A 105321-nucleotide genomic window follows, 5' to 3' on the forward strand; every position below is an offset into this window, starting at 1 on the left:
AGGAACCTGGAAGCTACGTGAGCTAGATGCATGAGTTGGCAAGGAAAGAGATAAATAATACAGAAGAGGATTGAGGAGAGCAAGTTTGTTATGAGATTCCCTCTGACTGTTATCTTTCTCTTTCCCTCTACAATATCTGATTTCCCCATATCCTTATGACTATCCTTTAATTTCTTTATCTTATTTGATCATGTAGTTTGTCATTTTTTCCCTTGATTACGATTGTATTGAGTAACTGAATCTATAAAGGAAAATACTACGATCATTTCAATTATTTTCCTTTCAGTATATGATAAAAACACAGCTCTTTTCCCTCCTACTTTTCTTACTTACTATTTGTTTAAGGAGTTGTTCACTATGCTGCATTTTGTTATCTATATAAGATCTAATTAGGTGCCATCTAATGAGTCTATAGCACCACTTTTAACATCATTGATGATATTTCAACAGATTTTAACACCGTTGCACCTTCAGGAACTAATATTTTAAAATAGACTAAATTTTGGTACTAATGCCATGGTTTTGAAATCTAAGGAACCAAAACCAAAATGAGCTCAAATTTTAGAGATCAAAAATTATATTAACCTTTTAAAAAACAAAATAAAAAATTATTTTAATCTCATATTCTATTTCTTAAGAATTAAAAAATCCTTGTATATTGGCCAAGAAACACTTTTTTTCAACAAAAAAAACTCTAGATTTTAAAAAATAATTTATCCCAATTTCAAGATTAATATTAATTTATGATTGATTTTTCCCCCAATATTTCATAGATGAATAATGGAAAGCATCAAGGATTTAGGTGATTTTATGCGAACAAATTAAAAATGCAATAGAATATGAAGAGCGGCCCTCGAATTGACTTTGATAACTTCAATAAAAAAAGACTTTGATAAATTTTCAATCTCGTAAAGGCTTCTGCTTTGCTTTTGGGCTCGGGTTTGTCAAGAAGACCCAAATTGCATAATGCCAATAAGTTTTTTGAGTAGAAAGGAATTTTATTATATAACAACTATTTACATCAGATACAAAAAAAGATGCCAATACATAGTCAAGGCAAGATCAGCCTAAGCATATCTAGTTAGGAAATCTTTCGCTTGTATAGTATGATTGCTTAGTGCTATGATCCCGTTCACTAATCTGTAAGGATTAGTACTTTCTCCTTCAAAAATCCTATGATTTCTTACATTCCAAAGTTTCCAGCACATTAAGCCAAAAACTAACGTCCAAGAAGTGTTATTATGGCTGATGCTAAGATTCTGGTCAAACCATTCATTGAGGGGTTGATTTGAGAGGTGTGACTGAATTTAAGGTGGCACGATGAGCTTCCAGCACGTATTGGCCAACTTATACTTTCTTAGGACATGGTTCAGGTCCTCGTTCTCTCTTTTCTACAGATGCTACAAGTGTCTGAATCTGCCACGCGCCGACGAACTCTAACTTCATTGGTTTGTAATTTGTTACTCATAGCCAACTATAGAAAGGTTCTAACTCTTTAGAGTCCAGGCCATTTCCAAGCAAGCTTCTAATGGCTGCTTTCATCATCCCAGTCATCTTCTATGATCAATTTGTAAGCAGACTTAGTAGTAAATTCCATGTTACTGGCAAGGCTCCATCCACACTTGTCTGCCTGTGCACGAGGTATAGGTGGGTGTATAGCAACGATTTGATCAAGGACATGCTAAGTCAAGGCGTTAGCAAACTCCCATTTCCAGTTTCTATTATTTATTACAAAATGGAGCATTGGCTTCTTTAAGTTGACTTCATCTATAAGGGGCAATAGTCAGATGTTTCAATAGACCTAGGTCCCTTACCCACGTGTCAGACCAGAATCTAATGCTCTTACCATCTCTAATTTTCCAAGTTAGGCCCAAATTAAGCTCTTCCTAGATTGGTTTTAGACTTCTCCATAGATGAGAACCATTAATTACTTTGAGGTCTTACTTATTAAAGGGAATGGTCTTGCTTATTAGAGGGAATCTATTCATATTTATGTTTGATGACTTGGACCTAAAATAAGCATGGTTGCATGGCAATTGTATATGCTAATTTGAGGAGAAAGGCTGAATTTTGGCCCACCACATTTTTAAGGTCACACCTCCTATTTTCCTCCATGTAAAGTCTCTAATAGTCATAGAGATCCTTTGACAGGTAGACTAGGCCAATTTGGTTGATTGCATTGCATAAATCGAGACAGTTGAGACTACAAATTAAGCAAGGGTCATCCTTCCAGCCAGAGAGAGTGTTTTTGCTTTCTATCCTTTATTTCCCTAGGTTATCAGTCCTTTTATATCCCAATCTGCTACATATATCTATACCATCCAGTCGAGTAACATTTTTGGAAAAAAAGTTTCTTGTTTCTACCTCACTAACTTTCTGTCTTGAGGCTACAGAAGTCAGCAAGCATTCTATTGATTAGTGCAATTTGGTCTATCACTGTGGAGTTGAATAGTATTAAGTCATCAGCAAAGAAAAGGTGGGATTAGGGGGGCCTCTTCTACCTATTTTGATTGGCTGCCAATTTTTGTTCTTAACTTCAACCTGAATAGCTTGAGATAGTCGTTCCATGCACAACACAAAAATGTATAGGATAGAGGGTCGCCTTGCCTAATGCCTCGCTATGGGTGGAAAGGCGAGGCCGACTTCCCATTCCAGAGGACTTGCATGGTTGAAGACTTCACACATCTCATAATAACATTAATTAAATTGGCTAGCAATCTTGCTTTAAAGAGTGTGTCTTTAAGAAAGTCCCAGTTGACCCTATCAAAAGCCTTCTCTAAGTCCATCTTGACAGCCATCCATCCCAATTTGCCAGTCTTCCGTCTCATTGAATATATGGCCTTTTGTGCAATAATAATATTGTTAACTATACTCTGTCTTGGAATAAAGCTTGCCTGGTAGGGTAGGCAGAGCACCGACATGACATGCAAGCTTAGTCTATTAGCTATAATTTTAGTGATGACCTTCTAGACTATTGTACATAAATTTATCGGCTGAAATTCCTTCAAGGTTTATGGATGTTCTATTTTTGGGATTAAGGCGATGAGGGTTCGATTGAAAGCAGGATCAATATCTCCCCCTTGGAATATATTCCTTACTTCTTTAAAAAGAGTCTCTGACAAATTCCCTCTGGGACTGGAAGAATAGGGCATGTAATCCGTCCACTCCTGATGACTTAAGAGGCAACATGTCAAATAAAGCCATCTTAGTTTCTTCTTTAGTGACTAGGCCATCGAGGGAATTTATCAAGTGATCGGGAATTTGAGGAAACAAACCTTTATACTGGTAAGATGGGAGTGAACATTACTCATTTGCGTACAGAGATTGGAAGAAATTTGTCGCCATCTCCTGGAGCTTACTTTGATCTGCCTCCCAGTTGCCGTCAGGTGCTTTCAACGCAAGGATAATTTCTTTTCCTTCGCACAATCGCCCTTGTATGGTAAAATTTTGTGTTACGATTGCCATTCTGTATCCACTGGGATCACAAATTTTTGAGCCAGATCATTTCTTCCCTCAAGCATTTATTCTCATATTTAATTCACAACTCCCTTTCTAGATGGAGATAGTAAGAGGAGAAGGGCCTTCATTCCAAGGCACGCTACACACCAAGCAGTCAATGCTGTAGTTTACCTTTGCATCTCCCAACCAACCCAAAAGTTTCTTTGTTCTAGATATGAGCTTCCTTTTCAAATCCTCAATCTTATAAACCAGGCTCCCATTTTGGGTCTATTTGGGAAACCAGTTTTGAAAAGTCTTGGTGAACCACCAAGCAGCGATAAATTTAAAAGGGGCTTGCTCTTTTCCTTTTTCCTTCTTAGGTTTAATAAGCAGAGGTCGATGGTCGCTTTGCAACCTGGGTAGGTGCATTGTGAGTGTAAAACCCTTATCCTCAAAACATTATAAACTCGTCGTAAAATCACTACTATGGTAGGAAAGGAAAGCTATTACAATAAACTACCATAGTAGAAAGAAATTGTGCAATTTTTGAAATTAACATTCAAACTCGAGTCAAACCCAAACTCTGTTGCATGCAACTAGAAATCATTCATTAACATCCACTGAGCATCTGGCTCGAGTAACAAAAGACATCAACATTAGCCCATCCAATTGGTTTCCAACAAAATAAAACAAAGTTTCACAAGACACTAGAAATGGCCTCTGGCCAACCCAAAATAAGGAGATAACACTCCCTCCAGTTTACAATAAGGCCGGGTAATCAAAATATTTCAAAGAGGGTCCTAATTGTGGCAATATATACTAGCCATATGTATACAAGGGCTAGAGGCCTAAAGCTAATCAAGCTCAAGCCTCTGCGTCTCTTCCCGATAGCACACGCCTAGAATCTTCACCTGAAAACATTGTAAACCACGGGGTGAGACAAACGTCCCAGTAACCAATCTTTCCAATTCAAGGTACTACTAAATAGATGCTCGTGAGGTGTCAAGTGGGGCAGTTCACAAGTAATATGATAAATGATAGCCACACAAGTCATGCAAGTGCAATGATGCAATCCCAACAACCATATCCCTCACTTTGGGGGATTTTCAAGAGCCGAACCGGCCTATCCCTCACTATGGGGACATAAGGAGCCATAAAAGGCCTATCCCTCACTCTGGGGGACGTAGGGAGCCAAAAGGCCTATCCCTCACTATGGGGGACGTAAAGAGCTAACCATCATGCATTAATGGAGGCCTTACCACGTGGTAGTAACAATCAAAACTCTCACCAATTCCCAATTCATGCATCATGCTCAAACCGTAATCAAAGAGTAAATGATCATTTCACAATTAACTTTTTCAGTGGCCTATCTTTCACAAGTTCCAGATTCAATCAATATCAATTTAAACCCCACAAGATGGTTTTCCTTTTTAATATACAACATACACTTTGAACACAGTTGTTACTCGGAGCACAAAACATAAATCTACTCACAATACCACAAAAGCATGTACAAGGATTGGAAAGTGGTTACCTCTCGCCTGAGCAAGGAATAACAAACCGACAATACGGCCTCGTGCACCAATAAGACTCACAACCGGTCTACACAAGCACACAAACACACAACCATCATGTATTAGCTTTCAACTAATAATGTGGCCAAAACAACAATTGGGGACACAAAATTCCTATCTCCAACCAAAACTCCACCCAACTCAAAAGGGTGTAACCATCAAGGCAACACTCCAAGGTCATAAAATCCATTTAAAACCTTAATTCCTTTCTAAACATCAATTAAAACTCATAACCTTAAGGACCCACCATAGGAATTCAACACCCAAACATCCCATTTGAACAATTGAAGTCTTAACAACATTCTAAACCAATTAAACATCCAATTTAACCCTCCTTAACATAACCCAAATCACAAAACTCAAAATCAACCTCCACATTATCATCCTCAATCACAAACCTCCCATTTTTATATACCCTAATTTCAAAACTCAAAGTTTTTCAAATCCAAGAAAACTACACTGATTAAATACTTAGACTAACCCAAAACAATCAATTAAACTCAAAACAATCGGTCAAAAACCTCAATTCCATAACAACCTAGAAAACTCTAGGGTTTCACCATAAATCCTCAGAAATTCCAAGAAAGAAAGTAGACTAGAGGTTAAAATCACTTACTTGAGGTAATGGATCCTTAGAAATGCTCCCTCCAAGCCAAAAGTTCGAAACCCTAGCAGAGCCTCTCTCTCTTCTTTCAGATTTTCTAATTTTCGCACATCTGACCCCTCCAGCGACTATATAGATTCGACCCCTTTCTCCGCGGCGAACTAATCCCGAGAGGGATTACTCGCCTGAAAACCTGACTTCGCCGTGGCGAAAGCTTCCCAAGAGGAAACTCTTGCTCGCCCAGAAAACCTTCGCCGCGGCATGCCCTAACTTCGCCGCGGCGAGACCTTCCGGAGAGGGAAACCTCACTCACCTGAACAACTTCACCGTGACATCCCTATGACTTCGCCGCGGCCAAACCTTCCCGAAAAGACACTTCCCCCTGGAACTCCCGGTTCGTCGCGACGAACATACCCTGAGAGGGTCTGTTCACCTATTCCTCCAACATACCTCAATTCCAACCCAAACACCAAGATCAACATTAAATCACTAATCTATCCTCAAAATCAACCAAAAGAGGTTATTAAAACCTGATAAAACTCAGGATGTTACAGTGAGTGTGCACGATTAGGATGAAATCCAACAATTATTAACTAGTGCTCTATCTAGTCTCGCTAGAAAATTCCCGCATTGCTATGTGTCTTTGGGCCCCTTGAAGCCAAGATCTAGCAATCTATTATTATGGATAAAATTTTGGAAATACTTATAGCCTGAGTGAGACCCTCACGCTCCTCCCTCCCAATCTTCTAAGGAAAGGGTGGCGTTAAAGTCCCCAACTAGTAACCATGCTTTATCATCATCAATCCTTAAAGAAGAAAGATCCTCCCATAGTTTGCTTTTTAAGGATGAACATGGGCTCATACTGCAGTAAAAAAGGCCTTGGATCCCCCAGCAACATTACTGATGGTCATATGAATAAATTGTTTGTGATTTTCTAGGACTTGCAATTGGACCTGATTATTCCATATCAACCAGATACTGCTACAGTATCCTTTAACCTCAACTCAGTGTGAATGTGTAACAACCCCCGTAACAAGTACACAATTACTTAATTTCAAAACAATAATTAATTCTTTAATGACCAATATAATCAAAAAGAGTTAACAAAAAATATTTAAGTAATAACTATGGTAAAAAGAATAAATGATACAATGAAAAACTACCATAATTATAAAAGACTCCACTAATTACTTTAAAAAGTCAACCATGGTTAAAAAAAAAATTAATCAAGTAGAAGTCTACCATGGTTATTAACAATTCGCATCTCTAACAAAGCAGTAATCACTATTTCATAATAGCCAAAATGATTAATATAACAAAAAATAACCAACACTTGATTTTGATGTATATGACAAATCCATCAACAATACTTTGAAATCACCAAATACAACAAAAACTAGTCATAAATGGATTAGGGCATTTGAAGCCCATCAGAATAATAACCACTACATCCTATAACAATTGCAACCAAAATAAAAGTCACATGTATGTCTAAAAGGTCTCTACCGAACAACACAAATCTAAAATGCAGTAAAAAAATTAAAAATATGTTAAGTGTAACAAAAAGGCCTTAAAGTTTGACAATATACATCAATCAAAGCATGTATAATAAAACAGAGGCTATAAAGAGCAGAAAAGGAAACTCAAGCCTTAAAAAACTTCCCTTTGGGACTAAGACCTAAACTCTGGCCTGAAAAATAATAAATAACCACGGGATAAATCAAATTGACCCAGTAGCCATAATTCCAATTCAACAAGTATACATGGAGTGATTACAAGATAGTTAAGTGGGCAAAGTATAATTTTGAATAACATATAGGGTAAACATCTTTACAGAAAACAATTTATAATAATTCAAAAAGTAACTTGCATACATAAAACTTCATCAACCATCCTTATAACCTCCTTGTAACCTCTGATAGAACCCATGGACCAATTACAAATGACAAGATTCGTCTCTTTAACAAGACTGCACCAAGTTCTCCAATAATCAGGTATAACTTGGCCAAAAGTTACAGAGCTCATATCAGACCATGGGTCTTTTTTCCTTGGAATACAAAAAAAGTGTCATGTCCCTTGGGCTGACCCTTGACCCGGCCAAATAAAAAGGTGATACTAAAGGCCCTAAGAATGTTAAAACCAGCCACTGGGCACCAAATGGCAGCTATACCACATGGTATGAAGTAACCAAACCTCCTACAATCGTACTCTATCAAAACTCGATACATTTCCATGAGTATTTCAACAATTAAATTTCACACAATTCAATATCCATAAGTTATTTTCATATTCAATACTCAATTTTGTTCAATGTCAATAATACAATCTCAAGATAAAACAATTCATGTCCACTTAACTAATAAATTTATCAAAACATAAATTTCATATTTTTATTCCACACTTTTTAGATATAAAACACTATAACATATAATAATAATATTTATAATATCAATATATGCTTATAATCACATTAACAAGCACACAAGATAAATTAAAAAGTGGTTATCTCAAGTTCTTGACACAATAACTAAAATGGGAGGATTTAAAACTCAAGAGCCCAAATCAAGCTCACTCTACAATAATAAATTTATAAACATGTAGTAATAAAAAAAACTAATTAGTATGACATTAAATAGTTTATTAATTAAATCCCCATAATTGACTCACTTAAAAATATCTTTAGGAAAAAATAATTATTCCTCCATTCCTCCAATCATCCCTCCAAATAATAATTTATAAAACTTCCCAACTCTATTCCACTCATTGACGTTATTAATAAGAGTAATTCCTTCAAATCATCCAAAAGCCCCCAAAATTGTTCACTTTGATTCTTAGGGGGGGAAAAAAACCATACATCAATACGCCTCAAATCATCATTACAATCCTATCCCCTTCTTCCATTAATCATCCCTTCCTCATTAGAATCATTAAAGTATAACATTTTTTCCAATTTATTCAAAACATGCAACTTCTACTAATTAAATTTTCTCCAAAAATCATCAACATTTTCATTCCAACAAAATTCTCAAAATCCCAGGCATTTAATATTCAATATGATCCCCAATGAACTAAACTAAATGATCAATTTTGAAATTAATATCACCATTATCACAAATCACAATTTTCCAACCAAACCCTAACTTGCTTTTCCTCAAATCAACCATCTAGATAAAAATAAAGGTCATGAGACTCATATTCTAACCCCATAGGCTCCATTAATATCGTAATAATAAGCCAGAAGCCTAAAAAAAAAATCTATCAAGCCCTAACAAACTTTATGTTTTAGTCAAAAACTTGAAAAGTAAAAAGAAGGTAAATAGGAAGAGGTAGGATGAAAATAGCTGCTTAGATATCTCAGATGAGACTAAGCAAGATCTCTTTTCATGCTTCCTCACAAACAAGGTGCCTCCATGAAAAATAAGAATACAGTGCGCTAGAGAGAAGGGAAAAAAAGAGGGAAAGGTTGCGCTGTAGCAAGGAAGAAGAAAAATGAATTTGAATAGACCACCCCACCCATTAACTAGATGGGTGGCGCATGCCCTCCTCCAAATTTTTTTTTGAAAAAACAAATGATGAGAGGGTCACAGGAAACGGAATTACTCCCTGCCCTCTCCAATAACAGTGGGTGGCTATGTGCCACCCACTTTTATTATTTTATAATATATATTTTATTTAATTATTTATTTTAATTTAATAATATTTCTTTTTTACAATAATAATATTTTTTTCCTCAACATAACTTGATTTATTTCCTTTTCCTCCTAAAATTATATCGTTTGTAATTAAGTCATTAAGAATAAATTTTATTCTGTATAAACTCCTTACTCAAATAGTAACATAATTCTAATTACTATTAATTAATTAAAAATATGACTTAAAATTTTAAAATAAATTAGAATGTTATAGAATGTGGGTAGCCAATTTTTTTGATCACTCTATATGCTTTAACTCCCGAGATTCTTGGCTTAACCAAAGCAATAATGTTATGTGTATAAACCCAAAGGAGGGATTTTAAAACTCTATGAAAACTGTTGGAGGCTGATCCTTGGTAATTTCAAACAAAGATTGATTTATTCATCTAAAGGGAGATTAGTGTTCCATCTCGGACCTCTTTGAGGCTGTTTCATTGTCAAACCCTGCTTCTACAGCTTCAATGAAGGTAAGTTCTTTGTCAGAAGTGAGGCAAGCACCAAATGCCTCTACAAGTGCCTTCGTAATCTCCTCAGAGGGTGTATCGATATCATCTTTGTTTTTGGGCCGAACGTTTTTTATTTTGACATTTGACTGTAACTTGAACTGAGGTTTATTGGGCTTTTATCAAGGGGCTTTGGCAGCTTATTCTCTTTTCCATTTCTTGGATTGGGTTTGGCTGCATTAATGTAGGCCCATTGCTCAAGCTAGTGGCTTTGTCAACTAGCTTTAAAGATTTTCTAACATCTTCAACTGTCACAACCATATGTGTGGCCTCATCTAGGGTCGTGGGGATTCGGGTCTCCCTATAGGCGGGTGAATAAAAGATGGTCTCCTTTTCCATTTTCCTTTGATAAATCTTCTTAGGCTCGTGCCCATGACAGATTTTGTTTCTTTTGACTTGCCTTCCCTTACTTTCCTTTGCACATCCGTATTGTTGTTAGAGGGATAAACGGTTGCTCTATCAACGAGGTCTCCTGTTGTAGGGTTACTTTCTTGATGCTACTTTGTGTTCTCTGAGAAGGCTAGGATATCATATTTGTTCCCTCTCTTATCACCATTGTGGCTAGAGTTCCCCTGCTTCTTCTTCGTACCTTTTCCACACCATTGCATAGATGGTACTTTCATCCACTCCCCAAAGAGCTACTCTTCACACTCTCTTAGTTCATGTGCTTTGGCCGCTACCTAAGGAATGTTCTGTTCAGTTCTCACCTGGACATTCTCTACTATGCTTGTAGAACCCGCCTTTACATTATGGTGCTATGCTTTCCTTAGGCAAGTGTAATATCCTTTAAAAAAAAATTCAAAAAAAAAGTAATTGAAAAATAATATAATATAATATAATATAATATAATATAATAATATTTTATTATATTTTTAAAAAAAACAAAAGTCCAACTTTCCACCGATATTTCGGTGGAAAGTTGGAGAGGGGGTGGAAAATTGAGAGGGGGCGGTGGAAAAACGTGGGGGTTGGGGTTGAAATTCCCCTCCCCCAATAATTGTGTGGGGGTGTTAAATACCCCCCCACAATCCATTCCCCCCCCACGACAGGCGCAAGAAGGAGCGAGAGAGAGAGAGAGAGAGGAAGTGTGTGTGAGCGAGAGAAACATACCGGTGAAGCAGAGGGCAAGCTTTGAAGATATTTTAGGTACATGAAATTATCTCTTTTCATCAAACTTTCTTCATAAATATTTCATATATATTTTATGCTTCCTAATAGTAGTATTATCATAGTGATTAGAGAGAATTTTGAGACTTATATATAATATAAGTATTGAGTTTTGACAAAAGATGACCATAGAAATTTAGAAGTAAATGAGTTGTTAATTTTAATCAGTTTAGATTTCTCTATTTGCTAGTTTTAGTATTTAAATTAATTTATTTAGTGGAAAATCTGTTATGTATGAGATATACCATATTTTTACCGATTAAATTTAAGTTAAATAATTTATTTGGATTGTTTGATATATTATTAAGATTTTAATCGGTTTAGTTTTATTTATTGGGTGACTGGAGGTTTTAAAATAATTATTGTAGCTAAAAAGTCTATTATTTATGAAAAAATATATATATGGTAGTTGTACCATTAAAGTTTTAATTAGATTATTTAGTTATAAATATTTGAAGTATTATTAAATTTTTGAGAGTTTGATTTTGAATTTTTAAACTTAAAAAGAGAGTTTTTAGAATTTATAACATAATAATTTTATATTTGGAAATTGTTGAAAATCCTTTTTATTAAGATAAATAATTTGGAGGTGGTAAATAAATAATTTAGGGTTGTTAGAAATTTAAATAATATAGAGAAGTTTAATTAATTAATTTATATTAATATGTGGTTATATTAATTGTGTAGATTAATTATTGGTTGAGCAAATGATTGACCTTGTGGTAATCCTAAGTATTGCTTTGGCGAGAGGTAACCACTTTCCACTTGTTATATGTGCTAATATGTTGTTTGTGAGTATTTTGCTATTTTTAGAATAATATTTGATATTTGGAACTTGAGTAGATATGTTATATCTTTTGAGCTATAAAAATTGTTTTGTGGGATTTTTGGAATTGTGATTGAGAAGTTTGGAAAAGATATATAATTTATATCTTATGGATTATACTGAGAAAAGATTGAGACATTTTTCATCATATTGTGAATGGTTGGTTGTTATTTGGATTTTGGATTGAGTCCTATCCTACCACGCGGTAAGGCCACCATTGGTGCACATTGGTTGGCTTCTTCTTTCGTCCCCCATAGTGAGGGATAGGCCTTTGTGGCTTCTTATTCGTCCCCCAGAGTGAGGGATAGGCCCATATGTTTGATTGATCCCCCAGAGTGAGGGATAGACTTATGTGGCTTGTGTGTTGGCCCCCCATAGTGAGGGTCTGGATGATTGAAATTATATGTATATGGATATATCTATAGTTCTCGAGAATTTATAACTGTCCCACTTGACACCTCACGAGCACGTGTTAGTATGTATGATGAGTTGGAAAGTTGGTTACTGAGGCATTTGTCTCACCCCGTGGTTTAACATTTTCAGGCGATAGTTCAGGTGGTGGCCCATCAGGGAAGGCTCCGGAGGCATAGTGTGCTGTTATAGCTTGTATAGCCTCCCTGCTTTTGTTCTATGTGTTGACTTGTTATATATTGCCACATAGGGCTCATCTACTATCATAATGTAAAATAATACTTTTAATTACTACTATCTGGTATGATAGGGCCGTGAGGAGGCCCGAGACATTTTAGACTTTGCGTATTACACTCATTTGATAGTGTTGACTTTTGACTAATGGGCTCTATGACTTATGTTAAAATGTTTTATCAGTTCGTGTGTTTGAAAGTGTAAGTTTGGTTTGGGCTAACGGTTGAATGATATTTCTGGACTTTGAAAGTCCAAGGCCCAAGTGAACGATTGATGTGGCTCGTAATATAAGTTTATTTCTTTTAATCATGATAGCGATTTTAAAATTTTAAGATTTCTTCTTTTCTATCATGGTTAATCATTCAGATAAATTGTTGGATTTAATCTAAAATGATTTTGAAAGAGCGGTTGTCACAGCAAGCATCTGCTAGATGCCCATAATAGCCACAATGGTAGCAGATTGTGGGTAGACCTTCGTATTCGGTGAACTGGGTAAGTCCATCTAGTTTAATCATGGAGACCAAAGGTTTAGTAAGATCAATCTTCACTATCGACCTTACAAACCTTGCTTTTTCCCCTCCTTCGGTATTATAATCAATTTTCAAGACTTGCCCAATAATATTGTCTATAGCTCTTAGCACACTCTTATGGTAGTAGTGATATGGGAGGCCAGGAAGGCGCACCCAACCAAAGACTTGCTTAATTTCCAGATGAATGGGTGAGAAAGAGGGATCCTAGGGATGAACAGTAAGATAATGCCCTTGTACCACCCATGGCCCCCCTAGTAAGGCATTTTGGTAGTCTAGTTCACTCGAGAGCTTAACCATATAGCAACCTCCTTCGAGCTCCATGAGGTTAAAGAAACCAGCAGGTTTCCACAAGTTAAGGATCTTGGTATAAAGCACATCCTACTTGACGTATCTCCCTAGGATTTTGACGACCACCGCATATTGCATGCATCGGTTCATATATTCCTTGATGCGTTGAGAGAAGGATATGGAAGGGATAAGCCCTTCCATTGTAATCATAACATCATCTCTGTCTATTAAAAGGTCTGCATCTTCATCACCATATCCTGTATTATTGTATCGATCAGAGCTGAGGAGTTTGTCTTTGAAGAAAACCCCTGTTGTACCTGGTGGGTGATGGGTGCCACCTTACTACTGATCCTTTTCCATATTTGTATGGTGTTCTAAGCTTTTCCACAAGTCATTATGATCTTTATTAGCAAAAAGTTGTCTCTGGACTTCTTTTACGGCATCTTCTTTCTTTTCGAACACTACGTTATCTTCAGTATCTATTTTTGTGTCATCTTCGCTTTTGTCTCTTAACTTTTTTGGTATTGTAGGCGTCTGTTGTGTTTGGTGTTCTTTCAGCCTTGCAGGTGAGCACCACATCAAGTTGCTCCTTCATCGCTGTTACCGTCACTCACCACCCATACCCCACTGGATGTGGTGATATGGGACGTATTATACCTCCGCTGCAGTGGGGAGCGAAGGAGGCGCTCTCATAATGTTTCGCCGCAATAGGCAGCAAGGACTCAATGCACGAAAGCAGAGAGAGAGAGAGAGGGAGAGATTTCTATATGGGGTCAGTGTCTTTCTTGAGTCTTGCAGTTTCAATTTCTTTACAATGCCAGTAAGTTTAAACACCACTATGGCATATTGCATGCTAAGTCCCAACAGCCGACATGATGATGTCCTTTAAGTTTATTCTCATTTTGATTTTGATTTTTTAAGTTTCAAATTATAGGTTTTGTTCTTTTAAGGGGCAACATGGTCTTAGTTTTTATTGGATTATGAGAACCAATGTTATAAATAAAAATAAACTTGTAGGACCAAAACTTATGATTTGAAACTTGATAGATCAAAACCAAAATAAAAGCAAACTTTAATGACCAAAATTTGTATTAACCCTTTTATTTAAAAAAATGATTTTCCTGATTTATTATATCAAAGAAAATATCTACTATTATTCATATCAATTACAAGTTCTCTAATCCTATTTTTGAAACATTAATATTTAATGGTGACATGAAACATAAAAGGACATGTAGCCATTTGTGATTGGAGAACTTGAGATCAATTTTAAGATTAATAAGTTTCTTATATCTATTATGCCATATATCTTTTTTTTTATTCATGTAAATCTATAATTAAATGTTAATAACTCAAAAATAAGACACGGTGACGTAAATGAAAATTTTGATATAATAAATATAAGTAATTTGATGCATCTCAATACGCGAAAAGCTGTCCTCGAATTGGCTTCTTCTTCTTCTTCTTCTTTTTTTCAAACACGATTTGGGTTAGCTTTGACAAATTTTCATTCTTGCAAAGGCTTCGGCTTTTCTTTTGGACTTGGGTTTGTTCGCAAGACCCAAATTGCACAAAGTGAGTCTTTCGCAATGAGATGCAGCCCGACAAACAACATTAGCAAGGTGAGATCCCTTTTTAAAAAATAATAATAATAATAAACACCACTACGACAAATTGCATCCTGAGCCCTAGCGGCCAATCTGAGATGGCTTTAAGAAAATGAGAAATAATGTGAAAATCCTATTTGAGACATTATCGGACATTAAATCTGAAGAGGTGTTCATACCTGATACCCGATAGTGTCTTAAACAATATTGCTTTCAATAGAAAGATAGCTGTGCTTACCAAACAAAAAAACAAAAAACAAAATTTTAAAATTCCTAATTGGTTTTTTTGGCTTAAAAAGAAATTCATTAAGAGTCTAGAAATTCTGATATTTCAATCAAGTTTAGTTAGAATTTTTCCTAGATAAAATTTGAAAAACCTGTGTATTTAATTATAGATAATCTTCCTAATTGTATATGTGCTCCAACACACAAATCAAGCTATGCACAAATGGACAGATTCTGGACAACATCTAAATTGTACAGGTCAATTAAGGAAAGGAAAAAACTTTAATCGAGCACTCGGCTTAGGGCCAGCAATTTTTTTTTTTCCCAAGACAGTCTAAAATTATTTTTCGGTCAAGGGATCGAATATTCTTGATATTTTGGCAGAGAAATATTGTGTATGTTTTGAAAGCTCAGTTATGAATTTGTCCGAGAAGGGGTAACTTAATAGCATGAAATCTTTCTAGAAAGCAAGAGTTCCGTTTATAATTTTAAACACATTAGTACCCAACCCTTTAAATGGCGAGAGAGAGAGAGAGAGATTCCTGTTGCTTTGAGGAATTAGTTCTTCTTCTTTAGCCGGAGATCTGTTGGCAAATCTTTATTTCATTAAATACATTAAATTGTTGGGTCCTGTTTAGTATGAAACATTGAAAATGAGATATGAGAATTAGAATTATGATTGAAAAAATTCATTAAAAAGTTCTTTAGCATAAATAATTACTTGTTACATAAGATTAAGTAAGTCTATAGAAGTAGAATTGGGAAATATCACTTCTCCCATGGTATCTATCAATTTCATATGTATGGGTTTGTCTAATCTCATATAATAAACAATCTTTCATGCTAAACACTATTTTCTTAATTTCAATCTCAATATCTCATTTTCAATAATTCATACCAAACAGTATCCTATAGTCATATAAATTGAAGATAAGCTAGCACTTTTGTGATACAGTGACACAAAGGGTGCCTTACGATATTGTGCTTCTCACGAGTTTAAATCGGCACTGCAAGCATTAGCTTGCTAAACCAAAATCAAATATAAATTGAAGCTACTAAACTATAAAGCGTACGTTAGCAGGATACATCCTATATATATATATATATATATATTCTTTCACTTAAATTTAAATATGTATGAGTTGAGTCATGCAAACTCAATCTGAGCACAAGTAGGGAAAGAGAAAGAAAAGAAAGGACGATATCATTGTTCATTGTGGAATAATGGGCCACCTTTTGTGGGCGTGAAAGAATCCACATGATCTCCAGAGACATAAACTCGTGGAGAATCTGTTTTACTCATTGAAAGTGACTTGTTTATGTTTTAATCACGTATCTGAACAATGATTCGGCAGTCTCATTTATTTAATCCCCTTGCTTTTTCTCCAACATCCCAAGTGTTTACCACATTTATATTTATTCCAATTCGACAAAAAGTCTCTTGTAATGCAAATATATCTGCATCCTTATAAAATATTTATTGATTTCCTCAGATCACGTCCCAGAACTAAAGTGAATCATTAAATATTTAAACTTGAACATGCATTAACCCTTTTAATGCTCTCATCTTGGTTCCTTCTTGCCCCACTCAATATCTCTTTTTCCCTACAAACTCCCACCTGAAGATTGATCATCGGGGGAATTTTTTATTTGTTGGAAACTATAAAGATGATTTTAAGTGTTGTTTTGTTTTTATGTATTAACCTTTTTTGTGCTAAAAATATATATTTAATCCTCGCACATTACTAAAGTTAATAACAAACTATCAATTCAAAGGACTTCGATTTTAAGTTATTGTATTTATAGTAAATCTAATTGGGAGCCGTCTACCATCTACCATGTATTCGTAAAGAGATTAATTATTTGCAATGGATAGAATACACGTGATTATATTTTACTAAAATTCTGCATATACTGAGACTTGAACTCAACACCTCATTTAAGCAGTACTAAGCTGCTTACCACTTAGACCAACCCCAGTTGGTGTGTGTGTGAGTGTATATATATATGAGCTCTTTGGTTTTGAATTTTATTTTCTGAGCTGAGTATATTTTTTGGTTTCGCAGTAGCCGTCAAGGGGGATGATCGTTGCTGCAGTGGCGGTTGATTTTGGCGGTCGCGGCAAGTATCTCACAATGGAAAAAAAAGATAAACATGTTTTTTAAAGAGCATACATCTATATGAAATAAAAATCACTCAAGTATACATTTTGTCATTTTATTTGATATCTAAAGTTTAAAAAATATATTTTTAGTTATTTAATTTTAAAATTATTATTTTTAATTGATAATTTTTATAATAGTTACAGTTGTTTTAAAAATTAAACTTAATATATTAACATTTAATTTTTTTTGTTAATATTCAAGATTTCAATAAAATTATTTTTTTGTTAACGACTTTAGAATAAAAGAATGACAAATAAAATTTTCAAAATTTAAAGACCAAATTAAAATTTATGTACAGTTAAAAACCTAAAAATATATTTTAGTTAATAAAAATTATATTCAAAGTTGTATATACATTTTGAATGTGTTTTATAAATTCACTTCAATTTTCCTTTGTTTTTTAATGTCTGCTTTATTAAATAACTCTTTGAACGTACATATCAATCAACGTCCTTTTTTTGGGTCATCCATATCAATCGACGTCTTACCAGCTACTGTAACATCACACGATATCAATATCTAAATTCAAAACCATCTCCCATGCATGATGCGTAAAATGGCATCTGTAGGGAACGAATTGTGAATTAGATTTGCTGTGTTCAGATTGGTTTTTTAAGATGATTTTAAAAAATTCAATATAAATATATAAGAAAAATTTTATCTCAACTTCATGAAATCACTTTTTTTAAAATGTTTGTGAGGGTTAACAAAAACCCTTTTAGTGGCATTTGTGGAAAAAATAATTCGCAGAGCCTGATATTTTGATAATTCTGTCCATTGTTTATAACATTAGGTTCAAAAAGCTGTTTTATCTCACGGCAATTTCCTTTTTCTCTGTGAACAACTTCGTACGAAATAAAGCATGTCGAAATGATCCCCTCTGGCTGCCTCTTTCTTTTCTTTGTTTCCTTCCCCCGTGGCTCATGATACTTCTCGTACCATTTTTTTTAATAAAAGACTGAACATCATAGATTCACCAAAAAAATTGTCTTCTCTCATCAACCGCCTCCTCTCACCTAATAAGTGGAGGTTGATCAAGGATACATACTTCTCATATCATTACATAGCACTAGCAGCTAACAAGAATTAAAAAAAAAAAAACACTCGTATTTTTTTAAGGACATAAATAAAACAAAGATTTCATTGGACAATAAACCTTTGTAGCCATTCTCCACTTTTGCACCGATTTGCTACTTCAGGTGCATGTGAATTGGTTTAGAAGGCCTTCGGGGAAAAACCGGATTAAAAGACCTCCCTCCCTCTCAGTAAATACGAATCTATATTCTTGTTTGTGCCTCTATCCATCAATATCTATCTATAATGAACGTAACTTTTCACTTAGCTCACACCAACTTGTATTTTTTCACAAAGGAAGAGATGTAATATAGAAAAATAAATGCATTATTTTGTTTGTCTGATAATGAGACACGTTAGTATGAAACTAGATTCTGAGTCACTGCTCACCTTGACACGAGTTACACTCTTTATTGCTTATATATATAGTGTTGTTCTTATAATAACACATTTATTTTTTTGCCAGCTTATAACAACACATTTATAAAATTTATATTAGCAGTATTATAAAAATGCAATCGAGACTAGCTAGTTTAGCAATAAAGATGAGATATGGCGTGGGCAAAAATTAGTGTTCAAACTATCCTTATATGACAAAGAAAAAAAATATTATTATATATATAATATCAATATATATAAGCATTATAAATTACTTTCTCCAATTCAATTAATTTAAACTAGAATGTGAACTCTTTTTTTTTTTTTATAAAGTTTAATTAGAGCGATCCGAGTCATAATATTTACAATCTATTATAACTTAGTGGGGGCGATGCACCTTTTATAGTGAGCTCACATTCTTACTATCCAAATTAGTCAGTTGTCAAAGATGTTGGATATCAGAAATTACCCCCCCAAAAAAAAAAGTTAAACGTAAAGAAAGCTAGTCTAGACATTTAGCTCATGACGTGGGAAAAATTGACAATTACTCCTCTCGAGTTCTCAACGTGGAACTTAATTAAGGAGTTAATATTGATTTTATACGTATGACTTATTTTATATATTTATTAATTTTTTTTGAAATAACCTCATTAATATTTCTCCAATAATAACTAAGTAAGAGAGGAACAAAATGAATTAAGAAAGATAGTTAGGATATTTTAAAAATAATGCATTATATTAACTAATCTAATTAATATTTTTAATCTATTCAAATTAGTTAATTATGTCCTTAAGGACTAAAGAAGTACTATTTTCGGTCTTTTTCATAAGATTTTACTAATTATTTTTTAAATTAAAAAAATAGTTAAGGCTAGTTGTTTATTAAAAATTTTAGAGTAAAATACTTTAAGTCCAAATTGTTTGAAACATACACTTAAATCCAAATCATTAACTTCGTTAAGAATATTATAAAAAGATATTTTTTTTTAATTAAAATACTTTATATATACTAATTTACTCTTCATGATACTAAATTCTCAAATTTTAGCTAGAAGTTTTGAAGAATTAAAAGATTTTTGCTTTTCCTTAATTTTATTTTTTTTATTTTATTGAAAATAGTTATTTGTTTAATGTTTTTATCATACTGGGATAGAAAATTAAATAATTTAGTTAATGTAGACATAAAAACTTTGAATGGAAATTTAACTAATTCTTTAAGTAAATATATAATTGACTAAATAAGTTATACATGTTTCCAACAAAATTTTTGTTTAAAAAATTTAAAATTATTTTTATAATATCTCAAACTTAGATAACTTATATTATATGGTAAAAATATGTATTCATTTTATTTTTTAGTTATTTAAAGAGACCTGAATAAACAAGTTTCATTATACGTGACGAAGAATTAAAATTATAAGATTTTATAATATAATCAAAATTAACAAATTTTATTACATTTCAAAAATTTTGAAACTATATGTATTAAAAATATTTTTTCATAGCATCAAAAATTATTTTTTTTGCATATATAAATATTTAAATAATTTTTATATTAAGGAGGAGTATTTTGATTACAACAAAATTTTAAAAGTCAAATTTAATTTTCAACTTACAGTTAAATGAATGAAAATGAAACCTTAAATATATAAAGAAGTTTTGTGTAACATATATTTTAATTTTAAAAAGGATTTGTATATATTTAAAATAGATGAGAGGTTTTTATAATTTAAATAAAATAAAAAATTCGTTGGTATATTTCACTCAAAATTAAAAAAACATTATTATAGATAGATGAGAATATCTTAAATTTTATAAAAAGAATTTATATTATAAACCGGAGTGGAGGAATATTTTTTAACACATATTCACAAAGTTTATGTCATTGCCTCTTGAATGATTTGCACAGCACTTGGCGAAGTCGTCTTTTGCGCGGAAAAGCGTGAGACTGGTAGCATTACTGTCTTCTCTTTCCACCGCTTTGCTCTTTGGCTTATCGCACAATTCTCCATGAACTTGAATTTCTTGTATCGGACATAGAAAATGGAGAATCCGTTTGACTTCGACTTTACCACCGGTTATCCTGAGCAGTCACCAATGGTTCCATCATTGCAACCAACCGGTTTCCAGGAGGAATTCACGTCACAGTCTCACTACGTGGCTCCTGTAAGCTGGGCATCCTCAATTGGACCGGAGCAATTAGCACAGTCCATTTCTTCTTCATCGGCGGTAGATGCTCCGTCGTCACTGATGGTGAAGGTTCAGAGAGTGGAAGCCCGATTGGACGAGGACGAGCAGGATTCTAAAAAACTTCGCGCTAAAATCTTTTGCCATCCTTTGTATCCTAAACTTCTGGATGCTTACATCGATTGCCAAAAGGTTCAAGTCACGTGAATAAGAACAGTTTTTTTTTTCCAGCCGATTTTCGCTGTTTTTCTCGCTCTTTTCAAACCTTGACCGTTTCCCTTGAAAACGCGAAATATGTCGAAGTTATGAAGTGTTTGTGATGTTTCTGATTTGAAAAGCAAAGAGAAGAATGTCATTTGTATCCTGTTGTTTTCCCGTTTGTCATTGTAAGTTTGTAACCGAAGCACATTTTGTGAAGCTGAAGCGTTGTTTCCGGAATCGGTTGCTTCATTCCGTTTTGTTGTGGTTTTCGGCTATGAGTTTTATTTTGTTTTACGCTGAAACTCCTTAATTCTTGCATTTTTAAAATTTCCACACCTAATTTTCCCGCGCCTTCTGGTATTGTCATCTGCGCGTAATCTGAAAGCTGTGTTTTGATAAGGTCATCGCGTTGTTTGTTTGGGTTGACAGAGCTGAGATGAAAAGTTCTTTTCGTATTTAGTTTTGTTTTGATTGATTTCAGGTCCATTTCAAGTTAATTTTTCTTTCTACGTTTGCTCTCTTAAATCTTAATTCCAGGTTGGAGCACCGCCGGAGATGGTAAAACTGTTCGACGAACTCGGACTAGAGAATGGCGATCTATGTCAGAGATCTACTTACTTGGGTGCCGACCCCGAGCTGGATGAATTCATGGTCTCTTTCTCGGAATACTCACGCTTATTTAGAATTCAAGAGTTTCAAACCCTAATAGTAGTCTTTCAGTTTTTATTTTTTTTTCTTTCACTCGTCTTTCTTTCAAATGGTGATTTTCTTTGGTTAATTTGAAGGAAACGTATTGCGATTTATTGGTGAAGCACAAATCGGATCTCTCGAAGCCTTTTGATGAAGCAACCGCGTTTCTTAACGACATGGAAATGCAGCTTAACTCTCTCTGCAACGGCCCTCCCCGGAACTGCAATTCTGGTTTTTCTCTCTGCTCCATAGCCTCTTCTCTTGCTTGCTAGTTAGTGTTTGGTGATTTTCATTTATACATCCGATGCCCCTGGAAAACTACTCCTGTTTTATCTGATTTCTGAGATCGAAATGATAGCTTAATTAGAAATTGTTAGTTTAGGTTTAGATTTCAGAGTTCTCGGTTCAGAAGCATTCATAAAGTTATGCGGAAAGCTTTCATAAAATAATAAAATAATGCGAAATTAAAGTCCGCATGTTTTGCTGGTCTTACTTCCTTGACGTTTTGATCAGTCTTTCTGCACTATCTTGAGGACAGTGGATTCTGTACTTTGCTGAGCGAGGAGTAGTCTTCATCAGATGTGTGCATGGCATACATACATTTGTTATGTGTGCATGGTCCATGAAATCTCCGGAAAGGCTACAAATTTCTGAATACGGCAGAAACCATATAGAAGCTCTAGTCCAATGAGAAGAAACCTGTACTGTGTCATATTTTTTTGCCTCACAATCTGTGCGTCATTTTGTAAGTCGTAGCTTTATTCATTGTTCAGTGATTCTTCTTTTGACGCTATGGTTACCACAGATGGTGAATGATGCACTATAAATAGCAGCCATCACATGAAAAACTAGGCATTCATCAACTTTTTTTTTAATTTTTAATTTTTTAAAATATCCTTTGACTAATTAAATCTGAATTACTATTATATTGAAAGTATATTGACCTTTGAGTTCGGTAGGGGTATTGTTTTAGAGAACTGACATCATGTGAGAGAAGACATTAATTCCAGGTTGTAGAAGACATTTTACATATATAGAGTCATTTTTAATTCTATTGATCGATCCACTCCCAACGAAGGTCAATAATTTTCATATATTTAGTTATGGATTATTGATTATTACTGTCGTTTATCAGACTAGATAACGAAGCCTTCTAGACATAATAATATGAATGTGGATTTTATAAAGTGCATGAGGGGTTTCGTTTAGATTAGTTTTTTAACCTTTACATGTCTGGAATGAAGTCATTGACGTGGAGAGTTGTTCACTTTTATTTTAAAAACATTCAGATGCAACAGTTAGCCTTCAACATTTTTAAAAAAATAAAAATAAACGTTGAATTGATGAGCCCAGAAGCTCCATCTTTGATCTTGTTTGTCGACATATACTTCCTCTTCTTCTTAATATAAGACTTTGTTTGATTTTTATTTTGATTCTAAATATAAGACTCCAATATATTTTGTCTCTCATATTTATATTTTTTTTTTAAAGTAGCCTTTCTAACAATGATAGTTTTAGTCAATACACTTGATTAGTAAGGATATTTTAGAAAAGATAACATCTATTTATGACAAATAACTAAATCAACTTATTTTTTTTAGTCTCTTTAAATTAGCTAATCGGTTCTTATAATTAGGATCGGAGATAGTACTAAGATTCTTGATAGGAACTAATCCTTTGATGTGAATAAAATATACATCTGTGACAGAGTGAAGTACACTGACTGCTGTTCCAAGTAGTGTGGCTGCACGTGTTGGGTGTACTGATCTCACATCTTCCATTGAAATCTAGTTTATAGTTGTTTAATCAAACTACTTCGACTTTTGAGGCTATCTGCTATCCAGATAATTCATAAATAACCGATGTGTAATGCTCATGCTTTTGTTTCTGTCGGGTTTTGCAGCATAATTTAAGCAATACCTTATTACCTTTACTTGATCAAATGAACAAGTACAAGGCTGCATTTATAATATAATTGTTCATAGACTATTTTGGCTTTCGGTTCCAGATAAGGCTGCTTCATTGAGGGAATTTTGGTTATGTATTTGATGGAAAATAGCATATTTGAACGTGGAAAAGAGAGTTCTTTCAGGATTGTCCATTTCGGAGATGCACTTAAACCGGACCTTGTAGCCTTTTACAAACGACTTTATGCGCTTTTTCCAGTTGATTGCATGCTTGTGTTTTTTTGTCTTCTGAACAAAGGGGGAAAACTGATATCACAAGTTGGTTACAACTATACTTTAGAATATAAAATTAAAGGTCTGACTATTAGGAAGAAACCTTTTTTTCCCAAGAGCCGGATGCCTCTCTTCAGATTTTCTGTTAAATCATTGCTGTTAGAAATTAATCTTAAATTTTATTACAATGAATTAGATATTATAATCGATTTAAGAATCATAAGTCTGAAGATAATTATATATTTGAATATACTGAGGGCAAACAATCTCTGGCCTTTTCCTCCTGTGTAATTTTATTGGTGATTGCTTGATATAGTTAATTTCCTGCTTTGAATCTTTGGTGCTGAATTGTTGGATTGTCATGGATAAGGAACTGAGGGAAAACAATGACCCTATTTTTTTTGTCATGGGACAAAAAATCTGAGGCGCAAATATGACTTGTTTGTTATGTCAATTGACAGTTTGGCGAAGGCACGAGCATATAGTTAATCTGATGAAGTGATGGTGTTTAAATAGAATTTAATAACAAGCCTGACTTGTGAAATTGTGATTCTGCGTAGTTAGTCGCGTAAAATTTCTTTTGAAGTTGCAATGAGTGATAACATAGTTCTGGATGTGTAATTATACGTCAAGATTCGTGCGGAACAGTTGTACCACTTTCCGTGGTTAGATTTCATGCCATTGCTCGTGCTCTCGAGTTTCGAATAAAAATAGTGGACAATCAGTTCTCTCTGTCTTTTATTGGATTGCAAAGTATTCTCATTTAATTACTATAGCTTGTAATACTGAAGATACATGCACGTGAGAATTATGAGTATGTCTTTATTTTTTTAAGGCTAGATTATATTAACTTCCTAAGCTTTATATGTCATGTATAAGTAGCCCTCCTAATATTTAAAACTTTATAATTTTCATTACTTATCACATACATTTTGAATATGAGGGTCTGCATAGAGTCTAAGATGTAAGGGTTTATATGTATATAAAAATGAAGTTTAGGAGAGTATATAATTAATTGTTGGGAGGTTATCTGTGCAGCCTTGAAAACTTAATGATGTTGAGGTTTAAGTTTATTTGGGGTTATTTGTACATGATTTAAAGTTAGTCTTGTGGAATTTAACATCTTTTAATTTTTTTTTCCTATCTCCCCCTTTTAGCTGTGGTTTGCCCCGCTTGAACCCTATGAATAGAGATATGTACCCGCGTATTTTATTTCAGTTCCTTCGAAATCTCCATGTGGTTAATAATATAACTGCCAGTTGGGTTGTTCTTCTCATGCAGCTATAGTCATTTATGTGCGTTACGATGGACTAGTGATTTTAAAATTTCTTCAGATTGATTTCGTATTTAGCTGTTCCTTTCTTCTTGGCCTGGACATTTTGCTGTTTGAAAGTCAGGCTGATCGTATGAATATGCATCACGAGCTCGTCTGTTTATTTGGCACTGGATATTGGATGTTCTTTCATCTAGGATCATCCCGTATTTTCTGCGTGCATACAATCATATCATCAAAATATCAACAGCTATAAAATATGAAATTTTCAACAAGTCCCATAATGAACAATAAATAAAACTTTATGATTTAGGATTGACTATGTTAATATATAGGGGTAACATGCCACTATATATTAACATATTTAGTAGCTGAGGGGAGGGCATTGCCACATTGTGCAGCGGGGGTGGGTTTCCTATCCCTATTACGTCGAAAAGTGGAGGCCTATTAGATCCATTCTGGGAATCGTCTGACAGAATGGACTCCCGCACTTGACGTTTCAATGCAGCTTCTCGTGGAGTTAGCTTTCAGACCGTCAGATCCCTGCTCAACCCTTTTTCTCTGGCATCTGACATCCTGAGCTGTCCATCATATTTTTCCTAGAAAAAGAACGTACCCATGTAGCACATATATTTAAAAGTCGTGGGGTCACCCATAAATTTGGCAAAGCAGTCTGTTTCTGTTTCTTTTTGGATCGATCGATGCAGTTTACTTCTGAAATATAGCTTCTTTTTTCCCTTTTTGACCGGTCCTTTTTTTTTAAAAAAAAAGAAGCTTTGAAACATATTTATGTGAAACCAAAAGACAGCCAAGATTTAGGTCTCGTTTAAAATCATCATCATAAACACTTTTTACATAAATTGAGTTTCTTCAATCATTATTAAAAAACTGCTTATACTTTTATTTGTAAATAGGGACCTTTATTCGTAAATAGGAATCCGGTTGGAGTTGTTTTTATCAGCAATAATATTTAATTTTAAGGCGCCACAGAACAGTTTTTCTGTGGCTTATCGAAATCTTGAATATTTGAGTCTGCGATCGAGATGAATATATATATATATATATATCTATATTTGTTAGCATGAAACTTCTGTGCACAACAATTATACGAATAACATGCATAAAATGTTTTGTAATTATTACGATATCGGGGCACACGACTCTACGTACACATGATTGAAATTTCTGGGGATGAATTATTCGTCCAAGGTATTGGGCAAAGATACTATTTTGGAGTATGCTTTCATAGGGATAGCCCTAGCAGGCTTACACCCAGGGGGCCCCGTCGAGGGGTCATCTGAATCTGATGCATTTATTTGATATCGTCGGAAATCGGAATGAGGAAGCTCTTAGAAATCGTACAGAAACTGATTTGAGTTGACAGGGGCGTGTTGCGGGTTGGAGACTCAACCCGACAAATGACAATACCCAGAAGACGGAACGCTCAATAATGCCGGGTTTTGACCGTCGTGGCCTACCTTCCCGGACAAATCTCCTGAGTCCTGACTGTGATTCGACACGACAGACTTTTGTTCGCTCTTTCTCCGCACTTTCTCCCTCCTCCTCCTCCTCGCTCATTATATCTGATCACGTCGTCCTGTAGTGCAGTGTTCCGTCACATCCTTGTAATTGTGGCCCAAAATATCTGCCCTGCTTGCCCTATGGGGGGTTGCTACTCCTTCCTGGCTCGCATGTGCCTGACTGGTTTTTTACTTTTTACTGTTCTTGCTCCCTTCCGTTCTTCGATCTTTGCTATGTTATATGGTTGCAATGTTGCATGGACCTTGTTATTTTCTTCCCCGTTTCGGCAGTTTTTGCAAGACTTTATGATGACTATTTTAGGGTAAACTAGGTCGACTGTTATATATCCAGATGCGCGCGCGTTTTGCATGAGTAGTTAGGATTAATTTTCATTACAAATAATTCTTTATACATTTTATATGCAATATATTTCACATTTAAAAATATGTGAGTAGATTCATTTGCTAGTGGTTAAATTAGTAGTAAAAATTTGTATAGCATAATTTATTGATTTATTATTCTCTGATTACAATTTGACATGCAATGAGTATATTTTAACCAACTAGTTTGCCAAGTTTTACAGTTCGTTTTGGTTCAACTTTTCCCCCCTATTGCACAAGAAACTAACACACATACATAATTAATGTTTATTATATCATTATGTAATAGTAGTTACTTTTTAACATTTGTTTATTTTTATAATTTTAGTCGAGGATATTATATTACAGATACTTTTCATCTATGAATTTGAGAGAATAAAAAGTACAGAAGCATAATGAAGCAAGTGCTTGCATTGTACCTTTCATTAACAGATATGTACACACATATATATTAGAAGATAAACTGCCATTTATACATATACGTTTTATGAGTCAAATATATGGTTACGACGCTTCCAGGCCGCTGGCCATGTTACTCTCACTGTTCTGCCCATTCTCTAGGTAAACTCATGACACGTAGAATTTCGTTTGGGAATAGATTCTTTTCAGCGTACTGCAACGTGAATTATCTCAGTTCTTTGTGTGTTGTTCTTTGTGCTTCTTTTCTTATCACCGAAATTTCCAAAGTGATTTGTTTAAATTTCATAGGAAACTGAGACCAAAATTATTTGCCGTATGTAAGACGTGGGTGTATCATTTCTTGTCTTATGGTGCTAAATAGTCCATGCATTAGTGGGGACATCTATGCCTCTGAATGCATTAGATATATGGATATATGGACAGGTGACGGAATTTAATGAACTATAACATGAATCGCCTCCTGTGATAATTTTGTTTTTTCGTTTGATAGATGAAGGTACTGGATCATCCGATGATGACACCAGTAGGGAAGAGAAAGAAGAAAACGAGTCTAAGAGGATCATTGAAGATCGAGAGTTGAAGGATAAACTCCTTCGTAGATATAGCGGATATATTATTGGTCTCAAGCATGAATTTTCCAAAAAGAAGAAGAAAGAGAAGCTACCCAAAGAAGCGAGGCAAATATTGCTTGCATGGTGGAATATTCACTTCAAATGGCCATACCCGACGGTAAGCAACTTGCTCCTGCAAGCTTCACGTTAGCTTCTTAAGAATCATAGTTCGGGGGACAAATTCTGTACTTACCCTGCAATCTAACATGGCTCTTGATGGACCAGGAAGCGGATAAGGTTGCATTAGCTGAATGGACGGGTCTGGATCAAAAGCAGATAAACAATTGGTTTATAAACCAGAGGAAGCGCCACTGGAAGCCAGCGGAGGAAATGCAAGCAGCAGTTTTGGATGGCCTATATGGACCTTTTTCCACGAGTGATTGAGGTCGTATCTTGTATATATGGTCTGTGTTGTAACTGATCGACCTGATGAATTTCCTGTCCATTACTTCTCTTGTAGCTGTGCGTATATTATAGCTCCCGCTGCTAGCTGGCATCGTAATAATTGCTATTGACGTTAGATTGACTTTGAATGGCTTGTATGATTATATTCCTGCATCAGGCACTGCAAATAGCAATTGCTGCTATTAATCAGAATGGATTTCAACCTTCGTATATGCTTATATTTTGAGTTGGTCATATCTTTTCAGATTCTCTTGATTTCTAGGTTTGAAATTATGATGAAGCCACACGCACCGTGTCGTCACAAGAATTGTGTACGCTTAAATATATAGGATTGCAGGGGGCTGCACCGGCACCAGTTGTGGCCTTGTGTGTTGGGCCTGTTTAGGGTTTGGGATGTCAGCTGCCCATCATTTTTTTCAAAAAAAAATATTCAAATGTTTCTCTCTGTTTTTTTTTTTCAATTACATTCTATGTAAAATGATAAATTTTTGATATTTTATGAACGAAAAAAATTTCAATTTTCAATTTTTTATGTTTTTTTTTTAAATTGTATCTAAATGAGAAAGAAACTGCGTCAATTTTGAATTATTTTTCTTGAAAAATTATAAAAAGATAAAAAAATTAAATCATATTTTATTTTTTAAGATGTCACAATTTCACTTATTTTATATAGGATCTAATAATAAAAAGAAATAAAAAATTATTTAGGAAGTAAGAAAAAAAATTGAGGAGCAGGCCATTAATGCCCCAAATCTATTTTAACAGGATGACAATTGCAAAACACAGTGCTTCTGACAAAAAGGATGACGACACGGTTAGCAATTTAGAGGTGCTAATAAAGGGCAGGCTTTTAACTTCTAGGAATGAAACCTAACCCAAATCTAACAAGCGTTGGTTTGCTATGAGGGAAATGGAAAGGAGGGAAGAAAAAAAAATTTTAATAAGCCCGAATTACAAAATTGAAAAAATAGGATTAAAAGTTTTTAGTTGATTTTTATTACTCTTTTATCTTGCATCTTTTTTTAATTAAAATTTTAAAACTAGACTTCTCCAGTTTTTTGCATTAAGCTCGTTAAAATTTCCTTCTCTTCTCTTTTCCTTCATTTGGCTCATACCAAACATAGGATAAAGACTTCCATTTTTAATGTACCTACTCTTGAAGTTACTCTAGATCTATATATTGAAGGACTTGTTTAGAATGGCTTGTAAGCAGTTTTTTAATCATAATTTCGGGAATACAAAATAACTATGTGAGATAAATTTTGTCACAACTTACATGAAACATACTTATAAATGATTTCAAATGCTAATCCAAAAAGGACCAAAAGCAAAAAGTTTGACTATTATGATCGAAACTAAACTAATATTGCCCCCCGTCGGATATCATATTGATTCAACTTGAATTATCTAAAAGATACCTTATACATGTTCCATAAAAAATACTTAGTTCAAATCTTTATATCTATTATGTTAAATTCTTCAATTACACATAGCCTTGTGTCCTGACTTTTTTTTCATATGGGTTTATAACTAAATGATATTAAATGTTGATATTTTAAAAATAGTACATATACATGGTCATGTATGATTAGAGAACTTAACATAATGAATACAAAAAAAATTGATATAAGCATTTTTGATATTCTATCAAAATGATCGACAATCAAATATACAAATGCCTTTTCTTACACCAAGAAGCTTATCATTTTCAAGAGTAACTGGAGTTACATTTATTATAATGATCGAGTGGTGCCAAGAGATAGAGAACCTGAAAAATATCGTAAATATTCATTGTGATAATTCATTCATTCTTTGATTCAAGAACTGTGAAATATATACAGCATATTATAAGCAGAAAGTTGCAACAAAGAGAGACTGTACATAGAAGCAGAAGGTTGCGACAAAGAGAGAATACAGTAAGAGGACACGGAGTCAGAGCTATCCACAATTCTAGAAGAAAAAAATGACAAGAGAGGAGCCATAAGAATGAGCAAGTGTTTGTATTAGTAGTGGCAAATTGACTTTTATTTCATCTGACTTTTATAAATGTGAGTTGAAATAAAAGTCAGCTAGTGTAATGTGCTTTATATTTAGATTGATATTTATAAAAAGTCAATTTAGAAAGTTAAAACTTGTTTGAATAAATAATAAAAAATTAAGTTTAGATATAAATTGACTGAAAATGATATGAGTTTTTATATAAGACTCAGTTAACTAATTTTAAAAAGATTAAGGGTATACATAAATATTTTTGAAAGATCATGTAACATATAATATAATTAAGTAATTTATTTAGGTTTTTTAAAATGTTCAAATAATATCATTAAAATATTTATCATTAAATTTTATAATTTTATTTTTAAAAAAACTAAATTTAATTAGATAATATTATTATATTTATTAAAATATAAATAATAAATAATATAAGTTAAAAGAATAATTTTTTTGACCTGGTAAGTTAAAAGAATAATAAATAATATAACTATGTTTGTAAATGTTGGTATAAAAAAAATAAATGTGTTGGTCACTTCTTTCCCACCTGCATAGGGACGCGCCGGTAAAAAGCACAAATGCTACTAAAAAATTACCGGGTCCCACTCACCACGATGCTCCTAACGACGAAAGCAGGAAAACTATGCGTTAGAGAAAAGGCAGTCCGAAACAATCTCTTCTCTTCAAATAGTTTCCTGACCCGCGTTTTACGCTTTCGAAAGCACATTTTACAGTCTAAATAGTAATCCAAACATAGTCTGAAAAAGCACAAGAGATGCTACTAAAAAAGAATTACAGAATACCGCTAAGTATGAGACTTGCGATTTGCTTGGCGACAGGGTAGCAATATGGTTTAGGCTTTTTCCTTCAACACCAGCCAAGGAGCACTTATAATTACGGTTTTGTATAGGAAATTCAATAAACTAAAAGAGCATGTGAGGGTATCTGGGGGTTTGCAGAGTTTGAGATTTTTTATTTGCCCAACAAAGTACTTTTCAATCATCTTATTAATGGGGAAAATTGGTCTGTCCATATATATTAAAAATAATATTTGGAGGTCGTTCGATGATTTTACAACATACTGTGTTTTAGGACAAAGATGGAGTCCAAATTTTGACTCCAATCATAACCCGCTTCTCCACGTGGTAGCTTGGACGAGGGTTTTTCAGATTTCCCCACGGTTATGATGAACATTTTATCTCTAAATTGGAGGATTGCATTGGCAGGATATTGAGAGTAGATAAAGATGAATACACTTACAAACTACACAACAACAAAAACGAAACTTGAAAGGGGACATTATTAATTTCAGGACGTGTAGAAATTGATCTAAAGAAACTTGTGCTAATAGTCATAAGGACAAATTAGGAATGTTTATGGAATGAGACAGGACAAGAATAACCATGTGGATAGTCTTTTTGTCTTGTATCTCGTCTCATCCAATTTCGTTCGGGACGGGACATAGTCGAGACGGGACAGTGATATCCTATATAAGTTTTTTCTTTTAATTTTTAAAATTTTTTTATTTCAAAACCAAATATGCACAGGGTATAAAAATTCATGATAAAAGTTATGTAACAGAAATTGATTAAAAAAATCAGCAATGATAGAAAAGTAGTGGAGAAAAATGTTCCATTTTAAAAGACAAAAAACATATAAATTTAAAATATCCACTAAAACAAGGTTATATGATTCATACGAGAAAAACGTGTAAACAATATAATCATAAAAAATATAATATTATGACAATGACAAGTATAATAAATTTATAAAATTTTAAGAAAAGAGAGAGATAATATATTAGGATGGGACACCTTTATTCCATGCTTCGTCCCATCTCAAAAAATCTCAAAATGAATAGAACTAGGTTGGACATAATTGAATATCCTCACGACAAATGATATGTATTATGCAGAATACAATGAATTAGGCCTACTTGGCTTCTAATTGCGATTGATATGGACATCATAATGAAATTTTCCCATTAAGTTCCAATATAGAAGGATATATAAAGAAGGGTAAATTTCATTTAAGGACTGCAGTACAGAATTAATTTCAAAGAGGCTCCAAAACTTTCTGAAATTTCGCTACAGGACCAAGGGGGCAAACTGATATTAATTCTACAAAGAAAATGATGATATTGCCCCTCATAATACTTATTACAGGATGACATGTAAATGGACTAATTACAGTTGTAAATAAAAGTATGTATGTTGCAAATTATCTAATCCCACTTGCGAATGAGCTCTCCCACATCTATTTACTCACAGATACCCTCTTCAGGTGAAGAGATGACAAGTAAATAGACTAATTCCAGTTGTAAATAAATGTATATATGTTGCAAATTGTCTAGTCCTACTTGCAAATAGTCTCTCTCACCCTTGTTCACTCACAGATACCTTCTTCAGGTGGTAAAGTGACTAATTCCAGTTGTAATTATATATATGTATGTTGCAAATTGTCTAGTTATGCTTACAAATGGGCTCTCCCACTTTTATTATGAGGGGCAATAGCGTCATTTTCTTTGTGGAATTAATATCAATTTGCCTCTTTGGTCTTACAGTGAAGTTTCAAAAAGTTTTGGGGGGTTTTTTGAAATTAATTCTGTACTGCGGTTCTTAAACGAAATTTTCCCTATCAAGAATTAGGAGTGTTTGTATTAATTTTTTAAAAGTGATTTTATGGTACACAAAAAAAACATGTGTGAGAAATTTTATCTCAACTTGCGTGAAAGTACTTTTTTATAAAATAAAAACACTTTTTTTAAAATGATTGTAGGGGATTGACAAGCTGTCATAAGCACAGTATTAGTCAAAATAGACAACATCAAACACATCATCACAAAAAATTATCCCACCTAGTGAAGATGAATAGTTTGGTCCATGGATGATCTTCGATAAAATGGGAAAAGCTCAATCATTAAGAAGAGAGCAAGGGGAGGAAAAGAAAGGACTATAAACGTAATATTTTAAAATTTTATAAAGCGAATTCTCTTTATTTTTATATTTTCGTGTAATTATACAATTACATTAATCTTAAAACTTGCAAATATCAACTATAATCCATTTTTAATAGTTATTTTATTAATATAAAGATAATAAAACAATAAAAAAAATAAGAAATTAGATTTAGAATAATGTTTCTACCAAAATACAAAGATATATTTAAATTGGGATTAATCTAATTTTTTGTCTCTCAAGTTTATTCTCATTTTGATTTTTGATTCACGTTTTTATTGAATTTTAAAGACTAATATTTTATATGAAAATAAATTTTAGGGATCAAAACCCATAGTTTGAATCTTCAAGGATTGAGACTAAAATGAGAACAAACTTAAAGAAGTAAAATTATACAAGCCTTTTAAGTTGCACAAAAATGATAATTTTTTCTTATTAAACTAAAAACAAAAACTGCAATTTTTTTTAAAATCGAGCTAGCCCGCTAGTGAGTTGCAGGTTGAAATGATTTGCATTAAAATGGGTTTACATTTTGCCAATCCAACCTATTACTTTTGATGAGTTGAGCTTGACTACTTCCAACGCTAGTTGTAACTTAACATTTAATTGAAAAATCAAATTTGAGTTTTGTATTAAAATGAAAAAATTGTGATAAAAAATTTGAAAAATACGATATTAATGTAAATATAGACTTGATAATACAAATATATATTAATAGTAATATAATATTATAATTAAATGGTTTAATTCTAAACATAATTAGATAAATTTGTTTATTATTTAATAAACACGAAAAAGTGGTTAGATCAAATGTAAAAATTTAGTTGGAAGCAATTTAATATAATTTGCAAGTCAAATAAATATCATTATGTGTTTGGATACGTATATTAGGTTTTTTTCCCCTTTTTCTGTAGATGATGCAGACAACTATACAACTCACTGGGAAAAAAAGATATTTTCTTGTTACATAAAATATAAACCAATTCAAAGAAGTTAACTAGGGTAGAAAAAATTTGGACTAGATTGTTTAAAACCCAACTATGATTATAAAGAGTTTAGCTTATAGTAAAAGTTAATCATGATAGAAAAGATTTAATCACGACACAAATGCTATCATAGTTAAAAGAGGCTATTTCTTAAATACTATATTTTTTAGAAAACCATGCTTTCTCAAACCTATGAACATCACAAAGGACTCGAGGCTCTCAAAAACACCTACAAGCCCAACAACAAAAACAATAACACGCAGGGCACATTAATTGGTCACAACCTATTCAGTCATTAGACTTAGGGCACAGGACACAAAAAGACTAAGCATAACCCATAAGTCATACACCTGCTCAATCCACATAATCACAAACACAATAACAAATATCAACACATAGAAGTCTTCCAAAATAAGTTGATTGTGGATCCACAAGAGAGAGTCACATGCAACAATATCTTATGGCCTTCGGTCATTCTAACAAGTATCTACCAGATATAGTTATCCAACAATCAAACAAAAAGTACATCTATGTTACAAGCATGGGCTCTGTGATAGCAATATACCTATCAATACAATCTCAAGCCATAAAGGCCTACTAGGCTATGCATACATATGCATCTTGCTACTTTCTTTCATGTCAAGTTGAACTAGAAGGCCCTCCTGAAAGCAATGAAGAACAAGAAGTGAGACATTAAGTCCTAGTAATAGATAATCAATTCACAAAATATACATATAGGATAGTAAGTCCGTGAAGCAGTGCCATACATAAAATATATCAAGTTATAAATATGCAAACACATATGTAATATTTGCGCAATAGTTATACCTCCAATCCATCGTTCTCCTTCTTATGACTCCTTAATATGGACCCAAACCATCTGTACTAAGTAATCTGGCCAATACTCACATCGGTTCAACAGGTCCCTCCTCACTCTTTGGTCTGACCAGGGCCAAATAAGTGTCTATCTAAAAGCTCAACTCAAATCCGAGACAAGGAAAAGAGAGAACTATAAGGGTTTGACAAGGGTCTACATTATAATCAGTAGTGTGAGCATGCCATGTGGACTTGTAGAATAATTATCCTCCACATAACATACCACAATCTCCACATATGAACCCCATACATGAATACAATACAATAATCTTAACAATACAATAATCAACATAATATGGAGCATAAATGATATCATTCACCACTTATAATCCCCTAAAAAACATGATGCAATTCTATGCCAACACAAGTCCATACAGTAGTGTAAGTATACGTGCTACTTCACTAAGGTTTGAGATACAAAAAAAGCACATATTTATTCAAAACACATTTTCATAAAGTAGTTATATAGTAAGGTTAAAAAAAATCTTTCAATCCACAACAAATATATAATGTAAATTAGCCCCATTTACCTCAACTCCAACTTTCATACTTAGCTTCAACACAAGGCACTACTTCACAAGTTAGGACGCACGCTGATTTGTATTACCATGTAGGTTATAGTCAAGACACCCGCAACAATTAAACACAAAACTTAATGGCTTCAAGTCTTATATTCCATCACAACTCCTATAATCAAACTTTCTACCTCAACCAAAATTCACAATTCAAAGTTATAGTCATTAATCCCTTCACCCAATTAATTCACTAGACTCATTAATCAACCTTAACAACATCTATTCAATCAATCTTCAAGTCACACACTTAGAATCTTCACTTTCAACATACCCAATATTGAAAAAAATGATCAATATTAACAATCTAAACCGATTAAAACTCTTATCTATCCTAAATAAACAAAACCCAATTAATAAAACACTATTTTAATTACCATATTACCAAAACTCAACAAATCTCACTTCCAAAATCAAACCATAACCTCCAAATCCCATATAAATCAAAATCCAACAAAACTAAGCTGATTAAACCTCGTACCTAACCCAAATAACTCTAAGAAATATAAAAGATTTGGTTAAAAACTCAGAAATTTTGAAATCCTCAAGAACCTTAAAAATCCTAACTTTCAAATATAAGAAAATCCAAAAAAAAAAAAAGGTAGAAAACAAGTTAGAATCACTTACCTAAAGGTTTAGAAGTTTAAAAACACTTTCCAAGGGCTGAAAATGTAAACCCTAATAGAGCTCCCCTGTTTATTCTCCCTCCTCCTTCTGTTTTTTTGTGTTTCTAATGCTGGTTTTTATTAGCGTTTTCATGCATTTGTCACGATGAACAACATAGAGGTGCCAATATTTTGAAATTCAGGCACATTTCCTGTGGTGAACTTAACCCTTCGTTATGAAGAATTACACAAAAGCGATTAAGTCTCCTTCGTGATGTTTGCCATGTATGTCACTACGGTGGTAAAATACATTGAGAGCTCTATAATGCTGCCTTAAAACAACCTCTACCTGACCCTCTTTTACTCAACCAACCTCAAATGACCATCAACGCACATCAAGTTCATATTACCAACTAAATCGTTGATTAAAAACTAGAATGTTACAGCGTGCACATCATTAATGAGTACTATCTATGGGAAATTTCAAAAGCACAACGAAAGAGAAATATTTATTCCATCTCTATAGTCCACAGACCATTTTGTATTGACTCTTTAGGACGAATGTACTTTGAAGAACAAGCTTGTCTTTGACAAACCTTAACTAACTAGTTTAAAAATAAAAAATAAGTTATAATTCAGTTAAAATGTTTTTTTAGCTGGGTCAAATAATTATTATGAAAATGATCCAAATCTAACATGTATCTCACTAGGTCAAATTTCTTAATACTGATCAAAAGCTAATTCTCCATCTTCTTCAATTAATCCATTATCTTTTTCAAGCCTACTCCCACACCCTGAACTGACCCTAGGAACGTCATTTGAAGAAACTCAACAAGAGGAGCAAGCTCCTCTTCCTCCACTTGATTCACAAGACCCTAATGAACAAATGAACTTTCAGTACTCAGTCAAATCCATACTCACAATTCTTAAATCCTTGTTCACAACTACCTGACCTTGTAAAGATGTGTCCTATTGAATTTGAAAGTTATCTTAACAAGAATACAAAATATGAAAATAAATGCTGAAGATTCAACGGAAAAAAGAAAAGTGGTGTTTTAATATATCTCATGATCAAGAGCCCATTTACAAATCAAACTGATAATGCTCAACTACCAACAGTTGCCAACACTCAAGAACAATAACACTTCATATCCTATCTAGATAATTGTGCAAAAAGCAGAGTAATTTGATTTACATACGTCTTTTATCTTATGTGTGCCTTAAGCTTTTCTAAAAAGTTGCGTATGAGTCATCTTTACTTAAAGTCTTGTCACTTTAAGTCATGTCACTTTATTTAGATTTATGTCATGTCTTACTTTAGTTTGTAATTTATGTTAAGTCAGCTTAAACTTTTATAAAAAAAATGTGTATGAGCTGGTGTTTTGTTTCTTTCTTAACCTAAAATCCATAAATTCAGGTGTGGTCATTGTAACATGCAAGTTGAAAGTCCAAGTTGAATGAAATTAGTTGTGTATTACCTATGAATTCTCTACATACCTCTTTTTCTTCTTGAAAGCTTGATCTTATAATATTTTATCTCTACCTCTAAAGATTCAAATATGCTTTTTACTTGCCTCTTATAGACAATCATGTGCCAAAAAAAAAATCTAACCACAATTGATAGGGAGCAATCTTCCTATTCACATGATTTGAGTGTAATTCTAATGCTATGATATTGATGTCCTAACATGGTCCTTGTAGTTGAGAATTCTAATAATGTCATTACTTGTTAAGATCTCATGACATATGGAATTGAATTTCAATGATTTTGGTAGGAGACTCTCCTCCTTGTGGAAATTAAATGGTTTACATGTAGTAAAGACCCAAATAAGAGTTTTAACAACAATTTTATAAACAGGTCCTTATGTGTAATTTTTTTATTCTGGTTATTTTTTTAATAATTTTTTTATATTTTACATATGTTGAAACAAAATATCTTTCATATTTGTATCTTGTATTATATAAATTAAGGAGATGTTTAGCAATGTATAAAAATGTTTTTAAAATTTTTTTTTATAAAATAAAATAAATTTCTTCACATATTTACTTTGTATACTATAAAAATATTTTTTAAAATTATAATTTAATTTCTATTTAAATATTTATTAAAAGTAAAAAGTTACTTATAAGTTATAAGCTATTTTAAGAGGATGTTTGGGTAAGAATAAAACTATAATTTTAAAAGTACTTTTACAGCATACGAAATAAATATGTGAAGAAATTTGTTTCAATTTACAATCCAAACACTGTCTAGAACTCAAATAGGGTTATCAAACTTCCCCTTATTTATCTTTTCGCTGCTGCATCCCGCCGCCTTCCTCTTGCGCTGAGCACAAACCTCGCCGTTCTCCCTCAAGCAGGCGGCTCGCCGTTTCTCCTCCTCCCCTGTCCACTGTGGCGACGCTCTCCTCACTCGATCTGAAAGCTCGCTTTCCTCATTGGCGTTCTCACCGTCCGTGCTCCGTTGACTTCATTCCTTTCCCACCGCCCCCCAATTCCTCCTGTAGTCCTCCATATTCGACTCATCGCGCTCAGTCTTAGTCCGTTGTTCCACCTTCACCATTAAAGGTCCCCATTTCCGTTCAATGAGGAATCCCCTCCACTCAGTGAAGAATATCATGGTGCAAGTGAGTAATCCCCTCCATTTCTACTATTTGAGCTTTGTTTTTTTTTTTTCTTCTTCCTGCCCAAAAGACTGAAGAGGACACAATGTTTTTGCATTGATTTGATAGTTAGAAATTAAATTTGATCCCTCATACCTTCAAATCATTTCTATTATATTTTTTATTAAATTTGCAACCCATCTTGCTCCTACTCAATCTAAACTCTTTGTTTCTAAGGGTTTATCTGGGAGCTCTAGTTTATATCTAACTAATTCTTTCAATTCTGCAATCTATAAATAACTTATATTTAGAGATTTTTAGAACAATTTTTGATGCAAACTACTTCCTAAATAAAAGTCTTTTATCTTATCACATGATGCTCTCTCTTACGTAAATCTTTTTTAGTTCTATTGTTTTTATTTTTCAAAACCCTTCAAATCACATCTATGCCTTATTTAGTTCAATGATCACCATCTGAAATTTTTTTTGCTTGTTGCAATACTTATCCATCAACTCCTTTTAGAGATAAAGATATCATATGGTAGAATATCACTGCATAAATTCAATTTGGTTTTATGAGATGCATGTTTTATTTTTAATTACTTTTTTCTATAATTATATAGCATGACTCATAAGTTTGATTCTTGAATAGTTTGCATGGTTTTAGATGCCAAAGTCAAATTTGAAAGACCAAGTCACAACCGAGTCAAAATTATAAGGATTGAGTTGTATCGAGTTAAAGTATAAGAATTGAGTTATAAACGTGTCAAAACTACAAGGACCAAACAATTAAGAGCTTGCTTGGAGCTCCATTCAAAAAGTACTTTTAAGCAGGTTTACGTAAGTCGAGACAAAACTCTCTTAACATATTTACTTTATATTTCGTAAATCACGTTTGAAAAGTTATTTATAAGTCATTCTAAACAAGTTCTAATTTTCCTTGAATATTAACATATATATGAAGTACTATGACCTTATGCCTTGCTTGGTACCATGAAAGAGTTTTTCATGGGAATGGAAATGAAAATAGAATTGTAAGTGAAAATGGAGGTAAAAAGGTGTTTGATATGATTATGAAAGTATGACATACAACTTAAGATGTTAATTTTAAATATGAAATGACTACTATACTCTTATAAAAATCCTAGCTTTCCCTTAGAGTAGCCACAACTACTATGCAACAACTATCAAACATTAGCGGCCTTTATGGAAACTACCAGTGGCCACTATGGAAACTATAAGCGACCACCATCAACTTTTAGAAACTACCCTATATTTTCGTAGCAATTTTAACTCAAATCAAAAGTCTATGTACAAATAACGAGGCATCAAAAACCATAAACAAGAACCCCATTCTTTTATTGTCATAAGAACCATAGATTGAACTGAAAACAAGAACCACATTTGTTCACTACGCAAAAATGGGGAAAAAATACCAAAGCAGAGATTGAACCGAAAAAAACGAAATAGAAGGCAGTCACAGGGATGTGTTCAAAAACAAAAACAAGAATTAGAAATCAAAACTACCATCCCTATTAGAAGTCGTTCCAAGCATCATTGAAAAAAGCAAGTATCATTGATCTTGTAATTCCTCGGACACATTCCTCTCAGTTCTTAGGGGCTCAAGATGCTTGATAGTGGGTCGGATCTTATAATGAGTGGCATTGATACTAGTATTTGTCTTGAGAAGTAGAGTATCAATTAAATTGACCTGGGTATTGTCCCTTTCAAGTTGATGGGGGGATGGTGATAGTCATATGGGCGTTAATGGCACCCTATGTAGTAGGTGATAGGTGACAATGGGGGTTGATGACATCGCCATCTTTTGCCATCGCTTTAGCTTTCCTTTCATTACAAGAGGGGGAATGGGAGGTTGTGAGTGAGAGGGCGAGGAGAGAGACAAAGCAGGGTTAGGAGGGCTAACTTGTAGGGTATAATGCTCATGAAGTCTCACTTCCATGGGTCTACTCCATGAACTCAATTCTTTCATTTTTTTTATGGATGCGAGTTCTACATGAAAGTGGGTTCGAACACATCAAACAACCTAATTTTTGAATTCCACTTCCACTTCCAACTCCAGAGACTTGGATCTAGTATGCTAGATAGGGCACTATGTTACATAGTTAGGCTCTTCTTACAATCACCTTCCTGTCTTCATAAAGCATTGTATCCTAATTTTTGACAAGAAGTCGTTTTGTGATCTTGAGGCTTTTTGTGTGTGGTTAAATGCTTGCCTCTTTTTTTAAAAGCAAGTGTTGACAATCTTAAAATGATATGTTAAAGAGTCAATATACTATCTATTTTTATTAAGCTTCCTAAAACAAAAACCATCACGAGCATCCACATATCATCATCTCGTTTTCGACCTGGCTATTAATGTTGTCACCTATGAAAGTATTTGATATCCTTGTAGAATGCCTTGCACCAAGCCTAATATTTTTCTTATGTGCTAATGCCTTTATCCACACCATATTTTAATGGCAAAACACCAAACTATGCATTGATATGACTCTCATTTGACATTGTCCTTTGAGTCATACAGTGCATTGTTTATTTTACAACAATCTAGCATTAGTGCAACAATGTGTTTGATTCCTGTTATGCAGGGTTTGCGTTGGCTATCAAGAATCTAACAGAAACCTCTTTTGTCATTAAGCTTGGGATTGGGTATGAAACATAGATGGAGTTTAATAAGGTAAATAATTATTTTAAAACGTTATACAAGTTTTGGGGTTTGTTAAACAGACACATGATATATCACAAGGCACCAAATCACAAAATATGAATTATATGTTTGGTACTAATTTAAGTTGAATGAATATTATCAAATGGCCACTCCCTAAATTTAAATTATCATTCAAACATGTTATTCTCTAAAATTAGATGTGAGCCTTGTGTGTTACACAAGGTTATTGCTTATGCCTTATGATTAGTATGTTTTCATGTAAATATATTGATGATTTATTTTCTAAAGTCAAATTCATATTGATATTAAATGTCCTAATAAAATTACTATCCTAACAAGTTGTTTGCATTTGTTTAAACAAACTCTAGAATTTAATAGCATAGACAATATTTCAAAGCTATCCACTTGATAGGTTATAAGAATAGTTATATTGGAAGAAAATTTTAAATTTATTATTTTTGTGCAAGTTGGCTTTCATTAGTGGTTAAGTATTGTGGTAATTCAGAATCTCTTGTTATTGGCATTAGGGTAAGCCCAAATATAAAGGTAAACAAGGTGGAGGATCCACAAAATCAGGAAATTCAAAAAATCATAAATGCTATGATATCCTAATCCCAAATCATAAATGCTATGATTTCCTAATCCCTTATAATCTGGGTTACAAATAAAACAGAATCATTTAAGTAAACTAGGTCTAGATTAAAGCTTCTTGGGCTTAGGATTGAGGCCCAATATGCTAACCAACACTCCCCCTCAAGCTGGTGAGTAGATATCCAGCATCACCAGCTTGTCTACTAGCTCATCAAATCGCTTTCTGTCAAGTGGTTTGGTGAGAAGATCAGCCACTTGTTGCTCTGTCTTTACATAAGTGAGGTTGACAATGCCTCCTTGAATTTTTTCCCTGATGAAATGCCTATCGATTTCAATGTGTTTTGTCCTGTCATGCTGAACAGGATTAGTTGCAATTTCCATTGCTGATTGACTATCACACCATGCTTGAATTGGAGTTTGCAACTTCAATTTAAGCTCCTTTAAGAGCAATATCAGCCAAATTCCTTCACATATACCAAGTGCCAAGGCCCTGTACTCAAATTCAGCACTACTACGGGAGACTACTGGTTGTTTTTTGCTCTTCCAAGTGACCAAATTACCCCATAGGAAGGTGAAATACCCTGTAGTGGACCTTCGTTCATTCACAGATCATTCACAGATCGACCCCAATCTGCATCAGTATATAATTCCAATCCTCTTAAACTATGTTTCTCAAAAAATATCCCTTTTCCAGGATTCATCTTCAAGTACCTTAGAATTCCATATACAGCTTCCATGTGTTCCTCTTGTGGGTTGCTTGAAAATTGACTTACAACCCCAACTGGATATGCAATGTCAGGCCTTGTGTGGGTGAGGTAAATTAATTTTCCCACAAGTCGCTGGTACCTTTCTTTGTTCACAGAGACACCATCCTTCTTGAATTCTAAGTTTGTTGCTGTATCCATAGGTGTTCCGGATGGGCTTGCACCTAGCATACCTGTTTCCCTTAGAAGATCTAAGGTATATTTGCGTTGTGAGACAGCAATACCTTTCTTGGATCTAGCCACTTCCATTCCAAGAAAGTATCTTAGACTTCCCAAATCCTTTACCTCAAATTCTTGTGCTAGAGACTTCTTTAGGTCTGATATTCCTTCATAATCATTGCCTGTCACAATTATATCATCCACATACACAATCAAGACTGTCATTTTCCTACCAGCATGTTTAACAAATAATGTATGATCAGTTTGACATTGTGTAAAACCATATTTCACCACACAATTTGTGAACCTGTCAAACCAGGCCCTTGGAGATTGTTTTAAGCCATATAATGACTTATAAAGTCTACACACGACATTAGGCACATTTGGCTTTCTCACTCCTTCTGGAACAGTCATATATACTTCTTCCTTTAGATCACCATTGAGGAAAGCGTTTTTAACATCTAATTGATGTAATGGCCAATCTAGATTTGCTGCAATAGAGAGTAGTACCTTGATGGTATTTAGTTTTGCAACCGGTGAGAATGTCTCTTCATAATCTATACCTTGAGTTTGGGTGAATCCCCTAGCTACCAACCTGGCTTTATATTTGTTTATGCTTCCATCTGGATTGTACTTTATAGTAAACACCCATTTTGAGCTAACCACAGACTTTCCCTCAGGTAACTTGGTCAGCTTCCAGGTTCTGTTTTTCTCTATTGCTTGGAGTTCATCATTTATGGCTTCCTCCCATCTAGGTTGCACAATGGCTTCTTTATAGGTGGCTGGCAGTTTTTCACTATCTACACTAGCCACAAAAGCTTTATAAGTAGATGACAAGTTGCTATAGGAGACAAACCTCTGAATGGGATGTTGAGTACATGATCGTACTCCTTTCCTGATTGCAATTGGCCAGCTTAGATCATCAGAAACTGGTTCAGATTCAGACTCTTGGTTTTGCTCTTGATTGTTAGGGGTTATATTATCTCCTCCTTGCTGCTGGTGTATTTCTGCATCTTGTGAATCTGCTTCTGGTTCCCTTACCTCACCATTATTAACAGCTTCTGTCATTATATTATCTGTTTCAGCATCAATTGTACTGACTTCAGGTCTGATTTCAGATTCAGATTGCATCCCAGGGTGCGTTTCAGCTTCAGGTTGATTGTGTGTCACAGGTTCTGGTTCAAGTAAGGTTGGTATGTGTGTTTGAGACAGAGGTTTGTGAGATTGGGCTCCTAAAAGGTCCAGTTCCCCTAGATGCTCCCCCTGAATTGGACTTTTAGGGTAGTAAGAGGTATCTTCAGCGAAGGTTACATCCATAGAGACAAACAGTTTCTTGAGTGTGGGTGAGTAACATTTATAGCCTTTTTGGGTTGAGGAGTAACCAAGGAAAATGCATTTAAAGGACTGAGGATCAAGTTTGCCTCCATGATAGTTGTGAACATAGGCCACGCAACCAAAAACTTTTTGAGGGATAGTGGATAGCAGGTGGGTGTTTGGATAGGTTTGAGATAGGATGTGAATTGGAGAGTGGAATTTTAGGGTCTTAGAAGGCAGTCTATTTGCAAGGTAGGTGGCTGTGAGAATAGCTTCTCCCCAAAAAATGTGTGGGACACTGTGAGTGATCATAAGGGCTCTAGCAATCTCAAGTAGTTGTCGATTTTTGCGTTCTGCAGTGCCATTCTGTTGTGGTGTGTAGACACAACTAGTTTGATGTATAATTCCCTGTTCATTTAAGTATTGCATGAATTGAGAACTAAGATACTCTCTCCCATTGTCACTCCGAAGGATTTTGATAGATGTGTTGAATTGGGTCTTAACCATTTGGTGAAATTGTTTAAAGGTGGTAAACAGATCAGATTTTTCCTTTAATAGATACACCCAGGTTGTGCGTGTGTGGTCATCTATGAATGTGACAAACCATTTTGCCCTAGAAGGTGTTAAAACTTTTGAAGGTCCCCAAATATCACTGTGTATCAAGGAGAAGGGATGTGAGGGTTTATATGGTTGAGGTGAGTAGGAGTTCCTTGTGTGTTTAGCAATCTGACAAGTGTCACAATGAAGGAGTACATCCTTTTTATTCAGAATATTTGGAAACAACTTCAACATATAATCAAGACTTGGATGTCCTAATCTACAATGCAGTAACATCAAATCTTTATTAGAAATAGAACTACTTGCAGAAAGCATGATCCTCCTCTTGCACTCTGGTTGTCCATCAAGATAATATAACCCTTCACTCTCCAAAGCATTGCCAATCATCCTCCTTGATCCCAGTTCCTGAAAAGTACAATTAGTGGCAGACATGTTAACAGTGCAGATTCTAGTCTTAGTAACCTTTGTCACAGATAATAGATTGCATTTAAGGCCAGGTGCATAAAGAACATCATAGAGAGTTATTTCAGGGGTAACATGTACTGTTCCAATTCCAAGAGCCTTGGTATGATTCCCATCTGCAATTTTAATGTTTATTCCAGTACAGGGTTTAATTTCACTGAATAGGGATAAATTGTCTGTCATGTGGTCTGTAGCTCCTGAATCCACAATCCAGGAGTTAGGTTTTGATGCTGTAACCTTCATTGCTTGGACATATTTACCTGCTTGGGCCAAATTACCCATAGTTACTGTGCGTTCAGGCAAAATGCTACCTTGGCTGCATTTTTCAAGCACCTTCCTTAAGTGATCAACCTCTGCAGCACTCAGGAAACTTGATTCTTTATCATTACGATCATCTGGGTTTGTAGCATAGCCCTTTGCATCTGGTCGTGAGTTTCCCCTACCATTTGGAGGCTTCCCATGCAATTTCCAGCATATTTCTCGTGTATGACCACTCCTGTTACAGTGATCACACCATCCTTTGCTTGACCGCTTACCACGACCTCCTGTATTCGAGTTCTTTGCAACCAAAGCAGAAGATTCAGGGTTAGAAAAAACTCCTTGGGTTAGGGATTTTCTACTTTCCTCGAATTTCACCATGTTTAGGGCTTCACGTAGTGATGGTAGAGGGCGAGTTCCCATGACTCTCCCACGGACGTCCTCGAATTTTGGATGCAGACCAAGTAGGAACTCGTATGTGCGCTCTCTGTCCAGCAACTTTTTGTACAGCATTCGATCAGCTGCACATGACCACTCCTGAGTGTCATACAGATCGATTTGCTGCCAGATTTTCTGTAATGTTGAGTAGTATACCACCACCTTTTGATCACCCTGCTTCAAGTCTTTGATCATGCCTTTCAATTGGAATAAGGCTGCAGTGTTTTCTATTGAAGAATAGGTCTCCCTGGCTGAGTCCCATATCTCCTTTGCTGTAGTTGCCAGCAAATATTCTTCGCTAATATCCAGATTCATTGAATTGATGAGCCAGGCCATTACCATGGAGTTTTCTGCGTACTAGGTTTCAAACTTGGGGTCATTTGCAGCAGGTTGAATAGCAGCTCCAGTCAGATACTTTTCCTTCCTTTTTCCTCTAATGAACATTAATACGCTTTGAAACCATTGTAAGTAGTTATCTCCATTTAGTTTATGCCCTACAATTGAAGTAGGAGTAGCATCGACAGGAGCTCCAAGGTTTGAGCTGCCATTGGTTCTGCTCAAAGATGCATCAAGTTGTTCTGTTTCATGCGATTCTAGATCAGTGGTTTTACTGCCACCATGGTGGGCACCATATGTGCCAAACTGAAGTGTATTTCGAGCCATAGCTCTGATACCATGTGGTAATTCAGAATCTCTTGTTATTGGCATTGGGGTAAGCCCAAATATAAAGGTAAACAAGGTGGAGGATCCACAAAATCAGGAAATTCAAAAAATCATAAATGCTATGATATCCTAATCCCAAATCATAAATGCTATGATTTCCTAATCCCTTATAATCTGGGATACAAATAAAACAGAATCATTTAAGTAAACTAGGTCTAGATTAAAGCTTCTTGGGCTTAGGATTGAGGCCCAATATGCTAACCAACAAGTATAGTGAACAAAAAACAAGTTCGGACTGGCCGGTTCAACCGGTAAACCGGTGAACTGGTCATTGGATCGGTTCAGTTTGAATACTAAACCGGGAGGGAGTTAAACCGGTAGAGAACTGGTTTGAATCGGTAATAAATTGGTTTGAATGATTAGATTGTTATTAGTTCTATTTTTTTTCATGCAGCTCCTAATATATCAGCCTCTAGATTTAAATGAATTTTAATGATAATTTTGGTATCAATGATTATTAATTTTAATTAATGATGAATTATAAAAATCAAAATTTTTAATGTTGTTATATTTTGTTATTGTTGCAATCAAATTATTGTCATATTTTCTTATATTTTGTTATTAGTGATTGTTAATGTTGTTATATTTTGTTATTTTTAATTAAATTATATTATTTTAATATGACCGGCTGGACCTCGAGTTGACTCTGATCTGACCAACTAACCCTTGAATCACTATTTCAACCGGTTTAGTGTCCGGTCCGGTTTTTTGTTCCTTGGTTAAGTATTAGCAACTTGTCATTGAATTTTCTTCTAGTGAAGGAAACCAAATTGTATTTACTTCTATATTTTATTAGAAAACTGTCATCAAGTTTCGTTCTAGTGGAGGAAGCTAGGTTTGATTTTGCTTTTATATCTTATTTGGAAATTATCATCAAGTTTTCTTCTAATAGAGGAAGCCAAATTTGATTTTGCTTCTGGTAGCCAGTTGTTATCAAGATTACTTCATAAAGAAGTAAATCTTGATCTATATATGAGACTATGAGAGTAGGAAGCATGTGTAGAAGAAGACTTTGTATGAAATGAAAATTTGAGTTCTCGAAATCTCTCTCTCTCTTTCTAGATTCTCTCAATCCCTCCCTGAATTCTATTCTATTCTCTTTCCCTTGATTCTGTTCCTCCCTCTTTGTTTCTCCGTCTCCCTTCTCTGTTTTTGCACCTCCCTCCTATCCTCTGTTATTTCTATCTCTTTTCCCTTAAATCATCTCTTGTGTTGCATCGGTTTGGTATCAAAACCATGCTCTACATGCTCCTAGGCTGCTTCTATTGCCAGAAATTCTAGAAACACTCACCTAAAAACACTCAACTTTGTTTTTGCATTTGTTAGAGCCAAAACCCTTAGATCCCGATGCCAAACCTCAAAATTGATATCACCATCGCTGTTTCACAAGGGGGCTAACTCCAAATGGAAGAATCATCCATTCAAGGCATTATTTAGGGTAAAGTTGAAGCCTTTTGCTCTTGAATCTAGATGATGACTCAAATATTTAAAGAGCTAAAGACATGATAGATAGTATGGTTGAGAAAATCATAAATAGAAAAAGAAAGCAAAAAGTTTTAGAAAGACTAAGGAATATAATGAAGTCAATTATAGAAAGGAGCAATCATCTATCCATGATTAACCTAGAATTACGTCTCTTACGACTGGTCATGCTCTTGGAATCGATGGCTATGGGCCTAGTAGACTACATCCTCATGATTTTATAGATTTTAGTCAGTTTGAGGATATGGATGACACTTTGTATGATCAAGACCTAGGAGAGCATCATTATAGGTCATATGAACCAACTTTTAGGAATGGTTAAGGAAACTTTGGAAGGTCATTGAAAAACGCCCTTGAATTTGATGGGAGACTAAATCCTAATGCCTTCCTAGATTGGCTGCTAGGCATGAAAGACTATTTTGAGTGGTATGACATGAATAATGCTTAAAGGGTCTAATTTAAAAAGATGAAGTTAGTGGGATCCAAAAGGATATAGTGGCTGAATGTGAAATGAAATGTGGAGTGATTGGATCTACCCCCTATCACGATGTGGAATGAAATGAAGGCAAAGCTAAAAGAAAAGCATATCCTAGTTCATTAGAGGAATCAATTATCTGACAAGTTTCTTAGTCAACAGTATAAATATGAGGAGTATTACTATTATGAATATGAGTTTGCTAATCATGGCCAATGTGAGTATGACAATAAAGATCATTATCTAAATCGCCCTCAGAATGCTTATCTTTCTCAAAATGCACATGTAGATCGCCGTTACGAGTATGCCCACCATCATTATGATGAGTATACTAATTATTATTATCAATATGAGCAAGAAGTTGATGAGTAAAGCGATGACGACTCATGGAAAGAACAACTCATAGCTATGATAAGTCGTTTTCAACAAAGGTGAAATCAAGAATATGATGATTGGAATTGTCGAGGGGGTGCCTTAAAGAATGTCCTTTAACACCCAACGAAAACCATTGACAATACAACAACAGAGCAAGGATCAAATCAAAAATAGATGAAAAGGCATCAGAAGAGTCAACAGAGGTAGAAGCCCCTTTCTCACATCCAGAAGTAATACCTTATGTGGAGCCCATTTCAAACATTGATATCCTACTGGCGCCTTCCTTACAACAGGCTCTCATGAACGCTTCAGTAGTTGAGGCGAATAAGGACTCTAATCATCTTGTCACTCACAAGAAAGATTCTCCAAGCAATAATCAGGTAGTTCCAATTACACCAGTAGAAGTGTCACCATCCCACATTGTGAGCATCAAGGATCAACTTTAGCATGCATCCTGTCTAATACAAGCTGTATTACCTAGGGTGGTCCCATCATCTAACGAGCCTCTCTATGAGTATCTTGTTTATTAGAAAAGCTTTCCGAATATTCTCAATAATCAAGCTAATCTTTCTCTCTGTGGTTTTGTCTTTTGGTAACTAGTAGCTAACAAGTTAACCAGCATAAATGTTATTGAGAAGCAAGAGAAGGCTAAATTTGAAGAAATCTTTATGGAATATAAAGGCAAGAATCTTGAATTGAATCAAGATTTTCAATTAATGACCAAGGATCATGATTCACAATTTGTAGCGAGTCCTCGTGTTGGAAATATTGACAATCAAGTGTTCAAATTCATCATATTTCTATTGCACATTATACTCCTATTCTTCAAGTTCATTAGAATCAAGTTGCACATTATCCTGAAGTTGTTATGAAAGAGCATGTTTTCCTATTTGATGATAACTTCTACAACTACCTCGTTTATTAGAAAGGTTTTGCAAATCAGCACAATTAGAATGCTCACTCTTTGCAGTTCTCATTTTCCACCACCCAGTCTGCTAGAAAAGATTCTCGGATTAGATGTTGCATAGAGGAATTCCAAGCATTGTGTTCCATTGGAGTTATATGATATTACTTTCCGGAAGAGTGTTTCTTCAAGCGGGGGAGAAATGATAGAATATAAGGATACCCATATTAGAAGAAAATTTTGAATTTATTATTTCTATGCAAGTTGGCTTTTTTAGTGGTTAAGTAGTAGCAAGTTGTCAATAAATTTTCTTTTAGTAAAGAAAACCAAATTTTACTTTGCTTCTATATTTTATTAGGAAGTTATTATCAAGTTTCCTTTTAGTGGAGGAAGCCAAGTTTGATTTTGTTTCTATATTTTATGATAAAGTTGTCATCAAGTTTTCTTTTAGTAGAGGAAGCGAAGTTTTATTTTGCTTGTAGTGGTAAGTTGTTATCAAGATTACTTCATAAAGAAGGAAATCTTGATCTATAAATAGAAATAGAAAATATATGTAGAAGAAGACTTTGGGTGGAATGAAAATTTGAGTTTATGAAATCTCTCTCTCTCTTCAGATTCTCTTAGTCCCTCTCGAAATTCTATTCTATTCTCCCTCAACTTCTATTCTCTTCCCCTTGATTTTATTCCTCCCTCTCTATTCCTCCCTCTCCCTTCTCTGTTTCTGCACCTCCCTCCCTCTATTCTTTGTTATTTCTATCTCTTTTTAATTAAATCATCTCAGTTTTCCAAGTGTGTGTGAGTGTCTCCTATCGTACTCAATTGTTAAAGCCTCTAAGGCTTGGTTAGGATGTTGAAGTTGGTTTTGTAGTTTCCTATTTTATACTATGATTATTTTGAAATTTGTAACTTGGGCTTCTTAATTGTTCTTTTTCCATTTAGCATCTAGATATTGAGGCAGCTAAGGAGCATCCCTTAATTGAAGCAAAAAGTGCAAAAGGCACCATTGGCTCAAGCTTGGGCATCCCATGGTGTGTGAAGCATTGGGCTTCTTTAGAAGGCACTTAGCTGCATCTTTATCTACCTTGCTTATGCATGCATGTCGAGCATCATGGATGTCTAAAGTGTACAAGGCTTCGAGCTATATTGTATTAGTACAAATAAAGCATATCATAGCACTTTTTTAGTTTTTATTTTTTGAGGTTTTTTGAATATCTAAACATTTCACTTCTGGTTCCATAGAAGTACTTTGTTTTTGGTCAAAATAACACTTGTATTGGTTGGATGAAGCTTAATCTCATGATCTTTTAACTATACTAGACTCGTAGATGGTTTAGGTGTTTGTTTTTCCTTGGTATTAAACAAAGAAGGTCAATGATGTTGAGAATGATAAAGACTGATAAAACTGTACAATTAAGAAATATTTACAATAAAAAGGAAGATATTCCCAAACTTACCATGGAGTTGTATAATATATTGATCATGTTAATCTTCTTGATGTGTTCATTGAATTTCTCCTTTGGAAGTTCCTTGATAAGGATATTAGCAGCTTGCTTCTTTAATGGAACATATTTTAAGCATGCCACTCTACTTTCTATCTTTTCCTTGATAGAATATCTATCCACTTCAATATGTTTTGTCTCGTGTTGAATTGGATTATGAGATATGCTTATGGCTGTCTTGCTATGAAAGTAGACCTTAACAGGCAATTCCACACCAATTTGAACTTCTTTAAGAAGTATTTACAATTGTACCCCACAACTCCTCAAAAACCTCATGTGCTATGATTATTACTATACACCACATTTGATTTTCCTGCTCCTCTAAGTTATTAGGTTGCCCTTAAGAAGGTATAATACCCGTATTTAGAAGCATAAGCCCTTTCCTGAGGTACTTTCTAAGTGCCTCAAAATTTTGTACACAGCACATGCTGACTTACAATAAAGGCGGTATCTAGTTTTGTATGTAACAAGCATATCAATTTCCCACCAAACCTTGGTATCTTACCTTGTCAACTATTATGCCTTCTTCCTTCTCTTTTTGACGTTTGGCTCCCTCTCCTTTCTCTCTCTCTCTCTGTTTTTTTGGTTCCAATGGGAGCATCAATTGACTTGCAACCAAGCATTCCAATTTTTGTCAAAGAACTCAATGACATATTTCCTTTTTTGAGATGCATATTCTTTCTTTGGCCTGACATCTTCCATGCCTAGAAAATAGTGCATTTAATCCAGATCTTTTACTTCAAATTTAGAAACTAAGAGTTTCTTCAATCTCTCTATTTTCTTCATGTCATCCCAATTAAGATGGTGTCATCATGTTTAATTAGTATGGCCTTTTTCCTTCACTATGTCTAATGAAGAGCGTATGATCAAATTGGCCTTGTTGATAGTGCTTCTTTTTCAGCACCTTTGAGAACCTATCAAACCATACTTTAGGAGATTGTTTCAACCCATGAAGGACATGCAAACCTTGTTGCTATTGCCTTAGTGAGAAAAGGTTGTATAATTTCTTCTGCTAAGTCACCATTGAGGAAAACATTCTTAATGTCTATCCTAGTGAAGTCTATGCCATAAGCCAGAGTAAACCCTTTAACAACTAGACAAGCTTTGAATTTTTTTAAGTAACTATCAACATTATACTTTGGTGTAAAAACTTATTTAAATCCTATAAGTTTCTTTTCTTTTTAATCATGCTCTTAGGTATTGTTCTTTTCTAGAGCTTTCATCCCTTCCATAACTATTTCAAGGGGTACATTAATAATGATAGCACAAAATCTTGGAGCAAGAGCCTTATATGACACAAATCTCAATGGGATGGCGAGTACATGAGCAAGTTGACAACTTGCCTTGTTGTGTTTTTCTACTTCTCTCCCAATTTTCATGTTGGCTTAGTTTCTGGCATGAGAGAAGCAATCGATAAAGGTAAATCAAGTGTAATTGAATCAAGTTCAAGTGGTTCAAGCAATAAAGGTGCGCTTAAAGTAGGATCTTTGTTAAGAAACTTGTGATGGTGAATCAAGTGTAATTGAACCAGGTTCAAGTGGGTTCAGGTAAAGGAAGTGTGCTTGAAGTGGAATCTTTATTAGATTCCTCACTCTTCAAGTTTGAAATTTACCCATGTTCCCTCTTGAATTGAAGGGCTTGGATAAAACAAGGTATCCTCAGAAAAGATGACACCGAGGCTTATATAACGAGGTATTCAAAGATAGGATCACAACACTTATAACCTTTTTGTGTTGGTGAGTAACCTAGGAAAATACATTTAACATCACGAGGTTCAAGTTTAAGATTTTGGTGAAGGTATGCAAACACTGTATAGTGAAAAACATGGAAGGCTAATCTCAACATGGGATTTATGGTATTTATTTTGGATTTTCTTGAGAGCTGATTCAAATGACATCATTCAACCTGGTATTTCATTTATGAGATGTGTCGCGATGAGGATGTACCCCTAGAAATATTTTGGAACATTACGAATGAATATGGGGGCTTCTGCAACCTTTAGAATCTGTTTTCTCCTTAGCTATCCAATTTGTTTGGCATATGAACATAATTACTTTTGTGGATGATGCCATTTTCTTGAAGAAACATACTGAAAGAGAGTGATTGAAGTATTCAATGCCATTATTGATTTGTGAAGGCTGAAATACTAGAATGTAATTAAACATAGTGTAAAAGTTGGGGAATAGGGATGAAACCTCATACTTATCTTTTAAAAGATAAACCCAATAGAGATGAGTATGGTAAGAAAGAATGAACCACTTATTTTCAGTGTGGTTGGCAACACAAAATGGTACCCACAAGTCATTGGGTATGGTTGTAAATGGTTTGGTAGGGACATATTTGGCCCTAGAGAAGGAAGACTGATGGTGTCTCACAAATTCACATGCCTCAAGCTGGATGTCACTAATATTTTGGTTTAGAAATAAATTTAGGAACGACTAATGAAAGTTATGAAAATTAGCATGTTCCATCCTCCTATGCCATAGCATAAAGTTTGGAGGTAGATGTAAAATGACTCACAATAGGCAAAGACACCAAAATCTCATAGGAAATGGTGTATCATTGGTGAGGAAGAAGCTATCATCTGATTAGACTCATCACACACCTACATGTCACAAGACATTCTTGGTGTAGAATGTTCAGGTGGTGCATGTGAATTACATGCACCATTGTTCAATATTGTATCTATGGGGGTGGTCAATTAGAGCCTTTTGATCTTCCTACGCTAGCGGTGAGAGTTAAGAAGCCTTTACCATCATGTACACAAACACCCACAGAGCCTTTACATAGAGGACTGCATGCAATACATGGCCCATAAACCCTAATTATGATTCTGAACTTAGCGCTTCGATACCATGTTGAATCTTTGGGAAATTTGTATTTTCTATATTCTCTAAATGGTAAAACACATCTAAATACATACAAACAAGGAAAGACAAGAGAGCAAAGGCTAATGAATCCAAATAAAACTTTACAATTAGGAAATAGGAAATATTTACAGTTACAACAGAAAACAAGATATTCCCACACGTTGGCATGCTCCTCGCAACTTATGATTTACTTTATTACTCTCTTGCTTAGTGATTAGTGATATCATCTCCTGTTTAAAATCAGGCTATGCCTGAAGTTATTCGGCTATGGATTAATAGGCTGTTATTGGTGGTAGATTTCCTGTTTAACATCAAGCTACGCCTGAAGTTATTTGGCCATGTATTAAAAGGATGTGTGTTATTGGTGGTAACTCCTCTTTGCGGTCTACTTGGTTTATCATTGCACTCAGTTGTATATGATTGATTTGGGTGACAGGGATAATGAAGGGGCCTACAGAAATTATCAATTTATCTAGTGATGATGAATGCGATACTGGTTTAAAAGCTGTTAAACTGGGGTCAGATTTTGCAGAGCATGCAGAACAACAAGCTGAGTCCAACAAAGTTCAACAAACCACTCATCTTTGTTCTGCTAAACGAGATTCTGAAGAGAATAGGAACTCTGGTGGTCCATCGCAGAGTACTGGTCATCACAGCCCTAGTATGTTGGAGCATGGGCTGTCACCAGTTGATAACTCTGGCCCATCTTATACATCACCAATTGCTGCGGCACCCCTTTGTAGGCAGTTCTGGAAAGCTGGGAATTATGATGATGGGCTTGGTCCTAAAATCCCAGTTCAAAGTAATCTGATAGCACTGATCATATATTAGTATTTATTGAGGAATGTGCATGCATTATGCAATGTTTTTCAGTTGATTTACAGGAATTTGTTCTTGACTTCGTGTGGATTATAGCTTTCAGATATTACATGCTTCATACTGATGAGTACTGGATTGTCTTTCAATCTGACTTCATCATTGCTGACTGAATTTTCTTGACATTGCAGATGCAAACCACTACCTACATGTTCACCCCCTGTTCCTTCATTCAAATGCAACTTCACATAAATGGGCATTTGGGGGTATGTTGTTTTTTGTATTGATATGAACTTGTTTAGTTTAATTACATTTAGACCACTGAAAGGCAAACTGATCGGTTTTTGTTCCTTAGTTTTTCATGTAGGTTAGAAATTATTTATGATTCATAACTGTTAAGTTGCTGATGGAAATTCACTTCCATATGATCACATTGTTGGGTGTCACATCGGCAACTAGCTGCCATGTTTACCCTTGAAATTAATGTTTGACTAGGGTCCTATTGGAAAGTAATCTTTTGTGAAGACCAGATTGAATTGATTTATTTTTTTAGGCATTCAATTGATCAAATGTGTATTTTGAAGGACTCTGTAATTTAACCAGCTTATTTTCCTTTTTACAGTTCTCTTAATAGGCTTCTTTTGTTTACAATTCTCTTGTTGGCCCACTTTTGTGACCTTTTTCTTAACTATTTTTTCTCCTTGTTCTTGTCTGCAGCCATAGCTGAGCTTCTTGATAATGCATTCGATGAGGTATTTTTTTTTTTTTAAAACATATTTGAATCACTTGCAATTCTTATTTACCTTCAGCCACATGCTAAGTTGGCTATTAGAGTTAAAAGTACTGCATTGTGATATCCCCCAATCGTAAAATAGTTCATTTTATTGTTGCAGTTTCTAGCGCCCCCTCCAAAAAAGAGAATCTACCGTCAATTATTTTCTAATAATGTCTTTTACTACTCCTGCCTAAAGAGTTTAAATGAATGAATTGTTTATTACTGTGAGAGTTATTTTTATGAAATCATAACCACACTAATGCAAGCACACCTTAAGGGCTTATCAGAGTTTACATGTTCATTGTAATTATTCTGTTGTGGAAGTGTTTATCATATATTTTTCAAAAAGGTTATTGCATTGGTTAATGGAAAAGCTTATTGTCTTTTGCTATTATCTTGTTACAGTATTACTGGTATGTGTTTTTTCCATGTTTGGTGATTCCATCTCGACTTCTCATTTTATTTTTGTTCTTATGTTTTATTGCATCGTTGACTTTTGTTCTTAGGATAGATCCAAAATGGGGCTACTTTTGTCAATGTAGATAAAACTTCAAATCCAAAGGATGGAAGTCCTGCGTTGTTAATTCAAGGTACAGTGAAGTTCATAGATTATGTAGTTTTGAATATCAACTGCTGATTTTGGTACTGAAACATCCTTTACATTGGATATTGAGTATGTATTTTGACTTGATTATTGTGATTACTTACTGAATCTTAACTAGCAGATGATGGTGGCGGGATGGATCCAGAAGCTATGCGTTGTTGTATGAGCTTTGGCTTTTCAGATAAGAAGTCAAAATTTGCAATTGGGCAGTGTATGTATGTTGACATTCTTTATGTGAATATTGTAGATTGTAGTCATATTTATTTGTCAATTCTGGCCTTCCAGATGGAAATGGATTCAAAACTAGTAGCATGAGACTCGGTGCAGATGTTGTCGTCTTCAGCCGTCACCAGAATAAGGGGTAAGAGTTTATAATTGAAAAATTCATCTGATTTTATGTTGCGTTCTGATGGGTTGATGGGCCTCCTCCTTTATGGTTAGCCGTTTTATCATTTTGGGGGAAATATGACTCTTTATTAAATTGTTAAATAAGCTTGAATGATTGCATTAGATTTAGATGTATTTCTGCAGCACATGTCAGTGAGATGCTCTTTTCTTTTATTTGGGTTAGTTTTAGATCTGATTGGAAAATGAAATTAATCATCCCTTCGATTTTGAGCTTGTTTCTCAAGGGTTTTGCCTGAAACCTTTGCGCATTCTGTGTACATATATCAAACTCTTAAAAATGGTGTAGTTCTATCGGCATGGGCAGGATGAACAAATGTTGAAATTATTGTAAATAATTACATACACCTTATAAACTCACTGTTTGTTTTTTTATCAGGGTTTTGACTCAAAGCATTGGACTTCTGTCTTTTACATTTTTGATGCAAACAAAGCTTGACAGAATAGTGGTACCTATGGTGCGTGGTATTTTTCAAGTTCTCTACTTTAGTATTGTGGTTTTGGAAGATGAAATGATAACTTGCAGACCGCTTATTGTACAGAAACTGTCATTTTCAACATCCCTTGGATGACCCTTTTATCAAATGATTTTCTTTTCTCCATTTACACCATGGACTGTTCATGTCAATTTCAGGTTAGTTATGAGTTTAATATGTCAACCAGTAAGCTGGATATGTTGAATGGTAGCGAACATTTTATGTCCAATTTATCCATGCTGTTAACGTGGTCTCCGTATTCATCAGAAGCAGAACTTCTGGAACAAGTAATTTCTGAAGCCTTCCTTCATTCAATAATATTTTTGAGTAATGTTGAATTGTTTCCATTTTTTCAAACTTTCTTGAGATATATAGATATCCTTAGGTTTCGATGCTACATTCCTTGTTTGATTGATCATCTACAGCTCTTGCTATATTAGTGCAGGTTGCACATTCTTGGTGTCTGCAACGTAAGGCTGCCATAAAATTAAATAATATATAAATTTCATTTTCATTTTTCTATTTAATTCCAAATTGAATATTTATCACAATGAATTTCAATATTTTCATATTAATTTCAATAGCTCTTTGATGAATATGGTGACCTGTTTCATAATCTTGTTACTCTTATGAGTAGGGCTGTGCATCAAACTCGAGACTCAGTCTAACCCGCCCTAAGCCGGTCCAGTCTGGTCCTACCCGATCTACAAAAAAGCAACCTAATAATGACATTGCGCTGACCATGTCGGGTTTTCTACCTGGGTCAGACCCGGTTTCAGACTAATATGTTTGACCACTTAGTCCGGTCCAACCCCATATTAATATATATATACACATTTTAAAATTTAATGAAGAATACAAAAGAAAAAGTGTTATGCCCGTTCGGCGATTTTGCTTCTACCAACAGTCATTGGCCGTTCCAGTTTTCCATTCTTCCACTCCTCGCTTCTAAGTCCATCAGTTTTGTCGGTCTGTGCTCTTGGATCTCTTGGCTTTGTTGATCTCTGCTTCAAGGATCCTCAAGCCTTCATGCATCTTCGATCTTGGGTTGCCAAATCTCTGCTTCAAAGTCTGTCTTTAGCTTCATCTCAGATCTGAAATTGATCTTGATGGCTTCATCTTAACATCATGACTCATGGACAAACAACAAATCTCATCGCAAGGAGGAAGAAGAGAGATGTTGTTAGGTGGGGAAAAAAAAAAAAATCTTACTCATCCTGACATAAGGTACACCATTAAGTACTTTCTTCATACATCCCAAATCTTGCAGCCAAGAGGAAGAAAAGAAGATGCTTGCGTCTAATTGCAAGGAGGAAGGGTGGGTTTAGTTTTTTTTTTTTTTTTTTTTAATAAATATTTTTTTAAAATTTGGGCTGGGCTTTTGTAGTTTTTAAAAAAATTTGCTTAGTCTTTTTTTTTTTAAATCAGGACCTGTCTGGAAGTCCAGTATAACCTCGAGACTGGGTTGTATTCGGGTCAAACTGGACTATGGACTAATTTTTCTAGCCCGGTGTTATTTAAGATTAGACATCAGGTTAGGGTGTAACCAGGTCCAACCTGGTCTTTGAACACCCCTACTTTTGAGAGGTGGTCGCTGCTGTCTTACTAGTCAAAGATGAAGCTACTTCAAAAGAAAATTTATATTACATGATGGCTCTAATGTGGGATGCCATTCTGTTTAAAATTGCTGATTATATTACTTAACTGATTCAACATTTAACTCAAACAATAAATAAAAAAAAAGTAACTTATGATGAAATTAAGGCTTTTTGGTATGGAGATGGAAAAGGAATCCATCACAATGTATTTATCTTTTTTTTTTTTTGGTGGTGTGTAATGTCTTATGCCCTTGTCATCATTATTTAACAATGTCGGTCCTTTTGTATTACTTTTCGAAAGTAGAGGCATGCTCATCATTTCTAGTTCGCAGAATCTCTTTCTATTTAATTTTCCTTCGTTCTATTTCAATTTGTGCTCTGAATGACCTGTTACTATATTCTGATTAAAATGGAACATTGTACAAGGTCAACGCATTTGACCTTGTTATTTTTTTACGATGTCTAGTGCTATTTTGCTAGATTAAGAGCATTACCATTTTAGGATTCAGATTTACTCCAACTGCTCCACATTCTCTGGCAGTTTGAAAATATTGGACCTCATGGTACGAAAGTCATAATCTACAATTTATGGTTTAATGACGATGGCAATCTGGAGCTAGATTTTGATAAGGACCCTGAGGTAGGATTTGGGGTTTGTTGGTTTTCCTGTTTTTGCCTTGTTCCGTTTTATATGAATTTCCTTTGATACATGTTGGCTGCAGGACATTTGCATTGCCGGGGATATTAAAAAGGTTGACACTGTTCCTGCCTGGAAGACAGTGAATGAGCAACACATTGCTAATCGGTGCAAATATTCTTTACGGGTATGCCTGATTAAGGTATTTTTTCTTCAGTGGATGTGTATGATTCTTTTTAGTCTAATTTTTTGTCATGTTCTGTAGGTTTACTTGTCTATATTGTACCTGCGGGTGCCTGAAAGTTTTAGAATTATACTGCGAGGGCAAGTTGTGAAGCCCCATAACATTGCTGATGATCTTAAATTTCCTGAATATATCTTGTACCAGCCCAATAGTGGTGGATGTAAAGAGGTTATTTTCTTCTTTTTGAACGCTTTCTCACTATTAATGCACTGTCTTCAACTTTGTTGAAATTGTTAACTAAATTGAGGAGATTCTTCACAAACTAGTTCACTCTCTGTGCAGGGAACAGTTGTGACTACAATAGGATTTCTTAAAGAGGCTCCTCATGTTAACATCCATGGCTTCAATGTATATCACAAGAATCGGCTGATACTGGTAATTAACGCCCAAAATGTTTTGTCTAGTTTGAGGCAACTATGTTATGGTACACCTAAGCAGTTGTTGGATATCGATGAAACAGTTTGCTGAATGAATTGGTTATGTTTTCTCCATGTGGAATGTGCATATATCACAGGAAAATATAGCTTTATTTTAAGGGGGGGGGGAGAGGAGATAAATGATGGATTCTAGTGGTTTCTATATGGTTGCTGGTTATCTGGTGCAATTAGAATGGCTAGAAAATCATTTATTTTGTTGTGTGCTTGTCTTTTTTGTTTTAACGGTAGGAGAAAGGTAAAGCTAATTAGGAATGATTTGTTTTATGGCTTGCCAAGAGAGTGAAAATTTTTCTCATTGCATAACAGAGTATTCAATTTTCACATTTAGCAAAATGCATTGATTTGATTGTGGCAGAAGAGGTTGTTAAATGGCTTTTTCAAAGCAATTTCATTGTAATAAAAAAAGGACAAAGGAGCTTTTCCCCATTATATGAAGATTAGTTTGTCAAACTATGCCGACTACAAAATTTCAAGTATCTATATTTATCTGCTGTTCCCTCAACATTAATTTACTACCATGGCGCTTCTATGTTTTGCAGCCATTTTGGCAGGTTGTGAACTATCTTGATAGCAGGGGTAGAGGAGTGGTTGGTAAGCAGGAACTGCTGCTTGCTCAATGTTTTTATTTCCGGCTGAGGTTAGAAATATTCTGCAGTTGTATAGCAGATACGTTACTGTTTGATCTCATTCCAGGTGTCCTGCGAGCAGATTTTATTGAGCCTATTCATAATAAACAAGATTTTGAGAGAACTCCCCTGTTTCAGAAGCTTGAAATTCGCTTGAAGGAAATGACGTGGGAATATTGGTAAAGTGTTTTCTATTCTTATATCTTGCTGTTCTGTATATGGGGATTGCAGAAATAATTATTCTTGCCTGTTCCGTCTTCCCTTGGGCTTCATTTCCCTCATTCTGCAACATGTTTGAATGTTTAGTCTGATAACTGTATAGTATACCCTGAGGTAGAGATTTAGCTTTTGCGGATACTAGTTGATGGAAAGCTTGCATAATTATATTATGTGTTAAGCAATTCATATGTAGTATTTAAGAAAAAAAATTATTCTTTTAACTTCGGCAGGGATTATCATTGTGGACTGATTGGATATCAAGCAAAAAAGAAGCCTCGAGTTCTGCAACTGGAATCATATCCTTGCCACCCGCCTGGTATAGAAAAGCCCCTCACGGTGGACAGAAAATTTTCGCCTGTTTTGAATAAAAAAGCAGCGTTGCAAAGTGGATCTCAGCAAGGTGACTGCTTGAGCATGGAACGAGATATCGCATCACTACACTCACTTATTTTTATTGAAAGAATGATTTCTTAATGGTGATTCAGGATGTCATGCTAAGAGAAAGATGCACGAATCGATAGAGGTTCAGGATATAAAAGGGCGTGCAAGGAAAGAGAATGAAATAACTGGTGTTGCGTGCAGTTACGATAAGATACAGGTCTGTGTTGGTAACTTGTGTACAAGTTTAGTTGAAACCGTGGTGGTTGTCTTCATACATTCTAATTTAAAGCATCTGTACCTCTGAATATCGTTAGTTTTTCTTCAAATTTAAACTTCAACCAATTATTGTAAATCATTGCAAAATCTAAATATTTTTTTCCTTAAAAGGCAAATCCCTTTCGATAATGAAACTCATAAGCGTGTCTACTTGCTCATTGCAATCATTGCACGTCATAGAAACCATCTTATTGTATAGTGTTGCTAAAGTTACTGATTACCGATGTTTTTTAATTTCTATGTAGATCGTGTCAGAACCTGCTAGACAAGGGGGGGACCAAGATACTATAAATTTGATGGTAAAGAACAAGAAGCTCCGTGAAAAGTGAGTATCGCCTGATTATATTTCAGTACAACATTGTCGGTCAACTTCTCTCCTTTATCTTCCTCTCCTTGTTGGTTATTTGCCTTTGTCAACTTCTAACGAACTAACGGTTGTCTTGAATTCTGAGCTATCATGGCAGTAGTATGAAGCATAGAACTTACTCATCCTCCCTCTCCCTCTTTCCCCTCTTCTGCAGATGTTTGCAATTTGAAAAGGAGGAGGAAGAACTTAATCTAAAGGTAAATTCTTGTGAACTAATGGTTCAGTGCCTTGCTTGAGTGTTGGTTTCTAATTTCAAGTTTTTTTTTAATTTATTTTTTGTAGAATATTTAGATTTTCCATAGTTCTCAGATTTTTATCTTTACAAGTGCGCATTGTGTTATTGTTTCTTTCAATGGATTTGACTCGTCATCTCTTTATATAAGAATCTCAAGAATCTAATGGTAAAGATATAATTAATGGCACTAAAGTTTACTTCATTATTTTTTGCCTCAAGCCTTGACAGGAAAAGTTGTTTACTTTTGCCGTTTTTGGTTGAAGTTTATCATACTTGTATCCTTTACGGCAAGTGCTGAAAGTATAATGGATGCATCGTTTCTTGTGAGTGGGAAATAATCAAGTTGCTTTTGAACTGTATACTCCCTCTGGTTCAAAATATAAACATAAATCTATGAAGGGGCTTGGGTTCCCCTCCCCCCCCCCCCCCAACAATCACTTTAAATTTGTCTGATCATTTAATATATATATATTTTTTACCCCTAATTAATTATATGTTTTCTCATCTCTTTTTCTACTCGTTCTCTCTCTCATTTACCCTCTCCATAAATAAGATGTTTTAAAAGATAAGTTGCATTGTTTACATATTTATTGTCTTCAATGAATTTTAACTAATTTTTTTAATTGTGTAAATTAGCCATTTGATGCTTATATTTCGAATCGGAGGGAGTATATTCATTATGGCCTCTTGTGCATGGACTTGGTTGAAGCTTGAACTTTTATCTGCTTTCTTCATCAAATGAACACGCTTGACCAACTTATTAAGCTCGTGAAGTATATGAGTTGAGCTTGAAAGTTTAATCTTGGCTTGCTAAGCTTAGTAGCTAAGTTGTCACTATAAAGGATTGAAGGCAGAGAGAAAAATAGGGCCTCTGATTATTATTAATCCTTAATCAATCAGAATAAAAGTAGGCCTTTGTATGGGCAAAAAATAGGCTAACGGCTAAACCTAGAATCCTGTTTAATTCTAGTAGCTTAGATTTATTCTTCTTAGACAGATAGGATATGATATAATATCCATATCTAATCCTGGGATATACATAAAGGAAATATTGAAACCTAATATAAAATAAGCGTATAAATATTAATTAATTAATGCCAGTCTTACTTGCTCTCGACAATAAATATTATGTCTTGGATTTTTTTTTATATTTCATTTTATATAAAATTATAGACAAAAATACAATTCTTTATATATCATTAAAGGATTATATCTCATAAATTGTAGTTCACTATGCTTTTTGAAGTTTAACTTGTACGTGGGAATATGTCTATATTTGATTTATTGTACCATTTGCGATCTACTTGGGCTCGATTTGATTGACAATCTACATTGAAGCTTGACCTGGATCCATGATTTGCCTGCCATTTCACAATTGTGTCATGTTTTTGTGCAGGTGTCACAACTTAGAAGTAAAATACAAGAAACAAAACGTGAGTATGAGCGACTTTTGGCAGAGCTTCAGTCGGTAGGCTTGTAGGAGTAGTATTAGCTGTGCATACAGTTCTTTCAATTCTTTTGTTTGTATGAGTGTTGTATGTATAGCAAAGTGTAGTTTATGATAACACTATTACTGGGGCTGAGGGTCATGATATCAGAGCAAATTGCTATCCAATGTTCAACTTCGGAGCTCCCTCTGGTTGAGTTGCCCTTAGAAGATCTTTTGGCCTCCCTCATGGAAATAGATGAAAGTGAGCAACAGGTCAGATCTCACACCTGAAGCTTCAGGCTTGTTTTGTTTTTGTTTATTGTATTTTATTTTGTTTTATTGGCTAAAGAAGCTTCGAGCACTGCTACACTGACCTGTTGGTTGTTTTTGGGTCATGTGCTTTGTCTTAGAATGGGGCATGTTAGAACCAAAATGAGAATAGTAAGAGCTTTCAGCTCAAAACAACCTTCAAGTTTACAAGGGGATCAAGTGTTTTTTTGTTTTAAAGTGCGCCCCAAAGTTTGAATGATAGCTAATTCATGAAAGTTAATTTTTATGATACTTAGATTTCTGAAAATTTTGCTGAAAGATGAATTCTAAATATTGATTTCAATTGTTGCAAGTACAGGTATTTAAATCTTGTAGGTCGCTTAATTGAGAATTTGATATTTATAACTATTTAAAATTACGTTTACAAATGATCTGAGAAATTTTTTGAAATCGTACCGTAATTACATCAAATTTCTTACGTTTTGTTAAAAGCGAGAAGATTTGTTGTAAAATTATTATATAACTTTAAATTTTAAATTTTAGAAGTGGCAATTTTTTTCCTTTGCTTACAATATACTAGTATGACCATATTAAATTTGAGTATTATTAGGTCCAAACTTAATTAATAGAACAGCCGTATGTTCACGTGTGCTTGAATTTGGGACGTGCTTTGAAAAATCTGAAGAGATTTGTTTTTCTTTCTTTTTGCCAAGCGTTCCCTGCCAGATAGAGGTTTCGTGCCAAAATTATCATAACTGTTTCCGTTTGGGTTAAGTAATGGTGGATAAGTGCCAAATTTTTGTGGCAATATATATGTGTGTGTGTTGAATAATTTTTTTTAATTTTTTGAAATTTAATAATGAAATATAAAAACTTTGTAACTATCCAATATAAAAGACTTAAAAATTTGTTTAACTGACATGATAGAAGAAACTTGTGGTAATATTCTAAAGTCAAAAGTTTCCGATGGATATTTTAATTCTTAACTTAAATTATTTTTTAAATGTTTGATATTAGCTAACATATATCGGTGATGAAATTTTAAAATTTAACATTGATATATAAATAATTTGCAATTAATGTTCTAATTTATAATACGAGGACTAAAAAACTTGTTTATTTAATACAGATAAACTTGTTTAATTGATACATTTAAATGTAATGATAATCTTTGCGAACTGACTATACAATAATGACTGATCTGTCATCTTTTAACATTCTAACCATTTAACTAACTATGCTCCTATATATATTAAAATTTTTAAATGCATTCATTTCCCTTTTTTTTTTTTTTTAACAATACCCACGGTATTCGCTAGCTGTGGCAAACATTGTTGTCGTATTTACTATTAAATTTGATAAACACATGACATGAAAATGTTTTATTCAATTTTTTAATTTTATGCTTTAATTAGAAATTTTAATAATAGATGCCTATACACATAATTTTAAGTATTTAGTTGGAATCTAACTACTCATTTCCGAAATTTCTAGCCAACATCTGTACCAAACATTGTTAGTTCATACAAGCAATGAATGAAGCACTTTGATGAGCATGAAATGAAATGTGTGAAGCATAAGTTAGAAGGACTAGGAAGCTGACTTCTGCTAATGAGAGGAGCTTCAACTGGAATATGACATAGGACAGCGTGGATGTACAAAGATGTGAATGTACAAAGACCCAGATTATGACTTCGATAATATTTAGTATACTTTTGTGATTAATATTCATCAAGATTTTTTCATACTACTATATTTTTGAAAAAAATAGAGCCTCAAAGATTAACATTAATTCTCTTACACAATAATTGGGATTGACCTCCCTGAATCATACTCTGCAAATTCTCAATAGAAAGAACTGCTTCCTTTCTGCTAAATTTTCCCAATCCAAGGCGGGTAGTCAAACAAAATCATAGGTTTGATCTAATTTTCAATATATAGTATTACATGATTTTCTCATGCAACATCTTTTTACATCATACAGAAAAAGAAAATTTTGTCAGAAAGAGAGGAAAGGAAAAGGAAAAAGAAAAGAAAGATCAAGGATGCAGCAAAGCGATGCATTTGTTTTGCAAGAACATGACAACGCTTGACAGCATGAAAGCACAAGAGAGAGATCATATTGTTGAACTCTATATGTTCTAGTACTTCTTTGCCTCCCCCATGAGAACTAACAAACACTATCTGCTCCAACCAAACTGAAAGCCGTTTCCTTTGAAATCCCTCTCTTTTTCATTATTTCCCTAAGTTCACTCACACCATCCCATTTCCCAGCAGCAGCTAAAGTGTTTGATAGTGCAACATATGCCCCTGGTCGTTTATCAGCATTCAACTTGAAAAGTTCATCTGCTGCTACTTTTGCCATCTCTAAATCACCATGGAGTCTGCATGAACTAAGTAGAGCAGCCCAAACATCAGAATTGGGTCTCTCAGGCATCCGCATGACAAAGTCCCAAGCTTGATGCAACCTTCCTGCTCGTCCTAACAGATCAACCATACAAGCATAATGTTCCATACTTGGCTTCAGTGAGTATTCATTCTCCATACCGTAAAAGATCTCCCAACCCTCATCTACAAGCCCAGCATGAGCACAAGCTGAGAGGACACTAAGGAATGTCACAAAATTAGGTTCAATGCAATGTTCATTCTGCATCCTCCAAAATAGTTCAAGTGCTTCATTTGGAAAACAATTCTTCCCATATCCATCAATCATAGATGTCCATGAAAAAACATTCTTTTCAGGCATGTGGTCGAAAACTCTTCGAGCATCAGCCACCCTTCCGCATTTGGAATACATATCTATTAAAGCACTTCCCATTTTTATGTTAAAGAAAAGTTGAGTCTTTATGAGCTGACTTTGCACCTGCTGACCGACTTCAAGTGCTGCAAGCGCTGAACAAGCACCAATTATGCTAGCAAACGTAGAAATATTTGGTCTAAAGTTCACCCTTTGCATGTCAATATAAACTTCAATAGATTTCATGGCATATTCAGATGATTTACTGTATCCTTCAATCATTGCATTGAATACTACAATATCCTTCTCTACCGTTTTGTGAAATATATATTCTGCATCTTCCACAGAACCTTGATTCATGTAACCAGAAATGAGAGACGTTGAACATATCACGTTCTTTTCTAACATCATATCAAACACGATCCTCGCATAAGCAGCCCTCCCATTCTTTGCATAAGAGTCGACAAGAGCCGTAGACAGAACATCATCCAGCTCCACATCAGATTTGAGGACTTGGGCATGTACCACCCTTCCAAGATCACCGAGAGTGACATTGCCAGAGGAAGTTGATGCTTTTAAAATCATTGAAAAAGTATAACCGTCAGGTTTTCCCCCTGAGACTAACAGCCAACGCACCAAACTGATGGATTCTTCAACTTGTCCATGTTTAAGATAACCACTAATCATATAATTATAAGCAGACAGAGTTTTCTCGGGCAATCCCTCAAACATCTGGCGTGCGTATCTCAAAGAACCACATTTCAAATACAATATTAAGAGTTTGATGGAAATATTCTTGTTTGGAACAAACCCAGTTTTCAGAATGTGGGAATGAATATATAGACCATCGGAAGGATTATCTGAATTGATGTAATGCTGTAAAGTATTGGACAGCAGTATAGTGGGAGACAAAAAGTCTTGGGCTGGCGATGAAATTTGATTGAACGGGATGAGAGCAATATTCCTGCGGAGTAATGAGAAGAAACGTATAACTACAAGCGGCCTCCCATTTTTCATGCTCCCACCGTCCAACTGATCTTGCGTCGGTTGGCAAGTTTGCGAGAGCAGAACCAATAGAAGCTAACCTTTCCGGGTCGCCGGCAAGACCCGGAAAAGGAACGGAATTATGACTCAGCAAGACAGCCTGACCCGAAAACAACTATCAGACCCCGAGCACAAGCTCTTTTTGAACTCCTACCTCAATTCAAGCTCTTTCATGAAATAAAATGTATTGGTATTGTAACGGAAAAGAAGCGAAAGGAATGGAATGAAAGAATGCCAGCTAACAGTTTTGTATGCAAGAAAGGTCAATTAAAAATTGCTCCTTTGGTAAAAAGAGATACTCAGAGAATTAGTTTGGATCATAAATATTATCTTAATTTATTTTATAACTTATATTTATTATTTTTTTTAAAAAGAATTTACCTCATCTATAAGTTGATATATAATATAATATTAAGAATATTCTATAACACATTTATTAAAATTAAATAATTTTTTTAGCTTTCTTAATATTTTTAGACGTACCAAATTTAAAAAAAAATTGCAAACTACCTAAAATGCCATCTACGTTTGGGGAAGGCAGGAGAAAGATATTGAAATATGAAAATCAATAAACTCGGATCCAGACACCAAAATTCAAACTCATAAAAGCACAAATCAATAGAAATAGAACTAACAATGACTCGCTTTCTCAACCTCCATCCAATATACAGATCCCGAGATATTGTTGTTTCAAAAATTAAAATAATAAATCAAATTCTCTAAATCGAACAATTTCCAGCCTCCAGTTACCATCTCTTCCAAAAGGTTGTTTATTCAAAGTTCGGACCAATTCTTCAGCACGCAGTTTATGGAATATGTCAAAAGTGGTAGTGTGGGAATGATAGAAAAAAATAACGATCAATGCAGATGAACAATTGTAGAATGAAGCTCGCTTACAACCTCGAAAATATAAGCAGTAGTAATTCAATAACTGGATACAACCTCGTCTCCGAATAGAATACATTGTCGCGACCATTTTCTCGCTCAAAAATCAAAATACCAAGATCCCAGCACAAAATGGGATTGGCCAGCCCCCTTTGAAAATTCTCAACGCAAACTCAGAAGATTGCAAGACTATCCTCAGAATAATTTCAAATCTAAATGAGATTAGCCCTTTTAAGAAACCTAATCGTCCTACAATAATAGGGCCATATTGATTCCACGAAATCGAGGTATTTCTCCACTATCCATTCTTTCAGTTCTTTCAATTTTCTTCTTGATTGTTCTTTGTAATCAATACCTTTTATGCCCAATATAGGCTGCAAGATAAGAGTTTGGAAATCTTCTTTGATCTTGCCACCAAAAACGTAGCTGTAGGCCAAAATGCAGTAAGAGGGAAAATTCTTAATTACTTTGACAGTTTGCTTGAAGCTGAAGACATAGAGGGACCATAGCTTCCGGATTATTACAACGTAAAGAGCCACAATTAATGGCCCCACAACCCACAAAGGAGTTAATTCCTTTGAAACTTTAGCTCCGTATCTGACGTTAACAGCCAGATAAAAAGGAACACTGCAAATAAAAGATAAAGATTATAAGACACAGAAGAGACGACAGCAATATTGACGATCAATGCTGTTGACATTATTTACTAGGCAAGAAAAGCTGAAACCCACAACAAAATATTTACCTAGAATTGCAAGAAAGGTAAAATTTGCTTCTGTTTTAAAACTTTGACCTCGTGCCCATTTAATTTCTCAGTCAAATCAATTTAAAAAAAAATGAAAGATCCACTCAATGGATAATCCCACAATTACAAAGGGTCCAGGTAGAAGGGGAGCCTAATTCCCCAGATATCTAACAGGTAACACCACAAATTTTCAATCATGAACACACTATCCTAAACTTACTTCACCAGTGGAATACATTTTCTTGATAGTATTCAAAATGCTGTGATAACAAGGAACAGAGTAATCGTTCAAAGTTCAATCAAGCACTACCCCTCCTTCCCATCACAAGGTCCTTTTTCTTTTTTTGCCCACGAAATCAAGTTTGATAGCCTGAATTTTGCTTCAACCAACAAATCCAAGCTGACACTTGAGAAAAGTCATGTATTTAACTGAGTGGTGGCAAAAAACACTCAGAAAACCTCAGAGACAAAAGAAAAAATCCTTCTTTCCCAGATCCCCAGTATAGTGAACAACAGTAATGTCCCAAGAGGCAGACAGCAAACATGCAAGGAGGAGAAAGCCATCATACTTACAATATCAGTAAAGGAATCTTTACCGTCTCGTCCAGGGCCAGAAAATGGGTCCATGCTACCTTCAAAATCTTACCTCTTTCAATACTTTGTGAGCCATCAAGAGTTTCTGGTAAAGCCCCTTGGGATGGTTCTCCCAAAATTTCTTTCACTTCTTCACTTGCTGGCTGTGTGCGCAATATTGTCAGCCATTTCTTGAAAAGTTTATGAATAGCAGTTGATGTTGGAATATTCTCATTTGCGAGGTCGTCATTTGCTTCAGAACCATAAGAAAGTGGAACATTTTGGGCCTTTGGAGATTCTGATTTGGTCTCCCCACCCTCCTCCAGTCTAACATAAGCCTTAGGAACTTTCAATCCGTTAGGTCTACCTCCCTTTTGATAATGTTGGGAACTGTCTTTGAAGGCTGAAATTCTGAAAGATTGAATCTTGGCTCCAAAAATGTAAGAAGGCCCTACACTGAAACAAAAAATTATTTAAAGGACGAAGACAAAAAGATCATGTGCATTCACTTCATGCATGTCTCCATATGTTACAAAATTAACTGGCACATACAGTTGGAGAAAAATAAGTATGAAAGCTAGAACAAGGCAAAAGTGAATACAGTATCAGCATTACCATGATTGAAACAACAAGAGCCCAGCATGATCACCCCATGAAACAATTAATTTTAAGTATAGCTTACATGCACAAATTTCCCTCCCTAGACAATTTTGCTCTTGCATAACACGAAATATTCAATTGTTGTAAATTGTTTTGTCATATTTTAATTCAATTACATTGAGTTGTTCTGTGAGTTGGTACTGTCAACTGTTCTCTGTTTACCTCAGAAATTGTAAGGTAGTTCTATATGTTAGCTTCTCCCAAACATTTTGAAGTTCTTGAAACCGGTGACTCCAAACATAGGACCATTTTTAGTTATGACTACAAGGAAACTGGACACAAATTGCTACACCTTAAAATACTTCGCTTAGGTAGGTAATTCCAATCAGTTCTTCCAATTCTGTGGTGTTTTGTTGAACCCTGCTTCAACTTTAGACTTTTGCTCCATGGCGCATGCCTCGAAGAAAATGTCACACATGAGCCCTGTACACAAGAAAATAAAAACGATAGGTTTAAGCTGGCGGCTCTGGTTAGTAGAAGTTATGATAGGTAAATTTGGTGTAATGGAACCCGTGCCACCACAAAAGGTCATTAATCATTTATGCAGAACGTCTCCTGCTTCACTAAATATGTGTTGCATTAAAACTAAACTTTGAGCACGTCAGATTGCAATAACAAATTATCTAAAATATTTCATTTCTTAACAACCATGTAGAGATTTTTTAGCACCATATTACAAGGTTAAGCCACTCAGTGCCATAGTGCTCAGACAACAATTTTGCTGCGCACCCAATTTTATACATAGGAGGCATAAAATTTGAAAGTAGTCATAGTTGGGGGATTAAAACCTGACAGTTATCTTCTAGCGGTGACAGAGTTCTAGCCAAATAATATGTAAATAGGTACCTGTGGTTGAAGGGCTATTAAAGCCATTTCAACTCTTTATCCACCAAATGATCTACGAGCAAGAACGTATTCAAAAATCACCACAAAGTTCAAGCGGTAGGCATTGGTAAACTATCAAGAAATCAGATGCAAAACTATACACATCTTGAACAATATGCGGAAGGAAGTTGAATAAGCTCATCCAAGTAGCTCATGTGACAACAAACACAAGGAAGAAAGGCGAAGCGTGGTATTTAGTGTTATAGCTCGTAGTGTTCAAATTTTAATGCCCAAGAATGCCGAGGAGAGTTTTAAGTTCAGCTAAACAATGATACACGAAGGAATCGACGAGCCCAATTATGAATATGTTTCGGTTATGTTACATTTAAAGAGGGGTTCAAAATTGAGCACAAGAAGAAGTAAGCGAAATCGGAAAAATTAAGAGAAAAAGAGCACCCTTCTCTAACACTGGACAGATGCACGGAGCCAGATTAAAATGGCAAAGTCACCCATAATCCCAGTGGGATGAGCTCACCATTCCGTTTGGCGGCATATGAAGCAATCAGAAAAATGCAACCACAATGAAATTTTCTCCCATTGATGTTTACCCCCCCCCCCCAAAAAAAAAAAAAAAAAACTAGCTAAGACTAACCAAACTGTGGCACGCACGAAATTGAGAAGCTCATTGGAACAAGCAAATCTCGGGTAGATAAGAAAAGGAGTTGAATGCAACTGACCTGCGTAGCTGAATTCATGAGCAACTGGAATGAAAATCTTTCACCAACATAGAAGCAGTCTGAAAATAACAATGCTTTTATCCATATCCTCGGGGGATAGAGAAAGAAAGAGATATGATGAATACGAAGAAAGCCATGATTGGTTGATTTAGGGCTTTTAAGTTTTAACGGTCCTGTTCGTTTCTCCAAATGTTTTCGACCGTCGATGGTACTGGCGTACGAAACAACAGAGAGTAAGGCAAATGGAAGCCGTTGACGTTGAGAGAGGAGAAATGAGATGCGGCGAAGGAATAAAAAACAATTTTGCACAGTTTCTCATACACACGTCTTTGTTAATTGTTACTACATGAAGTATTTAATACTCCTCCTATTCTTATTATAAGACCCAATTTGATTTTTATTAGTCTAATTATAAGACCCAATCTATTTTTTCTCTTATATTTATGTATTTTTTTCCAAGATAATTCCTTCTAATAATGATAGTTTTAGACAATATACTTAATTAGCAAGGATATTTTAAGAATAACAATACTTATTTATTATAAATAACCAGCTTAACTTACTTCCTTAATCTCCTCAAATAAGTCAATTGGGTCTTATAATTAGGACCGGAGGAGTATAAGATTTTATTTTATTTATATTTTGATTTTAAATATAAAATTTCAATTTATTTTGTTTATATATTTATTTATTATTTTAAGATAGTCATTCTAATAATAATAGTTCTAAACAATAAACTTAATTAGTAGGGATATTTTAGAAAGATAACATTTATTTATTATAAATAACTAATTTAACTTATTTTATTAATATACTTAAATTAATCAACTAGTTTTTATATTTAGAACCAGAGATAGTATAAGAGTTTGTTTAACTTTTATTTTTGTCATAAATATAATACCCTAATCCACTTTGTCTCTTATATTTGTCTAATTTTTTTTCAAAGTAGTCTTTAAAATTATGATAGTTTTAGCCAATCCATTTGATTAGTAGAGATATTTTAAGAAAAACAACATCTATTTATTACAAATAACTAACATAACTAATTTTCTTAATCCACTTAAATTAATTAACTAGTTTTTATATTAAGTTATGGAGGTAATTTATTTAACATTCCGTTTACATTCCTTTGTTGATTAATTAGATGTTAAGTTACCTAAGTATAACTCTTTTATATCAAAATATTCCTCTTAAACATTATTCAGTAATCTTTTAAATAGACATGGTGTCGTTTTGGTGTTTGTGTGTTCTGTTTAGTCTGTTTTGTAATGTGTCATAAGCTGTTAATAATATGATTTTTCAATTAAAAAAATAGATACGATGGCTAAAAAAACAAATCCAAATACTTTCTTTTAAAAAATTTTTATCATATTGTAAAATGAAAAAAATTTGTGAAAGTCTTACTTCAAACTTAATTATTTCATAATCTTTTAAGCACAAATATGTCTTGGATAATTGTAGCGAGATGGAGGCAAAGGAAGCGGACAATCCAAAATCTGGATATTTGAAATGAGATAAAAAAAAAAAATCAATCCAATGTGATGGGTAATATTATCTCCTATCCTAATTATAAGAGCCAGTTAATTAATTTGAAGAGATTAAAAAAGTAAATTGAGTTAGTTATTTGTCCTAAATAGGTGTTGTCTTTCTTAAAATATCCTTACTAATCAAGTGTATTGACTAAAACTATCATTATTTAAAAGGCTACTTTCAAAAAAAATGTATAAATATAAAAGATAAAGTGAATTGGGATCTTATATTTAGGACCAAAATAAAAGTCAAACAGGGTCTTATATTAAAGACCGAAGGTAGCATATACTCTTGAAAGGCAACACGTACTCGTTGTGTTTCATTTAAACAGGTGAAATGTGTGATGGATATTTCCGGGATAACTCTCTGGCACTAATTTCTTTTATCACTTTAAGCTAACTCAGTGATGAGTATAGTAATTCCATTGTATGATTAGAATTTGAACTTTCTCAATATAAATCTTCTTAGACTTGTGAAATAAAATACGCAAACAATGTCATTTTGATGTTCTGCACTCAGCAGAGTGCAGATTTGATTATCATGTTCTTTCATTCAGTATTTGGACAATGCCCATGGTTCCTTTTCTTTTTTTTTTTCTTTTTTACCCGGACAATGTTCATGGTTCAAGACACAGTACTGTATATACTATACTAGCACTTACTTTGAGTATTACCTCTGAACAGAACGCAAGTGTTGTCTCAGTGCCTCAGCTCTGCTTTTGGCCTCTAATTGCACGACGTAGCCTCCCGACTAGAAGCTTTGGGCTAAAATCATTCTTACCTTTTTCCTGGCTGAATGAAGTTTCTCATAATTTCATTTACATTCAGTGAAGGGAACCAAAAAGCAGAACTTAGGCTATCGATCCATTTATAGTACTTTACACATATAGGCCGGTATATTATAGGTTTGATAGCCATTACATTAATATATACAGGTATACAGAACAAATTGGCATTCAGATAAACCTGATCTGGCATGCAAACGGAGCTGAGATTTATGCCATAGTTCAATATGCAGCGACGCCAACCGATTCAAAAGCAGCTAATTTAGGCGCATCAACATCCACCCAAACCTCATTTGTACGCCCAAAAATCCGCAAGGGAGAATTGTACTGGGCAATTGAGTAAGCCTGTTGACTCTTGGAAGAAGTAGCATTTGCCCATGGAGATCTGCTCAAGCTGATGGCCAGCTTTTCTGCCTCTTTTACAATGTTGTCATCCCTTGCATATCCAGAGAACTTTCTGACAGCCACACAGTGGCTGACCCATTTATGGGGCTTGATATGCAGTTCGGGAAGTGGAAGGGGTGGATTAGCTTGAAACTTTACAGGCAAGTAAAAACGAACAAAGTAGGCTGATGAGTGAAGGGGACCGGCTCCAGGGACTATGCTCGTCAGCACAGGAGCAGTCATTGCAATTCGAGAGAAGTTGAGGTTAGCACCTTGCGTGTACTGGAACAACCTGCAACATCCAAAAATGACTCCTGAGAGGATGAAACTATGTTTCATTCGAGCTTGAGAGAGGGACAATTAACTCTCCAAATGAATGTCGATAAGGAAAAATACAACGTTTAAAGAGAAGTTTCCAGGGCAAACTGGTTACAAATTGAGCAGGTCTTACATGTATGTTGTGTGAGGCATGAAGCTATGCTAGATTGAGACCAGTTAGAATATGAAAACGTTTAGTTTTGACTCGAATTCCCGTTTCAGAGGGTGGAAATGGAAAATCTACTGGCATTTGATTTCCTTTTTCCTGGTAACTGGTGTGATATTAAGAAAGATGAAGGGAAGGTGAAAAATAATGGGGGGAAATCGGAAGTAGAAAGATCACTCTCGATGAGGGCAGAGTAAAAACGAGTCATCCAACTCTAAACCTTTTTTTTTTTTTTTAATTTGTTCCAAGCACAAACTTTACCTACACATAAAAATTCCCACCACCTCACTTACTACATTCACTCTCATTTTAACTAGTATTGAAGTTGGAATGCTGAGGGGAAAAATTATGGCGATCTATATTTTCCGACCGTCCATGGTGAAATCAACACGTCCACATCTTCTGCAGCAATGAATGCTGTAAGTCCACACAAGAAGACCATCCTATTTCGCGCTTTTCCTTAACTTGTGACATCTCTGCTGGACAGCAGAGGATCTATCTCGTCTAATCCAATTAGGTGGACACAGAATAATCTCACTTCAAAACGTCTGAATCTGCATAGATCATCTGAGAGCTCAGTAGCTGTTCCGCACATACTTCGATAGGGGTTAAAAACAGAGTCGTGTTTATAATAGGCCCATAGAGTATTCATGATTTTTTTTTTGGGACCGAAATAGAGTATTCATGATTGAATGTACGTAATTTGTGAATATTTACCAGCAAAAAAAAAAAATCCACTCCACGATATTGGCACATTGAAAAGTGGGTGTGCTGATCAAACCGAACAAGATTCAAGAGATTTCCAACACTTTCCGGAAATCATATAAAAGAACTACACAATAGTACAAGACAAGTTTAAAAAACCTGGGGGAAAGGTTCATCACCAACTAAACACCGGAAATATGCACAATCGAAGTGAAATATAATTGGTTTAGACAATAATTACCGGTGGAAGCCATTCCAGGTGGCCTTCTCGAAGGAAATGTCCTGGGTGGGAGCAGAAATCCAGACGGAGTCTCTGTAGAGCCTGATCTCGAAATCGGACTCCAGGTGAACCACTGCGTACTGTGGAGATTCGATCGCACCACAAACGAAAACCAAAGACATGACGTTGACCGCCACATACACACACGCGATCGCTTCCTTCCTCATCGTGGCTGAGCCCTGAAGAATCGTCCCCTGCGTTGAAAATGAAACTTGGAATGCAATTGTACTGCATTTCAGTATCGGAATATGCCATTGGTCTCATCAAAACTTGTGTCGTTTATTGAAGGCTATCCACGTAGGCCTTCAAATTCATTGATAGTGCGAGACGGCGTTAAAGCAGTGATTGCGATGATATTTGTCACTGATTTTTCTTTCTTTTTTCTTTAATTAATTCGAATCCAAAAAAGAGATTGTAATAAGAAGGCTGAAATTGGGAAAATGTGTAGGTCTTATTTTGCCAATTTTTCAAGTTTTGGATTGAAAAATAACTCGTGTTCTTGTGCAGATTAAGGATTGTTATAAAAAGAGATTTACTTTTAAATTGTTATGCTTTAATTTTGCAATAAAATTATATTTTCATAATTTCATTACTTTTTATCATGTAAGGTTTTTCCATAAATCCTAAGTAAAACAAAAGAATAAAAGAATTAAATTATGAAGAGATTAGAAGATATGTTATTAATATTTTAATAAAAAGGAAAAATATATTTGTCAATCCTTATAATTTCATTACATTTTGAATTAAGTTCCTTTAGTTTTATTTTTTTATTGAATCCTTATATTTTATTCCGTTAAAATCATAGGTCATTCCGTTAATTAATTTTCAAAACACCATTAGTTGCTCTCCCTCCCTAAAAGCCGGTGACTTTCTCTCATTAGATATGACCAGTTTGATGATGATGCCGAGAAGGAGAAGAGCTCCTTCTTTAACTCGTGAAAGCAGGGTCTTGGAGGAATGAGGTACATGGAAGGGGTGGAGCCTTTGGCCGTTGCGGACTGGGTGGTTATCATCCTTAACCTCTACTTCACCATATAATTGCCCTTTTTTTTAGGATAAAGAGTCTCTCCATTTCTCTTCCTCTCCATTTCCATTTATTTTCTATCTCAACCACTAAGATTGAAAGTTTAACAGTTTAGGTTTCATATTTTTTTAAATAATTTTATAAAGTATTTTTTATTATTGTTTTGAATTATACTGGCTAAAATTTAGTAGTTTTATTTGATTTTATTTATTTATTTTTGAAAATTTAACATTTTATTCATAATTTTATAAATTTGAAATATGAACCGTTAAAATCTCAATCTTATAGCTCAAATGAGGAGTGGACGAAAATAAAAAGAAAGAGAAGCGAAGACACCCCTTGTCCCCTTCTTTGACCTTCCATGGCCGCTCCAAAAAGTCTCATCCTTAAAATTCTAATAACTATTATTACCTTTTTGACGTCAATCAATCTGAAATCATAGATTAATACTACTTTTGATTTTTAATATAAGACCTTGTTTGATTTTTATTTTGATCATAAATATAAGACCACAATCTATATTATCTTTTATATTTATGTATTTTTTTTCAAGGTAGTCATTATAACAATGGTAGCTCTAACCAATATACTTGATTAGCAAGGATATTTTAGGAAAGACAACACATATTTATTACAAATAACTAACTTGACTTCTTTCTTTAATCTCCTCAAATTAGTCAACTAGCTCTTATAATTAAAACTGGAGGTAGTATTACCGAAGGTCATGACCATTTGAAACTAAAAAATCAACGCTCTTTTCATTGAATAATGCAAGGGTCTCAAAACAAAAGTTTGAAAGAAGCCGTCACCAAACTCCTCCGACGTCATTAAGGAAAAAAGCTTCTCTAAAATAGTGTGCAGAGGTGGTAACAAAACAAGAAAAAAAAAAAAAAAAGCTTTTAATGAGAGGGGGAGAAGAGAAAGAGCAACTAATGGTGTTTTGAGAATTTGTTAACGAAAAGACCTATGGTTTTAACAGAACAAAATATAAGGATTCAATAAAATGAAATAAAACTAAAAAGACCTAATTCAAAATTTAATGAAACTATAAGGACTAACAAATCTATTTTTCATAATAAAAAACATTGATAAATTTCGTAAATAACAAGGTTATTACGCTGGCAAAAAAACTGACAGGGTTATTACACATAGCAAGATTATGAGAAAACAAGGTTATAATAATTGTCCGAGCTCGAAAAAAAAATATCACTCCCTTTCATTTTTCTCTCTCTCTCCATTTTATCTTCTCAGCCAAGCACACCAAAAAAACCAAGTGGCATATCAATGAAGATCATGTCATCTGCTTTCATTTCGGAAGATGGCAATATTACTGCGTATTTTGAAGCCAATACAATGCGGATTATGAACTGGTTCTAAACTCATCCATTCAACCAATGTGTCTTGTACGAGGAAAAATAAAATTATGCAAGTGAATAGTTCTGCACACCAGTCGCACGGGAGAATCATCATTCGAAATCATGTTTGTAAGCACTCATTTTAAATTCTGAAAATCACGATTAAAAAAATGTTTATAAATCATTTCACTTGACCCCTCATGTATGAGTTATAATTTTTGCTCTTGGTGTAGCAGGAATAAATATGGATGATCTGAACTTCTAAGGTAGTTATTCGGAACAATTTCCAATAGATTCCTACATATCATGCATAAGAAGAAACAAGACAAATGAACGCCAATCATTAGAATGGTTCGTCTCAGATTCCTCACAGAATCTACCGTGGCTCTTAACAGTGATGAATCTATCAATGTCTTGTCATCTGCTATAAAGTTCGTACAGTTTGCTGCAACTTTGTGTATCTTCCAAAACAAGAATTTCGCTTCATGAAAAGCCTTCTCAATCTCTAAAGCTGGCAGGGAGTGTTTCTGGTGTAAAATATTCCTTCCTGACAGTCTCTGCAGAGCAAAACTTCACCTGCAAAAGAAAATGAAGATATGTTTAATTTTGCCGCAGGCAGCTCTTAATATATAATGCAAGAAAACATGGAAATCGATCAAAATGTGAGCCATGGATCTTACTTTGAATGCTCGTATTACACAAGGAACATGTATAATATTCCTCTGATCAAGTCAATCAAGATGCAAAGGTGATGCAGGGCAAACACACAGGGAAAGGGGAAAAGAAGGGTTTGAAATGCACTTGGACAATACTACCTCCAGTCCTAAATATAAAAGCTAGTTGACTAATTTCAGGAGATGAAGAAAATAAGTTAAATTTGTTATTTGTGATAAATAGATATTATTTTTCCTAAAATATCCTTGCTAATCAAGTGCGTTTGCTAGAATTACCATTATTAGAAGGACTATCTTGAGAAAAAATGTATAAATATGAGAGACAAAGTGGATTGGAATCATATATTTAGAACCAAAATAAACGTCAAACAAGGTCTTATATTAAATACCAGAAGTAGTATAGTTTAGATAGGCAACCCAAATGAATAACTATGGTATACTAAATTATTGATAATCCATGATTTAAGATACATACCCAAACCCATCATCCCAATTACCCCATTGGCCCATTTCAATTCGCCGTGTAGATGGAGGACGCGACTAAACAGGTTGCAAAGAAGAGAGAATGTTGGCTACAGAGCCATTTGGTTGGCGAAACACAATAAGTGATCTAAATCAATTGCAGTTAAAAATTGGACCACCTACGACTGATAGGGATACTCCAAAAGTTCAGCTCTAATGGCTAACCATTAAAGGCGCAGCTGGCTACCATCACTAGGCCAACACCACACGCAGCAATTACCATTAACTTTTATTTAGCAAGCTACCCCCGGTCCCAACCTAGCCAGCCATATTTTGAGAACATTTGCCATAAAAAGTTGAGATAATTAATAACAAAGTAGAAAGGAATTTGGGCATGGAAGGTAAGAAAGTTTATAGTGGATCCATGAGTTGAGCTTCGGTATAAGAGGAAAAATATCTTTTCTAGTGCATATCCATAAATACACACGGACCATCGGTACTACTTACCAAAGAAGCATATGATTTTAACAAGGGCTTGGCCATTTGCCAAATTGGCTTAAAAATGAGAGGAGCATCCACAAACAGTACTTGGGCCACTCGCCTGGGATAGTAGTAGTAAAATGCATCAAACTGCCAGAAGAAGCAAAAATTTAGTCTGTGATTCTCTTGTTAAAATTTGTTTCTAGCAACTAAAGTTGTCAATTTATCAAAGAGCAATTTATCTTTAATTCTACTATGAGCTATAAGAGGAAAAAGTAGCAATGAAAAGAGCTCGAAATAATAAATTGATAACTAATAAACAGTCAAGGAAGCTTAAGTATCTTTTGTCAGAAAAGCATAACAGTGACTAATTCCATAAATGAGAAATAATTATCATCACCATTTCAATTTAAAAACTCAATATTGACAGCAGTTTGATAAGCAAAAGCATCTCTTAGGCATACTATGCATATGAAATGACTTATACTGTTGCACATCAAATGAAGCCAACCACAATGCTTTCAATGGACTTAGAAGCGCCAGCACATAGATCACAGGCATATATTGAATGATGACAATACAGGCTGCTCTTCAGCAACATCTTCAGCAGATGATCAGAAAATCTTACCAAGAAGGTCAAGAATTTCAGATCTGCATTTTCTGTTCTGAAACCCCTGAGGTCAACTATTGCAAGTATCTGTTCATTACCAGTCGGAAGCCTACTCAATGCCTCCTCAAGTAAGAAGACACACAGCTTCTTATCATCTGAAGGGTCAAATTCCTGTGACATAATATCATCTAAAGGGTCAAATTCCTGTGATATAATTATTTATTTTTCTCATTACAAACAATTTTCCCAGTTGAAATATATAGACAAATACCTTCCTTATGCTACTAACATATACACAGTGCAGAAAATAGCAACAGCAAATTCAATTATTCGGGCAACAATAGCTCACGCAAATTATCATTTATAATTGAGAAACCATCAATTATGAAAATTGCCTTATGAAGTGTGATACTTTTCATAAAGCATTGAGAATTTCAGTTGCAAGAATTGACTATAATTACTTCAACTTCCAGACTTACTAAGGGAATATGCTTTGATCCCACCACCAAAAGCACAGGTCTGCCATCGACGTCAGGAAAGTCATGCACACATGCTTTTCCAGTTTGAGCTACGGCTTTAACAGCTTCTTCAGACAATTCAGATACACCGAATTCATGACGCCATTTCTTACAGAGTAGAAGGAAAACCGGAAGACATGTAAATTTCGTGAGCATGAAACGAATTCGATAAACTAATGCTAAACTAAAACATATATAGGATGTTGTCGCCGGCAACTTGTGCGCACATTTGAGGGAGATACTTCTAGGCTTGTTAACTTTTGAGCATGCAATTTTTTACTTTTCACCCAGGCACTTGAATGGGCAGCGAGATCTACTCAATCAACGAATCATCAGACTTAGTATTGTGCATAATCTTACAACCATTTACTTATGTGAAGGATACAATGGCTTTAGTCAACTTTGAAACAGCTTCGTCAACAGAAAACCTGCGATCTTTCAGAAACCATAGTATCATATCCTCGTCATCTCTTCCATTGCTACCTACAGGGAGGCTGGGGTATTCTTTCTCAAGCTTCTCCTTCACTTCCAGCACTAGCTGCATAATTTGAAAAGACATTGATGCTGAAGTAGCTGAATAAGTCAGTCAGCAAACGGTTTAATAACTGTACAAATGTTTTATTCAAGCCTAATGTTCATCATCTTTAATTCAATTCTAATCGTTCAGACTGAAATTTAAACATGGCTCGAGATTATAAACAGGTTCATGCACCGCCTACCTACAAAGAACACACCAAACCTCTCGGTTGCAAGATTAAAACACACATTACTCAGAACTGAGGGAAGTCGAGAGGTGGAGAAAGAAAAGGAAATTCTAACTGAAAATAAGTTTCTCCGGATTTCTGAGCCACCGAACATAGTTTCGGTTAAAGGAAAATGAGGGAAGAACCTTGCGTGACTCGTTGGGTTCCAGGATACAGCTCCGAATCGAACACCTGCGGATTTGGCGAGTGGTTCTGACGGAAACGCTGGAAGCAATCAGAGGATGGCTGAAACTTGGACCCAGACGAAGTGCCATGTTCCAGTTTCTTCCCTATCTCCCTGCCTTCTCGCTAACGTGTCAGTTTGCCGTTCATTTCACCAGGCAACGTCGTCTCCCAGTTTGAATCATTCTATTGTTCTATTTTCCATCGGTATTCGTTTGTCAACCGTCGGTCCCTTTTTCTCTCTGGCCGAGAACAGTCGGTCTCTTTTCGTAGTTTCTCCTTTTACACTTCAGGGATACTAGTCACATGTTGAATTTTTTACAGATAATGAGTTCCCAATTTATATAAATAATTGGGAAAATACCGTTGTATTTATACTTTAATGGTGTTTGTTTTGTAGTTCATGTGGTTTATTTTCATAGTTCCAATTCTTTTGTATATGCTCATTTGAAATGTTAGTTTTTTTAATTTAGAGAATACTTAAAAATTATAAGCCATAAACAGTGTTAATTTTGCTGAGGAAGACTTAGCACCATTAAATATAGTGGATGACTAAAAAACATCATGACCTAGGAGAAAAAATGCCCATACACACATCAAAATTTTGGTTGGAACTTGGAAGTTTGTTAAATGTTGAACCAGATTTTGTTGCTATTTCTGTCATGCTGGCGTCTAGAGATACAAATATTTTGACAGGGTTTATTGTGTTATTTTCTTCAAAGTAAAGCTTAAATTAAAACTCATAACATTCTGGAAATTTTAACCCAAAAGATAAGAAAAATGAAATAGACCAAAGGTCAGTTAGTGTAGAGAGGACATAGTTCTCATAAGTTTTGAACTAAAACTGGATAATGGCCGGATTGATATTTTTGAAATATGAATTGAAGAAATATTTGATTAGGAAGTCAGGTTAGAAATTTTTAAAAATTATCAAAAAAATCATGTAAAATAGAATTAAGGATCAAGAAATAGTGTTTTAGGCCTCAAAGGAATTATTGAAAGGAAAATAAATTAATATAGAATTTTCTGTATTTTCAGAATATTTGGTTGCACTAAGTAATAGTAATCAAAATTAATTATTTAAAATATCTATATGTCTCAATAATTCTGGAAAAAAATATGAAAATTTTTCTTAGAGGATCATCATAATTTATAAAATTGTTCCTGACTTCAAATGATGAGAAGGCTAGTTTTAATAATATTTAAAGTGAAATTATCACTAGTAAAATGCTGATTTTGCCAGAAATAGAATTTAGAGGATTATAGAGTGAATTAAATTCTAAGAAAAATCATGAAACTTCCTTGCACTGAGAAGAAGTTAATGGTGCATTGAGATGAATTTTCTAAGATAGTGGATTAGACAGGATACGGGAAAAATTTATTTGACACTGCATTGGTACTTAGTGCAATGTCAAGATACCTGAGAAAGTGTATTTTTCAGCAAAATTTTTCAACCCAAATGGCCCATATATCACGCCATTTTTGACCCGTTTAGAAGAAAAAATATTTAATTAAAAATAAAAATAAAATAGGTTTTCTACAAGGTGATTAAGGGGAATTAATCATAGTGATTAAGGAAGTTAATTAAGTTAATTAATTTTGGTATGACATAAGCATGTGACATCATCACTATGACATCATGTGGACAAGTGGCAAAATCATATTCTTAAGGCATAAGATTTGCACATTATTTTTATTTTATTTTTCATTATTTTTGGAAGAAAAATGGAGGGCTAAGATTTGTCTACGTACCTTTTGTAATTTTGTTGAAATTTAAAGGCAAAGAGTTAATCAAATTGCTATAAATACCCCCTCCTACACTCAAATTTTTCAGCCAAGAGAGGGACCTTGAGGAGACCTTTTTGTTCTTGAAATTCAAGAGAGAGAAAAGTAAACTCTAAAGAGAGAAAGACCACTCATGCTCAAGGAATCATCAAAGTAAGCTTATGTGCCTCTTGTGTTTTTATATAAGACTGTTTTTATAGTGATTTATTATTGATTTGGTGGCCATTTTTTTTAGGAAAAATGCTGCCAAATTTTCAAAAAAAAAAAGGAAGGAAAATAGCTAAAAGGTTGAGACATGGATTAAACACTTGAAAAAAGTAGGAATTGATTGGTTATGCTTGAGTTTTATAAAGAAAATCCAACTCCTAAACTTGTGCATTTTTCGGCCAAGATGAGTAGTAAGGGGTTAGAGTTGGATTCAATTCAATTTGATACTTCTAATATGTTTAAATGATAAAATGGTGTAGGAAAACATCAAGAAATGAAACTTGGAAGTATTAAAATTGAAAGGAAAAATTTTGAAAATAATTCCCCCATGTTTTGGCCAAATAGGTTCCAACAGGGAGGAATTAGATTTTCATGAATTTAAGTTGATATTTGAATTCTATATAAAAAAATTATGTAAGAATGGCCCAATAAAATTAAGGAATCAAAATTAGAAATAATAACCCAAAAATCAAGTAAAAAGAGATTGAGGGTTATTATGATGAATGGAATAATAATGTATGATGCCCCATTGTGTTACCGATAGGTTTGGCATCAAAAGAGAAGGAGATTTGCTAAGATGAGGAGATTGAAAGCAATGGATAAACTTAAAAGATGTAGCTAGCATTTACCTATGTGTTATGTTATGTTGCTATGCCGTGATGTGGATGAGATTATGATGTTATATGATGTATAGCTCCATGCTTGTAATACCTTGGCTTATGCAATATCGAGTGCTATGAATGACAAACATATTATTTTCTTCCCATGGCATGTGAATGAAGTTGAAAGCATGTGATAATTAGTGCATGTGGCATGAAATACTTTGCTCGAGTGTGACATTGTAAATATGATGCTATGTTATTAAGATTCCTACAAATCTTACCCTTCTCATGTTTAACGAACCCCAGGGCCTATAGCATTAAAAAGAAAAGGTAAGAAGGTGATCAATATATGAAGAAATGCTTGATGTTATGAAACTTTATGTAGCTTTGGTCTTTCTTGAATATATGTGGATACTTATAAATAATCTTCTGGATGATCCTATGTTATATTTTGATGCAAACATATGCCAAAATATACTATTATATCCAATTATGTGGTTAAATGAATGGCATGTTAAGTTAGAGCTTAAGTATGAAGAAGCAAGGCAATTAGGAGATAAAAGTCAACATTTTGGGGTCAAACTTTGATCAATGTTATTTTGACCAATTGAATGCGTTAGGGCACAAAATTTTAGATGCAAATAGATCTCATTTTTCTTTTTAAAATGAGTGGTAACATGCCTCAAATGGATAATTGCATAAGAAGTTATGCCTATTCAAATTTAGACAAAAATACTAAAAAATTAAAAAATGACCAAATAAATAGTATTTTTTGAAAATTTAATTTGGGCTCGAATTTGAAGACAATTCATTCAGAAATTATTTTTTCTCAAAAGATAATCTAAAGAGTCTCCAATAGAACCTGGAATCACTCAATTTTAATTTTTTAAAAATTAATTATGATTTTTTAAAATTTGGTCAAAATGCAGGTTGCTATAAATAGTAACCCAAGAACAAAATTGCTCAAAGTTAACTTTTTCAAACTTTAGGTCATCAAATATGATTCCATTTGCTTCTAATTAGTTAGTTATTTTGTATAAAATGAAGATGTTGCAAAACTTCCTTATGTAGGTAATATACTACATCTGTTTCTTATTATAAAAGCTTATTTGAATTTTAATTTAATCCTAAATATAAGACTCCAATCGATTTTGTCTTTTATATTTATTCATTTTTTTTCAAAATAGTCATTATAGTAGTTACATTTTTTTAAAAGTTTCATCAAATAATAATTCTAGTTAATATATATGATTAGTAAGAGTGTTTTAGAAAAGACAACACATATGTATAATAAATAAGTAAGTTAACTAATTTTTTTAATCTCTTCAAATTAGTCAACTAGGTCTTATATTAAAAACCAGAAATGGTATAACACATATATAAGTAAAAATATATATTTTATCTTTGAATTTTATAAAAAATTTCGGTTTGATTCCTTTAAAAAAAATATATTTTTCCTTAAACCTTTAAGATGTCAATAATAGTTTTAGAGTCAAAAAAACTAAAAAAAATATACTTTACAAAGTTAAAATATCAAATTAAAACATTATATAAAATTAAATGATTATATATATATAGGTATTGCAGGCTAAAAGCTCAAATACCCGCACTTCCATTACATAGTTATTAATGTTATCCTACTCGAACTCCATTAGTCAGCAGTTTTATTAATTTCACCTTCATTGTGTCCATCCTTAACTTCTGAACTCCTAACCAGTACCCCACGTTTATTCATATAATAAATGGGACGGGCGCTATGTTATAGTCTGAATGAAGTCCTTAAGCTCACAACCAATAAGAAGACACAACCCAGAACGGAGAATTCTTGGGGGCGAAAAGAAAAGGCCATATGTTTGAAGAACACAGTGGGTAGCCCACAAGATTGACCCAAGGCCTATGGGTCAGTGGATATGGGCTCGAGGAAAAGGCTAGCTTTGGGATGGAGGCCAGCATCTTTGAGTGTCATTCTCATCTGATCCACGCCATACACTTTTCTTGGGAAGTTTGACACCAATCTGTAATTCCCAATCCCAGGCAATCCCAGTGAATCAATGAATGCGAAAATTGCCTGGATTTTGTCCGTACTCTCAAATCTCTGCTCTCCTCTTTCTCCATTTGGAAACCTTATCAATATCTGCAACATCGCTCAAATAAATAAATCGACCCACCCATTTTTGGAGACAAAATTATGACCTAAAGCAGAAGAATTCAGAGTGCATTCTTGTCTGCTGAAATGATACGCTGTGTTTAATATCTTTTGTAAGAATGTCGGGACTAGACAATTAATTAAACGTACCTGAGTGGGTTGAGACTGGCCTGCCCGATTTGGAACTCCTTTGTTTTGATTCTGCGTAGCGGTTGTAGGTCCATTCACTTTAGATTTGTTCTTAGGCTTCTCATAATTTCTGGTGTTCAAAGCTTCTGCTGGTTTCTGAACTCTTTCTGTCGAAGTTGAATTCCTGATGTTTTCTTTTTCCTGGTCAATTCGCAAAGATGCAAGATATGCAGCATCTTGTTCTTCTCTCAGCCGACGATCAGCTCTGATCATTTCTTCCCGCCGAGCCCTGTCACTTCCAAAAGCCAATCCTTGCTCCTCCATTGTTCTCTGTAAAACCTCCACTAGCTCCGCCGTCGAAACTGGTCCTTCTATCTGAAATCAAACAAGCACAAGTTAGCCCCTATACATATTTAAAACCTAATTATTGAGCCTTGCATAAATTTAGATTAGTTAAAAGCTATATGAAATAAACCTGTTGCAGAACCGTCATGGTACCACCGGAAGCAGGGGCGACGACGGCGCAAAGGGGAAAGCTAGCAGGGCGGAGAGTGGTCACCATACGAAGACCTTCGCCTCGATCGGCAAGACCTCCCCAGCAAATAAAGTTCACGTCAAGAAACTCCGTGACGAGCTCACTACAGAGTGTTTCCCTACAGAAATTATGCGTGAAAGGGTGTTCTGGCGAATGGATGTACATGAACACCAACTTCTTGTCTTGCACTGCTAGTTTCAGAACTTCCATTAAACGGCAGGCGTAGAAGAAAGGATGTACGGTGCCGTATTGAAGCTCAAAACTCTCCAGAAAGGCCCACTGGTCCTCCCGAACTGCCGGTGGATCCAACGGCGGCTGAAATGGCCGGAACTGGAAATCTGAAGATGACGAAGGAGAGAGTTCATTTTGGTTTCTTGATCGTCGTCTTCTTCTTCTTCCTGATCCTATATCACTCATGGCCCTTGAAAATTCTTCCATAATGCTACGAGGAAGGCTCGCCATCCGGCTAAAGATCCCGTGATCTCTCATCGTCGATGACATATTGTACAAGTGTTAGAACATAGAATATTTGTATTGTATTTATAATCAGTGTACACCTGTAGCTATACGTGTAAGGCTCAGATTACATGTTTCTCTCACTGTAACTATTATTTAATGCAAAGGCTGGGTATACCTTCGGTACCCAAGAATATTCCCTCAATTCTTATCCATTTTCTCTCTTGGTATCAGAGCCCTAGCCGCCATGTCTGCGTCTTCTGCTGACTCCTCAGTCTCTTCCAAAACCTACTCCCTTTTCAGCTCCTCGAGCCAAACGAGCTCTATCAAGTTGGATAGAGAGAATTATTTATTTTGGGAATCGGTGGTTTTACCGTTGATAGAAGGCAACAAGCTAGAGAACCACATTGATGGCTCTGTTTCAGCTCCCTCTCGTCATATCTCCGAAGGCGGTCGGACGATCCTCAATCCTGCATTTGAAGAATGGTTTTCTGTTGACAGACTTCTTGTTGGCTGGCTCCGTAACACAATGACTCAAGAGGTAGGAGCCCAACTTCTCCATCACAAGACAGCACGAGACCTCTGGGTTGGAGCTCGTGAGCTAACCTGTTCATCACTGAAATCCCGAATCATGGTGTTCAAGTCGGAGCTCCATCACACTCGGAAGAATGGAATGAAAATGGCTGACTACCTAACCAAGATGAAGAACATTGCTGATCAGCTTTCACTTGCCGGTGCTCCAGTAGACACGGCAGACCTCATTCTCCACACTCTGAATGGCTTGGATTCAGAATACAATGCCATAGTAGTGAAACTTATTGATAACCCAGATCTGACTTGGGTTGGTGCCCAATCTGCCTTGCTTGCATTTGAAAGTCGCCTCGAGCAGTTGAACCATTTTGCAACTCTTACCATTCAGCCAACTGCAAATGTTGCACAGAGCGATGCCTCTTTTCCTCATGACACTGGACGAACCTCAACCAATCGAAACTCCTGGAGAGGTTCACGAGGCTCCCGTGGTAGAAGAGGTCGTGGACGTCGAGGACAATTTCACAATGAGGGACGCCCCTACTGTCATTACTGTGATCGTTTGGGCATTTTGCTGCTAACTGTTATCATCGCAACACTCAGCCTCCACCTGCTAGCTATGGAAATTTCTCTCCACGGGCATTCTATGCTACCCCTCATACGGTTTCTGACCCATCTTGGTACATGGACAGTGGTGCATCGTATCATGTAACTTCCAACACCTCTCAGCTGGACAACTATACTCCTATAGGTAATGCTCATCTCTATACTTGTACTGGAGAAAGAACCCCTGTGGCTGGTATAGGTTCAGCTTCTCTCCCTGCATCTAATTCTAATCTATGTCTTAAAGATGTCCTGTTAGTACCATCTGCTACTAAAAATCTTGTGAGCGTTCAGAAACTTGCTCAGGATAATGCCGTCAATGTGTTGTTTTCTGATGTCTCTTGTGTTGTGAAGGACAAGATGACAGGGCGTCCTCTGGTGCACGGGAGAACAAACCAAGGGATGTATCCAGTGGCTAGCGTGCAACGTCGAGCTCAAGTTAATATGGCTGCTTCACCACGTCTAGGACGAGGTTTTGAGGAGTTTATCAAATGGCATTACAAATTAGGACATCCCAGTAATAGAATAGTACAACAGATTCTGAATAAATGTAATGCAAAAGTTGTTGTCCATGACAATTTTGTTTGTGAAGCATGCCAATACGGCAAATCAAAGTATTTACCATTTCCTAAATCTTTGTCTCATTCGAATTCTCCTTTAGAATTGGTTTATACTGATTTGTGGGGTCCGTCTCCTGTTCAATCACCCAATGGTCATCGCTTCTATATTCAATTCTTGGATGACTACAGCAGATATGTCTGGTTATATCCATTGAAGCACAAAGGGGAGGCAGTAAATGCTTTCAATGTTTTTCGAGCACAAATGGAAAACAAATTTAACACCAAGATAAAAGTTCTTCAATGTGACAATGGGGCTGAATATAAACCCTTTGTGCCAATTACACAGGCTGCTGGTATTGAAATGAGATACACATGCCCATACACTTCTGTACAAAATGGCAGAGCAGAAAGAAAACACCGCCATATAGTAGAAATGGGTCTCACTCTCATGGCTCAAGCACATGTCCCACTCACTTACTGGGTCGATGCCTTCCAAACTGCTGTCCATTTAATAAACCGGTTACCAACTCCTGTTCTTGAAGGCTCTACTCCTCTTTTTCAACTATTTCAGACTGAACCAGACTATAATTCTTTGCATCCATTTGGGTGTGCCTGTTTTCCGTGCTTGAGGCCATATCATGATCATAAATTTCAATTCCATAGTCAGAAATGCATTTATCTTGGTCCAGCTCCCCAACAAAAGGGTTTCAAATGTTTAAGTGCCACAGGACGTATTTATACTTCTAGACATGTTGTTTTTGACCCCTTGACTTTTCCATGCATTACAGGTTTTCTAAATCGACATTCACCGGTTGCTGTAGATGAATTCACTGCTCCTCTTATTGTTACCTCACCAGCAAATCTGGGTTCCAGTCATAAAATCTCAGAGCAAAATAATACCAGTGAGGATACTGTTCAAAGCCTGAATGTAACAAGCCCAATCAGAGAGCCTCAAGGGAGTCCGAATACAACTCCCTCATCAAGTCCAATCAGGGATTCATCAAGTCCTGGTCAATCAATAAATAATTCGGCCCAAGAAATGGATCCCGTGACTTCTCAGCAAGGAATACCAGTCCTGGCACAAACACAAGACTCGGTTCAATCTGCCAATATAGCTCCAGTTCAGTCCAATTTTCATCCTATGACTACTCGGGCCAAAGCTGGGGTGCACAAGCCCAAATATCCATTTGTGGGTCTTTTAACTTCAGAAGATCCGATTTCCATTGCTAAAGCTGCAGAACCAAGAAACGTATCAGAGGCTCTCGCCTCTCCTCACTGGAACCGTGCGATGCTTGATGAGTTTGAAGCGTTGCAGAAGAATCACACCTGGATTCTTGTTCCGTTCACTGGAACTCAAAAGCTGATTGACTCTAAGTGGGTATTCAAGACGAAATTCAAGGCAGATGGATCCATTCTTAAACACAAAGCTCGTCTCGTAGCCAAGGGTTTTCAACAGATACCAGGAGTTGACTATGGAGAAACCTTCAGTCCAGTTGTTAAATCTACCACTATACGGGTAGTTCTCTCCATTGCTGTTACTTTTCATTGGGAAATTCGGCAACTAGATGTCAATAATGCCTTCCTCAATGGTTTTCTTCAGGAAGATGTTTATATGAGGCAACCAGAGGGATTTCGTGATGCCCGACATCCTAATCATGTATGCAAATTGATCAAGGCAATCTATGGTCTCAAGCAGGCTCCTCGAGCCTGGTTTGATCGTCTCCGAATAACACTTTTGCAATGGGGTTTTCAGAACTCTAAGAGCGATGTTTCTCTCTTCTTCCGCAGGACACATGACCTCACGGTATTCATCCTAATTTATGTTGATGACATACTAATTACAGGGAATAATTCTGATTATCTGCGGAATTTTGTGCATAAGTTGAATGAATTGTTTTCACTAAAGGATCTTGGTCCCCTTTATTATTTTTTGGGTATTGAAATATACAGAGATGGATCAGGAATATATTTGAATCAGGGAAAATATACCATGGACATTTTGAAGAAGTTTAACATGACAGATTGTGCCCCTGTTCCTACACCAATGGTCACTGGACGACAGTTTTCTGCTTCTGATGGACAGCCACTATTAGATCCAATACAGTACAGGAAAGCCATTGGGTCTCTTCAATACTTGACTACAACTAGACCTGATATAGCTTACTCTGTGAACAAGCTTAGTCAGTTTTTATCTAAACCCACAGATGTCCACTTTCAAGGAGTTAAAAGGATTTTAAGATATCTCAAAGGCACTTATCACTATGGTTTGCATATTAAACCATTTAAATCACTTGAATTAACAGCCTTTACAGACGCTGATTGGGCAACAGATTTGGATGACAGGAAATCTATGGCAGGGGTATGCATATATCTTGGTCAAACTTTGGTATCCTGGTCCTCGAGAAAACAACGAGTTGTATCTCGTTCAAGCACTGAATCAGAATACCGTGCTTTAGCTGATGGTGCAGCAGAACTCAAGTGGCTAAATTCCTTATTGTTCGAGCTTGGTTTGTTCTTGAGACGGCCTGCAAAGATATGGTGTGATAATTTGAGTGCTCAAGCTCTTGCAGCCAATCCAGTTCAACATGCTAGGAGCAAACATATTGAGATAGATGTTCATTTTATCCGTGATTTGATTATGTCTGGCTTTATTAATGTACATTACATTCCTTCGTCTCATCAAGTTGCAGACTGCCTGACAAAAGCACTCACTCACTCTCAGTTTCTTTATTTTAGGAACAAACTCGGACTGTTAGTAACACCCTCTCGTTTGAGGGGGAATGTTAGAACATAGAATATTTGTATTGTATTTATAATCAGTGTACACCTGTAGCTATACGTGTAAGGCTCAGATTACATGTTTCTCTCACTGTAACTATTATTTAATGCAAAGGCTGGGTATACCTTCGGTACCCAAGAATATTCCCTCAATTCTTATCCATTTTCTCTCTACAAGGAATGTTACGTTACGTTCTCAGCAAATTTTTCGCTCGCAGGCTTCAATCAACTTCTCAGGGAAGGTATGAATTTTCTGTTAGGGGTTCAAAAGAATGAAAGATCAAAATAATAATGTAAGAAAATTTAATTAGGCAAAAAGTTAAGATGATTAATCAATATTTGATTCCTTTTTATTGAAATATATACTACGATTAAAACTAATATTGAGAAGCTGCGAGAAGTGGCCTATCTCAAAGGAAATTGACGATCCATGCAATGCCTTTGGCGGACGCCTTATCCGAAGAATGTTTTGGGTGGCACTTTTTCTTGTGCTTGCTTGGTTCGAGAAAGTATAAAGAAGATGCTTTGCTTAAGGCGGAATCCACCGTAAATTTTGGGAGGTTGGCGTGAAAAACACAAGGGACATGGCCTAAGATTTCTAATGGATGAGGAAGAAACATGGCGAACAGATAGAATATAATCGTAATAATTCATCAGATTCTTCAACATCATCATGATCATCAGCTACAATTCTCTTCACGTAATCCCGAGGCAGCATGTGGGAACATCACTTTATTCAGATGTTGATTTTGATGGATTCCCTGTTTGGACGAAAGCCAATGGTGCGACTAGATTTGCAGATCCGTAATTTGGATTGTCGTTCACGGCTACAAATAAACATTATAGAATTATAAAAGCGTGTTCATGTTTTGCGACACACTGATATGACAACATTAGCGTTGGTTGCTTAATACTACCTCCGGTATTTAATACAAGAGTTAGTTTGACTTTTAATTTAATCTTAAATATAATACTTAAATTCACTTTGTCTTTCATGTTTATTCATTTTTTTCAAAGTAATCTTTGTAGCAGTTGCATATGTTAAAGATTTCATCATATAGTAATTTTAGCTAATACACATAATTAGTAAGAGTATTATTATAGGGAAGACAATACGTATTTATTATAAATAACTAATTTAACAAACTGTATTAATCTACTCAAATTAATCAATTAATTCTTATTTAGAAAGTAATAACTCACTTTATGTTCTTTAATTTGGCTTCAACATGAAGCATATCCATGCGGTGCAACTACTACACAGTCAAAGCAGCTGGATGTTTGTTTGAGGAAAACAACACGGCCTTGCTGTGAGTATAATGATCAACGAACAATGAGCAACCTCGATAAAATTTACTTCGTTCGAATAATATCTCTCATATCAGTCTCTTTCACAATCTATGCTGTTATAAATCACTATACTAGAAAACGACGAATTCATTCAGAACTTGTATATATATATATATATATTACTCTATGCTTTGTTTCATCACGCACACTCTTATGATTGTGTGCATTTCACTCGGAACTTTACCCTCGATAAGGACTTGGAAGTTGTCCGGCTTTAAGTTCCAGTTTATATCAACATTAGGAAAATGATCATCTTCAACATTTTTTACAGATTTTAAATACTATATTCAACCGAGACAGAACTGAAATAAAATTAAAATAGGATAAAATAATTTTCTTTTATAGACGGATAATATATAACTTGATTTCATATTTAGTACTCCTCCGGTCCTTAATATAGGACCCAATTGTTGAATTGGTTTTGATCCTAAATATAAGATCCATTTATTATATTTATCAAGTTTTTCTAAATTACCCCTATGGATACTCTCTCAACCATAATCAAGTAGAAGAGGGAGATGGGGTATTAAGAAAGATGATTATGGTATTTTAGGAAAAACATGTCATATTTCTTATAATTAACTAACTTACCTAATTTTCTTAATTTAATCAAATTAGTTAAATGGGTCTTATATTAAAGACCGGAGAAGTATTACCAGCCTCACCCTTGTCAGCTCAAGTAGCTCAAAGGGCTCACCCACATGCATCGCTACTTCAGTGTATCTTCTTCACAAGGCGAAGGAATCTCTTCTCTCTCACTCCCTTTTTAGCTGACTCGCACATCTGTCTGTTGACTGTTGACCGATATTTTTTTAGACTATGACAATAATTATTAAATAAATTTAATTACAAATGAGCTAATTTGGTATTCAATTTGATTCTAAATATAACACTATAATTTATTTTATTTTTTATATTTATTTATTTTTTTAAAGTAGTTCTTGTAGTAATTACACATGTTAAATATTCCATCAAATATTACCTCTGATTCTAATTATAAGAGCTAGTTGATTAATTTGAGGAGATTAAGGAAAGAAGTTAAGTTAGTTATTTGTAATAAATATGTGTTGTCTTTCCTAAAATATCCTTACCAATCAAATGTATTGACTAGAGTTACTATTGTTAGAAGGATTATATTAGAAAAAATGCATAAATTATCAGAAATAAAATGGATTGAGGTCCTATATTTAGGATCAAAATAAAAGTCAAACTAGTAGTAGATATAGTTTATATACATGATTAGTAAGGGTATTTTAGGAAAGATAATATTTATTCATAACAAATAACTAACTTAACAAATTTTCTTAATTTATTTAAATTAGTCAACTCACTCTTATATTAATGATTGAAAGTAGTATTAAACACAGAGAACATTATTAAAAAAATTACAAATAAAACGTCCTAGTTTTTTAATAAAACGTAAATTTAGAAAAAGAGGTGTGAAGGGAAGGGACAAAGTGTGAGTGGGAAGCAAGCGGCAGCATTGGAGGGGAGCGCGACATCCTTTAAAGATAAGGAACGGCGTTAGGGCTGAGGGCCCATTCTGCGCCTCAACCTCACAAGCAAAAGTGATTCACAGCTGCAATGCAAGGCCGACACTATTCACAGAATCATTTGTTTTCTAATTACTTGGTTTTAAACGTTTAATCGCAACATGCATGCTGCCCTGCCCTAGGCTTTTCTCTAAATCATTGGTTATTTGCCTTCCTCAATTATATGACAATCATGTACTTTTGAAAAGAAATTTACAACTTTTTGATAACACAATTCACAGAGAGAGAGAGAGTAATTGTATTATTTATAATGTAACACTGATTTGGTTGTTGCAAGCCGGTCAAGCCTCTTTCATTTCTTACTCATTGATAATTATGATTATTTTATGAAAAAATTATTCATTACTACTGAAATTTTGTAAATTACCTTTTGTGTGTGTAGTATGAACACTGTACCCTCCAAAATTTTATCTCATGGTAACTGAAAATAAAGTAAATATATTTTACACTGCCGCGCACATTAAAAATAATAATGATACGATCAATAAGATCACTACTCACGATCCTTAATATAAAAGCTAATTGACTTATTTGAGTAGATTAAACAAATTATTTAAATCAGTTATTTGTAATAAATATGTATTACCTTTTCTAAAATATCTTTACTAATCAAGTGTATTGGTTAGAATTATTATTATTACAAAAATCATTTTTAAAAAATATATAAATATAAAAAATAAAATATATTAGATTCTTATATTTAAAATCAAAATAAAATTCAAATAAATTTTTATATTAAACATCGAAAGTAGTGTTTCAGCCCTTAATATAGAATTGAATTTGTTACATTTTTGAAGAGATTCGTGGTTAAGGCCGTAATAAATGCACATATGGACGCATAGATCCATTGTCGGAGTCGGGAGAACAGAGGCGGTTGACTGGATTTGACCATTGACATCATGCACCGATCCTCTTGACGTCAATCAAATTAGATGTGATTTGCATGAACTTGTTTGATGAATTTTTTTTTAAACTGTTTAGATTAACTTTTTAGAGGTGATTTCATAGTATTTAAATTAATTTTATCTAGATTTATGTAAAAAAAATTAAATGTTTTTAAGGGGATTTCCAAACTCTCCTCTTATGTTGGTCTCTTTTTTCAGTTGGCCGAATTGCTGGTCATGATATTCAAGAAAATAGTATAAAGTCTTAAGACAAAAAGAACAAGAAAATCATTTTTGACAAGTTTAAGATAAAAATTGAGGTTTTTGTTACTCATTTGTCAATGAAATTTTTTGATAATTATATTTTTTCCTTTAAAAGTTAATAAGTAATTCTCTCTTAAAAAAATCATCAATCAAAAGAAAATATTGCCAACATAATCCCACGTATGGGTATTACCGATACATACAAGGACCACACGTATGAGTAAACTGTGATTAATGCAACCATATTTATGCAAATATTCTCGAAGTAATAATGAAATTACTCAAACGTTTGTTAATTATTTTAATTATTTGTAGCTCAATTTATCTACATTTTTTTTATACGTTTTTCATACAAAAGTCTTTCCTCCATTATCAAATTCACTCATCTATTTTTTCTACACCATTCTCTCGAATATAATACTCTCCCCCCCCCCCGGTACTGTTATGCTGAGCATGTTTGGTATTTTTCATAAACATGCCTATTCAATAGCATTAGCATCTCAGTTAAAAAAAAAATGAAAAGTGAAATTAGATTAAAATGATCTCTGCCTATCTTTTCTTAAATTTCAAGGGGCAAGAGAAGGAGAAAAAGAAAGAAATTAAAAAAAAAAAAAAAAAGAGTATAGTCCCACCAAGTGTGGGTCAACAGACTTCTGGTGCCTGAATTTTCAGCGCATGGACGCACAAAACCTTCACCACTAGAATTTCTCTCTCACTTTTTGAACCAGTTAGAAGATTTTTTGTCAAGCTTGGGTTCTCCGCGGTCGTTCTTCCTTTTGTTTTGGATAGGCATGAAGAAAAACTCAGCTTCCTGTACAATTCACGAGAATGAGTCATTTTCTGCTGAAACAAGAAGACAATACCAACACGTTGTCACAGGACAAACAAGAGCACAGAATCATTCTCTGAGATTGGCTGCTCTTACTTCCCAAAATACTCCACCTATTCTACCTGTCCTTTTTGTTGCTTTCCTCTTTCTTGTTTCTCCAATTAGCCCAGTCTTGTCTCACCCCCTACCCTTCAACCAAACTCTCAGAGTCAGAGCTCTTTTAAGCAAGATCAACAAGCCTTCTTTGAAGACAATTGAGGCATTTTCTTCTGCTCTGTAAGAAGCTTTGATATTAATGGTTCCGTAAGTGACTTGAATTTTGTTATTTTGTTGCAGAGCCCAGATGGGGATTTGATTGACTGTGTTTTATTTCATCAGCAGCCAGCTTTTGACCATCCTGAGCTTCAAGGACTAAGACAGAGACTGTTGGTAATTTCTATGAAAACTTTCATACCGAAGAAAATGACTTTTTCTGCATATGATTAGGGGAAAGTAAGAAGATTTGGGTTTGTAGGATTCGCCAGAAAGGCCAAAAGGCCACGACAATGCAGAAACAGAATTAGAAAGCTTTCAGCTGTGGTCAGATTCTGGTGAGTCATGCCCAGAAGGAACCGTTCCAATCAGGAGAACAAGAGAGGAAGATATTCTGAGATCAAGTTCCATTCAGAGATTTGGGAAAAAAACACGGTAGGAGTGTACGGAGAGATTCGTCCGCCAGTGGCCATGAGGTTAGTGTTTTACAACTTCATATGCAGGTTATTTTTTGCTTAATCAAAACAAGTGAATTCAAGTGAGCTAAGTTCAGTTAATTCCCACGAAGAAAGTCTTAGTTGCTATAATTTTGTTCTGAAATACATAGAAGATTAGCAGGTGGATGATTCAGAATATAAATCCTAATGCAGCATGCAGTGGTTTTTGTGAATGGAGATCAATATTATGGAGCAAAGGCAAGTATAAACGTATGGGCACCCCAAGTGACGAATCAAGACGAATTTAGCTTGTCACAGATATGGGTTATTGCTGGATCCTTTGGGAATGATCTAAATACCATAGAAGCTGGTTGGCAGGCATGTACACTCATTTGTTCTATATCTCTTCAAATCTACCTCATAGACAATAATCACTCTATCGATTGTTAATACTACTTCGGTTTAATTATAAGACCTTGTTTGTAGATTAAAAACGAGATCTTATAATTAGAACTGGAGGTAGTACTTCATTATTTGTTGACGAGATACTCTTTCTGAGTAATTATAGCAAGCACTGTGTTCTCCAGGTGAGCCCACGGCTATACGGAGATAATAATCCAAGGTTCTTCACTTATTGGACAGTAAGTTTTTGAAAGGACCGAGATTCTGCAGTGTTTTTTCCTTTTATCAAAGCATAATTTGACCAATTGTTTGTTTATAAAAACACAGACGGATGCATATCAAGTGACAGGATGCTACAACTTGCTGTGCTCAGGATTTGTTCAAACCAACAAGAAGATAGCAATTGGAGCTGCAATATCCCCAAGATCTGTATATAATGGAAGACAGTTTGATATTGGCTTAATGATTTGGAAGGTGAGTTTGCGCCCATGGCTCAGTACAGTTGTTGGTCTCATACTGTGACGCATAGGTACACTTTGTATTGTGTGCGTACGTGTGTGTGTGTGTATTGTGTATGCGTATATTGTTTTATGTTGCATTGTTGCTTCTTAACTTCCTTTGACGAGAAAAGTATAAGGAATAGGAAAAGTGTGTCCAAGAGGAACAATAATTCGTTTTGGTTGTCAGTTTTCTTTATTAAATTAAAAGATTCGCTGGCTTTACCAGTACGGGCGCCCTTCATGGGGTCGACTCTACTATTGCTGCATGACTTTTTATTCCCTTTATTAAAGCCACGGCTCACGGTTGCCTCTTTTTTCCTCTGATTTTGCTGTTTCTGACTCCTCCATCCATGGAAAGCAACCACTGAGCCAAACCTTACCCTTGCTTCTTCCTCACACTTCATATCTAATCAACATTATATTATCACCTCTGAAATATTCTTCTCTATTTTTTCCACCCTTCACTTCATTAGGATCCGAAACATGGGCACTGGTGGCTGGAAATCGGGTCGGCCGGGCTAGTCGGGTACTGGCCGGTGAACCTATTCAGTCACCTGAGGAAGGAGGCAGGCATGGTGCAATTTGGGGGGAAATAGTGAACTCAGGCTCAAAGGGTTACCACACAAGCACTGAAATGGGAAGTGGTAACTTTGCAGAAGAAGGTTACAAAAGCAGCATATTTCAGGAACTTACAAGTGGTGGATTGGGATAATAGTTTGCTTCCTCTATCCAACATTCATCAGTTGGCTGATCATTCCAATTGCTATAACATCAGATTGGGAACAAACAAAGTTTGGGGCACTTACTTTTATTATGGAGGCCCTGGAAGGAATATCAAATGCCCTTGATGGAAAAATCACTGTTTATGTTTTTGAAATTTTGGGGTCATAGTTATACATTGTTTTGCCATTCAAAAAAAAAAATCTTCATTTGGTTTGTTGTTCTGTGTTGTTCCTATTTTTTTCAGCAAAACCCACGAAGATTAAGATTTAGTTTGGTTGGTGAGAGATATGTATACTATAATGTGGACTTTAGCCTGTCAAATTCAGGCAATCTAGTATGTAATGTTTAAAAGCACAGGATTGTGGCTCTTCCAATTCCCCTTGTTTTAAAGCTGGCTTTAAGTGGCTTTACTAGTACATGAATACTTCCCTCGGAGAGCATTTGTGTCCTTCTCAGGAAAAGTTAAATCAATGTTGATATGTGCCAATTGAAGAGGATGTTATAAGAAAATAATACACTTTCTTTTTATTTAGCTACATAACTAGGTCACACAAAGTCGAAATTTCATATTTAAGCAATCAAAATTTCTTCCACAAAAACTAATATCTGTCAGTAACCAATATTCATTTTTAACAAGTAGTTAACTTAACTAATTTTGGCTAAAGTATATTTTTTATCCTTTAATTTTGTACAAGGTTTTAATTTGGTCTCTTAATTTAAAAAGTATATTTTACTCATTTACCCTATTTTTTAAAAAAAAATTATGACATTAAAATTTTAAATGTTGATAAAATATTCTTAAATGCTAACATATTAAGTTTAATTTCAAAACATCAATGATTGTTATAAAAAATGATTATCGAATCCTAATGATTTTAGGGTTAAATTAAGGACCAAATATATCCTTTTAAAGTTAAGGAACGAAATTAAAACATTGTACAGAGTTAAAGGACTAAATGTATATTTTAACTATTAATTTTCTAATTTTTGTAGGTTAGCTATCTAGCTCTAATAATAAGAAGCGGAGGGAGTAATTTAAAATGATTTGGTTTAATACACTAATGTGTTGAGAACATTTTTGTCTAAACATGGAATCACATGCAGGCAGGGACGAAAGTGCAAGGGTAAACAATAAAAGGAGGGCATATTGCTGCACACAAATACTAAAGAGTTGGCCACAGAAACAGAACATGCGATCCAACGACCTGAAAAAAAGGGAGAAGAAAAGAATAAATGGACTTGCATTCCAGTCGGTCCAATCCAAAATGTGAACCCATGCTGGCAAGAAAAGTCAGGTTCAATAAATACAGTGAAACCAACACCACTTGATGATGGCCTCAATCGTTTTCTCCGCCATGTCTCTGTTTCATCGAGGGAACATGGTCCATTCAAGTCCTTCCACACTTCTATGTCTGGTACAAATAATAGTGACCATTCACCCACCCTATGTATATGACCACTTCATCCTTTCTTGTTTATGAATTATGATATATCATGTGTTGGGTCAGAGTTTAAATTAACTCTTGCAAAACCATTTTGTAGGTACTCATATTTTATACTCCTCCGGTCGTTAATATAAACCTATTTTACTAATGATTAGATTAAGAAAGTTAGGTAAGTTAGTTAATTATAAGAAATATGACATTTTTTTTCTAAAACACCATAATTATCTTCTTTAATATCTCATCTCCCTCTTCTACTAGATTATGGTTGAGGGAGTATCCATAAGAATGATTTAGAAAAAATTGATAAATATAAGAAATATGTCTTATATTTAGAATCAAAACATTAATAATTAGATCTTATATTAGGACTAGAGAAGTATTAATTGTTAATTTGACAGCTGTGTGTTTTTTAATTAAATGCTTTAATTTTTGTTATGTTAGCACTGGTATCTCCTGTACAGCTAATAGAGTATAAATTTAAAGAGGCTAAGGCAGCTAATAGAGCAAAATTAGAGTATCTAATAAAAGAAAAAAAAATGCATATACACTAAATTGAAAATTGTGAGAAAACAATATATACCTATAAAATGTTTTTTTTCCTTTTAAACAAATGGAAACAGCTTTTGCAAATTGGTGATGACTTGCATCATACGCGAAGGGGAATTAGATTCTTGTACTTATCCAACTACCGTGAGTGTAATTCTTCTTTTTTACGATTCATAACTGTCATCTTTTCTAGGAAAATAATGCAAAAATAGCTCTCACAAGTTTAAAATATATTCGAATTTTGTGGTGACTTTGTTGAAATTATTATTTTTTTCCATATGAGAAATTAGAAATTTAATATATTTAGAAAATGAAAAATTCATCGTTGAGAATACAGGGCCGGGCTATCACTGGTGAGCCCAATAGTATGGTCCAAAAAGATCCAAACAGAAAAGAAGAAGGTCATTCCGGTAACTCTGTGGGTTCTTTGGGAATCCACGTCGTTGTCGTTACTACGTATGACTTTGGTGCGTGGATGCTGCCTGCGCGAGGGCATGTAGACTAAGACAGAGGAGGTGGTAGATGGAGAGAGAATCGTTCCCAACACCGACTCACTGGCTGCGTGGCTGCTCTCCATACCCTTCATGGACACTCGGACACTGCCATTGGCTTTGGCCTTAATGCTCAAAGTTTTACTTCTCATCCTCTGATTCCCAAACTACTCGATTTTCTTTACCCGGTTTTTGAGCTGAGCTTCCCATGTACAAGTTCTGAGAAGCCATGGCGGACTCAGCATCATCTATCACTAAAAAGAGTGGCCCCTCTTCGGATTCGTATGCTTAGCTCTCTCTTTTTTGTTCATATAACTCGAATTTTGTCCCTTTCTCTTGCTCGCATGTCTAATAGTTCTTGCTTTCTGGAGGGGTATTTGGATTGTCTTATGGGAATTGTTAAAACATGAGCCTATTCTGAAAGACAAAGCTTTATCCTTTATGTGTAAATTTATTCTTGATAATTCGATGACGTCCGTTTTAGTTCTTCGGTGATTCTATGCTTTTCTTTCGGTTTAAAGACCACTAAGTTCCTTCTATTTTTCTTCTTCTTCTTCTTCTTCTTCTTTTTCCCTGTGACTTTGTTTGACTACCGCATCTTTAGTTTCTGACTGATGAGAGATGGAACTGACCTTTCATAAAGTTGATAAAAAAGAGTGATAATTTGCTTTGACTGCAGCTTAGATATTCTGATATTTCTCCTGTCACCTACTTCTGAATTAATTGGGAAACTTGAAATGTACATAGATCTCGCAGTAGTAGTTGAATGACACTTGTATCTCAAAGTTCAAACATTTTTGAACCTGAGATGCGTATATAATTGATGGAGCTATTAAATAGTCGGATATATTAATTCTAGAATTTGAGTGAATTTATTCCTGTTTCTGATGAATGTTTTCATTGTGAAGTGTGGATAGGCATTGCACAAACATTAGAAATGACCGTAAAATAAATATATCTATACTAACATGTATTGGATTTGTTGGGTGTCTTTTGATCTCACCAAAAGTAAAAGTGGAGACAGAACTCACTGCTGAGAATGTGCGCATTTGATGTAGGAAAAGTAACAGGGATTATTCCACTGCAATCTTAGAACGTAAGAAGGCACCTAACCGTCTTGTTGTTGATGAGGCTATTAATGATGACAATTCTGTGGTAACTTTGCATCCTTCTACAATGGAAAAGCTTCAGTTTTTCCGAGGGGACACTGTTCTAATAAAGGTACCCAGCATTCTCTTTCTATACAATTTTGCATTCTAGTATAATTCTAAAAATCATCTTGGTTACACAGGGAAAGAAGCGAAGGGACACAGTTTGCATTGTTCTTACTGATGAGCAATGTGAAGAATCAAAAGTTAGGATGAATAAAGTTGTGCGGGCTAATCTTAGAGTACGACTTGGAGATGTGGTATCTGTCAATCAATGTGCTGATGTGAAATATGGGAAGCGGGTTCACATTCTTCCAATAGATGATACTATAGAGGGTGTTACTGGCAACTTGTTTGATGCATATCTCAAGCGTAAGTTTTCTGTTGAGTGGCATCATATTTCCTTTAATTTAATTGTACTTGCCTAGAGTGACGGTTCTTCTGGTTCCACAGCATACTTTCTGGAGGCCTACCGACCTGTGAGAAAAGGCGATCTCTTTCTTATAAGGGGTGGGATGCGGAGTGTTGAATTCAAAGTAATAGAGACAGATCCTGGTGAATACTGTGTTGTGGCACCAGACACCGAAATCTTCTGTGAAGGAGAACCCATCAAACGTGAAGATGAAGAAAGATTAAATGAAGTTGGCTATGATGATGTAGGTGGAGTTAGGAAGCAAATGGCTCAAATCCGTGAGTTAGTAGAGCTTCCTCTTAGACACCCACAGCTCTTCAAATCCATCGGTGTTAAGCCTCCAAAAGGAATCTTGCTTTATGGACCACCTGGTTCTGGAAAGACTCTGATTGCTAAAGCAGTAGCTAATGAAACAGGAGCATTCTTCTTTTTGATTAATGGACCTGAGATAATGTCAAAGCTGGCCGGTGAAAGTGAAAGCAACTTGAGGAAGGCATTTGAGGAAGCTGAAAAGAATTCCCCCTCTATAATTTCATTGATGAATTAGATTCAATTGCTCCAAAGAGAGAAAAGACACATGGGGAAGTGGAAAGGAGAATTGTCTCACAACTTTTGACTCTAATGGATGGCCTCAAGACCCGGTCACATGTTATTGTTATAGGAGCCACCAATAGACCCAACAGCGTTGATCCTGCCTTGAGAAGATTTGGGAGATTTGATCGGGAGATTGACATTGGTGTGCCAGATGAAGTTGGAAGATTGGAGGTTCTTAGGATTCACACTAAAAATATGAAACTTGCAGATGA

The 105321-nt window shown here is 34.8% G+C and overlaps 7 protein-coding genes and 2 pseudogenes across 9 annotated transcripts; 4 read left to right on the forward strand and 5 right to left on the reverse strand.

Moving 5' to 3' along the window:
* The first annotated feature begins 20765 nt into the window (after positions 1 to 20765).
* On the forward strand, positions 20766 to 28657 carry LOC114727401 (homeobox protein knotted-1-like 6). The gene is made up of 5 exons (XM_028914112.1): positions 20766 to 21095; positions 21642 to 21755; positions 21890 to 22025; positions 28059 to 28297; positions 28405 to 28657. The coding sequence occupies exons 1-5, from the start codon at positions 20814 to 20816 to the stop codon at positions 28561 to 28563; spliced, it is 930 nt and encodes a 309-aa protein (XP_028769945.1). The 5' UTR covers positions 20766 to 20813; the 3' UTR covers positions 28564 to 28657.
* A 20636-nt stretch (positions 28658 to 49293) lies between these two features.
* On the forward strand, positions 49294 to 64835 carry LOC114727397 (protein MICRORCHIDIA 6-like). The gene is made up of 22 exons (XM_028914109.1): positions 49294 to 49302; positions 49754 to 49840; positions 54978 to 55086; positions 55170 to 55535; positions 55741 to 55815; positions 56267 to 56301; positions 56836 to 56914; positions 57050 to 57139; positions 57214 to 57289; positions 57713 to 57791; positions 57968 to 58096; positions 59949 to 60047; positions 60130 to 60231; positions 60310 to 60456; positions 60571 to 60663; positions 61265 to 61316; positions 61419 to 61530; positions 61801 to 61970; positions 62056 to 62168; positions 62473 to 62552; positions 62749 to 62791; positions 64226 to 64835. Exons 1-22 carry the CDS (start codon positions 49294 to 49296, stop codon positions 64307 to 64309), a joined length of 2229 nt encoding a protein of 742 aa, XP_028769942.1. The 3' UTR covers positions 64310 to 64835.
* A 1593-nt stretch (positions 64836 to 66428) lies between these two features.
* Positions 66429 to 68475, reverse strand: LOC114727400 (pentatricopeptide repeat-containing protein At1g28690, mitochondrial-like). The gene has a single exon (XM_028914111.1). It carries the CDS (start codon positions 68280 to 68282, stop codon positions 66699 to 66701), a length of 1584 nt encoding a protein of 527 aa, XP_028769944.1. The 5' UTR covers positions 68283 to 68475; the 3' UTR covers positions 66429 to 66698.
* A 717-nt stretch (positions 68476 to 69192) lies between these two features.
* On the reverse strand, positions 69193 to 72889 carry LOC114727392 (uncharacterized). 3 transcript variants are annotated; one of them, XM_028914104.1, is made up of 5 exons: positions 72735 to 72889; positions 72019 to 72070; positions 71465 to 71595; positions 70513 to 70968; positions 69193 to 69821 (listed from the first exon to the last, which is right to left on the reverse strand). In XM_028914104.1, exons 2-5 carry the CDS (start codon positions 72043 to 72045, stop codon positions 69407 to 69409), a joined length of 1029 nt encoding a protein of 342 aa, XP_028769937.1. In that variant the 5' UTR covers positions 72046 to 72070; positions 72735 to 72889; the 3' UTR covers positions 69193 to 69406. The 3 variants fall into 3 exon arrangements, with proteins under 3 accessions (XP_028769937.1, XP_028769936.1, XP_028769938.1); XM_028914103.1 differs by having other exon boundaries at positions 72019 to 72084; XM_028914105.1 differs by lacking the exon at positions 72019 to 72070 and having other exon boundaries at positions 72735 to 72888.
* A 2133-nt stretch (positions 72890 to 75022) lies between these two features.
* Positions 75023 to 77110, reverse strand: LOC114727396 (heme-binding protein 2-like). Its single transcript, XM_028914108.1, has 2 exons — positions 76863 to 77110; positions 75023 to 75724 (listed from the first exon to the last, which is right to left on the reverse strand). Exons 1-2 carry the CDS (start codon positions 77066 to 77068, stop codon positions 75271 to 75273), a joined length of 660 nt encoding a protein of 219 aa, XP_028769941.1. The 5' UTR covers positions 77069 to 77110; the 3' UTR covers positions 75023 to 75270.
* A 2310-nt stretch (positions 77111 to 79420) lies between these two features.
* On the reverse strand, positions 79421 to 83192 carry LOC114727394 (CRAL-TRIO domain-containing protein C3H8.02-like). Its single transcript, XM_028914107.1, has 6 exons — positions 82914 to 83192; positions 82410 to 82562; positions 81986 to 82132; positions 81525 to 81677; positions 80924 to 81046; positions 79421 to 79856 (listed from the first exon to the last, which is right to left on the reverse strand). The coding sequence occupies exons 1-6, from the start codon at positions 83040 to 83042 to the stop codon at positions 79779 to 79781; spliced, it is 783 nt and encodes a 260-aa protein (XP_028769940.1). The 5' UTR covers positions 83043 to 83192; the 3' UTR covers positions 79421 to 79778.
* A 3987-nt stretch (positions 83193 to 87179) lies between these two features.
* On the reverse strand, positions 87180 to 88858 carry LOC114727393 (plant UBX domain-containing protein 10-like). The gene is made up of 3 exons (XM_028914106.1): positions 88295 to 88858; positions 87841 to 88194; positions 87180 to 87678 (listed from the first exon to the last, which is right to left on the reverse strand). The coding sequence occupies exons 1-3, from the start codon at positions 88853 to 88855 to the stop codon at positions 87439 to 87441; spliced, it is 1155 nt and encodes a 384-aa protein (XP_028769939.1). The 5' UTR covers positions 88856 to 88858; the 3' UTR covers positions 87180 to 87438.
* A 9179-nt stretch (positions 88859 to 98037) lies between these two features.
* Positions 98038 to 100801, forward strand: LOC114727399 (uncharacterized; annotated as a pseudogene).
* Positions 100802 to 103117: 2316 nt separating this feature from the next.
* Positions 103118 to 105316, forward strand: LOC114727398 (cell division cycle protein 48 homolog; annotated as a pseudogene).
* Positions 105317 to 105321: the final 5 nt, after the last annotated feature.

Source organism: Neltuma alba, unplaced genomic scaffold, assembly GCF_004799145.2.
Source record: "Neltuma alba isolate B1F8T4 unplaced genomic scaffold, ASM479914v2 tig00012469_pilon, whole genome shotgun sequence".
Classification (NCBI taxonomy): domain Eukaryota; kingdom Viridiplantae; phylum Streptophyta; class Magnoliopsida; order Fabales; family Fabaceae; genus Neltuma; species Neltuma alba.

Coding starts and splice junctions, on each gene's coding strand:
- LOC114727401 (XM_028914112.1), top strand. CDS start 20,814: ATGGTTCCATCATTGCAACCAACCGGTTTCCAGGAGGAATTCACGTCA. Junction 21,096..21,641: donor CTTACATCGATTGCCAAAAG/GTTCAAGTCACG, acceptor TCTTAATTCCAG/GTTGGAGCACCGCCGGAGAT. Junction 21,756..21,889: donor CCGAGCTGGATGAATTCATG/GTCTCTTTCTCG, acceptor GTTAATTTGAAG/GAAACGTATTGCGATTTATT.
- LOC114727397 (XM_028914109.1), top strand. Junction 56,302..56,835: donor TTGATAATGCATTCGATGAG/GTATTTTTTTTT, acceptor TTCTTAGGATAG/ATCCAAAATGGGGCTACTTT. Junction 57,140..57,213: donor AAAATTTGCAATTGGGCAGT/GTATGTATGTTG, acceptor CTGGCCTTCCAG/ATGGAAATGGATTCAAAACT.
- LOC114727400 (XM_028914111.1), bottom strand. CDS start 68,282: ATGAAAAATGGGAGGCCGCTTGTAGTTATACGTTTCTTCTCATTACTC.
- LOC114727392 (XM_028914104.1), bottom strand. CDS start 72,045: ATGGCTTTAATAGCCCTTCAACCACAG. Junction 71,596..72,018: donor TAATAGCCCTTCAACCACAG/GTACCTATTTAC, acceptor TCTTGTGTACAG/GGCTCATGTGTGACATTTTC. Junction 69,822..70,512: donor AAGATTCCTTTACTGATATT/GTAAGTATGATG, acceptor TTTTATTTGCAG/TGTTCCTTTTTATCTGGCTG.
- LOC114727396 (XM_028914108.1), bottom strand. CDS start 77,068: ATGAGGAAGGAAGCGATCGCGTGTGTGTATGTGGCGGTCAACGTCATG. Junction 75,725..76,862: donor ACCTGGAATGGCTTCCACCG/GTAATTATTGTC, acceptor TGGATGTTGCAG/GTTGTTCCAGTACACGCAAG.
- LOC114727394 (XM_028914107.1), bottom strand. CDS start 83,042: ATGGCACTTCGTCTGGGTCCAAGTTTCAGCCATCCTCTGATTGCTTCC. Junction 82,563..82,913: donor AACCCAACGAGTCACGCAAG/GTTCTTCCCTCA, acceptor CAAATTATGCAG/CTAGTGCTGGAAGTGAAGGA. Junction 81,678..81,985: donor GATCAAAGCATATTCCCTTA/GTAAGTCTGGAA, acceptor ATTATGTCACAG/GAATTTGACCCTTCAGATGA.
- LOC114727393 (XM_028914106.1), bottom strand. CDS start 88,855: ATGTCATCGACGATGAGAGATCACGGGATCTTTAGCCGGATGGCGAGC. Junction 88,195..88,294: donor CCATGACGGTTCTGCAACAG/GTTTATTTCATA, acceptor GTTTGATTTCAG/ATAGAAGGACCAGTTTCGAC. Junction 87,679..87,840: donor GCCAGTCTCAACCCACTCAG/GTACGTTTAATT, acceptor GCGATGTTGCAG/ATATTGATAAGGTTTCCAAA.